We start from the raw sequence: 128897 nt of genomic DNA, 5'->3' as shown, positions 1-128897 counted from the left end.
AATTTATAAGAAGCAAGATTTTATATAAAAATAGAAAAAATATATATTCTATTAGTAAAAAGTAAAGTTTTTTTGGATATATTATATTCAATGAAGGCTTATTGATAGATCCAAAGAAAGTTCAAGTTATAACAAAGTAGATAACTTCAAAGATGATATAAGATGTATAATTTTTTTTTGAATTTGCTAATTTTTATTTGATATTTATTAAGAATTACTCCAAAGTTACTGTTCTTCTTACTTAATTGACATCCAAAGACAAATTAGAATATGAACCTCAAGCACAAAGAACTTTTTAAGATTTGAAGACAAATTTTAATATAGTTCTAATTTTAATACATCCAGATTTCATGAAGATCTTCTATTTGAAAACTAATGCTTTTGACTTTGCATTAAAAATTGTACTATCATAGATGGAAAAGGATGGAAAGCTCTACGCAGTTGCATTCTATTCTAAAATTTTTTTGGCTACAAAGATCAATTATGAGATTTATAATAAAGAGCTTTTTATAATTGTACACTCTTTCTACGAATAGTACCATTTGTTAGAAGGTGCTGTACATCTTGTAACTATATATAAATAAAAAAAAACTGAAAATATTTCATGTCATCTTAAGTATTCAATTGCTGCGAAGCTCATTGAAATATGTTATTTTCTTATTTTCATTTTGTAATTATGTATTGATCTAAGAAGTAGCTAATACTATCAATTATTTTATCAAAGAAATCATATTTTACTCCAAAGATTGAAAAAGTAGTATTTGATCAGTAATATGTAATTCTCTTGAAACTAGAATAATTTTGTCTTTATGATATTTCTATGGTTATACTTGTTAATTCAAGTTTTTTTGAAAAAATTTGTATAGCATCAGCTAAGGATTCACTAGTTTGTAATATCAAACAATATCCTAACAACAACATGTTTAAATTTGTGGAAGATCTTTTATATATTGAAGGTCATTTATATATTTTAGAAAGACCAAAATGTCTTTTTGTTCTTTGATCTTAGCATGATTTCTCAACTACAGGACATTTTTCTAACCAAGGACCTACTTAATGACATCATTTCTAACCAAGGACCTCAATTTATATCAAAATTTTGAAAATATTTTTTTAAAATATTAAAAGTAGATATTAAACTTTTCTCTACTTTCAATCTTTAATTTAATGGTCAAATAGAATAAGCCAATCAAGTTTTAGAGTAGTATTTGTAATGTACCATCAATTATCAATAAAATGATTGGACCTCATGTTTATCTTTAGTAAACTTTTCTTATAATAATATTCATCATACTATGATTCAATAAATATTGTTTTATATCAATTATTATTACTATCCAAAGCTTAATTTTTTAGATATATCAAACGATGAAAATCCCAGAAGCAAAGATCTTGCAAAATAATTGTCACAACTGTAGACAACTTTGAAGCTCTATTTACAAACAACTCAAGATTCCTACAAAATAACTTCACGTGAATTTAGAAAGAAATACCCTCCTTTTTAAGTTGGAGATGAAGTATGGCTTCTTCAACAAAATATTAAGACTAATTAGCCTTGTGATAAATTGGACTATTGAAGAGTAGGACTATTTTGTATTCAAAAGAAAAACAATCTAATGAGTTATTAGGTGAAACTACCTACATCCATGAATGTACATCTAGTCTTTTATGTTTATTTTTTAGAGACTTATAAAAAATCAACTATTCTAAGAAAAATATAACCATCACGGCATTGTATTGTAATAAATAATGATTTGGAATATGAGATAGAAAAAGTCCTTGATTCTTGGCAAAAGAGAAACAAGTAAAAATACTCTATTTATTAGCATGGCTATAATATCAATGAATGTATATAGAAATCAATAAAAAAATCTAATTGATGTAATACAAAAGATATAGGAATTTCATTGATATTATTTTTAGAAAACTTAAATCTATTTTAAGATGAATTTTTTATGAAGTTTTTATTAAAATATTATATCATAAAAAAATGGATATTATTCACAACAACCTTAAAGTTTAGTATATCCATCTTATGGTTCAATATGCCAAATTGGAGAGTCTTTAAAGAGTCTTTAGATGACGATCTTAAGTAGAATAAAAACTTTAATTATTTATTTATTTATCTCAGCTATTAGATCAATCATTTCAACTCTTGCAATTTTTGCAAGATCATCCTTGAAATGAAGTTTGACCTTCTTGAGAGAAGAAATGTTTATGCTATAATCAACTCAAACAAGAAAACTTCTAAAATGATGCTTAAGCTTTGGTCATTTTATTACAAGTTAGTATAGTAGACCCTAATAGAGATGATGTCATATTTTATGGATGTTTTGAAGGCCTTAATGCTAACTAATTAAAAAAAAAAAAAAAAAAAAAAAAAAAAAAACTTTTAAGAGCAAATGAAGGTGGCCATTATTGCTATTTGATTAGACTAATCTATTCTTTGAGTAGAAATCAATGGACAGCATATGTTGCAACTATTATCTAATAAATCTTTGAATTCTTACAAATGTGAAATTAATGTTCTTCATAGAACTTGGAATTAGAAGAAGAGATGATGTTATAGCCTAAAAAGAAGATTTTAAGAATATTCTATTAGATTCAAAATATTTTAGAAGATTCTTAAAATATTTTAATATAGAATTTATAAAATTTATAAAATAATTTAGAAAATTTTAAAAAGTTTTAGGAAGATTAAAGAAGTTTTTTTAAAATGATCTTAGAATTGCTTAGTCTCTAAGCAACATGGAATTTTTTTGAGAAGCTTCCTAATACCTAGTATATATTGGAGTCAAAGCAAAGAAGATCTTTCATCTTGAAAATATATTTCTATAATATAATATGGCTAATAGATAAAAGAGTGAAAAAAATATAATATTTTAGAAGATCCTATTTCAAAATATTGTAGCAAATTATCTTAGAAATATAGGTAATAATCGAAGGATAATAAATTAAAAGTAAAAATACTACTTTTTTACAAAATAGGCTTTTAGTTACTTTGTAGATACATAAATAAGGCAAAACAAGATAGATTAGAAAAATCAAGAATACAAACATATATAGAAGGGAATTAAGAGTTGATTTAAGCAAAATTACTTCAAAAAGATAAAAATTGATATCTGGTGTAGTGATGTAAAATAGTTAATATGTGAAAAGGTGAAGAAAATATCATATTTTTGAAGATCTTATTTCAAATATATTGTAAAAAATTATCTTTAAAAAATAGATAATAGTCAAAGGGTAGAAAAATTAAAGGTGCTAATATTGCTTTTTTACAAAATAGGCTTCTATTTACTTTGTAGGACCACAAATAGAGTAAAATAAGGTAGATTAGAAAAATAAACAATTTAGGCATATTTGGAAAGAAGTTTACAGTAGTTTATAGCAAAAAGTATCTAGAGAAACTACATATTGATACTCGGAGAGAGCTGGTTATGAACCACGGTCAAAATCAGACCCTTAGGAACAAAACCAAGCTTTGACGATGATTTTGGGATTCTTTGGTAGATCAAAGAGTGGGATTAGAAAGTGGACTTGATAAAATATTAATAGACATTGATTTGGGATGATTTAGATTTTTATTGACTTTGTAAGAGCTTCGCAAAGTCAAGGTTTGTTTTGGATGACTCTAGATTTGTGAAATAAAATAGGAGATAATTTTTGAAAAATTCCGTAAGTTTGGCAATAGATCTATAAGTGAAATTTTGAAGATTTGTGGATATATATGTGCTCAACATATGGTGTGAGTTTGAGCTTGATTGAAAGGTTGGATTGAGGATAATTGAGGTTTAAGTGGGTTAGGAACTTGGAAAGTAGAATTTTAGCTTCAATGAGGGCTTCTAGGATTTTTTGCAATTTATTAGTTCAATTGGAGTGAAAGTTGCAAATGTGGGTATTTTACTTATTTTCTTATGTATGTGAGAATTTTGAGATCAATTGAATAGTTCGATAAAGAGATATTGGTATTGGAAATTCAAAATTTAGATTAAAAAAAAGAGACTAGCCAACATCTAAGAAAATTTTAGGATTGATCTTCTTTTTGGTTACTTCGATCTTCTTCAAAAATTTTGAGCTTGTTGTCAACTTAATTTTTAAGAGGTGTACAAAATTGGAGTTGAAATCAATAATTCATTTATTAGTTATTGAGGTTTAAATCTACTATAAGAATTACTTGGGATTATTTAGGATTTGGTTAGGATTTGTTTAGGATTTGATTAGGATTTGATTAAGATTTGGTTAAGATTTGATTAAAATTTAGTTAAGATTTGATTAAGATTTATTAAGATTTGATTAGGATTTGGCTAGGATTTTATTAAGATTTGATCAAGATTTGATTAGGATTTAGTTAGGATTTATTTATGATTTATTTAGGATTTGATTAGGATTTGATCAGGATTTGATCAAGATTTTATTAGGATTTAGTTAGGATTTGTTTAGGATTTGATTAGGATTTATTTAGGATTTAATTAGGATTTATTTAGGATTTGATAAGGATTTGTTTAGAATTTGATTAAGATTTGTATAAGATTTGTTTAGGATTAAGTTAGGATTTGATTAGGATTTATTTAGGATTTGGTTAGGGCTTTTTAAGGCTTTGGTTAGGATTTTATTAGAATTTGGTTAAATTTTTTTTAAAATTAGATTAGGATTTGGTTAAGATTTGATTAAGATTTGACTAGGGTTTATTTAGGATTTGACTAGAATTAGAATCAACGGTTCATTCATTAGTTATTGAGGTTTAAATCTACTGTAAGAATTATTTGAGATTATTTAGGATTTGGTTAGGATTTATTTAGGATTTGATTAGGATTTAATTAGGATTTGGTTAGGATTTGACTAGGATTTGGTTAGGATTTTATTAGGATTTGATAAAGATTTGATTAGAATTTGGTTAGGATTTATTTAAGATTTATTTAGGATTTGATTAGGGTTTGTTTAGGATTTGACTAGGATTTATTTTGGATTTGGTTAGGATTTGTTTAGGATTTTTTTAGGATTTGGTTAAGGTTTGTTTAAGATTTGATTAAGATTTGGTGAAGATTTTTTAAGATTTGACTAGGATTTATTTAGGATTTGATTAGGATTTGATTAAGATTTGACTAGAATTTGATTAGATTTTGAGTAGAATTTAATTAAGATTTCTATTTTAGTATATTTTTGAATTTTTATGTTATTTCTTTATGATTCTTTAAAGGATCTCTAAAAATACTTTATATTTGTTACATAATTCCTTTGAAATTTTGATTGAATTTGATCGATGTTTGATTATATTTGCTAATCTTTAATTGTAATTTTTTTAAAAATCTATTAGAGTTGTTAGGACTTGTTGTTGCAATTTTCCTTTTATCTTCTACAATCAAGAGTCCGGTGCATTCTCAAGGTAAATGCCATGTAATACAACACCAGGGAGGATTGGTTATGAACTTGGATCAAAATTAGACCTCAAAGCACAAAATTATACATTTATGGCAACTCCAGGGTTTTTTTTGTAAATCAAAGAGTAGAATTAGCAAGAAGATTCTATAAGAGTTTTAATAGCATTAGATTTGAGCAATTTGAGTTTGTAAGAGCTTTGTAAAACTAGTGTTGTTTGAGGTGACTCTGGATTTTGTGAAATAAAATAGGATTTATAATTTGGATAATTTTGTGAGTTTTGAAGTAGATTTATAAATAAAATATTTTGGAATTATAAGTATAATGGTACTTAATATATATTATAAATTTGAGCTTAATTAGACAATTGGATTGGAGGTTATTGAAGTTCAAGTAGGTTAGGATCTTGGTAATTAGATTTTTAGGTCTAATAAAGTTATCTAAGATTAGTAAAAATTTACTAATTGAATTGAATTTTTTTTTATTGAAACTAATAGTTGATTTAATTTCCAATACTTATGCAAAATTTGAAAGTAAGTTAATAATTCAATGAGGAATTACTACTACTAGAAGATCAATATTAAATTCAAAGATAGGAGCCAACTAATACTTTAGTGGATTATGACATTTTTCTCTCATTTGGTAAATTTGATTCTCTTCAAATTTGTTATACTTATTGTTAATTAAGAGATTGTGAAGTATATAAATTTTTAAGTAAGATCAATAATTTAATTAATATATATTGAGGTTCTAAATTACCATTGGATTACTTTAAATTGATTAGATTTTAGTTAAGATTTATTTAGGAATTGATTAGGATTTGGTTTAAGATTTAGGAATATTGAAGTTACTACAAATTTGAAGAAAGTATTGGAAGAATAGACTTTAAGTGAAAAGTTTGAATTTATAATTCGTGAAATCCTAAGAATTGCAAAGTATGAATTTCATGAAATTATTATTGATATAATAAAGAAAAAACAATAATCTATAGGAAATACTATGACATCAAATACACAAGGAATAAAAGCAATAGAAAGCAATGAAGATGAAAAAAATGAAATGTAATTTTTTGGAGATGTCTTACGAGTAAGATTTATAAAAAAAAAGAAGATGTGATTAAAGCTATTAGTCATTATTCTCAATTCATTGAGCAAGGGCTATTATGAAAACTTTGATAAAATTGGGAGATTTAAAAAAATCAATTGTAGCATTGATTGATCATGATTTTGAAATTAATTTGATATCAAAAGGATTATATGAAAGAAAAAAATGGTCTATTGATATTAAACATGGGTGGATAATAAGAGTAGCAAATAATTCAAAGGGAGATTTGTATAAAGCTTGTCCAAGTATCAAGGTGACGATATGAGATATTATTTATGAAAAAAAATTCTTTGTACAAGATATGTTTATATATCCTATTATATTCAGACAACCATATATTATTACTATACAAAGAGAAATAAAGGTAATAGATGATGGTTCAGCCTATATAAGGATAAAAAGTTAATATGAAAAGTGAGCAATATAATTTTTAATGGTTTGTAAAAATCATGAAAGAAATTAGAATAATTTGAAGAAACATCATTTTCAAAGGATACAAAAAGAATTTAAAGATCTAGAGGAGTCAAAGGATTTTTATTAAAGGCCATTATAAAACAGGGTTGTAATAATAGAAGAGATGATGGTTTTTCATCTAGTAGAAGAAATAAGGCTATTATAGGATTATAATAGAATGGATATATTTTATTAAAAAATATAGATAATTTTAGGAAGATAAAAAAAAAATCAAAAATATGAAACATGAGTTGAAAAAATGCAAAGTGATTGATGAAAATAAATATATATCAAGGATGTTTGAAGAATCTTATTTTGATGATATTATATATATATATATATATATATATATATATAAATTTTATTAGATTTAGATTTTAAAAGTAATGATAAGATAATAAATGTGCATTCAAAAAAAATTTATAATGAGATTAAAGAATATATAAACAATTATAAAGTGAAGGTGAACACAAAATATAAGACTATTGCAAAGGAGGTTACACCAGTGGCACTGCATCTATCATCAAATTTCAAGGAAAGGATTGAGAAGACTTCTATGTAATCCAATTTAAGAGATCCAAGAAAAATAGATTATGAATTCAAAGATGAATTGATATTTGATGGTTTGAAAGTTGGATGTAATGAATTTTTAATAAAATATAAAGAGAGATGTTTCAAAGAAATGCTTTCACGACATGACAAAGCATTTATATTTGAATCACATGAAATAGGATGCATTGATCTAAGTGTTGTAGTACCTATGGTAATTCTCATATTTTCACATGAACCATGGAATTTGAAGCCAATTCCAATTTGAAAGTTCTATTTGCCAGAGCAAGTTGAATTATTCAATGAACAAATTAGGATAGAAATTTTAGAACCATTTATTGTATTATATTCAAATTGATAGTTTATAATACCTAAGAAAAATAAGACATTGAGGTTTATATAAGATACACAATTGGTAAATAGATTAATTATTAAAAATATGGATTCAAGTCCAATTGTGGATGAATTTAAAGAAGAATTTGTAAAAAAAATAACTTATTCTATGGGAGATTTTTATTCAAGATATGAACAATTTCAATTGACAATGAAAAGTAGAAATTTTAAAATTATGAAGATACCATTAGGATTGATCAAAATATGTATCTTACTACAAAAAGCTACAAATTCTATAGCATATACGATGAATGGAATGCATAAGGTATTAAAAAAATATATTTTGAGTATAATAATTTTTTTTCTTAGATGATGTATCAATTAAAGGATGTGAAAAAAAAATGAAACTTTAGATTCAAAAAGATGTAGGAAGTTTGTGATGGATCATATTAATAATTTTGAGAAGATTTTGATAAGGTTAGAAGAAGTTCATTTAATCTTATCAAAGAGAAAAATCAATATTTGGAATAAAAGAAGTTTTGGTGGTAAGATACATGTGTGGATCATATAGATGTAAAGCTAAGTATAGAAAAGATTGATATTATTAAAAAAATGAAAGAATGTGCAAATATGGAAAAAGTCAAAAGATTTTTAGAAATATGTATTTTCTATCATACATGGATATCTCATTTTGCACATGTATAAAATCTATTGTATGAATTTTTAAGAAATTATTATTATCATTATTTTGGATATATTCAATATATTTTTAGGATTTCTTTAAGATATCTTTTGAATTTTTTAAGAATTTCTTTAGGATTTTTTTGTATCTCTTTTATAATTTATTTTAAAATTTAATTATATTTAATCAATATTTGATAATATTTTTTAAGCTTTAATTAAAATTTATATATGATTTTATTAGGATTATTAGGACTTGTTGTAAATTTCTTTTATCTTCCACAACCAAGTGTTGAATGCATTTTCAAGTAAGACTTCACATACTACAACAATGTATTTTGAAGCTTTAATTTAATTTCTTGGTGTTTATCATATATTTATTTGATTTAATGAAGTTCATGCTAGCTTTTTTATTCAACTTCTTGTTGAATCTTTTGTATAGTATATCTATAAAAAATGGCCTTATTCTTCACTATGTAATAATAGAGAAGATACCAATTTCAATAGGTTGTTGCAATTTTTTGGTCAACACAAGCATATCTAAAAAGCTCATCTACATCAATTCTTTGAAGATCATTTTTTACCACAAACCAAAATTCAACAGGGTTGATTATTCCTATCTACAGATAGACATTTTTAACACAAGATTTCTTTAAAGAGTCACATGATTGTAATACTATTCTAATGTAATCCTATAATAAAATGAATTCTACTGTAAAAATATTTATAATTTTTTTATATATATAAAATAAAACCAATCAATTGAATAGCTTTTTTTTGGAGTAGAAAACAATGTAAGTAGAAGTAATGCCAAATTGGGACAAGCTATCTTATCTATGACATTCACTACCACTTAAGTTTTAGAAAAGTATATTGTTTCAATTGTTTAATTGTTTGTGTCAAAGAAGAGTAGATTAGAAAAGCTGACTAATGAAAATGTAAAATAGTTCCAATCAAACTACTTATGGCAATTTTTGACTGTTCTTTGTATGAGATGCTTCAATTCAAGAAACCTGAGAGTCAATAGAATAGGCATATGAAATGATGTACCATCGGCTATTCTAAAGTGTAGTGACATAATCAATATATTTACACATATCATAGTAGGCTAATCTTTACTATGGCATGTTGTTACTTTGTTGCCAAGCACATTGCCACCAATACAATAAAAATATTGTGGTCAAATGAACCTCGGAAACATGAGCTACCGACAATCAAAAGGGAACTTGAAGGCAACACAATCCCTGTAGATCACCAAGATCTAGACTAAAACAATGTAGCTAGTTTTTCATGCTTTGCTCCATCATCACCACTAATGGAGCAAAAAATAAAAGAAAATTCAATCTAATGCTAGATTTAATCTAAAACTACACTATATCAACTTAGAAAAAATGCCATTGATAAATCTTAAGTATCAAACTGCAACACCTTTGATCAAGAGAATCACAAGGGTGCACTAGAATTTTCTACTGCATAATATTACATCAGTTGCAGTGTTCTTATTGCACTTTGTCAAAACCGCTAACACCAGATCTATCAGATTGATAATACAATGGCCAAAATCTTTGCTAATGTACAAATACTTTTGTAGACTAAATATTGATGGTAAGGTCTCTATTAGGTTGCCAAAACAATAACTTGTTTGATCCATAGCCCTTCTCCTTGCACAAAAGGAAAAAAAGAAAAAAAAGAAAAAATAAAATAACAATTCTTTTTTTCTTTCTTTTTTTTTTCTTTGCCACAATACTGTTGCAATTATACATACTTATAAGAAAAAATATAATGCAAAAAAATCATTCTCCAATTGCCAAAATTGAGATGCTTCTTAAAAAAATCAAAAAATAAATAAAAAATGGAGAGAGCGAATCTAATACAACTTCAATATCAATGAAGAGGTTGCCACCATTCAGAAGTAGCCTCTTGCCTTCTTAATTGCCTTTCTATTTTATTTTAATTTATTTTTTCTCTTTTTTATTTTTATTTTTTTTCTTTCTTCAGTTCTCCCCTATTTTTTTTTTTTTTTTCTTTTCTTCTCTTTTTTCTCCCTACTCTCAATCTTTTTCTCTTCTATTCTATAGTTTCCCTTCTATTTTATTTGTCTAAAGCTACTAAGGTGTTTTTTTTTTTTGAATTTTTTTTTGAATTTTTTTAATCAAAGATCCCATTTAAATTTAAGCCCAATTGAATATTTAATAGATATAAGACTACTATTAAAAAAATATAAATTTCTATTGGCTAATTTGAAGAGAATATATGTAATTTAAAATCCCTTCTCAAGGACAACTGAGTAAGAGATCTATTCTTGCAACTAACATTTTATTTTATTTATTTATTTGGTTTTCTATTTATTTCAAAATTCCTACACTAATTCACTAAACTAGTGACTTTATGCACCATAAGAATATTTTTTTTGATAATAAGTCATATGACAACAATGCAATTTATAATATACTTATGGTACATTGTGCAAAAGTTTGTGGTTCTATTTTATTTATTTTTTTGGTAATAAGTCATTATTTAATTTTTTATTTATTTACACCAATACATTGTAAGTACATATTTTTGATAACAAGACATATTATAATATTTTTTTGATAATAAGTCATATGACATCATTATGGAATGCAGACAAGCGTATCTTCTCAATGAAACCTCCACATGAAACAAAGTAACTGAAAACGATAGATTCTTAAATTTACAACTTAAAAAATTAACTTCTGAATAAAAAGCACCCTGTATTCAAGAATCATAAACCTTGATCAACAGGAATACCTTTCAAAGATACAAGTTGCTGATCTACCTACAATTTCAGCTGGAATTGTACATATACATTGTACAATTTTGAATACAATCCATTCAACGGCATTAAAAAGAGAAAAAATAAATAAAATAGAACCACAAACTTTTGTTCCTCTAAGTTGGGGTAAACCTAAATTGCTTTCATTTGAAATAACTACACTGTAAAACAAGTGAAAAACAGTTTGCGCTCAAAGTGTATATTAGTTGAATATTCTATGTAAGCTTATGGGTTATCATGCAACTGAAATAAGGGTAAAAGTTTTACTCTTATTAGTCAAACGTGTTCATGCCATACATAGCTCAAATATGATACCATTAAATTTTGCAGAGCTTCAAAATGACATCTTATCTTTACACTGAGGCTAATAAAAACAAGAGGTTGCTTGCTAAGTTGGTGAGCAACACGAGGAAAGTAAAAGATGTTCAGTGTGCACTGTATATGAATCAACAAGAGTTTACTTTTTGGTAAAACTAGAACATGGTAAGTTTGTGGGAATTATCACAGCACACCAAGTAGGTGATGAGAATTGTGGTGGTAGGTTACAAAGACGATCTTGAGTCAATTAGGGAGAAGGAATGAAACAAGAATTTAAGAGAAGAAGGGCGGATTCAACATGGAAAAGGGAGTAGAGAATGGTTAGGGTTGATGTCAGTTGATCTAGAGAAGGAGACGAGACGGGATCGAGGAATCGCTTCCATAGAAGGGTGATAAAAAAAAGGACCCCTTTCGGAGGGAGAAAGACTCCTGTGTAGGGGCAGTGCAGTAGCCTCACGAGGCGGTAGACGGACTTGGAGAAGACGGTCATCGATCCCGTTACCTCCTGAATGCGAATCAGGCGCTCCACCATGTGAGCTACTCCCCCTTCCAATTCATCTACAACCTATGGTCATACATTCATATCTATTATAAATTATGTTGGTACTGTCTCGTCTCAGTCCGCTCAGAAAGAGTGGCGCCATGCATTAGTTCTTCGGACGGAAGGGCTCTGGACGTGGTACTCATTCCATCCCTGCTGGTGTTCCCTACTGTTGCCATCTTGCTCCTTTAGAGACCCCCCATCCTTCTCCTGTGTGAAACGGCCAGGTGCAAAGAATGTATGTGTATTTATTCTATGTTTCAATATATTCACCTTTAGTGTTAACCAAAACCAGAGCCGCAACTGTCATGCTTTGGGCATCGAGTGACCTTAGACTATTGTGCTGTTGGTGCATCAATATGTAACATGATTTTTAAATCTAATCACTGTCACTTTGTTCTGCACTAAACTATCTTAGTTAATGTTGAATTTAATTTTAGTCACAAAGATCTGCATTTCTTTGTAGTTGCTGCATGTTTAAAAGAAGGCTTTTGTATTATTTGGTGCCTTTATCTGAACTCCAACCTACATGTGACTTCTAATTGTAAGTTTTTACTAATGTACTTGTGAAAATTGTTATTAGTTATTATGTTCGTGAATCTTCTACCTTGATATTGTTGCCAGGTCTTTAGAAAGTGAACCATTTCAGTATGTGTAATTTTCTCTTGTGACTGGATCATCTGAATTGATGCTTATATAGTTAGTAATTTTTAATGCGTACTAGATTTAAAACTTAATGTTCTTTTGCGTTTTAGTGTTATTTCATGGTTCTATTGTTTTTTTTTGTTTATGTAATATAATATATGGAATTTTTATATTCTAAATGTTTTGTTTATTATATTACAGTATCCTTTTGTTATATATTGTGTCTCTGATGGATTTTATTCTTTCTTGTTAGTTGTAATTCTATATAGTTTGGGAACGGTTTTCATACTACACCGACAGGGAGCTAGATAGCTGAACCTTTTCACTTGAGTTCCCGTTTAGCCCCTATCCTTTTCCTTTGATAGAATTAGTTCATCTAATTTATTGTTCTAAAGTTAAGAATGAATGTTCTCTTGAACTTAGATGAAACCACATGAAATCACATATACTGACTTACAATTTCTGATTTTTGATGTACAATCACCAAAACATTATTCTTGCGTGTAAACATGAATAGATCATGGATGTAAAAGTAGAGGTCTTAATATTCTTTAATTAAAATGAGTGAATGGCAATAAGTTTCTCTTAAACATAGCTCAAGTTTGGATAGTTTATCTATAGGACGAGCAAAAATTGTGCCATGTAATACAAAAACTCCCTTTACTCTTTTGTTTTGAAATTACTCTTCATTGTTTGTCTCATGTGAAATCCTTCCCTAATTGTTATGTGCATTGTGCATTGAATGGAAGCCACATGTAAGCTATTTTAAACATCAGTTGTTTATTGCGTAGTACGAAAATTAAGAAGAATGTAGAACTTGCTTAAAAAATTGAAAGTCCACACCGTTTGGGCGATTGAGCTTTTGTAAATCACTGGGCCTAGGGCACCTATAATTTGTACAACATGATACAGAAGAATGGACCACTGTCGTAGAGTACCCAGCTAGACATGCCTGATTCGAGGAATTGATTTAGGCGTCTTTAAACATCATACCCTTCCTCTGCAATCACAATGGAGGACCACAACTTGCCCACTTCGAGTGGAAAACCAGAGACCGACCTTAGAGGCTCCCTGCTCAACAGCAAAACCCCACAACTGGCTTGGAAGCAAATTCAGCACAGGGCATGCAGCAAGCCTCCATTGCAGAAAGTTTGCAAGATACTCGACAGCAGTGGTAGAATCATTTACTTCTACGTCTTTAATTGACACAACCTGTTGTAACTAGAACTTGACAAAGAACCTCCAAAATTTTGTGTTCAAAACACTAATCAGTCCCATCTCATTCCTGCTTTCTTCCCTCCAGTACAACTTGAAACGTAGCGTCATTCCCAATCGTGCAATAGCCTCGACTACAGTAGACTTGATTTCCCAATCAGAAATAATAGTAGGAAATCAGGGTTGTCATCGCAATAGCTAGAAAAATCAGTCTGTCGAAGTAATCCACCTTTATTAACGTCAATCCTGTTAAAAAGCAAGTGAACCTGTTGCAAAAAAGTACAACTGTCAATTACCGCAAAAGTCCCGAGTATTATGAAAATGTATGTAAAAACTGTAGACACCTTGATTTACTTGCTTATGATTACTTAAGTATGCGCACAATAATACAGCAACAGGGCAAATGAATTTCTGTCTGACCTGTTGCTTTGAAACTGATGGCATGAGTACACGCAAACTCCTATGCAATGCGGTCTCATCTAATAGATTCTCTACACCACCACAAAAGTTATATGCTGACTCCACAACTTCCTTGAATCTTGAATGACCGCTTATAAAAGCAATTCCCGTAGCGTACTGCCCAGCAATACCAGATATGCAAACCACGTCAGTTAATGATTTGTAAATAAGCATCACCGTTATCATTATATTACAATGCAGAGCAAGAAATATTGCTGTTATCATTCCAAGAATCTGTCGGGATTACTGTTTCTAATAGATACATACACCAAGGCGTTGCAAACTAATGACACAAAAGCCTTAGAAAACGTATTTCATCAGTCCTTTAAGATAATACATTCTTGCTCAGTATCCAGAGTGTGCAATAAACTGACACCCAGAGAGTCCAAGTACCTGACGAAAATTGATGTGACCACTATTAGTACGATCGAAGTACCGGAACACCTGCTGTAGAAGGAAACAATCAGGCAGGTCAACTGCTTTGATGTAGTCCTTGTAAGTGACGGCACCCCTGCAACAATTCCAGTAGCGGCCCTGTCAGACATTACAACTCAGGTTGGAAACAATAGACTGTTAGAGCACAAGTTGGCGCGTCATTTGTAGGTCATCAAAACTGCAAGTATGCAATCTAATAAGTGAGGTAGGATCATCAAATAGTTTAACTTACCTATTCGAGCAGTCCAAAGCCAGAAATTTAGATAAGCATCGCTTAGCTTCTTTGACTGTGAATGGAGAGATCTTCTTGAACTCCCCAAATTCAAGAAGCGCAGACGCACTGTCAATCTTCAACCTCACTGCTTCCATGGCCATATAAGCATCCTCATATGTATGCTGTGTCACAGACGTGTTCATTGCTCGAGCCATAGTAAGGCGTACTCGTTCTGCAAACAGATTTGGGTTTTTTGTTTCTTCAAGAGTCGGATGGATAACAGGTAGGTACTCAACCTGTACACAAAACCGATCCACTGTTATCTGATGAAGTGCTAGTATAATCTGAATATAACCAAAAATGCAGAAACTATTTTGTCGAAGGGAGGGCCCCTAGCATGAATGACTCATTACGTTCCTTGAAATAAGACCTCTGAATTGCACCATGATAACTGATCTTATAAGTCTTACGTCACCTTCTTCATTATGGTTTTAAAAACCATAGGCTGCTCAGTCAATGGCAATCTCCAACCCACTAATATAAACAAGTCTCATTACTAAACGTGACGCTGAAACAAGTAGAAGTGTCCTCCATGAAACTTCAAGAGAATGATAATTCTATGCATTCACAATGATTCTAGTCGAGCGAATACCAGATGAACCAATATGAAAGGCTCACTTGTTATTCCTGAAGGCCAAGGCCAGATTAGTTATTTTGGAATATCGGTAAAAGCAAGTTGTGGTCATCTACATAAAGACATCTACATTGAAGGGATCGTCGAGAATGAAAGAGACGGCATAAATAAGTTGGAGAGGACGTACCGACATAAAGTTATGAAACTGGGTCATCAGTCGGAATAGAAGCCAGTAAATAACAGGTCCCTCAGCAACCCAGCATGGGTCCATGTGCACATGAGGATATCGAATAAGAATCGGCTGTACAGGAAAACCGGGCGTAAAAGCCCCCGCTTTGAAAGAAATAAGAAGTTTTCCATTCGTAGTAGTAGCCTCAGGAAATATCATTACATGACTCCAGTCATTGCACATAGCTTTCCGCTTGATTGCATCAGATGCACTTTGACGGGATTCTCTTGAAATCCGGTCGACAGCAATTGCCTGCATCGCCTTAATGATGGCACCAGCTACGGGCAAGTTGAGGTTCTCATAGGCTGTGACTATTACTGGCAGATGCTTGAAGAACAGAAACAACGGATCCACAAAGGTCACATGATTGCTCACAAGAATGGGAGCTTCATGACGTGGGGCAGGACTGCCTTTCAAATGAATCCAATGAAAGCCACAGGCAAATAGGTTCACTCGAGCACACAGACGAACTGGTAGCATCAATGAGCGACGCCACTGAGGAAACGGACTTGTCAATACATTCTTGGCTCTGAGCAGTGCTAATTTGGTGAATAAGTACCCTAAAAGAAGTGAAGTCACAAAAACTACAACTCTTACCACCATTACGGGCAACAAGAGCACAGTTTTAAGTATCTCGTATCCTCCCTCAAATCGGCTATCATTGTGAAATGGATTAAAAGTATCATTCAATTTTATCTCTGGTGGTTGCCCCAGAGCTCCTGCAGCCTGCCTCTCTTTTCTACGTTGCTCAGAGTTCATCTTGCGACGTCGTATATCTCTTGTTAACTGAGGCACATGGATAGAGAACGCCTATCAGTATTTGGCAACAATAACTTATCTCCTTCAATGTCCAATTTTTAGTGATATTTCAGTGATTTGTTGCCGCTGATCCATTACCAAATTCACCTACAATGCCATCATCAATCAAATTGATTAATATTTCAATACCATATTTATTTCTACAGAGAGGATGACACTTGCCCTACTACAGAATAATGAAGCATCTCCCACCACTATGATATCTATAGTGTGAAAGGGGTACAAACCATACATTGACAATATTTAAAATAATCAGGATTTAGGGCTTTAAAGTGATTGGTTTCATGAACCCTCACCAAAACGTTCAATATACTAACTCTTCTGGAGCACCTAATATCAAACCTCTAGAATATTAGCAAACGTACCCAAATTCCAAAACCCAAACTGACTGCATAAACAATCTACAATGTACAAAGGTTGTCCTATGTTGAAGAATTCTGAGCAGTTGCCACTTTGGGAACTTCTCATGTGCTACAACGAAGGAATATGAAATTAATCGCACCTAAAGCCCTGGAATGAACCGAATGAAGGAAGACGCTAGGATTTAGTAAAACTAAAGCACGGATGAAGGCTGTAGCTTCTTGCTACTAGCGACAACATACTGTCTTAAAATGTATCACGCTGATTTTCCATCATCGTTAACACATAGATAACAAGATCTTCGTTGGATTGTTTTTTGTGATATTGAAATTTAGCTTCGTCATGAAAGATGAGACATATTCTTGTTGAAATAATATAACAAAATCAACGGAGGAGTGATTGCAACAAGAACAGCAAGAGAGCGAAATTATAATGTTCATAACATCTTCAATGTTAAATCTTCACAACCTGAAGTATAACGCTCATCTCCGGATTCAAATTATTTGAGGAAATTGCCAATATATTCGAACTTTAACGACAAGTATCTCATAGTCGTAATGGCCAGGAGCAATAAACTTTAAATATTCACAAGTTAATCCTCCACGTTTCCATCTAAAAAGAAACCTCGTTTGATTTCAAGAGAAGCAGGAAAAATGAAAACCAAAAAAGAAACAAAAAATATAAATAATTGAAAGGCCAAAGACACTCATTCTAAACGCAATCGAAGCTCGCGAAGTCCGCAACTAGTCGAAATTGGAACTGTGGATAAATCAGCAAACCAGAAGTGTATCTGCCCGTCCTCAGAGTTTACAACAAAATAAAACAAGAAAGCTTCTGACAATCGGAAGAGCTAACAGAATCTTTTGATCAACAGCCATGCGTTGTCTCAAAGATCCAAATCATAACTGCCTAAGGTGGCGATTCGAACTCCCGAAACGGATATTGTTCAGGGAAAACCACTTGGAACCAGTAAAGAACTCTAACTGAACTTTGTAGCTCATTATCGTGCTTCGCAAACACCCTGCAAATTGATTCTTTGGTAGCCAACTACGACAAATGGAGTGTAATGCGAAGCACCTGGTTGCGACGTAGTAGAGACAGAGAAAGAGTCCTGCTGATCTGCTCAAAGAATTCGATTTCTCGTGCGCACTGAAAGTGACCTCGACAGACCGATACAGAGGAAAAAATCAGCTACATACAGAGAAAATTGGAACAGAGACGATTTAAAATGTCTTCGGAATAAAAGCTCGCGTACAAATTTAATCAGAAGGCAATTCAAATGATCCGACCTGTGTCATTCTACTACACACTACTTCGTCCAGCATCCTGCATAAACAACACACACAACACTCGTGGACAAGCACTAGAGCTGGTACGAACTCCCTCCAAAAAAGCAAAACCATTACCTCACGGCTCAATCCAGCACTCCAGCACACAAGACAGCCAGGTTTCCCTACACTCGCATTACTCTATCACGCCATTCAAGGCCTCACAAATAGATTCTCCACAGCTAGGAAGCTGAGTAGGTAGGCTTTAACACATCGCGATTAAACCAGAGCTACCAGATCCACGAACGATCCTGTGCAATAAAAATACAACGAATTTTAAATAGCCAAAATAAGCAAGGGACAAGTTAAATACACCGAAATAAACCACAACAAAAAAAAAATAACAACAAAATAAACAAAATAAAATAAACTCCCAACGCTCGTAACTAGAAAAAAATATATATTCCTAATAAAACATAACTAAAACCCTAAAAGAAGTGCCAGAAAAATTCAAAATCGACGCTAGAGCACGAACATTCTACCTCCTCGAAAAGCACTCGCCGTGATGCAGCAACTGGCGGCCTTAGCGCACACGAAAAGCGATCGGAATGGGAGGTGTCATGCCGTGAAGAGTCGGGAATTCATGACGACGGAGCTATGGGATCTGGCTATGGCGTGATCAGGGGTCAAGCGCACTGCTCAAGACGACGACACCGCTATAAGAGGATGGATGGATTAATGAATGAATAAATGTATGGATGAACAATTGACGCGAGTTATGGGATGAACGTGACATCGTTTATGGGATGAAATCTCGGTGCTGTACCGACTTGGATGAACAAAGAAGAACTGGACGACATTACGCTGGGTGACGGCGACGGAGATGGACGAGAGTGATGTTTCTCGTTCGTCGACCACTTGGCACTACGTTCCACAATCAAAGACTGTCACTTCACAAAAAATTCAGTGAAGTGATGGGGTCGTATTAACGTTTTTTAATATTGTGTTTTGAATTACTTCATTATGGGTATTATGCGCATTCAATTAGGAGCCTCCCGTTCACATCATTCTGCAACCTGCCTCTTCAATTTTGCTGGAGCCCACAAATGGTATCAGACTTTGATGCTAAAAAAAAAAAAAAAGGGAATTCTGTACACTTTTAAAAATATGAAACATGATGCAAATTTGTATGTTTTGTTTTCATTATATTATCATTTCAGGAACAAAAACTCTATTTTCAGTGGTTTTTTTTTCAAAGGAGTGTAAATGCTAACAACTCCATTAATGAATATAATCACATGCCTCGTGATTGATTTTTCACATATTTATTAAATGTATAATTTCAGGTACATCATTTTTTTTTTCTCTCTCTCTCGCTCTCTCTCTTTCTTTGTATACTCTGTACTAAATCACTTCAAAGTCTAGTCTTTTTCGATTTGAAAATTTTGAAGGTTTTAATCAGTTAAAAGTGCCTCATCCTACAGTTCTGTTCTTACAAAATACACTTCTACACAAACACAGAATAGTACTACCTTAAAAGAGAAAACAAGACATGCATGTATGTATTTTATGTCAAAAAAGCGTTGTGTGCCATGCAAAAATTTAGCATTCAATTCTTAATTATGCTGAAGCAAAAACACCATGATCAAAAACTGTGAGCTTCAAGTTGAAGTATAAAAGAAAATGAAATGATTTATTTACTGTATGATGACTTGCAAATCATCATACAAAAATTTCCATGACCACACGCAAAGCACCAAACCACCACAAAGGAATGATAAGAAAAGAAAAGAAAACCCACACTCCAAAACTTTTATTACATATAGGCGTATACTTCTCACACAACCTCTATAATTGCACATATGAATGATTTCCTCTGCGTGGTTGGATGGATGGATGGATGTATAGATCGTACTGATGGATGAATACATATATCGAGAGTATAGTTCGATGGAAACCGTAGGATACATCTTCGTCCGCAGCGATGGACCGACCGCAAAGTAGGCAAACAATTATCCTGAAGTGCTCGAAACCCACACAGACGCCGGCAAACTAACGATGCATCGATAGGGAGAGGATGCGGTGGGTCTCCACACGATAAACCGATTCCTTCGCCGCGAATCTTTGAATCCCCCCCTGCTAGTTGACTTGTTGCCAGGCCGACCCAGTTGCCGATGATGATGCTGGAGCCCCATCCAACGAACCTCCCTGCGTTGCAAAAATCCTTTAGTAGTAGTAGTAGCGGGTGTAATCGGGTCCAAGCACAAACGTCACTGGGTACATATCTTCGAAACTGGGCGGTGGACGCGGCGGAGGCGGCGCTGGAGCTGGAGCTGGCGGTGGAGGTGGCGGTGGGTCTTTCTTCTCCTCCACTGCCTTGGGTTGTTCCTCAGCTGGCTTGGCTGCCTCTTCTTTCGTTTCGGTGGGTGGTGCCGGTGCCGGTGCTGCTTCTTCTTTCTTCTCATCCGTTTTGGCTTCCTCGGCCTTCTTGTCGTCTCCCTTCTTTTCCTCAGCTGGTGGTGGTGCCGCGGCCTCAGGTTTCTTCTCTTCCTACGTCATCGACACAGGACCCCCACGTGCAAGTCTCTTCAAGCTTCAATCTACAACTATAAATATCTACAAAACGTACAAAGTTTTTTCTTTTTCTTTTTCTTTTTTCTTCTCTTTTTTTACATTTTGGTGTCGACTCTTGAGTTTGATTATTGATTTAATTGTTTCTTGTTTCTTGCCATTCTTTTGATTTGTATTTTTGAGTAGTGGGTCATAACCCGTAACCCGTATTATATCCTAAGCCATTGTCTTACAATTGTGTGAAATCCTTGGTGGACTATCTCAACTCTCACTGTCTTTCTCATGTTGATAACTGCCTTTGATTTTTTTTTAAGAATGATTGAATGCCAAAGATGAATTCTGATGTCAATGGTCACGAGTTTGCAAAAGAAAAGTTTGCCGACTGATTTGGTCGAAGTTGTTCATAAAGCTAGTTGCAAGTATTCCGTTCTCTTCTCCTTGGTGGAATTTTGGAAACTTACCTCTTTCTTGGGCTCCTCTGCTTTGGGTGGATCTTCCTTCTTTTCTTCGGCAGCAGGTGCAGCTGCCTCTTCCTTCTTTGGCTCCTCAGGTTTGGCCTCTTCTACCTTGGGCTCTTCTTTGGGAGGCTCCGGAGGTTTGGCTGGCTCTTCAGGGGGTGGAGGCGGCGGTGGAGGTGGAGGCACCAGCGCCGTGATCTTGCCTGTTCGAGAGACGTGTCGATAAACATCCTCGGGAGTGACTAATCCTGTGACTGTCACCTGCTGACCATGGAAGTCTACACTGTAGGCTGTCACTCCTGTTTCAGTGCCAAGCTTCATAATCAGTGCATTATCCATGACTCAATTTTGAGGGTAGTTGAATAAGTCTAACCATCTTGAGACAAAGCTCAGTTCAAGTGGCTCTAGTTTGGGATTACATTACCCGGGATTCGCTTGACAGCTCGCTTGACAGTCCGAGCACATCCCTCGCAATGAAGAACTACCTTAAGAATCACTGTTTGAATCACCAAAGTCTGTACCTCGGCCATTATCTGCATTCATATCACATAGCAATTAGCTTATCACTTAAGAACAAGAGTCCCTGAGGTTGATTGAATACCAACGACAACAAGCAACTTGATCACCGTCTAGAAGCCACTCTACACATAGATATCTAGGATTCAGTTACTTCGTTTTTTGAATGAAAGGTGACAGTCTCGATATCATGAGTCAGTAGGAACTTCTGTAGTTCAAGTTGGATAATCGATGCGCTTTGATTTTGAGAAGTAAGTTTCTTTTTGTTTGAACGATCTTAAGAGGTGATCACGACTTGACACAAATATCGATGCAAACTGAAGCATATCCAGAAAACTTCCAGCGAAATCTAGCTGCATTCTGAAACCTGCTATCTCTCTTAGTACCACATGATGCTAATCCGCACGCACTCAAGTGTCGGGTGCCTTCCAACCCAATCATCTAACAACAATCTGTTGTCCGCTCCTTTTTTTTGCGCTCAGACAACAGCTTCTTTATTTTCAGGGGTTCAATCCTCACCCTGACGCTTTGCAACGGAGGGTGATTTTTCTGTTCTGTTTCTGAGACGTGACATTGGATCACGACGAACCTTTTTTATAATCAGCATTTTCTGACAAATATGAACAGAAGACATTCACTGGTCAAGTGCTGGACTCTTCGATACAACTGTAAGTGCAATCAAATCAGCGGAAGCAGTACTTGTGTATAAATTCTTCGTATAGGTGGGAAGTAATAGAATACGATTCTGTCCGGGTGATATGCTCCTGCCTCATCCCCTTTCTTTTAAAACTGGGTCGTCTCGGAGTTCAACACTGTCACATACACAAACGTACACATATCAAGAAAATGAATCCATTTCCATCAAGGGAGTCCAATAAGAAGTTGTGTTGCCTGCGCCGCCGAGTCTTTCCATTGAGGGGGAAGAGATAGCTGATTCTAATGTCCTAGTTATGAATCTAGGAAATCGGAAACAATTAGAGAAGGTGAGATCGTGGAATGGTGCAACCATTACCCAAGGGAGTCTGCAAATTTCTAGCTACTTCCCACCTGGGGATTCGTCACAGATTCCTTGTAAACTCTCCAAAGTTATCATGATTCGGGCCCGTAAACAAACCCCGTGACAATTTTCACGAAACCTTCACTCAGAATGATAACATCGACAGTAAAAATCTAACATGCTACATCACTCATGCGAATTGAACTCTGTGTCAACGCAACTAGAACAAGCACACACAGAAACCAGCAAAGAAGAGATAGAGAACAGAAAGACGTGGTGTAGGTCCTAAGACATAGATCTAAACCGTTGCATATTTATGAACAAAAGCCCAGTTGGGAAGAGGCCATTATCTATGTTAACTCCTAGACAGCCGACTTGCGATGGGTTCCTCGACAGCCGAAATCTCTTCTGTAGTTAGACATAGATGTACATACTCAACAGTGTTGTTGGGGAATTTGACACAATCCCCCTGGGTACAGGGAAGAGACAGACTTATCTATAAACAAGCATACCTTCGGCATCATGACTGTGGCTTAAAATGGTTATCCAACGACGCTACTTGTGCTCCTGGACAAAGTCTATCAACGAAGCAACATCAGAAGGTTGGGGATTGAGAGTCTGCGGGTCGTTTTAATCCCAGAACACAGGGCACAAGGAGATTGTGTCTTGAGAATGATGGAAATTTCCCATGGGAATCTGGAGAGCTCTAGCAATCCTGCACCTAGAGTTTCGTCACAACTTTCCTGTGTAGATTTGCAGGAGAAAAAATATAAATAAGAGCTACGTAACGACGAAAGAGTCACAAGCCACGATGCCACTCAATCACTTAAATCGAACTGAAAGAAAAGGCCAACGACGTTGGACTACGGCTGCACTTTTAGAATTAAGAAAACGTAACTCACTTGAATGAAGCAACCCCTCGAACCAAGTTCAAAAGTCAATATCCTCTACGGAGACAACCGAATTCGCGCAATGACTGTAAGAGGCAGTGCTGTATGATTGCCGCGATTGTTTTAAGACAATAAAAATCAATAAAAAGAAGAGAATCAAAACCACGGTTCTTCAAACATCAATTGTCAAGCTATTGTTCATGAATTACAATTCTCAGCAATCTACACCCCCACTTACTTGCGATGGACAAGTATCCACTGCTCTTCAAATTGCGATCATACGATCTTCGTTGTGGATTACTCAAACCCTCAGCAAATTACTTCTGCCACCTTTGGTAGCTTCGACGGAGCAACCATCACTCACCACGATGAGAAGAACAGTAACCAAGAGTTCAGGAATCTGAATTAGAGAAAAAAGAGAGAAAAAACAACGAAAAAAGAGCCTAGTGCAAGCACAAGGCTGATATGGTCCAATTAAGCAGGAAAGGAGGCCCACACCACTCTGCAGATTGCTTGACCAATTCTTGGAACAGTAGTGGTGATGAGATGGAAGAAGAGTCCCGGGGGGGATTTACAGGATAGCTACAACAGTAAGACCGGCGAACAGCTTCAACTGATCCTTCATCACCATCGCCAGATATGACGCTGTACAGGCTGCATCTTTCGCGTGGGGCCCAGAAAGCACAGGAGACTGGGACAGCACTGGGCCGAGACTTGGTCTCACAATTTCATCACCATTAGTACAATTTCAAAAACTTACGCCTTTTCCGAGGTTTGATTCGCACCTCTCCATTTACCGCAGATGGATGTGGAAATCCAGAAACCTTAATGCTGGTTATTACGCCACTGAGCAGTAATGATCACGACGCTCGGTGACAAAGCTGTCGATACAGACACAAATTACAACATGCCACAAGCCGGGTAGACACTCCACCATCCTTTAAGTGGCTTTCGGCCAAATGCCTTTTCAGGAAGGTTGCAGTCCATGGGAAATCCTACAGTGCATTATTATTTTCCCCTCCTCCAGCACATGAGCATACGATCCCTTCTTACAAACCTTCTGGCCAGCAGTTACGTCAAGGCACAGTGACAATCTCATATTGTCGTCTGAGCTCTGCTTTGAACCTGCTGACACTCTCCTCTGGTGGACCCAGTTTCGGCAGCTTTGCCACACCACGGGTGGCGTCAGAATGAAAGAAGCAGATTGAGCAACGGCAGCTCCCTAGCGATGCCGACTCTATCCAAGGAATACGGAAGCTCCATGAGGAAGAATTTTCCAAATTCATCGACAATTTTCAGTTTTTGCTGTTTCCATTTTTATTAAAAAGGAACGTTGAAGATGTACAGAATTGGGTGAATGGTGACCCTCTCTGTACCCATCACCTACCTTGGCTGGTAACCGTTTTTTCTGATTGTACCCGACGGTGAAATCACTAATGGTGGTCCTTATCCACACACGCAAACACAAATACTCACACTGCAAGAATTACAGCTTCCTCTTATTGCAGACAATCCAGAATACTTAGACTTTTGCTGTTTCTGTTTGCCCTTTAGTTCCACTGGCTTCTAACACCGATCTCAAAAGGTCACGGCATGGAAGACTTGGTGATAACTAGCCTTCAAGAGGCTTCACGGAACTAATATACCGACCCACGCTGAGCCTCGAGTAGTGAAACGCTAACAAAGAACCGCATAAGTTTAAGATAAGCGTAAGCACAAGCTTAGTGGAAGCTGTCAGAGAGCCGCTGGACGCTGACTGTGCAATCAGACTGCCACGTCATATTGATGAGCTGGCCAAGGCAAAGCGAGCATTCCGATGTGGCTCCTCGCATCGAGGCGCACAGTCCATTCCCCATTCAGACCCATAGAAGCTCGCCACGTGTCCAAACGACAGAAAGGAGGATTGGTGAACGCCGTCCTCAAGATTGGGTGATTGTGTTCCCATGGAGAACAGATCCCCTGATGGGAACGTCTTGGTTTCAAGACTTTCCGTCCTTTGGATCATAATTGTTCCAGAGAGACAGATACCGTGTACATGGCCACGGTGACGTGGCACCTCGTGGCGTGCCAACTAAGCATTTTGCCCACCTGGGTCACCTGGTGACGTGGATGTGTGCGTTGTAGAATGTGTTGGGCTAATGCTTTAATTTTTGGGAAGTTCATCATGCCATGTCGTGGTGTGTTGCCTCATTTTCTCTCTGATCAATGATTTCTCCCTTTCTGAGCCCCTTTGGTGACCCACAATTCATGGACTCTATTTTAATTTAAATTTTGTTTTTCTTCTTATATGTTTATTCCTCTGGCTCGTTACTGCTTTGATTTCTAGCTTGGAAGTGTGAGGACCAAGACCAATTCTCATTCTGGAAGTATCACCTGATCATAACTGAAAAAAAGAACGAAAAAAAATAAAAATAAAAAAGGTTTTTTTGTTTTAGGACCTACAACCACAGCCTGCTGATGTGGCAAGTAGGAAAACGGCATGTCTAGCTGGCGCACCGACCTTGCCTGCTGTCAGCGTCCACGTTGGACTGATGGATGGAAACTCGAGATGATCATCTGTTTTTATTGTACACGTCAGATGAAAAGCAGGAAGAAGAAAGCTCTTTTTGTGTGCCCAGCAACACTCATGATGTGTGTGTTTTATAACTTCAGACTATTTCTGGAGTATTTGAATCAACTTGGTCGAACACATTTGTAAATAAAAATAAAATAAAATATATTTTTTTATTTATAGTTTTAAAATCTATTTTATGTTCAAAATGTTCATGAATACCGTTACTGTTGCAGAATCTCTACAATTTGAAGCATGTATATGTTGTTTGAAATGATAGTTGATTTTTGTTTTACTAGACTTTGTATAGAATATTTTATAAAAAGATGCAAACATGAACACAACGTACATGATGCATGGCTGTCCAAATTGTTCCTCGTAGATTAAAACGTGAATCACATGGATTGAATTCAGTGGAACTTCTGCAATAGTTGTGCAATGTTGTTGTTGTTGTTGTTGGGATGGTGGTTGTTTTTCATATTTTCTTCAGTGCAAATTTATATTTTTGTATATTTTTTTGCATATGCAAAATCGTTGAGAATGGATCTAATCCACACTTTTTAGATGTTGAACTAGCACTTGTTAACTAACATGTCTTATGCATGTCTTGGTAGAAATGCTCATAAAAACATAGATTAAGATTCTATATTTTACAATAGTGAACTTTGTTTTGTTTTGTCTTCAACAAAACAATAAAATATAAGATTTTAACTATTTTTGCAGATTATGTGTTTTAATAATGAGAAGCTAAGACTGTTGGATTGTTATTATTGTTATTATTATTATTATTTTATTGGATAAAATAGAATACAAACTTAAGGTAATTTGAAGTTGATTATTTTTTCATTATCTTAATTTCAAGTAGTTTCAATTCCAATTTTTTTTAACCAGATACTTGAATTTGAGGAACATTGTTTATTAAAAATGTAGAATGCACATGCATTTGAATATTTAGTTACTCACGTAATAAAGTATTTTGGCAAATATTCCTTTTTATATTAAATAAATGTTTCAGTATTGGTTCTCCGGTGAAATTTGACTTTTTTGATATTTATAAATTTCTTCTGTTGAAAGCGGAACATAAAACTATTCACAAAAATATGGAACAATAATTATCATGAATGAAATTAGAGCAATTTCTATTTGTACAAAAGGCTTTCTAATTACAAAGATAAATATCAAAAGGTATATCAAAATACCTTGAAAATTAATCATAATGAATCATGTGAAAAAATGAAAGGATTAAAAAAATAAAAATAGGAATAATAGTAATAATAATAATAACAACAACAATGATAACAAAAATCATCCCAATTAATAATTTTAAAAATTGAATAATCATCTTATCTTTAATTTAATACACTAGATTCTTATCATTACACCACTTCTTGTACATGAAGTAAACCTTTCGGAGACACAAAATCAGATAAAACAATCAAAAGGATTTAGTTGAGGTACAATCAGTTGATTTTATCATGAGAATACCACACACACACACACACACATATATATATATATATATAACAATAGTTTCATGCACCTTCTCACTGTATCAAAGAGACAGCAGCTCTCTCTCATCAGGCCCACACGTCTTTGTAGTGCAGATCAACAAGAGAAGGATGGAATAGATGTGATAAAATCAATTATATTCAGTTTCTGGTTGTTCTTCCTCATCAAGTTGTTATTCTAAATCTGAAGGTATCAAGAGCAGAATAAAACACACACACATAGGAAGCACCTGTTCTCTGGAATAGAAAAGTATATTCCCTCGATGTCTAGTGGACAATTCAGATTCAACCAAGCAGGCTCACATCCCCCTAACTCTGCAATCCCTCCTTGATTTCATCACCCAAAATTTTATTCCTCTCAATGAACAATAAATGAAGCCTTGCCTTGGCACCAGGAATCCAAAAATACCCCACAAAGGCTAAGTGGGGTGCCACTATCTTCGTGTTGAGATCTGTGAGGTTGAACCTTTGGAAGCTAATGCAACCGATATAGCAGCTCGTAGGAATAAGCAGTATCACTACTATCAATGAGAATTCACTGAGCGTCTTTTCCAAGACGCTAAGTTTCAATGCAAACTACAGCATGTTGGCAATCATATAAAAACAGCTTGTACTCATGCATGGTGAACTCCCTCGCCCTCAGAAAGTTTTAGAAATCACACCAGTTATATCCCTTATGTGAAGTAAAGCCCTAGCTTACCTTGTGTCTGCAGACTTTTCTACATCTGTGCCAACATTCACCCCATGCAGACTGACTTGGATTTTTGAACTGTTATTAAGCCTACGCCGGAGGAATTGCGTGATGCTTTTTCAAACTTCACCGACCTTTTCTTTCTGTCGTCGAATAGGTTGCATTGAGTTCCTATGGTGGTCTTGAGGGAAACATCGAAGTCGGCTTTATTAAGGTGCATGTCCCAGTTTATCTGAAGTGATGCACAGGCTTCATGAAGGTTGCGACTTGGGATCCTTAAAGTGGTGTGATGAGGAATGTGTGCACTGATTTCATGGCAGAAGAAGTCATTCCGTGAAAACAACAATTGCCGAGTGATTAAGTTCTGCAGAATTCATACTCAGCCAGCCCTATCTGCGGAAGCACTTGGATGTACACCATAGTATCAAACATGAATTTGAATCACCCAGTGAAAAAGTATGCGTTCATTGTGAACATTGGAGCACATATATGAAATTTCATCTTACCTTCTAACTTTGAAGAAACAGGGAAATGTTTTGCCAACGTCATGGGGTCAGCGATGCCTTCAGTAATTTACCATGCAGGATACTCGGTATGAGCAGTTCCATTTAATTGGGCGTCTACTGCATTTCATTTTCAAGCTTGCTTGAAACGGGTGTGAGGTGTCATGAATTCACCAAAGTGAAAGTGCTAATAGAGAGAAGGAAACCCAATCTGGGCACCACTCAACACTTCAGGAAGCCCAGCGAACAAGTAAGAACAAACAACTGTAGCTATGCAAATACGCCAAAAATTGCAACAGCAACCAAGCGGATTGGACAAAATGTTGATCATATTAGATTGAGCCCAAAAGCAGGAGTAGTACTATCAGTAGAGCCCTACAACAGTAAAGAACAGCATCTACTTTCACTTATCTTGAAGTTTGTACTTGGTGATGTCAAAATGCCAGAACCACCCATGCCTCACAAAAGCGATCCACCAGAGAAGCCTCATGGCAGCTTTAGTTGGAAACCATGGCCTGAATGCTTGCTAAGCTGGTCGATTATCAACCTTTAAAGGCAGTGGAATCAAATCTAGAATCAGATATATTTAAAAGTAACAATGCAGTGAATGCAGTGTGTACCAAATGGAGTGAAAAACTTGTGAACGCAACAAAGACCCAAGGCATTTCACATCATTCTGATTTGCTTGATGTTTTCACATGCTAATCATCCCTACTATTGTATTGACCCTATTGACGAATTCACCCACGGTAGCCTTAAAGTTGTCTGTATTATTGAAGCATGTTAGAGAGGTCAATAACATATCGGTGGGTGTGAGGATGGTGAGTATTGTGCTTGATTCTTCAGGGCTCTAAGGGATACATCAGAGGCATAACACAGTCGTCCCGCCTGTGTCATTGTTAGGTTGATTATTAGAAAGAGAACTGTGTCCAAAGGTCATGACCGGCAACGAAAAGGTCTGTCATAGCACTCCCCAAATAGACGTTGACAATAGGATAGTGATGCCACGGTGACAGAGATAGAGGGGGCATAACCTAGAGCTACTGATGCCAATGTGATCGCTACAGTTTTCCATACGTTAAAAGCATTAATCTCGCAAAACCTGGACCACACAAACGAGACACAAGGTGGACTTCATAATGCAATTATGTGCATGTTGATACTAAAAGCGTACTCAGAACATGAACTACTTGAAAAACTCACAAGCCTACAAACAGATAATGAGTGGACCTCCATGGGTTTTGGCCAAGATTTGACAAAAGAACCATGTAAGTAACAATCCTACCCCCTTCCGCAAACTCTCGACAACATCGCTGGGAAGGGGGACCTCCGCATTGAGCAACCCAGCAGCTCGCACACAGATCGACATAGTATTGCATCACGCCAGATGGACATGGATATACGACCTTGTTCAAGTTGCTATAAGGCCTTACCGGCTCTACCACTTGAGTTAACCTCTGGCATTGAAGTGAACTGCCTGGAAAGAGGTGAACTGTGGCAACCATTGTCAAGTTTCGACAATTTTGAGCTCCGCGATCCTGCAACCAAGCAAGCTACGGGCTACAAGATATCTGGGTTCTCTGGGTATTGGAAAGTCTTTGTACCGTTGTCGTCGATGATTTGCAATTGCAATTTGAGGATTTGCAATTGCAACTTGAGTGGAACCCAATAATGTTTTGAACTCTTCTGACCAACTAGTGTTTCGATTCTCAAACGCTGAGTTTTGCGATTCACAGCGGTGGCCTTGCTTCCCATTCGCCTCTCCGACACCTCCCGCACACACGCTGGAGGGCCATTGGATGAATGTGGCTTTGGATGAACAATTTATGGGTGTGTATGTGCGAGGATGAAAGCTTTGCGGATGAATGCGGCCAACAGACATGCTTGTATTTCAGAGCTCTATATATATATATATATATATATATACACACATTAGTAGACATTTGTGTTGTTGAGTGCTAAGATAGCTCTTGTAAGCTTCACTTAATTATTTATTTATTTATTTCTAGAGAAAATTCATGTAAGTTCTAAAATATATATATATATATATATATATATGCTTTCTTTTTCAAAAAGAATCTCATACTCTGGTACAGACTTAAATAATATTAATATTTTTATGATTCATTGTGATGAGATTCTACAAATCTTTTGGTTTCTGTTTACTGAAATAATTTTTTAGTTATGGAATACACACAAGAAGAAAAGTGGTAGATGGATGGGTCCAAAATTTTAATACACTTCATATTATATAAATATATATATATATATATGCACATATACACACACACATATGTACACATATAAAATTGAAAGAAAATATTTCACACTAAGATGACTGTGATGGAGATTCAATGGTGGTTGTTAAAGGTACATTTGGAGTAAAAACTTCATGAGGGAAATAAGCAATTATTATGGAATTCTAAATTCCAGAATGAAATAGGATTCATAGATATGTATGTACATGTCAAATCCACTTATCATGATCAATTAAAAAGACTTAATTATCTTCACCATATTTATCTGATATCATAAAACATGTATATTCTTACACTCTTATGGATTATGTAAAAAATTAATAATGGTTTAAAATATGAATATTTCTTGTGCAAAAATCTTAATAAAATAGTTATTGAAATCTCAATTCATTATCATCGATTTGGGGATGTTTTGATGAGCTCAGTAGAGCCAAAAGTCCTATCAAAATAGATCTTCAAAGACCTCAGGATCTGATCCAACTTACTGAGATAACCAAATTAAAATTCACATTTTGAATAAATCATAGGCATTTGGAACATTCAATGCATAAATGTGACAAAACTATTTCAACATCTCTTCTACCATATCTTCTATGAATTCTTTGAGAACTTTGTTATCTAATATTTAAATAATAGTTTGGTTAACTTAAAGAATTAAGATAAGTATATGATCAATGTACGTGTATCTGCGTTTTTATTTTATTTTATTTTCGTTCAATAAATGACAAGATATTAAATTGTATGTGAAAACAAAAAATAGAGAAATGTATGTGTTTTAGCAATCATTTGCAATGTAATTACATGTAATGTTACCTTTATGAGGATTTATTGATAGATCCAAGAAAAAGTCCAAGTTCTTATGAAGCATTCAACTTCTAAAATGTTACACCATATATATAATGAACCGTTAAATTATACATTTTCTTATTGATTTGAAAATAGTTGTTCTTTTAGACATCTAGCATATATAAATGAACTTGAGTCAGAACATGAGACACAAACTCACACAAAGGAAAACATACTAAAAATGTGCAATATATTTTTTGCCCAGCTCCTATCTTAATCCATTCCAGTTTCAGTATGCCATTTTGTTTAACCCTAAAAAGACTTCAGTTGCAAATTCAAATACATACACATGTACACACATGTACACACACTGAACCCACGAAAGCTTACTCCCACAAACTCCAACATTCTAGAAGAAAAACACGGAAACACTTGGCCACAAACAGCAGATGTGTGGCTTGCACCATGTTGAAGACAAGTTGGAGCCTCTTTGAATATCAAGAGGACTCAACAGCCGCCGAAGAAGACGCAGAAGACGTGCAGTGTTGGTGTGAAGATTGATGACATGCTGAGTGTATTGAGGGTGATCAAATGCAGAGCCGAGAAAGTGGGTTCGTAATTGCTGTTACTGTGCACAGATCCAGCTAGCCCTTCTCATCGGAGTTTCCAAAGCCTGGCATTTTTGGTGGTTGTCGAATGACCTCTTGCCACAATTGGAGTTTTCTGAGGTCCCCATGTTGCGGTTTCTCGCACTCTCGACCTCACATGTGGTGGTTGCAGGGCTGATCTTTCGGATAGGCTCTACGTGTCGCTTGCAGATTGGCATGAGAGAGCTATGTTTTAGATTTAGTGATACAGGTGTGTTGATGTGCATGAGCTGGTTGGTGACAGTTAGTGTTATTGCTCTACTATTTGTGTTCTAAGAATGCCTAGTACCATCCGCCCTAGAACTTGCCAGTTGCAAGATTTACTCAACTTTCACTCCACAAAAATGCCGCTGTAATTGCTATTAGTAGTATGCATGTATATGTATATATATTTGTGGCTCATCCTCTTCTGCTGTGACACGACAAAGGTAGCAGACGACACTAGAGGATTAAGCTTAAAAGAAATAGGAGAACATGATCAGGAAAGTTAACTCATCACATTTTCCTATACATTGAATCTTGGAGCTTCGGACAAGTGAAATGCACTATTTAATTATACAAGACCATTTCATGCGTAGACTACATTTGCAAAGGTTTTGACTGATCCAAGGACGCAAAGACAATCTACTGAAGTCGAGGGGCTTTCATCTCTGGTAAGCCCACAAATAATTAGTGTAGAAATGGAAGAGGACTATTCAAGAAAGGATCTATAAGAATACTACGCTTCCTACTGACTTGAGCCTGTTGGGCTGAAGATCCTTTTGTAAGGACAACAACCAATAGCTTTGAAGACTTGCGAGCGGCAACAAACTAAACCTTGCCAATACGAAATCAGAAAAAGTCTACATGTTTAGACTCCAAATAAGGGAATTCCCACCTTGACAAAGGAATGCACAAGTGCTCCTGTGAATACGTAACTGTCGACTCGGTCCAATATGCCCCCTGCCATAATACCATCTATTGTTATCTGAAAAGTAGCTAAGATTACATCTATAGACTAGCCATCAGATCTCGCCCACAACAGCTATAGATAGAGTAAAAGAAACCTGTAGCTGAATATAAAATTGACAAGGTCACGTTCTAGTACCTAAACAATACAGGATGCAGATGGGGAAAGGAATAAATTTAACGGGACATACCGTGACCAGGGATGAGTTTCCCCGAGTCCTTAACACCAGCATCTCGCTTTATCATGGACTCCGTCAAGTCACCGAACAGGGACCCCAGAAAAACAAGTACCGCCATCACCGCCGCGCTGCGTGCATCCCAGCCGACAATATTATTAATAATAATACTGATAAAAATAAAATAAATCCAATAAATAAATATATACATAAAATAAAATAAGAACATTGATCGATTGTATTTGTCGTCAAAGGATTGTCAGCGCGTGGATCCGTCAAGTGTTCTAAATTTGCAGCATACACAAATACTTAAAGCATAGCAAGACCTCTAGCCAAACCATCTGCCGTAACCCAAGTTACGATGACGTTTAGTCAATGCGACATGGCATCTACTCTTTGAAACTATACCAAGATTTTGACTAAGCTATATCCACGAGAATGTACGGTTTCCAGACTTTTCCAATCCTTGAAAACCACTTGCAAAATATTTTTACCTGGGAATAGACATGGGCCATTGAAAAACGCGAGCAAGCACCACGGATACAGCAATTGATGAACTTAGGCCACAAGCTGCACCCTCTAAAGTTTTCTTCGGACTAACTTCAGAGAGTGGCGTTCTACCCATTGCCTGATACAGAAGCACGGGCAATAAGCACAGTGTGGACGGCAGAATGTATATCACACAAATCAAGGAATACAGCTTTGTAGTTCTTCTGAACACGGTTGTTGTACTCTAAATACAACCAAACAACCAAACTAGCCGACGACACAGAAGGTGCATAAGATGATATCCTGCAGCTTAGCGGCTCTAAACACATTCATTGAGCATGAAGTTCCACAAATTTTGACGAACGAAACCTGCCGGGCAACGTCGAAACTTTTCAATACAACTTTCTGCAATATACATAAAAAAAAAAAGCAGTAGAAGAGAATCAGTTGGAACCTTACCTTTCCCCCCAAAAAAGCGCCTGTATCTGCAGCTATTATGGTGCTAATGGCCATGATGGTAGCTATCAGGCCCACTGTCCAGTGAGCCTGTCCTCCGAGCAGCGCAGGCCACGCTGAGGCGAATTCTATTCATATCATTCCAACGGCACCGTTTCGTTCGTAGATTCAAAGGAGAGGTTCCACAGAGGAGATACTCTTAGAAACAATGAAAGAGAAAGAAATTTGAGGACTTGCAGAAATTTAAAACACAACGTAAACCAGCAAATGCGCAAAGGAAAAGTCTGGAAATGTTCAATGGACTTGAAAGGAAACAAATCACCAATTGCATCAATATAGCAAAGCTAAAAAGATACACTTACTGGTATTGATAGCAGGAATGGCAAGGCCACAACGCAACTTTATCCAGAAGCAAGGAAGGTAACCACAATAAAATAAACCGAATATAGCACTTGACAGCTGCGAAAAACGAGGGCCGCGCTGAAGCAGAAGCACTGTAGCCAACAAAAATGACGCTGTTGTTACTGCCATTCCAACACGTCCACCAAAGTACCTGCAGTCACTCTAGGTTGAGCTATTTTGTTGTGGACGTCAAACTGTTGCAAATACGAAATCAAAAGCAACTTCCGAGCATCTGACGTAAAACCTTTGAGAGGAATAAATGGTGAGTAATATCGGGACTTACATGGTCATTAAAGGCATGGCTGCACAGATAGCTGAACAGATTCTGGTCGCGATAAGTGGTGGTGCTTCCATACCACGAGTCATGGCTTTGCTTTGCACGAGATCAAAGTATTCGCCCGTGGCCACCCAAATTGTAGCAGCAAGAGCTGTTGTGAAAACCCAACCACCAGCCAAAACTACACCTAGAACACCGAAGCCTATGATGAACCCAAAAACTACCCTGTTCTTAAGCTGTCCCTTTTTATCTTGTGGTGTTGAGGATGTTGGGATTTTCTCCAACGATGGAGTGATTGGATCATCTTCAGCCAGTTCTGCTTGCGGCTGCACAACATAAAAATATGGCATAAACATCAAAGAGAACAAACCAATAACTATTATTAGAATATTCAGTTTCACAATCAATAAAACATAAATAGAACCAAAAAATAAAAAAACTACCAAACGATGTGTCATGAAAACTGTATGCCGCAATTAACTACATGATGAAGACAAATGCTGAGCTTGCCGTTAAGTTAAAGAAGAAGGAGAAGAAGAAGAAGAAGAGCTTTGAACACGAAGCTGTACCTTAACTTGAGTTTCTTCTCCATCCACGGGAGCAGCATCAGCAGCTATTGCCCTCCGTGTCACTTCTAGTCGATGTTCATTTGTCTCATCGCTGGTTACCTCTGTTAAGGAAGATTCTTGTATTGATCTTAGCTTCCGATTTAAGGATCTCCATCTCAAAGGAGCAGGCAATAACGAAGGAAGAGATGAATGTTTTCTTATGCTAGAGCAACCCAGAACGCTTGACTGGGTGCCATGTACAAACTCATTCATTGATCTGGACCATCGAAACGATGTAGAAGCCCGCCCAGGTTTCTGCTGAGATCTGATTTCACAGTTATCGGTGTATCCTGAGGAAGTAGAATAACAAGTATCAGCTTCGGATAAGGCTCTCAAAAGGAGAGATGATCGAGACTTGGAAGGATTTGAAAGTGACGATGCCGATGGAAGGGCTGCTGTTTGGAGCCCAGCGGCGGGACCTGTGTGACAGGCAGCACCCAGGGCTCCATACATGGCAGCGATACAGTTATTGCCTCGCCTGTGGACGTGGGAAACCTCTTACACGTTCAACTGAAATGCTCCTGGAGTCACTCTACCCCTGCATTCTCTCAACCCTAAATCATCATTTCTCATCACTGCCCCTGAGACTGCTGCTAGTGCCTTCGAATTTTTCTGTTTTAATTAATACTTCCAGCTAGGGCGTTGGGAATATCGAACAATATTTACGCCTTTAACGGCTGCTTAGCATCGCAATTCAGCTGCTGCAAGTGAAACAAAAAAGCGTCAGACACGTACATGAGGCTACTGAATTTAGAAATAAGTCACCGTTGGGACTTTAAGATTAGGGGTTGCAAGTATCCTGGCGCCTGAGGCAAGAGAGTGGAAAGAGAAAAGCCAGGGATACTTCCAAATTGTCGCAAATGACGTATGAACAGCACAATCCGAAAAGAATAAATCCAATATCAGCACATCACAAAATATGAAACATCAAAGGCAGCAAGTCTTTTAGCTTGATAATCTTTCTCTACGGTAACTCAATCAAAACCTAAAATAGCAGGTTGATCACAAGGGCTATTCAAATGAACAATAAAGTATCCAGAATGCAAGCAACCAATTATTAGAGTGAACTGGTAAGCGTGGCAAAGCATTTCAAAATCCACAAAATCATCGCACAAAGCCGAGTGATTGAGCAGACATAGACAGAGATTGCTCCAAATTCCTAATTGTACTGTAAGCACAAAGATTTGAATCGCCTGATGGAGCTTGGTTTAAGATCCTTGCACCCGACTTAACAATCTAACAAATTACTTGACTACAGCTAGGTTAGGTAGAGAATAGCCACATTGTACTCTTGAGGCTGAAGATGAATTGAGGCCAAACTCATCACCAAGGAGCGAAGGAACACACAACAAGTCCAGGTAATTACATCTCAACGACCAAAGCAAAGCCAACTTCCAGCACAATACTCTACACAAGGCCACTGACATCGAACACAAGTCTCTGACATCCTTCACAAGGTAAAAGCACTTCGACCTCCCAAACAAAAACCCACTTCAAGCTCATGCTCACACACCTTCCCCACGACGGCCGTGCAAATGTAACCAGAATCAATAAAAGGAAACACACAAAAATCACTCAAATTGTGGTGCGAAACAACAAACCCAGCTTGTCAACCTCACACACGTCCAACCCACGAGGAGAAAGAAGAAGATGTAATAGAAAAAGGAAAGAAAGATCCCTGATGCCCCCCCCCCTGCACGACGCGTCTTCAGGTCAGGCACACCTTACCTTGAACGGGAGCACGAGGAGCTAGGTGTGAAGGTGAAGGTGAAGGGGAGAGAGAGCCTGTGACGGACAGACAGGCGAGCCAGAGATTCCAGAGCGAGAAATTGAATCTCCCTTCATATGGGTCGGCTTATCCACTTTCCCATCGCCATCTCAACGACCCCCGTTCTCCCTCCTCTCGCTAACTCTCACTCCCTCTCGCCCTCTTTCTCACCCCTCCTCCCCACTTCACGCCAGAACCACTTTTATCGCGCACCTCCCCCACTTTTCCTCTCTCTCATATCCACCTGTGTGTGTGCAGCACCCCTCTCTCCGCTTTTCTCATCTTCTGCTCTTTGCATCTCCCCAGGTGTGAATGGACCCACTTTCCTTGTCCATCAGCCCCGGCGTCACGTTGCAGCTGCTGCTTGGGTGAGGAGACGACGCTGCTGCTCCTCCTGCTGGGCTTCGCAATGCGCGGCGCTCCGCGTGCTGGATCGTTCGTTCCGTGGATTCCATCATCACTCAAATTTGGAGCTGTTTGTTTGTTTGTGTGGGTGTGTGTGTGTTATTGAACAGAAAAGGGGGGGGGGGGTTAGCTTACTGTTGATGTTGAGAAAGGAATTACAAATCCGTGTGGGAGGAGATTGTGAGCCTTGGAGTTAATGTCCATGTGTGCATGGGGAGCGCAGAGCTAATAAGTTTTTCTTTGATTGATCGAGTGTTACGGAATTCGAAAAAGATAGCTATTTGTGAGAATTTAATAGTAGTGTTTTATTTTTTTATTTTTTTTATTTTTATAATGTTGTTGAGTAACATGTTTTACAATGTTTAATGCAAAGAGACAACATTTACAAAAGTGTAAACTTTACTCTGATAACTTGTATTGTTTTTTTTTTTGTTTTTGCAACAATAACACTCAAAAATGGGATTCAATAATAATAGATTACAATCTATTGTATATTGGAAGAGGATCATGGAAAAATATTGTACGCTAGAAATTGATACAAACCAAAATTCATTTAGCAAAGGATTTAAGTTGAGATAATTCAAAAAAGTTGTGTATAACAAGATTGGATTTGTTGAGTGAAAAAAAAAATAGTCATAATTTATGAAGAATAATTTCTTTTGATTTGGATAAGCATGCAAAGAAAATATTATTTAAATGTGAAGGGGTTTTTTTCTTTTTTCTTTTTTATGCATTGATTATAATGTTGTTATGTCATAGGAGCCAAATCAATATTAAGTCAAATCAAATTATTAATAGATTTAGACTTATCTCAAATATTTAAAAATTAAAGATTGTAAGAAGATATTTATATTTAAGGTGTTGCTAATGCCATTGTAGTTTTTGATAACTACCACCACAACTTGCTATCCACCACATGCCATCATAATTTTTGCTAATGTCACCACAAGCTCCTTTGAACTTGCATTGCACAAACACAATGAATTTAAAAAAATATTAATAATAAATTATAATAAATATCCATAAAGAATGTGTGATGGCAATACCAAACACATTCCCACAACACCACAATATCCATAAAGAATGTCCTAAATTTAGGAAAATTTGTGATGGCAATACCAAACACTATGGTAACATTAGCAACACCCTAGATTTATGTATGTTTCAATGTAATTTAAAAAAATTAGTCATGTATATAGTTAAATATAATCTAATTTTTCAAAAGATTTATATATATATATATATATATATATGATTATGATTAATATGAAATTTGAATAGATTTCTAAAATAATTAGTACATATATATTTTTGAGGCATTTAAGGTGCTTTCTGAAAAGTTGAAGCATTATTGGATGTAACTAGTAAAACTTGGTGTGTAAAAATCTTTTAATAATTCTTAATTAAAAATTTGTATATAATTCCTTCATTTGGTTATTGAATATTTTCTTTTTCTTTTTCTTTATAATTTATAATTTAGCTCATTTTATTTGAAGGAATGTAAATTGGTTAGTTTTTTTTTTTTTTTTCAATAGATAGAAAAGCATTAAACATAGTATTTTATGAGAATTAGAAATAGTAAAAAAGAAGATTAAAAAGGGTGCATGGAATTAACATTAGTTGATGTAGATTAGAAAATTACAATGATAATGTCAAATACAATCTTCTGATTTAAAAATTAATGTTGTAGATTTGAACTCTAAATTAAAAATACTAAAATCAACTAAACAATAAAGACATAAGCATCTACTAAGAAATAAGATTCATATCTAAATTTTTTGAATAGTGAAGAATAAAAAATAAAAAATAAAAATAATATATATATATATATATATATATATATATATATGTGTGTGTGTGTGTGTGTGTGTATATATGTAATCTTTTTTTTAAAAAAATTGACATTCTTAACTTTTCTTTTCATGACATGTCAAATCAAAGACAACCTCAATCTAAACCTAACCATAATATGAATTTTCTTTTGTAAATTTGATCAACCCCTCATTCATTTCCAGTTGTTCTATACCTTATTTAACAAATAACAAACCCTCTAAATATTAGCAAAGCACACACATATATGCCAGCACTCATAATGTGTGCGTTACCCCTGCTTGAGAGACAAAACAAAAAGAGGCTAAACTGCAATTTCAACCCTTAAGTAGGATCTAACACAGAATGCTTTAGCCACAAACTTGACTTAATCAGCACAACCTGCACACATCGCCTGGCAATGAAATGCAGGGAAGGCCTGACAGCTCTTCAACATCTGCCTGGAAATTGGCGATCTACAATTTCAACCGCTCAACAAGCAAACTCTAGCAGGAAACACCCGATCTCTAAAGAGCATTGATGCCGTGTTTTACAGTGCCTGTGAATAGCCAGCACGCAATGCAAGTGACACAATAGTCCACCACCATAACCAGGGATGAGTTCTGGTTTAAGTAGAACTTTAAGTAGAACCTTGAAAAAGTCCTCCGATGCACTGCATCATTCAATGCCCATGTGGTGTCAATGAAAACCTGAAGAAGCTTCAGTGGGCACGACAACAGTGGTAACCAAGTTGCTCTGGTTTTGCTCTCATGACAAATCTGGGAGCGAAATAAGATCCCCCAAAATGCAAAAAGAAGTGCCGTGCGTTGACCTCTACAGGTCTTTTAACCTTCTTTAAAATTTGCAGTAGCGTAGTGGTTTTTTCGGTATGAGAACTGGTCAGTGCCCTGGCATCAGATAGAGTGGAGACAGGAGCTAGCCTTTCGATGTTATCCTCTGTCCCACAGCCTTGTTTTCACTGAACACAGTTGGAATGTAAGAAATGTTGCTGAGACTACAGTACAGTGATTCTAGCTGTGGTTTGCAGCAGCAGCAGCATCCAGGCTCTTCCACGTTTCTTCCCGTTTCGCGGCTAGTATTCTAGCTTTCGCCAAGTCATTCTGGTATTTGCGGTTACATTCGTGGAAAAGCACGTTGTCCATTTCCAACAACAGTTTTCGAACGTTCTAAGAGAGATCATGCACAGCGTGGTTCCAGTGACTAGTTGCATTCCTCACAATAGCAGGATAAATCAAGGGAAGAACCACATGGCGGTGCTGAGTAACCAAGCTTACGATGTGATCGTTGTTCCAAAAGAAGAGCGCATGCTCCGCCACCTGTTGTGTGCCGCATCAACACTAGTTTTGTACTAATTGAATTTCATTGCAATGATGCGTTGAGTCGCTTAGGCAAGCATGCCTCAAGAGGAGCATATGTCTGTAATTATGTAAGCATTGAATAGTTGTGCTGGAAAGATATGAGATGATTCAGTAGTTTTTATTAAACGAATCGGACCTGCAGATTAGACGAAGAAACAAGCGTGGTATTCACCTGGAAATGGGGGCTGTTGAGACAACGATTAAGTTGCCTGAAGAGGGGCTCCATGCAGCACTGGAACTCTAGAACTTCTTCCAACTCTCCCAGATATAGTGCCTCCTTCCCACTGTTCTTCACGGGCCAACACTAAAGCAGACCCCTGATTACAATATCTGCCAGCTTGAAATCCTTCTCTACAGATCCGATTATACAATAGGAGAGCTGCTGGTGATAGACAGAAACGCCGTTGGGTTCGTGAAGAGGTAGTAGGGCACGCACAAGGAAAACCTTGTGCTCCTCCTTGAAAGGCAGGGCAAACCATCGCGTCCATCGGTCTAGAAATCTTATTACAAAGGAACGATCAAAATATCTCTTGGCAACCATCGCGTCCGTATCAGGAGAAACCACATACCACAACAGAAACTCAAATTCAATTTGCAAATGCGGCCAGGTGGGGTCCATGGCAGACTCTTCATCCTCGCCTTCATGGGCCTCGAAGGTCGTAATTCCGTGATGACCAGGCGGAAGAGTGAAACAAGTTGATGACCTACATACGAGACTCTGTAAACTTCCCTGGCCCGTAAGCCACATATTCAACCAACTTCAGCAATGTTTGTCTCTTAATCTCTTTCTCCTTCACATCCTTCGTGGGATCTGTGAAGTCGAACATATAACACCACAGATTGAGTTTCCTTGAGAACTGAGATTGCCTCTCAGAACAGGCACGTCCCTGATGAATTGTAGTGGCTCAGAAGTTCCATTCGGCAACTTACTCCCAATCGGTTTCGGTGAGCTCTGCGAAAGCACTGAAGACGAAAGTGTCTCTCCAGGTTGCCATGCCATTGACGTTAACGATTTGCTTGTCCCAAGCCGATTCACTTCGAGTTTCGAGATCCCATGGCCGGAGTGGATGGACTCGGCGCTGACAACGCTGTCGCTGCAGCGTCCTAGGCACCAACCCTATCATTGACTTCCACAGTTTTTGATGGATCCTTCTGTCGTGTGATCCCAAACCTCAATTTAAATGCCATAACTGATCAACCTCACTTAGAGTCTAACGTGAAGAAGTCATGACCGACCGTTAAATTGTTTGCAAAAGATATAGCTGACTAATAACGATTCAAGATCCAAGAACGGAAAAAACACAAGTATTACAACTTAGCGTCTGATTGCTCAATACAATGCACCATGGATTCCAGATACATGCGTTACCAAATGCAGACGCCGTCGGCCAAAACTAAGACCAACAGCCAAAGTTCTCGAAAACACGATTTCAAATAATGCACTCCCAGAAAGACCATGCAATGAGATCGTCTCAAATCCACTTTCAACGGATCCTACCACTTCTGGAATACATATACAACCATCCACTGCGTTCACTCAAAACCTGACTCCGAAGTTCAGTTATTTAGTCGCATCATCGACCCTTCTATCGTTCTTCCAAAGTCGATACTTCGTACTCGAATCATGCATAACATTCAATTTAAATTTCAGACCTTCTATAATAACAGAATAACAGAACAACCATACATCTCAAAGGTTTTCGAAGCCATGAACTGCTTGACACCCATCAACCCTCAAATTCATACTCCCTACAGATTCTTTTCACCTCCACCAACTCTACCAAACGCAGCTCCGTCAACAACCAGAGAATTGAAAATTGATGAGCCCAAATCTTCCATTGTCCATCAAGTCGATTGTGGGTGCTCAGGTTTGTGAGCTTACAAGTTCTCTACAGTGAACTAATCCACATCAAACCTCGCAAAACACTTGAAAGAGATGAACTGAGCACCGTACACTCCGTTTCCGCTTTTCCGGCTGTCTTTTCGCAACAGAATCTTCTGTGTTCCAATACGTCTGCTCCTAAAGGACGCCGCCACATCTGAATATGTCAGGGATCTGTCTGCTCCTGCCAAAGAATAAAAGTTGTCTACGGTCTTATCGCACACTTATTATTATCCAGAAGCTGTGACATTAACGCTATCCTTATTTTTAGGACTTGGGGACATAAACACACTTGATCCTAGAGTGAATTCAGACTAAATCCTCTCGTCGCTTGTGCGTGAACAACCAAATCAGATTCACCATTTGCAAAGCTATTCCCAGACTTGATTCCTTTTCTTGACATAAAACCGGGTACATCCGATGCTTGAATGAATTGAAGAAAATAAGTTACAAGCATATCAGGACCTAACACCCGGAGAGATCAATGCGAAGCTAATAGCATAAGGAATAGTGATAATGACAAAATCGTGAACTATTCTTCCAGTAATTTCCGCCATTGATTTACCGGAAACATGGAGGTTCAGACAAAGGAGGTGAGGCTGTGATTTTTCCTATATTTTGAAGATTGACTTAGAAATCTGAAATTGGTTTTTCTTTTAAGATTGTATTTTTCTGTGCACATACATGCAACCAGGCTTAAACATTTGAGAGAATCATATAGATAACATCTGCCATGCTGTGGTGCAAAGCTGGCCAATATTACTCATATCGGCTACCAGTCGAGCATCTTGATGAATTTGTAGATGAACCCTACTGCCTTAATATCTAGCTGATAAGACAAAGCACAAACTGACCTCTAGATCTGTCACCGTTGTGATCCCCAGCATGTCTGAGTAAAAAAGTATGAACACATCAAGTGGGTATGATTGTATATCATCATGCAAATGTGGCAGAGTTGAGTTAAATGCAGTCATGTTGCGCTTACAAAAACCGAGCACTATTTGCGGGTACAATAAGTATTAATTTCAAAACTGGCAACAGGAGTGAGTAATAAAGAAAAAGAGCATGAAAATGCTCACAAATGCAAGTAAACTTGAAAATGGAGCTTTCGAGATTCTTAAGTGCAGAAGCAACTTTCAAAACTAGTACTCGTATGACTATCCAATATTTACACGTCAACGTCTACATAGCCTGTGATCCGTCCTACTCAAATGGCTTTCACAGAGTAATAAGCTATTAGTAAAATCAATCAGAATTACTTCACACACTATACAGTTTTCAAGTCACCGCAAACCAGCAAGTGCACCCTACTAAGCCGAGAGCCTCCAGGTGAGATCCACGAATCTTCAAACCAGTTTTCCATGCGGTATGGTTTTGGATGGTTTCAGTGCGGATAGCAGATGGTGCTCCACATTATCAAGTCCACATAAGCTCTTCACTTTGTCTGCCGTTGCAGGTGGGCTGAACTCGAAGGCATCACTGTCTGCGTTACTGCCGAGATGGTCTTTCCTCGCAGCTCTGATGGCATTGCGAATCGCAGAGTACACAGAGCCTACTAACACTAGAGGAGGCTCACCAACCGCTGTTACACGTGTTACACATCAAGTTAGAGTGTCACTTGCTTCACAATTCTTTAGTGAAGAAGACATCCAGAAATTGTAAAACAATAAAACAGTAATTCTAATAATATGTATATGTTTACTCGATTGATATTAATTAGATGTGAACCAGTTGAAATGTACGACGATAGACTCTGGTCAGGCCATGGATTTGCACAAACTAGATTGCTGATTTTTGGAAAGGAGGTGGCAAGTCTGGGAGCTGAACCTTTTGAAGATAAGATACGGTCTTTGTGCTCGGGGCTGTTGTAGAGCTCCACATTGAACTTCTGTGGAATTGTGTCCATAGTAGGTGGCTTGTATGTCCATGTACCATCAGACAAGAGCTTTCCCTTAGCGTCTCTTTCAACATCCTCTGTCAAAACAAATCCAATACCAAACACGAAGCCACCCTCTACCTGCATAAAAACAATTGCCCTTTTCATGAGAGGTCCTATACGAATTTGAAATCATCTTCAAAGACATCATGTTAGGAATGGCGAGGATTCGTTCACCTGTCCGATATCAACAGCTACGTTTATACTTTTTCCAGAGTCGTAGATAAGATCCACAGCCAAGATTCTTGTTTCCCCTGTTAACAGGTTAACCTCGACCTGCAAATGTGCAAGCGAGTCACTCAGTATTCGACAAGACTTGGCTTTTGCGATGCATGCGATCTCGATCACATAACACTAACATCCTACTTTCCATTAAGTTGGTAGTTAAGTTGGTCGTCAATTAACAATCTCTTCTTATGTTGGTGGTTATGATTGTCATGAAATTATTAAAATGTGGTCCAAAACCTCCTCTTGACTTTTGTAGTGAGCTCGTACTTTAGAGGTTTAAGTCAGAAAGGTCAGCAATCACACCTCACTTGCTCCGGCTCCAAATAAAACGTACGGTTTCATGGGAGAAACCCAACGCTCATGAGACTGCAAATCAATTTGCATCAATTTGGCCTGCACATACAATGCAAGAATAGTGAAACAATTTGCGAAAACTTTGGTACTGTTACTATTGACATTCATGAATTGTTGTCAATGTTCGCATGCTAGATACTTCACGTGCATTTGGGTCACAAAGGCATGGGACCTCAACTGACAAATTTCTGAAATCAAACAGAAAAATGTGGTGTTGGTAGTTTTTTAATACATACCATCGTACAAAGGTACTCCCACGAAACTTCCCCATCAGTTTTATCCTTGGCGAGTTGCTCTACCACAGGCTGCAAGCGTTGAACTAAAACCTCACACGCTTGCTGGGCAGCTGCACATGACCCCTCAGACGTTGTACTCCCACCATCACAAAATGAGTTCGGTAAACTGAGAGAATCTGATTGGAGAACCCGGATATTTGGGATCATGTCGACGTCCTTATTCTGCAATCACCACGAGAGAGGGGACAAATTAGCCCGCTCACGAGTGACATCGGTGTTGTTAATTTCAGTTGCTGAAAAAATGCTCACGTGCATAAGCGAATGTCAAATTTTACCGTCATGTTAACACCCACCTTCTTCCATAGGGGACTAAGACAGTACGCCACGGTTTGCCTCACTTTAGTATACAAACCCTGTCCCATTTCCACACCACCAACTTCTACAGCAATAGAACCATCACCGAAGATGCTCACAGTGGCAGTGTTTCCAAATGTAAATGCACCGTAAGTGCACGATGCCATCGCTAAGCCTCGCTTCACCCATTTGCTCTGCGCATTAAACTCCATAATCTCCTTCTCTCGCTCATCTATACGTGCACGAGACTTGAGCCGCTCCCACATTGCAGGCAATGTGAAACCATCCGCACCACCCACAGCATCCGCACCGTGAAAGAGGGCAATGCTCTCTGAGGTGTGGAGATTTACATCCCGAACTTGGTTGCCACTAATGCCCAAACAGGACGCTACGTGATCCACAATAGCGTCTGCGATGATGGAGCCTTCAGCATCCCCAGGTGCCCGCACGGCAGTCTTGGGCACATTGTTGGTTCTGCAGAGTATGGTAGTCAAGTCGAATGTTCCGTAATTGTACTTCTTCATACCGCTGGTTATAAGCATAGGATTGAAATCGTTATTATCTACAAACCAACCAGATTCCACCAACGTCTTGGCTTTCAAGGCAGTAATTTTTCCCGTCTTCGTGAACCCCACGGTAAAATTTGTCTTGGTTGGGGCTCGACCCCCCACCATCTGCATATCTGTGTTGCGATCAAGAGAGACGCGGACCGGTCTTCGGAGCTTGAAGGCAGCCACAGCAACCGCTGCAGCTATCTGCAAATAACATTGTAGCATGAACGAGCATTCGCAACACGTGACAGTACTAAGGCCTGGTGATAACCAGCTTCAATTTTAGTAGATTCCTGCCTCGAGCTCAAACAAGCTTGGGTCGGAAAAGTCCACTTTCTACCATTAGATTGAGCGCTCATATGAGGGGTAAGAGCGTGCTCATACCTGCATATTACGAAATGCTTTACCGCCAAAAGCGCCTCCAAGTCGCCGGGTGATGACACGAACATTGTGCGAGGGAATTGAGAGGCAACCGGCTATGACTTGTTGGAGACAATCTAAAGCCTGGCTTGCAGTGTAGACAGTGATGCAGTCATCCTCATCAGGAATAGCCAATGCGGTTTGTGTTTCCATGTAAAAATGATACTGCGATTTTGTCGTCACCTTCAGCCACACGAGAGGATCGAAATTGTTTACTAAACAGTGCGCTACAATAGAAAGGAACACAAATCAGGAAATGTTGCTTGTTAAATAGTTTCTGAATAATCAATGTCGCGGTCAACTTACTATGCCCTCAGACTTGAAGTCCGCCTCTTTAAGGCTCTCCTCAGCATCCCCGACCGGATTATGCGGTGGCGCAAACGCAGGATTCATCGGATGAAAAGAATCCTTGGCAACAGCCTCGTCGCAATTCATTATGGGAGCTCCAAAGCTGTGAGTATCATAGTCTACATTCACTTTCCCGGCGGCTAATTGTGCGTGCTCGTATGTGTCTGCAACCTATTCACATACCAAGACAGTAGAATGATTAGATAGCAGTGGTAGTGGCGGTGGTCGTTCTAGAATAGGAGCAGATTTCAGGTAAGAGAGAAAGCTTCAGATAAGGCGAATAAAGCACTATTCATGTGAAAGATGAGTTCGGGTAAGTACTTACCATTACTCCTAAGGGTTGACCAACATAGAACACAATTCCACCCGCAAATAAAATTTCTTTGGCCCCGTTGTAAGGGTTGATTATTCCGATATTTTCTCCGGGGATGTCGTCTACTGAGATGAACGTGACTACTCCCGTTGAATCTCGTGCGGCCGCGGTGTCAACATCAAAGGCTGCATAAGGCTCCGAGCTCAACACAAACGCAGCGTGTAGGCAGTGAGGAGGTGAAGGGATGTCGTCCACATACACTGCGTCTCCTGCACAACCATCTCACACTTTGGTCAGTGTTCCTTGAGCTGTAAGATCCAAACGCTTACTGGTAGTCATTATCCCGGAGAAGTGTTATAAACCATTAGCATCGGTTCACAACCGTACCCAATTACAACAAATGTGAGCAACTGCGTTGTCCATTTACCAGATGCTTGATTCTGAGACAGGAATTTCGCTATAGGTTGTGAAAGAGGGAATCGGTCATCGGTGAGAGTGAAGTTTTGCTTTCCGACGTGAGGGAACTGCACAAAAATATTCGATAGGTTGATTAATCGATCTACACAATTAGAAAAAATGTATGTGTATGTCTTCAGAAATGGAGCAACGCAAGAGTTTAGGGAATTTAACGAGGGCTTACGAGATGAGTGGAAGTCACGGTTGGCTCTCCGGAAAGGAGGGAATTAAGGAAGTCGAAGAGAAATCCAACATTCAGGCTTGTGCGGTACTCTTTCATGCTCGTCCCTTCAAGCGGAACCACTTCCTTCTTCAAAGCCTCCACAGCTTCTTTCACCAAGGATAAGCTCAAAGTTTTGCTCTTTAAAAGCTCCTCTACTTTCAAAGCCCGGATCGCATGCTTCGTTCCAAATGCACCAAAAGCTAGGCGAGCTGTTTCAATCACAACTTCCTCCCTCTCTCTTGAAATATGGACCAAGAAAGCGGCGTTGGAAAATGAGACCGCGTTACCATAAGGCCTCGGAGCTGCTCTGAAAGTTTTGAACACAACCTCCCTGGAATATGCCACAAGAGGGATGTGAACCGATTGCAGAATACTGTTATTTCCAAGTGCTCCCTTCGCTAAGAAATCATCCAAGGGAAGCTCTGCCACACTCGGATGAGCACCTCCCAAGTCCACAACCCTGGCTGAGGCCCCTGCACCAAGGAGAATGGTGGCGAGGTCCGAAGCAAACGCAAATTTTTGTGCCATAACCAGATTACCTCCCACACTACCCCAATTGCGGACATGGCCTCCTGCAAGCTTCTTCAAATGCTCTGCTAAGCCTTCAGCCACGGGCGATTTCCCAGCTCCAAAACTTTCCAAGCAGTCGATAAGCTCGGCAATGCGAGTGGCGGCACCAACTTCGAGACCGTGATCGTCTCGCCGAAGTGTCAGGAGCTCGGGTATCTGGCTAATATCCAAGAAAACATCTGGTCTGAGGTCTTTGTAGATACCAGCGCTCGTATTACCAACCACCAGCTTCAACTGCTGGTTGGTTTGATTTAGTACGTGCAACCTCTCACGCAATTCATTCAAGGTGCTCGCAGTTACCCACAAACGCTCTCTTTTCCCCTCATTGCTGCTTTCAACGTGCCTGAACCTCTCGCCAACGCTCTGCAAAGTCTCCGTTTGAGTAGGCTCTGAAGGCACCTTTCGAGCTTCTAATTCATCGACTAGGAACTTAGGGAACTGGGGATCGGCATTCGGTTCATAGGGTGGCAAATTTTCCTCCTTCGCTCCAGATTTGTCGGCCCAGCAGGTGTTGAGGCCCAAATCTTCAAGGTCTACATCCCATGCGAAAGATTTGCACACATCGAGAAGAGGTCTGTATCCCGTGCACCTGCATATATTTCCTTGAAGAGCTCTCTCAAGCTTCTCGCAGCTTGGTTTGGAGTGAGTTCTGTCGCCAACGGGTGTTAATGAGCGTTGCTGCTGCTGATCGTGCTTGAGGCACCCGTAGATGGCCATTGTCATGCCGGGGGTGCAGAAGCCGCACTGTGAACCGTGAAACGCTGAGATGCGCTTCTGGATAGCATGGAGGTTGTTTCCGCCGCCGCGCAAGCCTTCTGTCGTGGTGATGGCGCAGCCGTCGATGGAGCAGAGTAACACCAAGCACGAATTAACGGAACTTTCCTTGACTTCTTTGGTGACAGGGTTGTACCTCGCCAACATTACCACACATGCTCCACAGCCACCTGAACACAAAAACCATAACAAATTCCTCATCAAAACAAATAAACAAACACACCCTTATCCCTTGCGTGGTCTCATCGAAGCAGTAGACCCACAAAGCAGGAATTGTGTCAAGGATTTCTTTACCTTCGCCACACCCTCGCTTGGTGCCTTTGAAAGGTGTCTCACTGCGAATGTACGAGAGGAGAGTGGTGGCTGGATCCACCGAAGACAGCTCCACGCGCTGTCCATTCAGCGCAAACACCAGCGGCCTGTGCTCAGATTCCACAAACGACGGAATCCCCATCTTCACTCTCTACCACCTCACCTTTCCTATCAAGCTCCGCTGCTGTCCAAACAACAACAACGCGCAACCCAACTCCTCAAAAAACTGCACTCCAGTCCAGACGGTGCCTTCAAAGGCACATATCGACCAGTGATACTGATCCCGAACTTAAGTACCCATCAAGCCCGGTTAGACACACAGCTTCAGCTGCTTTCTTACGTCAAGTAGCATCATCTAATCCCCCCACATCCTGGATCGTGCTTGCCACAGGCCACCACAGACATGGATTCCACCTAGTTTGTCCGATTCCTATGACGACTGAGCACTGGGATTAGTGACGATCAGCTTGCAAGTAGGATCATCCCATTAGGCAAAAGCACCTGACATGCACCGAATACAAGGGGTAATACGAATGCAATCGATAGTCATAACAGACAAAAATACAAGTCGCCGATGCCACGGACTGCATTACATCATACGGTAGACGAGGCCAATGGCGTTTCATCTCGTCATGGGCCCCCATCGTGCCGAGCTTTCGTACGTAATGGGACAATACCGACGACAGTTTTTAGGATTTCGACTAAGATCCTCCGACCAATGGGATTCTGGCTCCTTCATTGACATTTTCGAAGCAACTCTTGCCACTTGGCACTTATGCAATATTATCCGGCCCTTAGTGTCACAGTCAGGGATTTGATAAAAAAAACAACAAAACAAAAGCAACAGTGTTATGCAGTGTTATTCCACACACTATATCTCAGCAATAAGTGCCCCCTATTGCTCCAGCTAATAGGATATTTTGATGCTACATACACAAGTAGATGCTCGATTTTTTTTATCTAAGTAGAGACATACAAATATATATATATATATATATATTCATTGGCAAGTAAATACATCATTTTAAAATAGTACTTATTTTACGAAAAGCGAAAAGGGGAACATGGAGTGATGAATGAAGTTTATGATGATTAGATGGAATATAAATACAAATGAACAAAGTTTGTGGCAATTTTAGCACAGTATGTCAAATTACACCTTATGTTTTTGATGTAGGTGTAAAATTACAAATAATCAAAGGTAATGGTAATTTCACATAATAAGATAGTATTTTTTTTTGGAAGTTATATATTTTTAAATTACATAATTTTGAAAATATATTTAAGTTTCTCGAATTAATAATCTATCAATAACTCCTAAAATATAATAATTATAATAAATGTTTATGTGTTTTCTACATTCATGAGTTATTTTTACATTCATAAGAGATAGATTTCTACATTTATAAGTTATTTTTTTAAGACTTGAAAGATCGTTTTCATATATATACAGCAATAGAAAGACAAGAAAAATCTATACAATAACGATAGAGGATTCTTCAAAGAATAAAATAAATCAATTTAAGTTAATGTAGTATCTTAAAATGAATAAATATTTAAGGATATAAAATTCACTACTATAAAAATATGTATTTTATTTATATTCATAATCCTTTAAATCACATAATATGGTAAATAATAAAAATATTACCATAAATAGTTTCTATAGATTTATAAGTTGGTGGAATAGCCATGCTTATGTCCAAATGCTTAATTTTATGGTCTAATTAATAATTAATGATGTTAGCAAACAAATGTTTCTATTTTGTTACTAAAATATCATTATTAACCTTAAAATCATCACATAAAGGTACAAGATCATTGGAGATAATTAATTGTAAAATAAAAAACTATTAAGTAAATAAATAGTATTCAAATATTATATAATTTTTATAATTTGGATATATATGAAATTAAATAAATATAATTTTAATTTTAATTATATATGTATGTACATGTTAGTATTTGTAAATCATGTAGAAGTTGATGGTACATAAAAATTTGTACAACTACATATTGAAAAATAAGTATAAATTATCTTAGGAATTATTTTTAAAAAAATTATTTATTTTTTATCCATATATGAAAATAGAATCTTTCTAATACCACCAATTTTTTTTTGATATGACCACCATATGTCACTATATTTTTTGCAATTGCCATCACAACTTATTCTTATTAACTTTGATTAAAAATAAATTTATTTTCTATAAATTTTGAAATATATATATATATATATATATATATATATATATATTAGAAATATTATTAATTTTTTTGATTGGTATTAAAAAATAAAAAATAACAAATGTAGAATAGATGACATGATGTGGTGATAGTAGCAAAAATTGTGATAACATGTGGTAGATGGCACATTGTGGTGGTATTAGCAATGTCCTATTTTTATAAATCTATTCTTTAGATTTAAATTTTAAATTTTTTTCAATGCTATTTTATATGTTTTTAAAATTAAATATTTTTAAGCTCATAAAATTTAACTTTAAGCACCACAATATATCTTATTTGATTTTAATTCTCATTATTTAATTCAACATCAATGCATTTTTAAAACGTTAATTGTATAAAAATAATTAAATTAATGAGATATGAAATCTAACAACTTTTAATGGTTAGGAATTAAAATTTCTTATTTTATCTTTTTCTATATTTTTTTACTTAAAATTCAACAAGTAATTCTCAATTCTTATTTTTCTTCATAATTATTGTTATGTTGGACTTAATAATTATAAAGGTTAATTGATTGTTCTAAGTATATGGATAAATCAGACTTGGGGTTTGTGAATTGAAAGATTTAGCTATTCTTTTGATTTTATCCTTTTTCAAATGAAATATGAATCACCACTATTCATATACATATATATACTTATTTATTGTCATAATTTTTTGATATTATACATATAAATATATATACATATGCACTACAAGCCCTTGCTTTGGTTCAAGATATTGATGTATAATATTATATAATAAAACATCATATATCAATGTGTAGTAAATACAACTAAGGATTAAATACATAAAGATAGAGAATATTTATAATTTCACCACAATTTTTGCTATTGTTACTACAAATTGCCATTCACCACATGCCATCATAGTTTTTGCTACTACCACCACCATCTAACACCTACTCAATATATTATTGAGTTTTTTTTATTCTAATCAAAAGTTTATATACATATATATATATATATATATATATATATTATACATAAAAAAAATTGAATTTTAATAAAAAAAATAATAAATTCAATAAGAATAACTTGTGGTGGCAATAGAAAATAAATGAGATAGAATTAGAAATAAATAAATAAATAAATAATATTTATAAGTATACATTTTAGAAATATATGAATTATTTAAAATGTTAAATATATGTATATAGTAATTAATAAAACATATTTATAATATAATTTAAATATTAAATATATATATTTATATATATATATGAAAAAATAAAATTACTGAAAATATCTAGTAAAATTAAAATAGAATTAAAATATGGTTGGATTTAAAATTTGTTAAATTACAATAATTAAAATTAAAATTTGTAATTTTATTTTCCCACAATACCAAAATTACAATAATTAAAATTAAAATAGAATAGGAATGGAGTGTGAATTAGAAGTACAATAGGTTTAGAGTTTCAGTTTGTAGTATTTTTAAAAAAATCATATATAATATAGGATTTCATATATATATATATATATATATATATATACATATACATGCATGTATTTAGTCTTATATGCATAAAATCCGTGCTCATTTATTTATAAATAATATATGTATTACTTAATGATTTTTGCCTAGTCAATTTACTTAGATTAAAGATTAAATAGATTTAGAAAGAGTTTTCTGTTGGCAACATTACACTTAAAAAAATAGCATTGTTTTTTAGGAAGTTTTGTTAACAAGTTTTAAAACTTGTCAACTAGAATCTGTTAAGATGGATCCAACTTTTTCGAGGGAAAAAAAAAAAAAAAACAATGTAATAAAATAAACTTCCATTCATATATATACACAGATTTACTTATTATTCGTTTTTAAATTATTGAAAAATTCAAAGTTATATTGGATTGATATAATTGTAAACCATACATTTTTATGTAGTTTAAATTATGCATGGTTGTAGTATTTAAACTGCAATTCAAACATGATAACAAAAAACAACAATTATTGTAATTTTGGTATTGTGGGACATTATTTAATTTACAAAGACATGTATCAAATCTCGAATCTAGGTTCTGGGAAAATCACTAAAGTTTTTTGATACAAAAACAAATATACACAGTTTGATCAAATTATAATGGTGGTTATAGTAATCTAAGGATCAAATGAATCTTTTTTGCAAAACTGATGAGTGTTGAGATTGTGTAGAAATTGTTTGTTCGTTTCATTTCTTTTCTTCTTCTTGATAAGTCTGAAGGAGATTTCCTACACTAAGAAATTTTGTATCACGGTAAAGACAAATACTGATTCTGTAAATTTGGAACCTATAGGACTGTTTCTGTAAAGAACAAATTTGACAAAAATATGATTTTATTAGTCTTTGAACAAAACCCATTTCCTGCTGCATGGCTTAGGTTGCCATATCAATTCTGTTTTAATTTATCCCAAAATTGCTCTTCGTATATAGTTTAATTAATTTATTTGCACATCTATATCTATATATATATATATATATATATATTTATAATGTGGCGACAGTTGTTATAATAGTTTTCATGTCACTTATCTGTGACTTTTCAGCTGTCATAATAAGCTGTAGAATTCAAAGCTCATCGTTACACCATTTACATTATTAAAATTTTGTCTCTTGTGCTTCCGGCAGTAAGTCAGTGTGCATTCATGAGACAAGTTACAAAGGTTTGGAGATTGCAAAACTCTTTTTACTTGCAAGGAACAAGACAAACTTGTCATAAGAGAATAAATAAATAAAATTAGGAATTAAAACTTACTGCAGTCTTTGAAAATGAAAAAGAGTATATATACATATATATCTATATATATACATATAAATATATCGTTTGTCCTTTTAAATTGCTAAATCAACAAACTACGTTAACAATTGATTGAAAGCAATTGTCTAGACATAATTGGCTCTATTCTCCACTTATGTTTATCATTCACCTGTTAAAACCACAAACACTTGTTCAAAATTGGAATCTACTTGGTCCCATGAATTGTATATCCTATGGGCTTAATTAGCACAAGAATCAGATTCTTCTACAATACCACACTTGCAACAAAGCACCTTAAATCAAAATTATGAACAATATTCTAATACAAAGAGCATTGTATAATATTCTTTCATGCCAAGAAATTTAATGAAATCAATTATTTATAAAATTTACACAATGGGGTGCTAAAGAAACAATGTTACAATTGCACTTTTGTTCCATTATTCAAAGAGTTCAATCTCAAAAAAATCAATGTAGAAGTTGGATCCCATCTAAGTTATTAGTGGGTTCTAAATGCCACTTTTTTTTAATGTAATTAAAAAATAATTAAAAAATATAAACTTAGATTTAAAAATAAATTTATTAAGAATAGAAATTTGTATAACATGATGAGTTTGTATGTGATGATGAGTTCAAATGATCCAGCAAAAAAATGATGTAAGATAAGAAAGTTTATAAAGAAATTGAGTTCTAAGAAGAAGACAATAATAAATACTAAAAACAAACTTTAAAGAAGTCCACAAGATTAAAAAGAAAATTAAAAACTATCCTAGAAGATTAAAAAATTTACAGTTTTTTCATCTCTTGGGAAATCATAGACCCTAAACCCTTTTCTAAAGTTCATTTACAATTTAGAAACATTTCTAAAAAAAAGTCCTCATAAAATAGGATTTAAAATATAGTAAAAAAGAATTGATGCTACAAATCTTCATATTTGTAACTGGTTGAAATTGAAAAGCCTACTTTAATTTTTTAATACTTAAAAGAATTATTCAAGAGGACATTAGAAGAAAAGATGAGGTAGAATACATTTTTTAGAAATATATATGGCAAGAATAGTGTTGTTTCTCATAACTTGTGTTAGTCCCATCCTCAAGAGATGGATTTTATAAAAAAAAGGATGAAAAATTGTGTTAGGATTTGCTAATATGACTCATTCAAAAACATTAAAAATCCATCTTTTTATGTTTGTTGTGAATGCCATTCTTGAGATTTGTGTTGCAATGTTTAAAATCACAATTAATAAAAATGATTTAGCACATGTGATGGCTTCTTCTTACTTTACACAATTTCCAAAGATGAATGCTTCCAACAGACAGCTTTTTTTGTACAATATGGGGGGACCAGCACAAGACTTTTAAACTAAAATATTTCAAAGTGGACTTGGTCCAAAGTCTCCCTAAGTGGAATTTATCTAAGATGCTAAAGACAATTTTTTTTCAAAACAATTATTGATCTCCCTGTAAGTTCTATTCCATGAAAAATCAATCCTTCTTTTACAAAACATTCCAAGTTATGGCAAACAAATTGCACAAGGAACCAAACAGATTCATTGCTGTTATCCAGCACCTGGTAATTATCTTGTGATTTATCCAAAGGGCACATCCACCCCCAACCTTGAAAAAAAAATAAAATTGGTTTCGTATTGAGTCACTCTACATCTTCTTCTAAGCACTGCAGCCTAATTTCCCATTGTTGTAAAATACTTCAGAAAATCTTCAAGCTTTGAATGGCAAAAAAACAAACATGAACTTGATGGCTGATCAAATGGGCTTGGTTCCTCTTCACCACCTTGGTGTGTTGGCAACAGTAGCCTTTCATTCCATGGCTGCAAGCTCACCTGTAAAAGCCTCAAAAGATGCTCCAGAGCCTGCCATGAGGGCTATCTACTTCAATCATACAACCCACAATACAAAGTACCCATTATACCAATTCTGCAAAATCCTGCATTAATGATCTCTGCAACCAAATACCATTTCCATGTGAACCATAAGCGAAATTCTCAGGCCATAATTTCCTACTCTACACCATCACTCTAGATGTGTTCAAATAATAATATGTGTACAGGGATATTATTATGTAGGGAAGGATGTTTCATGATTTAGAAGACATAATCAATCTAATCAATCCAATGTATACAGATGTCATTGGATGTGTTCCAAAATAGAATCAAATGAAAAATCTTAAAAAATAAATCTAAGGTCAATTATATATATATATATATATATTTATTTATTTGATTTGCACATAATAAAATTAAATGATAAATAGATCATCCATGTAAAATATCAGAGATTCAAAAGAATATTTCAATCATAATAGATATTTATATTTAAAGTTGATTTTATTATTTTATTTTATTGTAAGTTCTGGATACATTTGTAGTATCAAATTTATGAACTTTGCTATAGTTTATATTATTAAAATTTATTTTTTATATATTTATTTCTGTAAATTTATTCCAAAAGATTAAGCACAATTAAATATACTTTAATTACAATTTCATTTTTTTAGCAAAAAAACACTTGGGATATAACAAAATTTTGTAGTTTGTTTCAAGAGATATATGGTGGCTTTAAATGTGGAAAGCTATCAAATCATTTGTTCAATTTTATAACACTTGTTTAAAAGCAAGGACTTCTTATTATGGATCTTACTGACTTCTTTAACCTCTACCCATTTGAAAGTAGCCTTGGTCATTTATTTCAATAAACTTTATAAAGATCTTCCACTATCAAATTCTTAAAATTTTATTCTTGTAATGGTAGATTGCCTACCTAAAATGGCATTGTGTAGACTATGTACAAAAGCTATTACAAGTGAAGAAACATCTAATCTTTTTATTGATATTATTTTTTAATACCATAGAATCTTGAGTGAAATTATATTTAATTTTGAGCTCTAATATATATATATATATATTATTAAATATAATTAAATGTAATTTCACTCATAATTAAATATAATTAAATATATCAAAGTTTTGGAAAATATTATTTAATATATTAAATATTGATATAAAATTTCTTTCAATTTTCTAATGTCAAACTAATATATAAATAAAATATATAAATAATATACTGATTTAGTATTTGAGATGTACTATTAATTATAAAAAATGCCTAAATAAATTTTAATATTTGATATTACTCTAATTAGATAGCAAATCATTTAATATGACAATATAAGTTAATACTATATGTCACTAATAAAGAGAATAAAAGTTATTGTTCAATAGATTTGAAGTCTAAATTTGTATTCTTTAGACATGAGCAAGTCCAAATTTTGATAATTAAAAGTCTCTCTTTAGACTAAGTTTTAGTTTAAAAAAATCTTGTTGGTTACCTTAAATAACTTAAATTCTAATGTTAAGAAGAACTTTATATCAATTACTAGTTTGGATTAAATTGCATACAACTCCATTTTAATATACTATGCAAAGATTAAATATAGATAAAAAATAATATAAAAATTATAAAATAATAAAAAATCATTCAAAATGTATTGCTTAAAAATAATTGTAAATACTTTAACAATGATTAAATAACTAAATGGTCTTATTATTTTGATATGAAAAATTATTCATACTTAAAATGACATAGAACCACCTTTATATAGAATATAAATTAGAATCTGTTACTTCTAAATTAATATTATTTATAGAATTTTTATCATTCTTTATCCTTTTTTTATTACTTGTCATAAGTGAAATTAGACATGTTCTTTTTTCATTGTATTATTATAGTAGAGCTTGTTAAAATGAAGGATGTAATAGTCCAAATGTAAAAAATAATGAGAAAATTAATGCTTATAATGCATTAACTCAATTCACCACCTTAAGGAGTAATAAAATTAGAAAGAAGTAAAGATGTAGAGATAATTGAAGCTACTTCAACATCTATAATAAATCATATTATTTTTTTTTATATTAGAACATTGTTTAAGCACCATCACAAGAATTAAAAAACCAAAAGTTGACTTACTTGAGAAGTTTGATAGTGCAAGATTAAAGTTTTGATAATTTATTAATTAACTACAATTGGTGGTACTGATTCTTACAAATGGATCTTAATTGAAAAAATTGTTATGAATATAATTTTAAGTTATTTAAATACAAAATATTAAGATTAAATATTATTTAAATTATTAAATTATTTTTTATGAATAAAAATATTTATAAGTTATAAGAATCTTATTAAAAAATAAATTATAAAAATAAATTCTTAATAAGCTTCAGAGACAATTATCTTAATTGATTTAATAGTTTTGCTTATTATTTAATATCAATGTGTAGTTATTAAGACCAATTTATAAATTGACCATCTATCTATATGTATTATTATTAAAAACCAATAAATATTAGCTAGTAGTTAAAAAAAGCATAATAAAAAATCTTATATCTTTATAGTTATTATCACCAATAAACATATGTATTCTAGTGAATACCTATATGATTAAATAAAAGTAATTAAAAATAAATAAAAGTAGGTTAATTTCATAATACCTTCTAAAGAAGCTTCCTAAAAACTTTATAGATGTTGTTTTGACTTTATATATATCTCTAATTAATTGGTAGGTTAGAAACTTGGTCAACAAATTAACCATGTATTGGTAGCTTGTAAAATAAACTAATTTTGTGGCACACATATAAAAAAACTTGCTTTACAAGTTAAAATATGTATCTTGTAACGTCAACATGTTTTAGAGGTCTTATAGGACATCGCCACATAGCTTCTAGTTAAGAATATATATAGAGGTAAGAGTGACGCCTTCTTCACTCTTGTCAATGCCTTTCTAATCCTCAGTCTTGTTTCTATACTTTCTAGTCTTCTTGTTTTTGGCAATAGCCATTCTAGTTCAATAATATATCATCTTTGAGTGACTTTTTAATTATTTTTAGTCTCACAAGAGTGTATTAAAGATTTATTTTTTCAAGATTTATATCCTTAACAGTTTAACATGAATACCAATTTATTATTTTTATCTTATTTTAGAAGTGAGTTGATTACTCCACTTTTATTATTGTATTTTGAAGGTTGCACATTATCAACCTTTAAACAAACACTCTTATTTTTTAACACTAATCTTTTCTTTAAAGAGAGTGGATTACCTTTCTTTTTAGAAATTTTCATTTGATATTAGAAGTTACAGATTATCCTCCTCTAATTTAACTTTTTGAACTTGTTTGAATTATTTATAAAAGAAAAGATTATAGATGATATTTTCAGTAGAAATAAAAATAGATTTGTAACTATTACAGATCTTTATAAACTTATCAATACTTTAAGAATAAAAATATCACATATTTCTAATGAGAATCATGAAAATACTATTTTTATATTTATAAAAGAACTTCAAAGTCTACAATAAGAAATTGTGCAATTGAAGGAAGCAAGTAAATCAACTTCATAACCAAATCCAAGGAGTTTTGCTTCTACAAGTATGACAGAGACAATGATTAATATGCTTGAGAAGTTTGAAGGAATAAGATCAAAAATTTGAGGATTTTTGCAATAAATCAAGTTTTATCCAAGGTTGCATCTTTTTCAGTATCTTGATGGATTTACTCAAGTTGGATTCATAAGCATACTCTTTCTTGGTTTACACCTTTAATGGAAAAAGATTTGCAACTTCTTTATGATTTGAATTCATTTCTAGAAGACTTTATGTCAACTTTTGGAAAAATGATTGAAAAAGAGTAGCAGTGACAAAACTCTTATCTTTACAGCAAGGATCATAATCAATCACTATACATGCTACTAAATTCCAAAATCTATCTTACAACATAAATTAATATGACAAAGCCTTTATCAATCAATTTTGATATAGATTGAAAGATAATGTTAAAGATTTATTATTGACAATATTAAAGACAAAATCTTTAAAAAAATTTGTAATTCAAGCCATTACATGTAATAATAAATTATCCAAAAGATGTCAAGAACAAAGACTTGGCTGGAGAGGAACAAATCAAATAATGACCAAAGTTCCTAAGTTTTCAAAAACACATTTGGTAAGGCCAAAACCAATACAAATTAATACGATACATTTTAAATCTCTCACAAAGTAGAAAAAGACTTGACAACGTCAAGTGGACTTATGCTTATATTATAGAGAAGCCAAACACATTGCTCAAAATTGTCCAAAGAAAAAACACTACGATAAAATGAGAAGTATGGTTGTCAAAGAAGACAATGTGTCAAAAAATAATTTTTTTTAGCTATAATAGGAATCATGTAGTATCATGATATAATACATCTAATAGGTGAAAGGGATGAAGAATCTATAATATTGTAGAAGATCTTACTTCAAATATTGTACCAAATTATCTTAGTAAACAGTAATCTAAAAAAAAATAGAATTAAAGGTTTAAATGCTATCTTTTTACAAAGTAGGCTTCTATTTATTTTGTAAGGTCTCAAATAAGGCAAAACAAGGTAGATTAAAAAAATAAAGAATATAAACATATGTAGGAAGAAGTTAGAAGTTGATTGGAACAAAAACTAATTAAAAGACAAAATTTGATATTCAAAGATGACCAGTTATCAACTTAGGTCAAAATCATGCCCTGAGGCATAAAACCGAGCACCTATGGCAATTTGGAAGTTCTTTGGTAGATTTTTAGAACGAAGTTTGAGAAAAGACTTGATAGGATTTTTTAAAACATTGATTTTGAGGAAATTGAGTATATAAAGACTTTGTAAGAGCTTTGTAAAGTTATAGTTGTTTTGGGTGATTTTGGAATTTTTGAAATAAAAAAAGTATTACGTTTTGGAAAATTTTGTGAATTTGGTAGTAGATCTATGGTTAAAAATTTGATGTTTTATGAAAATAATTGTCTAAAGTATGTGTTGTAAGTTTGAGCTTGATTAAACAATTAAATTGAAGGCTATTGAATTTTAGGTAGGTTGAGGTCTCAAAAATTAGACTTTAAAAGGTAGTTAGGATTTCTAAGATCTTTAATAATCTATTAATTAGATTCAAATAAAATTTATGTTTGATAGTAGTAGAGTTGATTTTTTATATACATGTGAGATTTGAAAAAAATTGAATGGTTTGATAAGGAAATATTATCGCTAGAAGTTCAATATTTCGATTAGAATAGGAGGCAGGTTAACATCCAAGCAAAATTTAGGATTTTTCTTCCATTTGATAAGTGCGATTATCTTCAAATTTTGTGTGCTTATTTCCAACTCAGTTATTAAAAGGTGTATAAATATTTAAGCAAGATCAATGGTTCAATTGATAGATATTGAGATTCTAAAGTATATTAGGATTAGATTGAATAGGATTAGGGTTTGATTTAGGATTTAAGGTATATCTAGGGTTTGATTAGGATTTGGTTCAGGATTTAGGATTTGTTGTAGGATTTAGGATTTGTCTAGGATTTGATTTAGAATTTGGTTTAAGGTCTAGGATTTGAACTAAGGTTTGATTTAGGATTTAAGGTTTGTTTAGAATTTGATTTAAGTTTTGATTTAAGATTTAGGGTTTATATAAGATTTGATTTAGGATTTGGTTTAGGATCTAAGATTTGATCTAAAGTTTGGTTTAGGATTTAGGATTTATTTAGGATTTATTTAGGATTTGTTTGAAGTCTATTAAGATTTCAATTAGGATTAAATTAGAATTTTGTTGATATTTATTTAAGATATATTTGTGATTATTTTAATATTTTTAAGGATTCTTAAGGAGTCTTTTAAGGTTTATTGTTGATTTTCTTTTAACTCTTTTAAGATTTTTTATTATTTCTTTTGTAATTTCTTTAAAGTTTTTTTTTTTTTTTTTTTTTTTTTTTTTTTTCAATTTGATTAAAGCTTATTTAGTATTGCTAAGGTTTAATTAGAGTTTATTTAGTATTCAAATAAAAATAGAAATTTTTTTATTGTAATTTCCATTCTACCTTCCATAACTTGGTATCAAATGTACTCTCAAGCAATACTTCACATAATACAACAGTGACTGGAATCTTGTATAATTCCTAGTAAAGGTCATATTCTCTTTTTAGATCCCTTATTTTGTTTTACAATGGAAGTTTATTTAGGACTAGAAAATCATAAAGTCTTAGCTTTGTTAGATTCAAGAACCTAAGCCTATTTTATAAATGAAGATTTTATCAAAAAATAAGAGATATTTTAATTTAAAAAACTAAACCTATACATGTACAAGTCATAGATGGTTGTTTGCTATCTTTTGGAGATATTATGCATGAGACTATTTCTTTAGATATAAAAATTAAAGATTGTAATAGTATAATAATATTTAATATAATAAGATCTTCCTGCAATCTGGTTATTTAAATAAAATCTTGGTTAGAAAAGTATAAACTTTAAATAGATTGGATTTATTGTAATTTTAATTTTTTTGATAGTTTAATCCAAAATTCCATTAATAAAGTATAAATATATAAGTTTAATACATCAAAAATTTTACTAGTAGGTATAAGAGCTTTTATGTATGATGCAAAAGAAAGGTTGTATTTTATTTTATATTCCATACTTATTTTTGATAGTGAAAAGATGTCAAATAATATTCCTAACTAGTATCAAGATTTCAAGAACGTTTTTGAAAAGAAAAATGCAAATATTCTTCCAAAGCATTGTCCTTATTATTTTTCTATTGATCTTCACAAAAAAGCTCAACTACCATTTGGATCAATCTATAGCCTATCACAAAACAAATTGGCTGCATTCAAGGAATATATTGATGAAAAGTTGGTTAAAAATTCCATATGTCATTCTAAATTTCCAACCGAAGCTCTTATCTTATTTGAGAAGAATAAAGATGGATCATTGTGGACGTGTGTGGACTATTGAGGATTCAACAAGATCACTAATAAGAATAAGTATTCTTTGTCTTTAATTTCAAAACTTCTTGATCAATTGAATCAAATAAAGATCTATGCAAAAATAGATCTACAAGAAATATATAATCTGATATGCATTAAAGAAAGAGATGAATAGAAAACTACATTTTGAACCAGGTATGGGCATTTTGAATATAATGTCATGCCTTTTGGAGTCATAAATCTATTAGTTGCTTTTCAATATCTAATAAATATTATCTTTCATAAATTTCTTGATGATTTTATCATTTGTTATTTGGATGACATCTTAATCTATTCTAAGAACATAGAAGAACATAAAGTTCATGTTCGTTGTGTACTACAAAAACTTAGAGATACAAGATTATATAAAAAGTTTAAAAAATGTATATTCAACACTAATCAAGTTGACTTCCTATGATACATTATTTCCAACAAAGGACTACTGATGGATCTAAAGAAGGTCCAAACTATCATAAACTGAAAGATTTCAAGAATAATAAGAAATGTGCAATACTTTTGAGCTTTGGCAATTACTATCAAAATTTTATCAAGAATATTTTTTAAGTTGCAGCTCAACTTATGTGTTTAACTTGTAAAAATAACCTTGAGTAGAATAAGAAGTCAAAGCATCTTTAATACTTTAGAAAAAGAATAAAATCCTTTTTTGGCAATACTAAGACCTTCTTTCAAAGTAAATTAAATCTTAACATCAAAAATTCTTTCTTTTAAAATACCTTTCATGTCAATTGAAAATTCAATATCAAATTGAAGTTTATAAGTTGATATATTATCCTTTTCTTTGGTATTCACCTTTTTTTTCATTGTCTTTGCTATTGTCAAGGACATACATATTTATCCTAATAATTATCTAGATAATAAGAATAGGTAGAAGTTAGTCAAAGTAGATAAATATGATAATATCTTATAGAAAGCTTCATAGACGTTGTTTTGCCTTTATACATGTCTATAGGTAATTGATAGGTTGAAAACTTGGCCAACAAGAAGGCCACATGTCAACATGTTGACCACTTGTAGTATAAGTTGGACATATGGTGCACACCTAAGAAACTTGCCTTACAAATTAGACATGTGTCTTGCAAATTAGATGCATATTAGAGGTCTTATAGCATGTCGCCATATAGTTCTTAATTAAGTAGTATATATAGAGGCAAGAATGAGGCCTCCTCACTCTTATCAATTCTTTTCTTGCTTTTAGTCTAATTTCAAGAGTCTTATATTTTCTAGTATTTGATGATAGCTATTCCAGTTCTTCTTTGAACATATATACTTTCTTCTATTTTGTCACTTTTTTCTTTGACACATATTCCACAAGTTTATGTATCTTCTTCTAGTTTGTGTCCTTGACAAATTGACAAGAATACACATACAATATCAAAGCCTTGACCTTTCTTGATTAAGAGTGGATTACCCTTTTTCTTGATAAGACATAAGTATATTAGAAGTTGAAGATTACCCTCTTTTGAATTGATATTGTTTATAGATTTTTTTTCCTTAATTCTTGAGTATCATATTTTATGAGAATAGTTTTATTATTATTATTATTATTATTATTATTATTATTATTGTCCTAATATGGCAGAGCTTGTTGAAATGAAGTGTACAATGGCTCAAATGCAAGAACAAATGAGAGAGTTAATGCTTGCAATGCATCAATTCAATTTACCACCACAAGGAGGAACAAGATCATCAGGCAATGAAGATATAGAGATGATTGAAGTTGCTTCAACATCTATATCAAGCCATATTACTGCTCCTACAATGAAACATCGTTCAAGTTTCAAGAAACCAAAAATTGGATTGCCTAAAAAGTTTAATGGTAAAAGATCAAAGTTTTGAAGATTCATCAATCAAGTATAACTGGTGATTAAACTACAACTTCAAAGTTATCCAATTCAAGGATCTTAAGTCAAGTTTATTAGAATACTACTTTTAGATTCTACTTTATCATGGTTTTTATCATTTCTTAAATAATGTGATTCAATATTGGATAATTTAGAAGTATTTTTAGCAAAGTTTTGATCTATATATAGAAAATATGATGCAATCTATGTTGCAACCAATAAGATTTGTATCTTGCAACAAGACAATCGATTAGTGACATTATACGCTTCACAATTTTGATAATTAGTGATAGATATCAATTGGAATGATGCAACACTTATTAGCCAATTTCTCTATGAATTACAATATGAAGTAAAGAAATTGATCCTCAATTTACTTGATCCTCAAACATTGAGTCAAGCAATTAACTTTACTGTGAAATGTAATAATTGAATTTTTGAGTTTTGATCTAAGAATTGCACAAGAAAACTCCAACGTTATTAGAATTCAATGATGACACCAACAACTTCTCAATCTAAATATTTGGAAGTAGAAGTCATACAAATTGATGTAGTATGTTTTAAACTTCTTACTAAACAAGAAAAGATTCATTATTATGAAGAAGATTATGTTTATATTGTGGAGAAGCTAAGCATACTACTTAGTATTGTCCAAAGAAATGATGCAACTATAAAATGAGGAGTACTATTATCAAAGATGAAAATATGTCAAAAAATAAATTTATCCAGCTACAATAAGGATTGTACAGTTGAAATCTTCTACAATTCCTAATGAAGGTCCTATTCTCTCTTCAAAACCCTCTCTTTGTTTTACAATAGATGTACGTTTGAGATCTAATAATCACAAAGTCTCTGCCTTAATAGATTTAGGAGCCTCAACTTAATTTTTAGATGAAGAATTTGTTAAAAGTCATAATATACAATTAGAAATACCGTCAAGAGTGGTTCTTACCTCTAAAAGTGTCACTAAATACACGGAATCATTTTTGAAGTCATGGTATTAAATGTGTTATATCTTTCCATCTATTCAAGGAAAAACATGGTATTTTTGAGTATCTTCATCTCGATTTTGTCATCTCAAAGGTTGTGATAGTTGCAATGGTTGCTCAACAAATGGTAGCTCAACAAATGATAGGTCTTAAATTGAATCTGTTGGTTGTTGCTTTTCTATGACCTAAGCACTAAAAAATCTAAAAAAATAATGATACAAGATAGAATGAAATCTCCGTTGGGCTTGCTTTACTTTATAGCAAAGAATTTTTTGACTCTTCATCTTGATTTTGTTAGATGTTGTGGATGAAAAGATTTTACTTTGATTGATGCATTTGCTAGATTCTTGGATGGCTGCCATATACATTCATTAATGTTATATCCATGACAATATACTAGATATTCTTACCTATTTTGGGGCCACCTTAAATCTAAGACTTCTTCCACCTCAAATTCTTCATTATTATCTACTTCTACAAGAGGTGGTGGCATTTGTCTCCTTCTTTGTATATCCATTGTCTTGTTTGGCTCAAGTAAAGACACATGGAATATAAGATGGATTTTCATAGATTTTAATAGGTGTAATCAATAAGAAATTGGATTGATCTATTCACAAATTGGAAATAATGTAAGCTTAAAATAATCTAGCTTGTCACAAGGACAAATAGTTTTAATATTACAACAAAGTAATCATACCTTATTTCATATATGGAATTGAAGTTGTTCCTTGCAATACACATTTGCATTGGCTTTTTGTCAATCTTGAGCTTCTTTTAATTGTGCCTTGATTGTTATATATAGCTTTGACAATTAATTTGCCACATCTTCTTCTATAAGATTATCAACTTTTGAAAAGTCAAAAGTATTAAATAGTGGATAATAACCATAATTGATAAAGAAAAGTGTTTGTTGAATAAAAGAATATATCAAATTATTGTAAGCAAACTCTACCAATGGCAAAGGATTTATCCAATCATCTTAATGATACTTGATGATACACCTCAAATACTACTCTAAAACTTAATTTATTCGTTCTATTTGTCCATTAATTTGAAGGTGGAACATTGAAGATAGTTTTATATCCACCTTCAATTCTTTGAAAAGAGTTCTCCAAAATCTCAATAAAAACTCTATTCTTCTCTTTGATATAATATCCTTTGGTAGTCCATGAAAGCAACAGATATTATTAAGGTAGAGTTTAGCTATTCCTTTACCTAAGATAGATTTTGTATATGGTACAAAATGTAGCATTTTGGTGAAATGATCTACAATCACAAATATGGAATCATATGAACTTGAAATTACAAGATCCATGATAAAATCCATAGAGACAAAAGACTATGGTTGTTTTGATATAAATAATGGTTGGAAGAGTCTATAAGATCAATGACGAGGAGTTTTTGATCTTGAACAAATATCACATGTCACAAAAATTCTTTAATAGCCTTCCACATTTTAGGCCACTAAAAATCTCTAGATATAAGCTCCAAAATCTTATTATATCCAAAATGTCATGTTATTGAAAAATTGTGACAAGCTTCAAGAGTACGTAATTTTGCTTCTTCTTTTGGAATATATAAGTATCTTTTAAAATAGAGTAGGTTCTCCTTAAACTCAAACTTAAAAGTATCTTGAGACTTAGAAGAATTATTTTTAATATCATGAATAAGAAGGTCTGAGGACATACTTGTTTGGATCTGCTTGAAAAAAGTCAAATCAATAGTCAATATTGATTTCATTGCTTGAAAATGAAATTATTTTGGTTTTAATAAAATTATTTTTTATTAGTCAAACTCTGCTTCTTTTTCTTTTGGTATAAGATAAGAACGTCTAAAAAGGGCATCAGTCAAACATTATTATTTTCTTAGCTGATAAGTGATATTAAACTCAAATCTTTACAAAGACATGTTCTAATGAGCTTGGCAATGATTCAAACCATGTGCTAATATGAAATACTTTAGGTTCTTGTGATTTATATATATGATGATTTGACTTGAAGCACCTTCTAAATAATGATGCTATCCTTGAAAAGAATCCACTATTGCAAGAAGTTCTTTGTCATGGATTTCATAATTAATCTCAATTATTAAAAATTTTCTTAAGTAAAAAGCTATTAGATGAAATTTGCTATCTACTCCTATTTGTGAAAAGATTACATCAAAGGCAAAGTCAGATGCATCTGTTTCCATAAAAAATACTTTGAAGAAGTTGACACAATGCATGATTGGTGCAGAAGTAAAAGCTTTCTTCAAAGCTTCAAATAATATTTCTACTTCTTTACTCCACTCAAGCTTGTCTTTACAAGTTAAGCGTGTTAGTGGCATTGCAACTTGAAAAAAGTTCTTGATGAAGATTCAATAATAATTAAAAAAATTTAAAATGCATTATACATCTCTCACTACTTTTTGAATCTTCTAGTCTATAATTGTGTGAATTCTTTTAGGATCCATCATTATACAATTGTTTGAAATAATGTATCCTAAGAAGTCAACTTGAATAGTGTGCAATACACACTTTTTTAACTTAGCCTACAATCTTGTATCTCTAAGTTTTTGTAACATATGACGAACATGAACTTTATGTTCTTTTGTATTCTTAGAGTAGATTAAAATATCATCTAAGTAATAGACAATAAAATCATATAGAAACTCACAAAAAATATCATTCATAAGATGTTGAAAAGTAGCTGGTGCATTTGTGAATCTAAAAGGCATGACATTATATTCAAAGTGTCTTTATCTTGTTTGAAATATAATCTTCTATTTACCTCCTTCTTTAATGCGGATCAGATTGTATGCTCCTCGTAGATCTATTTTTATATAGATCTTACCTTGATTTAATTAATCAAGAAGTCTAGATATCAAAGGCAAAGGATATCTATTCTTAATAGTAATCTTGTTGAATCCTTGATAATCCACACACATTCACAATGATCCATCTTTTTTCTTCAAAAATAAGATAGGAACTCTTGTAGAAGATTTTGAATAGCATATGAAATTTTTGGCCAAATTCTCATCAATGTACTTATTGAGCTTAGCCAATTCATTTTGTAACAAACTACAGATTGTACCAAATGGCGATTTAGTTTCTTCTTTAAGATTGATTGACCATTCATATGGATGATGTTCCAAGAAAATATTTGCATTTTTTTTCTCAAAAATATCTTTAAAATCTTGATATTGGCCTGGAATTTTGCTTGAAATCTTTCCATCATTTAAAATAGGTGTGGTGTAAATAAAAAAATACGATCTTTCTTTTGTAGTATGCAAAATTACCTTTGCACCTATAAGTACAGGTTTGGCTATACTACACTCATGGCTTTCTATTGGATTAAGAAAACTCTTGGAGATGTTTGAAGAAAAGTCAAGTTTATGAAAAATCTAATCTATCATAAAATTATATATTATTAGCCACAATAAACCTAAAATCACTAGATTAGAAATAAATCTAATTATATTAAAAATTATGTAATTATTATGACCATTTATTACTACATCTATAAGAAGTGTTTCATGAATGATATTTCCAAAAGATAACAAACGACCATTTATGACTTCTACGTTGTCGTGATGTAATACGATAATATAGTGAAATTATAATCAAAGTTAAATTTCTAATTAATATCTAATTATCTTAATTTAATTATAATTTGAGGTACCTAAACATAGCTTTTATAAAAGCCTCTTAGATTATTTCTTTATCTTAATAGTTAGTAGGTTGAAGGTTAGTTAATAATTTTACCTTCTAGGTTGTAGAGACTCTTCTACTACTTTAGAAAGACCATAAATTAATAAAATCAGATTAGAAAAGAAAAATAATTAGTATAGTTGGTACTAAGGTTAAGTTGAGAGTAGGTTTGGGCTAAAAACACCTTAGGATAGGTTAGATTGATATTCGGGGGTTGACCATTTGTGAGACATGGTCGAAAACAAACCTCTGGCCACTAAAATGACGGCCTAGGGCAAAATAGGAAATCATTTGAAGATTGGAGGTTAGGATTTGAGAGCTAGCTTAAATTTCTTTCCAGAGACATAAGAATAGATTTGAGAGAATTTTGGAGGAATTAGAAACTATTGTTCAAAGTTAAGGTCTGTATCAGTGATTTGGATTTTATATAATATAATTAGGGCTAGTAATATTGACTAGTTCATGCAATTGGTGTGACATCTATGATTGAAAATTTGAAACTATTTGGATTATTAGATGTATTAAGTGTATACAAAATTTTGTGGTCATCTAATAATATGGTTTAGAGATATCTAGTATTTTAGCATAAGAGGGTTTCAGAAGGTGGCAGTTTGAGGTTGGGTAGGATTTCTATGATATCTGAAGATCTATCAGTTGGATTAAGGTGAAAATTGGCATGGTATTGAAGGACTTGAAGATCAAGCTACACACCAATTTTGAGACAAAGTTAATGGTCGTAAAGGGAGAAATCATTGTTGGGATTTTTACTTCACTTTTCAAGTTGGCGGCCGAGTGACATTAGTACAATTTTTGGAGGTTTTTTCATAATCTTTAAGTTGGATTGGGCTAAAAACTCTTGAGCATATAAAAGACTTATATTGAAAATTGCATGCAAAATTCCACATCAAGTGGATGGTCGGATTGGATATTGTAGTTTATTAAAGCTCAATGATTAAGATTGGACTTACAAGAAAAATCTAAATTGCTTAAATATGAAAGTAATAAGGTAATTGGGATTTATATATAGTTAAGACTACTAAGAAGAGTTTTTTAAGCACTTTTGAATTGAAATTCAGATTATATTCTTCTCGTATGGGCAAAATTAATTAGGATTTCTTACCTACTTGTGAAACACAATCTTACCTTCTACAGCTAGCTGCTCGGTGCATTCCTAAGCAAACAACACGTAATACGACAACATATATGAATTTAGTTCTTAATACTAACTGTATATTATGACTTTTAACAAATTCTTCATCTAAAAATTAAGTTGAGGCTCCTAAATCTATTAAGGCAGAGACTTTGTGATTATTAGATCTCAAACGTACATCTATTGTAAAACAAAGAGAGGGTTTTGAAGAGAGAATAGGACCTTCATTAGGAATTGTAGAAGATTTCAACTGTACAATCCTTATTGTAGCTGGATAAATTTATTTTTTGACATATTTTCATCTTTGATAATAGTACTCCTCATTTTATAGTTGCATCATTTCTTTGGACAATACTAAGTAGTATGCTTAGCTTCTCCACAATATAAACATAATCTTCTTCATAATAATGAATCTTTTCTTGTTTAGTAAGAAGTTTAAAACATACTACATCAATTTGTATGACTTCTACTTCCAAATATTTAGATTGAGAAGTTGTTGGTGTCATCATTGAATTCTAATAACGTTGGAGTTTTCTTGTGCAATTCTTAGATCAAAACTCAAAAATTCAATTATTACATTTCACAGTAAAGTTAATTGCTTGACTCAATGTTTGAGGATCAAGTAAATTGAGGATCAATTTCTTTACTTCATATTGTAATTCATAGAGAAATTGGCTAATAAGTGTTGCATCATTCCAATTGATATCTATCACTAATTATCAAAATTGTGAAGCGTATAATGTCACTAATCGATTGTCTTGTTGCAAGATACAAATCTTATTGGTTGCAACATAGATTGCATCATATTTTCTATATATAGATCAAAACTTTGCTAAAAATACTTCTAAATTATCCAATATTGAATCACATTATTTAAGAAATGATAAAAACCATGATAAAGTAGAATCTAAAAGTAGTATTCTAATAAACTTGACTTAAGATCCTTGAATTGGATAACTTTGAAGTTGTAGTTTAATTACCAGTTATACTTGATTGATGAATCTTCAAAACTTTGATCTTTTACCATTAAACTTTTTAGGCAATCCAATTTTTGGTTTCTTGAAACTTGAACGATGTTTCATTGTAGGAGCAGTAATATGGCTTGATATAGATGTTGAAGCAACTTCAATCATCTCTATATCTTCATTGCCTGATGATCTTGTTCCTCCTTGTGGTGGTAAATTGAATTGATGCATTGCAAGCATTAACTCTCTCATTTGTTCTTGCATTTGAGCCATTGTACACTTCATTTCAACAAGCTCTGCCATATTAGGATAATAATAATAATAATAATAATAATAATAATAATAATAATAAAACTATTCTCATAAAATATGATACTCAAGAATTAAGGAAAAAAAATCTATAAACAATATCAATTCAAAAGAGGGTAATCTTCAACTTCTAATATACTTATGTCTTATCAAGAAAAAGGGTAATCCACTCTTAATCAAGAAAGGTCAAGGCTTTGATATTGTATGTGTATTCTTGTCAATTTGTCAAGGACACAAACTAGAAGAAGATACATAAACTTGTGGAATATGTGTCAAAGAAAAAAGTGACAAAATAGAAGAAAGTATATATGTTCAAAGAAGAACTGGAATAGCTATCATCAAATACTAGAAAATATAAGACTCTTGAAATTAGACTAAAAGCAAGAAAAGAATTGATAAGAGTGAGGAGGCCTCATTCTTGCCTCTATATATACTACTTAATTAAGAACTATATGGCGACATGCTATAAGACCTCTAATATGCATCTAATTTGCAAGACACATGTCTAATTTGTAAGGCAAGTTTCTTAGGTGTGCACCATATGTCCAACTTATACTACAAGTGGTCAACATGTTGACATGTGGCCTTCTTGTTGGCCAAGTTTTCAACCTATCAATTACCTATAGACATGTATAAAGGCAAAACAACGTCTATGAAGCTTTCTATAAGATATTATCATATTTATCTACTTTGACTAACTTCTACCTATTCTTATTATCTAGATAATTATTAGGATAAATATGTATGTCCATGACACATATGTAGAGGTTTTCACCTTGATGTTTATACTCTCAATATTATAAGATTATTCTTTTCTATCACATGAAGAGTTACTCTTCTCCTATTTAACTTCCATCAATTTTTTCATGTCTCTTTTTTCAAAGTTAGTCAAATCATCTTATCTTTTGGAACTTGATAATTTTCCTTTTTCAAAGTTAGTCAAATCATCTTATCTTTAGGTGCCATTAATTGTTTAAACAAGTTGCAAGTTTATAAAATATAAATATTATTTATAACTTGTCTTTAAGAATACAATTATATCAAGTACAAAAGTCTAAGATAGTGAAGAGTATCCAAGATATGACTAAAATATTATAAAATTACTTCTACTTCTATGAAAATCCTTTCCATATATATATATATATATATATATATATATATATATATATATATATATATATATATATACTTAATAACCTCTATTCTAATTATTTAATTGGATTTAAATTTTTTTCATAAATTAACTTATATCTTTAGTTACCTCTATACAAAAAATCAACCATAAATTCATCACAAGTCTTTGGATATTGTTTATTTGCTAGCAAATATTAAATATGTCAATTTTTAGACACCTACACACTAATTCTATCATATTTCAAAAATCTAATAACCAAATACCATAATTTTTTTTATTTATAACTTCTTTATATAATTATCTATAATTATAGAAATTTTGAGACAAAAATTCATCAAAAAATTTAAGATATGGTTCAAATCAAAACCTCTATTAAAAACAACTTACTTACAAACTTTAGTTTTAAACACTAACTTTTAACAACTTTTTTTCTTTTATTCTAGATTAATTTTTTTTTTTTTTTTTTTTTTTATATAAAATATAACTCTTCAATTTTAGTTTTTAACCTCACGTTTTGATTTTTAAATGCTTTCTACAATTCTTTATATGCTTAAAAGAGTAATAATAGGTACCAAATTTATATCTTAACTTCAAAACGCATATCTCCCTGATTATAACTTCAAATCATATTTTTTTTTTTTTTCATCCAAATTCTAATCCAAAATACAAGCTTTTCAAATCCAATCTCCAAACTTTAAATGGATTGCTTTACCTTGAATGGTTTGTCTTGTCTCAAATGGATTGCCTTAAAGTTGTCTCAAACTCTACTAAAGATTTAGACAACATCTTGGAGTCTATTAGGCTTGACTCTCAACCAATGGAAATGAAATCGTCTATAACTCATCTTATCCTTCTACATAGAATAGCCTAAAAATCAAAATATTATACTTTTAATACCAAAGCACATCTAAATTCTTTACTAATAAATTTTATAATTTCTATTTTAAATTATTAAATTTATATTATAAAATTAAATAAATTACAAAAGTATTTTATTTTATTATTTTATTATTATTTTTAATTAAAATTAATTTTTTATACTATTTTATATTATTTTTATATATTATATTACTTTCTAGTACAACATGTTTAATAGGACAACCTTAGAAGAAACTTCTAATCTTTGATGATTTTATTAATGGTAGGAATGAGTCTTGATGGTATTATAAATATTTTGTTAGAAAGAACTTACAAAGGCCTCAATAGTGATTAATCAAAAGGATGGTCTTTCTCCTCTAAAATAATATATTATCAATGGCTAAAAGGCCATCCTAACTACCTTCAAAAGGAACAAAGATCAGAATGTGTGGCAAATATGATTTGTCACATCTTAGACTTTATTTACATATAATCACTATTCTTTATGGAACTTATCTTTAAAAAGGGAGATAATGACATATATATATATATATATATATATATATATATATTGTAATAATTATTTAAATAATATAACTAATTATAAATATATAAAAATAGATTAATTTGATAATATATTATAGAATAGCTTCTTAGATGCTTTATAGACATGGCTTTGATTTTATACATATTGGTAATTGATTGATAGATTAGAAACTTGGCCAACAAGTTAGCTATGTATGTACATATGTTGGTAGCTTGTGGTACAAGCTAATTATGTGACATATACATAAAAAACTTATCTTGTAAGTTAAAACATCTATTTTGTAAGTTGGACACATGTTGGAGGTCCTATAGAACATTGTCATGTAGATTCTAATTAGATAGTATGTATAGAGGCAAAAATAAAGCCTTCTTCACTCTTATTAATGCATTTTTAATCTTCAGTTTTATTTTAAGATTTTTTGTTTTCTTATTTTTTGATAATAGCCATTCTAGTTTCAATACTATATTATTTTTAATTAAATATCTATTCTTTATGAGTGACACAAGAGGTTATTAAGTTTTTTTTCTTTGAGATTCATATCTTTAATAATATGATGCATCTAAAAGTACTAAAAAGTCTATTCTATATTTAGAAATATTTTTAATTTATTGTTAAAATAATAATATTTATATGACATATTTTTATTTATTTTTACTTACTATTATTTGTTTAAATAATTTAATTATTTATAACATCTATTTTATATTAATAAATTATAAAAATTTATACTTTTAAAAAAAATTAATTTAATATAAATATTTTTGTTATATTATGATTAAATTAATATCTTTTTAATTTATTTATATTTATTTATATATTTTTTTTAAATTTAAAATTCTTACAAAAGATTAATTAATATAAATAATTTTAGAATAATATAATTTTAAAAAAGTATTATAAATGAGTAATAATATTATAGTTCTTAGTATTTATAATATAGATAAAATATGTATTCTAAAACTTCTCCTAACTTAATTAGTAGACTTCAATCAATATATTAAAAAAGCCACATAATCTAAATTTGATATTATTAGTATATATTTCAATCTATTTAGATTTGTTAATATAGATTTCTTAATTTATTAATATAAATTAACATTAAGAAATATTATACTAATAATATCAAATTTAATTTAGATTTGTTATTAAAAATCTATATTATCAAATATGAATGTTTAAGGAATTTTTTTTCTTAATTCTTAATTTTATTTTTTATTTATTTTATTTTATTTATTTATTATTTATTATTTAATTTTAAATTAATATTCATCCATCAATAAAAATTTATCCTTGAATGACTAATCATCCAAATATAGTAATTCATCTAAGTATAAAAATTCATATACATAATTTTCATCTAATTTAAAATTTTCATTCAACTTCAATTATTCATCCAATTTAACACTAAATCTAATTCATCCAATCCAAAACTAACTTTTGTCAAACCTAATCCAAATCTAACTTCCTTCATCTAATGTAAAAATTAAAAATTGTCCAACTTTATCCACCTTGGAGTGCGCCACTCGACAAAGAAGAGGTTTGCTGTAGCTCAATTCTTCTTGCGCATTCTATGAAAGTAGGAATCTCTCCAATGTGCTATGGTCAAGGCAAAAATTCTTCACCATGAAGATGGAAGAAGGTGAAGATCTCATGGCTCATGTGAATAAGGTAAAAGCACTTGCAAACTAACTTGATGTTGTTGACAAGCCTTCACATGAAGAAGATGTTGTGATGACATTGCTCTCAAGCCTTCCGGACTCCTATTCCTCCCTCATTGTGGCATTGGAGTCCATTTCAACGAAAGACCTCACTTTGGACTATGTCATGGTAAGACTAGTCCATGAAGTGACCAAAAGAAAGCAAAAGGAGTCTATTGGGGAGCAATCAACACTATTTACAAGACCAAGTAAGGCAAGTGCCCCTTTTCAATGTTATCCTCCTAAAACTTATTACATTTGTAGAAAACCAGGCCATTTTGCTAGAAATTATTTCAAGGCAAAGAGAGGAGAAAGAGAGAATGCCAACAATGCTTTTCATGACCATGGAGGTGAAGACTTTGCATTCATGGCAAAACAAACTCCTTCCATGCTTGATATGAGCAAATGGATTGTGGATTCCGGATGTACCAAACACATAACTCCATACAAGTGTTCATTTAACACTTATCAACCAATTCCAGCAACCAAGGTTTGTTTAGGTGATAATGGTATGGTACAAGCCATTGGAATGGGCACCATTGTAGTGGAGGTGGTGGTGAAGGGCATAAGCAAGAGAATCACTCTCAAGGATGTGTTGCATGTGCCAAAGATGAAGAAGAATCTCCTTTCGGTGAGTAAACTTGTAATTCATGGGTACAAAGTGCAATTTAACATGAATGGATGTTTTGTGAGAATCATGGAAGGCAAAGAAGTAGCAAAAGGGACTAGGGATGGCAATCTCTATATTATCAATTGCAAGAGGATCAATGGAGTGGAGGTTGCTGCCTTTGCTGAATTTCCATCAAATGAAGTCAAGGTGGGTATTTGGCATCAAAGACTTGGGCATTTGAATGCCAAAAGTATGAAGGAGCTTCAATCCATAGTAAGTGGCTTAGACCTTGGCCATTCTACCATGAATCTTACTTGTGAGGGATGCATTCAAGGCAAACAACATATGACACCATTTCCTAGTGGAGTTGCAATAAGAACAAACCAATTGCTGGAGCTTGTGCATTCAGATGTTTGTGGACCCATGAGGACACCATCTATGAGTGGAGCAAGGTACTTTGTCACATTTATTGATGACTTCTCAAGGAAGGTATGGATTTACATCATCAAGGCCAAGAGTGAGTGTTTTGCCAAGTTTAAGGAGTGGAAAGCACTTGTGGAGAAGCAATGTGAGCACAAGATTAAGGTGCTACGATCGGACAATAGAAGTGAGTATTTGTCCAAACTCTTTGATGAGTTTTTGAAGCATGAAGGCATTGCAAGACAAACCTCTACTCCCTACACTCCACAACAAAATGAAGTTGCTGAAAGAACAAATCGCACCATTATGGAGATGGCAAGGAGTATGATTCATGCTCAAAAACTTGGGTATGAGTACTGGGCGGAAGCTGTGGTTAATGCCATGTATACAAGAAATAGGTGTCCCACAAGTGCACTTGAAGGAATGACTCTCCAAGAAGCTTGGACTGGTAACAAACCTTGCATATCTCACATGAGGATTTTTGGGTGCATTACATATGTCAAGGTTCTAGATAGTATGAGAGGCAAACTTGATGCAAAGGGAACAAGATGTATATTCCTTGATTATTGTAAAGGCACTAAGGCATATAGGCTCATGTATTTAGATACCAAAAAGATCATCAAAAATCGTGATGTAGAATTCTTGGAGCATAAGAGTGGTAGTGAAAAGTGGGAGATGTGTCCAAGTGGGAGTAGTGGTGTGTTTGTGGACACATCTTCAATTCCAGCAAACAAACAAGAAGATGAAGAAGAGCATTCTCAAAGTAAAGAAGGAGAGGAAGATGCCATGATAGAAGAGCCCAATACTATGAAGACTTCAATTCCAGCAAGATACAACAAGGACAATGAAGAGAATGAATGATGAAGAATACCAATCAATGAATAAAACAAAGAACTCTATGAGCCATACAAGGCAGCAAGAGGTGCATGAAGGCTCATCCTTCTTGCATGAAAGAAGATATCCAACACGTGAGAGAAGACCACAAGGTGAATGGTGGAAGAACCACATCTTTCCACAAGTAAGTGAAGACCATGCCAATGTTGCTCTTCTCGATGATCCATTGACTTTGTCTGATGCAATGAGGTGTGGTGATGCAATGAAGTGGGAGATTGCCATGCAAGAAGAATACAAATCTCTTATGGACAATGAGACATGGGAGTTGACTCCACTTCCACCAAATCGATCAGCAATTGGATGTAAGTGGGTGTTTAGAACCAAGAGAGATGCTATGGACAATGTTGTAAGGTACAAGGCAGGATTGGTTGCCAAAGGCTACTCACAAGTTGCTGGAGTGGACTTTAATGAGACATTTGCACCCGTGGCCAAGTTCACCACCATTAGAACCATAGTAGCAATTGGAGCATCAATGGACCTTGAGATGCATCAAATGGACGTCAAGACAACATTCTTGAATGTAGAATTGGAAGAAGACATCTACATGGAGCAACCTCAAGGATTTATTGAACAAGAAAAACACCACCTTGTTTGCAAGTTGAAGAAGTCATTGTATGGACTTAAGCAATCACCAAGAGCATGGTACCAACGTATTGATTCATTCTTTGTGAACGAAGGTTTTGTTAGGAGTGAAGCTGACCATTCTTTGTATGTATTGCAAGCCAAGGACTTTTTGCTGGTTGTGATCCTCTATGTAGATGATTTAATCATCTTAAGCAACACCATGGTAAGATTGGATTGGTTGAAGAAGAAATTGGAGAGAGAGTTTGAGATGAGTGATTTGGGAGAGCTCCATTATTATTTGGGTGTGGAATTCACAAGAAGTAGAGAATCAAAGACCATCACATTGAGCCAAAGCAAGTACATTGAAGAAGTGTTGAAACGATTCAACATGGGAGATTGCAAGCCCATTGGAACTCCTTTGGAGGCCAACTTGAAGTTGATGAAGCTCACGGATGAGGAGTATGCTGAAGTTGAGCATCAAATGCAAGGCATACCATACAAGGCAGCAGTAGACTCACTCATGTATGCAATGGTAGGCATAAGGATGGATCTTGCATTTGTAGTAAGTGTTGTAAGTCAACACATAGGAAAACCAGGTCCTATGCATTGGGCAACCATTAAGAGAATCATGAGGTACTTGAAAGGCTCTTTGAACCTCAAACTATGTCTTGGAGGAGATAATATTGTATTACATGGATATTGTGATGCGGATTGGACTGGAGATTCAAACGATAGAAGGTCAACAACGGGCTATGTATTCTTTGTTAGAGTGGGAGCCATATCTTGGAATTGCAAGAGACAACCAACCATTGCAAGGTCCACAATGGAGGCGGAGTATATGGCAGCAAGTCATGGAGTAATGGAGGCAATTTGGTTGAGGTTGTTATTGGAAGATATTGGACTTGTGCAATTGGAGGCCACTCCATTGAGGTGTGACAATCAAGGATGTCTTACTTTTGCAAAGAATCCAAAGCATCATGCAAGAACTAAGCACATTGATATTCAGCATCATTTCATAAGAGAGAAGATAGAAATGGAGGTTATTGATATGATGTATTGTGAAACCAAAGACATGTTGGCTGATTTATTGACAAAAGCTTTAGTTAGAGAAAGACACAACAAGTTGAGTAAGGCATTAGGATTGATAGCTAATTGACCAATAGCAAAGTGGGAGTGTTGAAGGAAAGAACTCTTTAAGTAGTTGCTAATGGTCAATAGAGTACAAGTGTTGTTAGGGATATCCCATAAGGTTAGGTGCTGGTCTATAGTGCATAAGAGTACAAGGGGAGGGCTGGTCCTAGGAGATATCCCATATGGATTGTAGCACTTGGTACCTTGGTACTAGTATATAAGGAAAGGGTTGGCATGGGAAGAATTATCTCATACCACATTCTATTTGTTAAAGTAGAAAGAATTATCTCATACCACATTCTATTTGTTAAATCCTTCTTGCGCTCCACTTCTACTCTTACAGTACTCCTCACTATTGGTCAGTTGTTACAAATCTCTTAGCTATGAAGATTGAGTGGTGATAGAACTGTAAATTGGCCTTATATACTAGTAATTACTCAATGGTGCTATAGAAATAAGTTTTTTTTGACTATTTTCAAATTGATAATCATGACATGGGAGTTAAATTTTCAGCTCAATGCCCTAATTCAGAGCATGCATCGTCCTCCACACTCACATTATTGTCACAGCAAAATAATATTAATTTGGGATAATCTTCTTTTCAACGAATACTCTCTGGCTCCCAGAGAACTGTCGAATTGTGTTCTTCTATAGACTTGCCTTCATACACAAAATTAAGTAGGCTCTTGACCAATGCATTCAAATAAACGTTACTCAAACTCAAGCTTAAAAGAAAATCAACTTTCTGCATCAAGTTCCTCATGATATATTGTTTATGATCGTCTACTATCGGAGAATTGCTTTCCACCGATTACTTTTCAAACCTCTGGATCTTTGGGAAATAAAAAGAAACAACAACAAAACAACCAATACATGTATTCTTTCCGCTTAGATACACACAACATTGCTGAGAAAATGCCGCCTATAACTCTGCTTACATTGGAGTGCTCCAACAGGCGGAAGGAAAAATAATTAACATAAGGGAGTACTTGACCGTTGCAGCATCACTTTGTTGATGCCAAATCTACAATCTTTTGCTTGTTCTCATGCCGTTCTAATCGAAGACAAAGAGCAACATGGCTGAATGCGGTATCAATCCAAACTGTCGCACATACAATTCATGCTAAGAAAACAAATACCCGCCAGTGCAGAGCTTTTCCAGATGCACACTACATTGTCAACGACAAAAGCTACGAGTTGCCGAATTCCAGCCGCTACAATTGAGTCTCCACTGTGCGTCAATGCATAGCAGCCCACTGCAATAAATCGCTCCAAAATTGTTCCAATTCCATAGTCACAATATCAAGGGGCAAAGCTACACTGCAGCACCTCAACGAAAAAAAATCATGCTGCGACAGGATTTCCAGAGCGATTAGAGCTTTCGACATCCACAAAAAGAAGAAGGAAAAATAAAAAATAAAAATAAAAAACTAGCGTGAAGTCTTTTGTAGCCACTCCAAGCCACAGAACTCATAGGAGCAATGCCGCCTACAGCACTTCCATAGCACAATTTAAGGAAATCAGCGCCTCCACCAAATTTGAAGCTCCACCAATTACCAAATAAATAAATAAATAAATTTGAGAGAGTTCTGAAGCCGCTGGGGTTTGGAAGCAGCCTCTCATCCTTCAGTCATCCTCTCTTCACATCTTCTTTGTCCTTTTTCTTTTTTGGTTCCTCTCCTTTTCTTTTGCTTTTCTTTTCTTTCCCTTTCTTCTTCTCTTATCTTCTTTCCTGCTTTTTTTAATTTTTTAATTTTTTTTATAATTCTATTATTCCTTTCCATTCCTTTTCTCCTCTTTTATTCTTGATCTGACCTTTGGAGTTCAATGGTAATTATGTTGTCATTGATCTCATCTTCTTTGCCACAATCTTATACTTAATATTCACCATCTCCTCAATCTCTAAGCCATAACTCCCAACCAATTTTACATTAATAGCTATCTTCAATATCTCTTCATACAAGCTTCTTAAATGAATCTCCACCATTATATTAATAGATACAATGTCTTTCTTTTCCAAAGTCTCCATAACTTGTAAAACATCATTTGAAAATCCTTCTTCTTCAATAACTTCAGAAATAAACTCAATACTCAAAATCATACCAACTCTTTTTATTTATTTTATAATATTCTTAATTGATCCTCTATATATAAAATCAAAATCTTTAATCCTTTGAAAACTTACAAATCTATCCTTTGTCAAATTCCAAATCTTACAACCAAGAGGGAGGTGTTGACGTTCAAAATTCTCAGTTGTATGATTAGAGCTAGAATAGCAGGACAGGGGTAAGACACTCCTTAGTTTTGAAAGGTCAACAATCGGATGGTTAACAAGAAAAGAAACATTACATTGAGAACACTTTGTTGGATTGGTGATTTATGCGAGAAGGCTTGCTGCTGCTTATGATTATGTGAAGCTGAGAGGTGGAAACAACAGCATGAATGTGTAGGTTATGAGTAAGTTTTTGCTCAATATTTGATTCTTTTGTCAGATTTCCTCGACGTTACTCAGGGCCAACGAGGTTGGAGGGTGGAAACTTACTTTGGGGGACAACTTCTGAAATTGCTGCTACTCCTGGCCATCTTAGAGATCTCATCAGAGTTACTACTTGATCGGGTTGGGCAGGGCAGGATTTCTGAGAATGGATGAGGAAAGATCCAGTATAACCCGAGTCTCGGTGTTGTTTCTCCCCAGCCCTCAGAGCAAAAGAAGTTCAAACTGTCCCGTCAGAACGGAGATGAGTTTGCCTGACTCGGCAATTGCCAAAACCACTCATCGCAAATGACACTCTTGCATGGAAAGTGTTATGCAAATTGATGAACACAGAGAACACGTTGTCTTTCAAGATCGAGACCCGTGAAGACAAGGCTTTATCAGTTCCTGGTTTGCTCTTCTGTTGGCCAAAGAAAATACTTTGATATTTACGCGACTGCACATGTGCTGGTGAAAGAGATTCAGCTCACAGTTGCAGCAGGGAGGATTTAATTCTGCTCAGTTTAAAAGCACAAGGGAGAAGGATACCACCAGGCAGTGAAACAAACGCCGAGAGAGAGAGAGCTACTTGCTTGATTTGGATTCGTTCCTAACACTACACAAATTGTGGATACACATGCTCCGCTCTTTTGTCACTGACAAAGCTTTGCCGAAGCAACAACTTGAGTGAAAAATGCCAACCATCGCTCTTGTGCAACAAACCCTACTTAGTGGCTGAATCTCATAACGGCATGTTGTAGAAGGATATGAAACCATAGAAATAGAAATGTGAATCTATAATATCAACGAGATTCAACTGATTTTCTTGTTACAGGTATTCAATTTAGTATCCAATTATGGAAGATAATTAAGAGTTTTGTGAAATAATTAAATACTTGTATAGATGTTAAACATATCATTTTTTTTTTAATATTGCAGTAAACTATGTTACAATAATTAGTGTTCTTCTTGATAGATATTATATGCCTTATAATAGAACTATCCAATGAAGAGTGCAATTTTATTTTTTTTGTTGATTGAAATATACATTATTTTATTAATAGAACTATTGAATGAAGAGTGAAAAATAATTTTTGGTTGATTGAAATGTAAATTACTTTATTAGCTTGGTGATGTTTCTTTCAAAAATGACACATTACTACTTTTTTCTTGATTGATAATAAAAAACAAACAAATATGTTTGGATATTTGACAAGATAATGTTCTACATGAGTTGATTCTATCATAGAATAAAAAATTGTGATATTATATCATTTTTATAAAAAGATACATAAACAAATTTTAATTTTAATTTTTTCTTTACAAATACATATATAAAGACAATATATTCACTAAAAAAGAAAGAAAAAAAAAGGATAAAAAGGTAGTTAGAAGATAAAAAAGAACTAAAATAATTATTGCTAAATATAAAAAGACTTGAGAGTCATAAACAAAGATAAGAATATATAATCAAGATTGAAGATGGCATTAGTATTATCTCTACAAATACTAATTATAAAGAAGGTCTTGTAGAAGCTTCCTACATATTACAAAGCTTGTAGCTCAAGTATCAAGCTGTAGATAATCTCTAAAAAAAACATTTAGCAAAAATTTCAACACCCATATGATAGATCTATAAAAGTCTAAATATATAATTTACATCTAAGATATATTTTTAAAGCTTTTCAAGAAAGATATTATCTTTCCAACTTGTTTATATCTACTTCTATTCATTTTTAATTTCTTAATATGGATATCCATTACGCCTTGTAGCATAAAAAAATAAGATACTTTAATTAAATACATGGTTTTATTTGTAGAATTATTTATAACAAAAACTTTAACAACATTAAAAATAAAAAATAAAAAAATAAAAATCAATAGTTTAAAAAAATATTAAAAAATATTAAAAAAAGATAAAAAAGATAAAAAAGATTAAAAAAGATAAAATTATATATATATATTAATTAATAAGAATCATAAGATAGTAAAGAATCTTTTTTAAAAATACATAGAATATTTGAATAGCTTAGGATAATATTTCAATATATACAAATAAGTTATATAGTTTATATACAATCGAATATTTTGAATCATTTGTTTTGAATATGCAAATATATATATGGAGGTCATAAAGAAGAGAGTATATTATACAAGAAGGCATTTGTAAACTTAATTTGTACATTGCATGGTAATAAAAAAAATTAACTTATTGCATCTAAAGATATCTTATAGAAGAGATTAAAATAAGATCATTGATAGCTAATAATTTAAAAAAAGACCAAATCATATAAAAATTTTAAATAAGATTATATTTTTAAATAATTATTGGTAGTAAAATTAAATAAATGTAACAAAAAAAATACTAAAATATCATTTAAACTTTTGGCAATTACTACTTATTTTTAATCTATGTATTCATATTTTTATAAAGCATTTAACAAAGCTTATTTATAATTTATACTTAAACTCATTATAATATGATCTTATTAATGTAATCAATATAAAAATCTATTATATTATATTATGAAACTAATTATTTTTAATATGATATGTATAATTTATTTATTTCTTAGAAAATTAATACTTAATAAATGCAATTGACTGATTTAAAAAAAAAGAAAGAAAATAATAAATAAGATTATTTTTTATAATAAAATATTTATCATAAACTTATATGTAATATTAAGATCACTAAATTTAAAATTCAAATATTTATAAAACTATATATGTCTAGTTATTGAAGTTTTAATTTTTACACATTAATAAAGAAAATTAAATAAATTTAGTTATTTAATTCTTTACTTTTATTTTTAAATATTTTTATATAAATTTTATAGTTTAAATTTTATGTTAAGTTTTGGAATTATATTAATTATTCAATAAAAATAATTAAATATTTGTGAAGTTATTATCTATAATTATTTTTTTCTTCTAAACTTCTTACCAGAGCATACAAATATTTTTGATTAATTAAAATTGTGTCTTAACAAACATAGTATAAAATAAGTTATCTTTATTTTTAATTTATTTTTAATTCTTATTATAAAATTAAAAAATATTATGATATAAAAAAGAAAAAAATATTAATATTTTTTTATAGTCAATTTAAAAAACATATGTATTTAGATTATAACAAGAATAAAAACAATCAACATAAATTTATATGTATTCTTAAAATTATTAACTCAAAAAACTAATCTTATTTCAAAATACCATAATCCTCAAAAATTAATAATATTACATAGATTTAAAATAAAATTATTCATTGGCATCAATATTGGTTAAAACATTTAAATGTATGAAATGTAATCAGCATATATTATTTTTCATTAAATTTTAAAATATTTTAGTATAAAAAATTTATGTTGTTTTATATTTATTTTTTTATATTCCACTTTTTTAATAAATATTTATTCTAATTTAAAACACAATTAGTTTATATATAATCCTAATAAAAGTAACTTATAATACAAATTCAAGATAATAACATATTTAAATAATGATACCAATAAAGTTTTTGATGTGGCACCTCACACCTTCTATTTAGTTAAATATATGTATCATCAAAACTACAATAACTTGAAAACTATATGCACAAAAATCCTTTTAAAGTGATTTTCAATTATGATGGTGTTTTTTTATTCATAAATTAATTTATTGCATGTTTTCTATTCATAAATTAATTTAACGCAATTGCTTATGTGTTTTGTGACAGTATTACATTTTATTCTGCTACATTACTTTCTATATTTCGGATATACATTGCATGACATTCATGATACCTCCACTCATGACACTCGTCGAAAGCCAATGTAGGTCTTCAATGCGTTGGGACAATAATGTGGACTTGTCCAGCCAAGTTTACAGACTCAGTCAATATGCTTCACAGAAAGCAGGTTGCCCGAGGTTTCTCAGCTCGCAAGTCCACTTCGAGGGCCCATTTGCTTTCGAAACACTACAGATGCGGTGTAAAGAGTGGTACATTTTGTACGCCCACAATCTACTTTGCATGTGCTGGAAGCAATTTCAAGTGCCACAGATCCCCGCTGGAAACAGCGTCCCTTAGTCGTTTTCAGAGAATCTTCGTTTTGCTAGCAACAAACGTGAGGGCCAAACCATGACTTAAACTGTTCACGCGTGAAAGGTTGAGAGAGGTGATGAAGCAAGCCCAAGCACAACAAGATAACCACTTCAAATACATCTAGAACTTTGAATGCCGGCCCTTACTTTTACTTGAATGGTATATCATGGCGTGTATTTCAATGGACCCAGACAAAAGTTTTCGAACATTGTGTGGCTCCCTACTTCATTCCATAAAAACAGAGTTCAGACTCCTATCTAGCTTGGTAGATTGCTAGGGTGAATTTTTTACACTTCAACAAGACACACGAACGTGGGCGTTGCAAAGAATATTCACATCTCTGGGCAAATTGGATTACAGCTACCCTCTTCGAGCTTCCGAGAAGTTGAAGGGACCTCCGTGTTGAAATTCCCTGCAGAGGAAGTGCCAATAAAGGAGTTCTACACTGATAATTGACAAAGCGCCTATACAAGAGCTATCCGCTGATAGGATCTGCTGTGTTCCGGCCACATGTTCACACAAGGGCTCACTTGCACCACCTCCACACATACTTCTGCAGTTTGCTGCTATTCAGCTGATTTGTCGGATTCCAACCCCCGAAGCTCCATCTCCGAGTTCTTCTGGACAGGAAATTTTCCTTCCGAGCACCACAAATTCTCCACAACTTGGTCAGCTCTTCGTAATCAACGTGGCTCTTGTCACCTGAGCTGTACCAAAAATTGTCCAACCGACCTCGGAAGATTGTTGTCTTGGGAACTAGACTAGATGGTTTCAAGGCATCCAGCTCTCAGGAAGATTTTGCACTTCAAGAGCTGTGACTGTCCACAGATCGCCTAACCAGCGGTTGATATGCGGACGGTTCCATGAAAAGAAAGTTGGAAGAACACCCCTACGTTTATAATCCAGTTCTCATCTCTGGGAACCATCGAATGTAACTGTATTTACACAGCTCTTTCTGCTGTTCTCACATCGGCAATCTAAGTCTATTGGCTAGGTTCTTGTTCCTCTCTTATGTATCGAATATTGTGTGTACGTGTCTGTGTTCACAAAGAGACCTCCAAGTTACGATCGTTACACACAGCTACTGAGATCAGGTGAGTTGCAGAACTTGTCGGTGTGTTTATAGCCGCGGAACGTTCAATAGTTATGAGGTCTTCCCTGTCTTCTGATGTCAAAGTTCAATGAATCTTACAGCGGCGCACACATGTTGAGGAACATCGACGTCCTATTCACAAATTTCAGGTCAGTGCAGTGTCATACTTCACTTCATTTTTGATCTGTAGAAGTTGAGAGTTGTTCCATCGGCGCTCGAATTCTATGATTGAGGCACTTTGGAGTGTGACCCTGTTAGTTTCTTGAATGAATGAAGACACCGTGACGACCATGTAGTCCCTAGCTCAAGAGACAACTGGTGTCTGGTGCTGAGGTGAAGACAAGAGCCTTCAGAGGGTTCAGCCCAATGGAATATCTGATTCTTTTTGCCGATTCAACCTACAAGTTCTGGCTGTCTAGGAGTACGATACACTACTTGGTTGGGACCCTCAAGAGTAATACCACCGAAACAGGATTCCAGTTTGCTGAACTTTATCTGTGCAGGGTTGAATCGATCGCGCTTGAAAACATGAAGGCAATCGTACTTGTTGTGACCATCTGCCTCTCTCTCGTGGTGCTTGCCTCGATTCACGTCGTAGCTGGGCAAGAGACGTGGTACGGCATTGATGGGAATAACGACGCAGCCAACTCTGTGGATAGGGCAGGTGAAGCCAAAGTGAGTGTTAGAAACCCTAACTGTAGCATAATGTCCACTCTGCTGCTGTAGCAAAACACCAGTGTAATAACTTGCCTACATATTGGTTGACGGATTTGTTGATTCCATCTACCCGAAACAGGTGATGCGCTGGGATGACGAGGTCAGGGCACGCACGGGACGAAGGCTACTGCAAGTGAGCGATCAGGGCGACCAAACGGCGCTGCTGCAGTTCAAGCAGGGAGTTCAAGACCCTGCTGGTATCCTCCATAGCTGGAACCTGACCTTGAATCCAGATGTGTGCGACTGGGGCGGCGTCACATGCACCAATGGTACCAATCCTCGAGTAGTGCACTTGTACCTAACAGGTATGTGTGCCGATGGTATCGATTGGTCCCATGTTTGGAGCTGGAGTTCGGAAATCAAACTAGAATCTGAAGAGTGGAGTATGTGTTGGTTATGCCGCTGCAGGCAGATTCAACGCAAGTTTGAGGGGCGGAATCTCGCCGAACATCTCGGGGCTCACCGTGCTGCGAAACCTGACGCTGTCGAATCACTTTTTACGCGGAAGCATTCCCGAAGAGCTGGGGACCCTCTCCATGTTGGTTGGTCTCAATCTGTCAGGGAATAATCTTACTGGTAGTATCCCTGCAGAACTTGCAAAGCTCACCGAGTTGAGGAGCCTCGATCTGTCCGGGAATAACCTAACGGGTGATATTCCATCAGAATTGAGCAACCTCTCCTCATTAGTCAGCCTCGACCTTGGTATGAACAACCTGACAGGCGGAATTCCTGGAGGACTGGTGAAGCTGTCTTTGCTGGTTAGCTTGGATCTGTCAGAGAATAATCTGGTGGGCGATATTCCTATGGGAATCGGAAACCTCTCTGCCTTAGAGAACCTGCAGCTTAAGGCAAACGGGTTAAGTGGAGCAATTCCTGCAGAGTTGGGGAATCTGAAGCAACTGAAGAATTTAAGATTGCACGACAATTACCTGACGGGCTTTATCCCGACGCAACTTGCATCCTGTAAATCGCTGGAGAGGCTGGATGTCGGTGCCAACAATCTCACAGGTAAATTGTGGCCTCAGTTGGCGCAATGCAGGAATTTGGTGGACCTTGATGTGTCTTCAAATGGGTTGGAAGGTGGAATTGAGCCAGAGTTTGGAACCTTGGGTAATCTGCAGAATTTTCTGGGCATGCATAACAACTTTAATGGCACCATACCTGACACCTTTGGCTCAAACTGCTCCAACCTTCGAAGCTTTTCTGTAAATAACAACAAGCTAACAGGGCCGATCCCGACTGGGTTTGCCAACTGTCCCCAGTTGCAGGGGTTTCTGGTCGGGTTCAACAAGATAAACGGAACAATTCCAATGGGGTTTGGGAATTTGCAGAAGCTGTCTGTTCTTTACTTCCAAAATAACGACATTGAAGGGCAGATTGATTTTCTAGAGAACTGCTCGGCTATGGGGCTGATTCACGGAGAGAACAATCATCTCACCGGCCCACTTCCAAGGTACTTTTGGCCAAACTGTTCGCACTTGACGCACCTATTTGTATCGGGGAACAATTTCACGGGTGAAATTCCGGCATCTCTTGCAAATTGCCCGCTTCTGCAGAACGTCGGCGTTAGCTGGAATAAGTTGACGGGCGTCATCCCTGAGGCTTTCAGCAAGAGCCCGAAATTGATGAATTTACAGGTTGACCACAACAAGCTTACTGGTAGTATACCTGCAAGCTTTTGTTCAAATTGGTCTGACATGGAAATTCTCTACTTTCAAAACAACAACCTAACGGGGACGATCCCTGTGATGCTTGGGAACTGTCCAAATTTGCAGCAACTGCATGTGCAAGAAAATCCACATTTGACTGGAATAATACCGGAGGAGTTGGGACGGCTGCAGAAACTGGAAAATTTGGTAGCTTATGACACACGAATTTCCGGCGAGATTCCAGCATCACTTGGAAACTGCACGCGGTTGCAAAACCTTGTACTATTTAACAATACACACAACGGAACCATACCAGCCTCTCTTGGAAATTGCTCTGGACTAAAAATACTAATGTTGTCCAATAACAATCTAGCGGATGTGATCCCTGACAGTCTCGGCAATTGCAGCGTCCTTCGATTGCTTGATCTCTCTAAAAATCAACTAACCGGGGCCATACCATCTTCCTTTCGAAATTTAGTCTCTGCGGAAACAATATTCCTTGCAAGCAACAACCTTTCTGGAGACTTTGTTCTTGATATGAGCAAGTTGACCAACTTGGAATCGGTGTCGCTTAGCAACAATCTCATGGCTGGGGATGTGTTCGCATCCCTCGCAACCCTCAACGCAACCAACAACTTCACGGCGGTGGATTTCACCTCGAACGAGCTGACTGGCACACTTCCTGCAACTTTTGACGTAAAAAGGTTGACGTCTCTAAAAGTTATGCTGTTTGGGAGCAACAATCTCCATGGCTCAATCCCATCGTGGGTTTGGACCCTTCCGAAACTACAGTTGCTGGACCTGAAGAACAACAGCTTCTCCGGACAGTTGTCTGCCTACTTCGACAACCTTCGGGGGTTCATCGACGAATCTTCCAACAACCTTAATATCAGCTCGGACGGATCCTCATCAAGTTACATTCCGAGTGTGACCATCGAGGTTGCAGGCGCCCATGTAACGTACTCCACCACCCTTGACTGGGTTATCTCCATGCAGTTGTCGCGCAACAACCTCTCGGGCGTAATCCCGACCGATATCACCAAACTTGTGAAGATGAAGTCTCTGGATCTGTCAAGGAACCAGTTTGAAGGTGAAATACCAACGAATATGGGTGCCCTTACTCAACTCCAATTCCTGGATCTTTCCAACAATCGACTTAACGGCAGCATTCCGCAGTCCTTCATAAAGATCTCCAATTTGGCAACGCTTTTTCTTGCAAACAACTCACTATCTGGTGCGATACCCTCTGGAGGAACTTTGCAGTCATTTTCTAATTCAAGCTGGTTACCTGGGAACAAAGGGCTGTGCGGCCCGCCACTAGATCCGATTCAATACGCTTGTTACGCAGCACAGTCGGATTCTGGAGACTTGTCCTTCACTGATCTATTTGCTGTTCCTGGTTTGGTGGTGGGATTCGTAGTGGGTTTTGCATCGATTGCGTTTTTGTGTGTTGCGTGGAAACCAGCGAGGAACTTCGTCCATCCCAATGTGAAGAAACCCCAAAGTATGTGGACGCCGAAGAGTCACTAACCTGAGTCGGTAAAGAGAGATTCCAGTCGACTATTCTTCTCTGGTTTGACAATGGGTGTGGAGAAGCTGTCCAGCATGTGTATCGGCGTCTGCACACAACGAGTTTCTATGAAGGACCAGATGGTTTGGTTGTCTGTCAGAAGTACAATTCTCCAACTATGCCGATGAGCGCTTAGACCGCTGCTGAGATGTTCCGAATTTCTGGACTTCGTCAATCACAGCGAAGTCTGATCTTATAGTGGCATGAAGACGTCTTGAAACACAACGGAACTTGAAGTTTTGCAGGTTGTGATAGGATTTTTTCAGCACAATGACCATGAGATTGTTCATATGAGCAGGTATTCGTACATGTGCAAATTGGTGTAACCACAAGGTACTGTTATTGTCAAAGTAGGCAGCGTGTTGCACTCGTGGTTTCCAATCCATGATTGATGTACGAACTCTTTTGAACTTGAACTCGGCTGTTGTTTTTGATGTGGTAGTTCAGTTCTTAGTCACAATGGCTTTGCCTGAGTATATTATTTACACGGCAAGTATGGTTTATATTAAAATTGGCTTTTGCCCAACTGTTACATGGAATGTTTGAATATAGGGTATCTTTGTCAAAGTGGTGTCTTTGTTTGAAACATGGAATTGAATTCTAGAATACTGGAAACTCGGGTTATTGAATGAAGAATTTTTTCATGTTCTTCTACTTCTGGCTACCAGAAACTTTAATTGAATGAAGTAGCTTAATTAACTGAAGACCCTGCCCTTGGTTCTATTTTTTTTTTTAGCTTTTACCTAATACAGTATAAACTATTAATATACTCATAGGATGAGGTTTGCATAGAAGTCCTTATTTGTGTCGTTTCTTTTGCTTGATTCACATATTATAACTTGTTGAATTATTTTAATATAGATGGTGGTTTGTATTTTATTTGATTTTATGAATATTAAAAATAAAATCTTAAAAATTATTCATAATAAATATAATAAATTATAATAAAAAATTATGATTACAATAATATATGAATTTGTTTTTGGAAGTGGATAAAGATTTTGAGTCAAATTTTGACATTGTATTGAAAAAATCTCTATTTTTTTTTCAAGAAAAAGTACAAAGATTAAGTTAATATGTAATTCAAAAGATCAATGGCAATAAGGATTTTTGAATATTTGAAAAAAAAACCATATGATTTCTTTTACACCATATTAAGATGTAGAATTGAGAATTCTTTTTGGTGGATTTACTAATTATATGTCCCCACAACTTCTTCTACAATGGCAACATAGTTCATTGCACTCTCTTTCTTCTTTGGAGTTGTGGGTGATTGATTGGCTCCCTTAGTGGGACACCATGATGTTGGATGGCCTTCCTTTTGACAATTCAAGCATAACATCTTGTATTCTTTTTTGCCTTATTTCTATGACTGATGATATTTTTATGCAAAGTGCTTTAATTTTTTGCAATTCTAGCATACATTGATTATTGTAGGAATTTATTATCTTCAAGCTACTTAATTGTAAGGATATTGTTAATAAGAAGATTTTAGAACATAGTTGTTGTAACTTACGCTACTTTGGTATGAAATAAATGGTTGTCTTTCTCTTCTTGTCATAGACCTTTGTTATAATGTGTAGGAACCTAGATTTGCTGGACTTGCTTGGTATACATGCACTTTTGGCTATTTTTTGAATACTATACTCAATAGATCTTCATTCACAAATTGCATTAGAAGATCCTCTACTTCGACCTTATGTACTTCTATTAATCTCTTAAAATTAAGACGCTCTCTTGTTGTGTATTCAATTTTGACATTTTGTACTCTAAAGATAAGTCCTTTTTATAGTTACTTTCTTGTATTTGCACTTCAAATTTATAAGATGTACAATAAGAACCTTTATTTGGACCTTAAGCTCTTATAATTGGTTGGTTTGTAGATCCAACTTATTTTTAATTGGTAGAAAAATCAATGCCCTTTTTTGGATTTGTCTCTTTATTTGTCATGCTATCAAATTTATCTATTTTTAAATTTCTTGTACTAGCCTAAATGTTGCTACAACTCCTATCCAAGCTTTTAGAGTCATTTTTTTCTTTAAAATTAGTTTCATCAAAAGAACTATATAAATCATTTTTTTTTTTTTTTTTTTTTTCTTCTCTCTATTTTTTCTTTTTTGCCTCCATATTTTAAGTATGTACTTATACAAAAGCTTTAAAGGACACTATGGCTTGATCTGTTGTAGTAGAATTATTCTATGCTACATAAAATTACATCTTACTAGAAAGTGCAGCCATAAACTATGTGGTATTATAAAGCATATGGTGATTTGACCAATTTTACAATTTTAAAATCAATTTTTGGAATCTTTGTAAAAATTATCAAAGAATTTATTTTTTCTTTATGCTTATTTTTCCTAATTTTACTAATAAGACACATTCAATATCAACATCCTTACATTTTTTTTTTTTTCTAAAATACTCAAATAAAGTAATCTCAATCTTATTTTATATTAGCATGCAATCCAACATACTATAGAATAGCCTTTCTATGTAAGAGACTTGATAAGATAGACAACTTAAGTACCTCCACTACCATATTATATGAATTCTTGCTTGAGAATGCAAAGGGCACCTGGTTGTAAAAGATAAAGTTATATTTTACAAATATCCAAGAAGCCAAATAGATTTCAACCATCTAAATATAAAGTAATTCAAATTTTAATTTAAAATTACTTAAAGCCAATACAAAGTACTCAAATATACTATTTTTAGTAAATTTAACTATAATTAAATTTCAATTGCCTTATTACTTTCATAAGTAGGTAATTTTGATTTCTCCTTGTAAGCCTTAATTCTAGTCAATGAATTTCAATAAGCTACAACTCCTAACCTAACTATCCATTTAGTAAATTTTTTTGTACACAAATGCTACTATAAGTCTTTAATATGATTTCAAACATTCAGCCCAATCTAACTTACAAATTGTGAAAAAAAGTCCAAAAACTGAACTTATGTTACTTGGTTGCCAACTTAAAAGTTGATGTAAATGTTTTAGTAGTGATTTTTCTTTTTCCAACTATTAACTTCAACTCAAAATTAGTATGTAGTCTAATCTTAAAGTTCTCTATGACTATGCCAAATTTCACCTTGATTCCACAAATAGATCTTTAGATATCATAGAAACCCTATTCAACCTCAAACTACAAACTTTTAATACCATCTTATACCAAAACCCAGATATCTCTCAACTGCACCATTAAATTAATACAAAATTTTATATACATTTAGCACATCCAATGAACGAAGTACTTTCAAATTTTGAACTATGGATGTGATACCAATTGTACAAACTAGTTGAGAGTACTAGCCCTAATTATATTGTATAAATTCCAAATCACCAATACAAACCTTGACTTTGAACAACACTTGCAAAGTCATTCCAAACCCTCTGTAAATAAGCCTTATATCTCTGAAATTAGCATGATACTAGCTCACTAATTCTAATTACCAATCTTTGAATGCCATCTTTTTTTTTTCCTTAGATAGTTGTTTTAGTGGCTCAAGGTCTAATTTTGATCCTATCCTATATATGATTAAATATTAAAAATTTATTTTTGATTATATTTTTTTCATATAGTTGTGTTATAATATGACACCACTCTATTGGTTTTACTAATTTTCCTAAATTTTACCAACTATTAATTTGAGTTATCATTGCATTTAAAAAAAAAAAAAAAATCATAATAGATTTGTATATGCTAAAAAGCCATTACGGATTCTTCTATTATTATGGAAGTTTTGCTTGCTTCAAAATTATTGAATAATGTGGATGTTCTGCTTCTCAAATTAAGCATAAACTTGTCACAAGGATTGGTGCAGATGTTGCTCTCATCAAGATTTACCACCACAAATTCTTTGTTGGATTTTAGTTCATCCTAACTAACATTTATCAATAGTATTTCATATTTGGGCCAAGCTTGTCTTGCTACACTTTTCATTTGAGGTATCACCCATGTCTAAATATTTAAATTACTATGGCCAATTCATAATAATTTTACAAAAATTTGGTTGACTTTTTTTGCATTACAAGTACTAAGCAATATAACTCATTTGCATCTCACCTTATAGATATCAAAGATGTGGGTCCTTGATAATATCACCAAAAAAAACAATATAACTTTATCATTTACTTATCCATTAGTTTGGAATCTATATAAACTTATTTTTTTCATTAATAGATACCAAATCAATAAAATTATCAATCAAAAATACAATACAAGCCTTACTAGCACTTGTTGTCATAGACATATATATTTATCTAGATAAGAAGTATAAAATAAAAAGTAAATGTAAATAGATTTGATATTATCTTAAAACAAAGCTTTTTAGAAGTTGCATAGATATGTATTTGATTTTATATGTATTTATAGGTGATTAATAGATTAGAAACTTAACGAATAAGTTAACCATATATCAAACATGTAACTAACTTGTGATACAAGCTAATAATGTGGTGTGCATATAAAAAACTTACGTTACAAGTTAAGACACATGTCTTGCAAATTAGATACATTGAAGGTCCTATAAAATATTGCTACATAGCTTCTAATTAGATAGTATATATGGAGGCAAAAGTAAAGTATTTTCCATTCTTATCAATGCCTTTCTAGTCCTTAGACTTATTTCAAGACTTTTTAGTCTTCTTGTCTTTGGTAATAGTGTTTTTAGTTTCAATACTATATTAATTTTTGGTGAATATTTATTCTTTTTGAATGACATAAGAATATATTGAGTTTTTGATTCTTCAAGATTCATGTCCTTGATAATTTGAAAAGAATCCTAACTTATTTTTGTTGTTTTATGTTAGAGGTGAGTGAACTATCCCACTTCTATTGTTGTGTTTTAAAGATTGTGGACTACCGACCTTTAGACTCACTTTTGATTTTTCTAATATCGATTGTTTTTTTTAAAAAAAGTGGACTATCTTACTTTGTAGAAATTTTTATTTGATATTAGAGGTTGTGGATTATTCTCTTTTAATTTGACTTATAGATTTGTTTGAATTTTCTATGGAAAGAAAAGTTATAGATGCTATTCTTGAAAAAAAAAAAAAAAAAATTGCCACTATTACAAATCTTCATAAGCTTGTCAATACTTTTAGAATAGAAATTTCATATATTTCTAATGTCAACTTTGGAGGTATTATTTTGATACCTATAGAAGAAGTCAACAATAATATTTAAAGTCTATACTAAGAAGTTGTGCAACTAAGAAAAATAAGTGGATCAAGTTTATAATTAAATCTAAAAAATCTTGCTATTACAATTATAAAAGAGGCAAGAATCAATATGGTAAAGAAGTTTGATGGAAAAAGATTAAAATTTTGAGGATTTCTATAATAAGTAAAATTCTATCTAAAGTTGCATTCTTCTCAATATCCTAATAGATTTGTTCAAGTTGGATTTATAGGTGAATTTCTTTCTAAGAGTACTCTCTCTTGGTCTAGATCTTTGATAAAAAAAGATTCATATCTTTTCATTGACTTGAATTTTTTTAGAAGTCTTTATAGCCATTTTTAGAAAAAATAATTAAAAAAATATAGCAGAGACCAAATTAATATCTTTACATTAAAAATCATGTTTAATCTCTATATATGCTCTTAGAAATTCCAAAACCTTGCTTGTAATGTGAATTGGAATGATAAAATCTTTATTAATCAATTTTAATATGGATTAAAAGATAATTTCAAAGATGTATTTTTAAAAATACCAAAAAAAGATTCAATGGAGTAATTTATGGCTCAAGCCATTACATATAACAATTGATTCTTTGAAAGATACTAAAAAGAAAGATTTTATAAAGAAGTACAAATCAAGTTATAGCAACAACCTTTAAGTTTACAAAATCTTATTCATCAAGATTGAAATCTATCCAAATTTATATGATACATTTCAAGCTTTTTATTAAACAAAAAAAGATTCAATGTCATTAAGAAGATTTTACTTATATTGTGAAGAATCTAAATATACTACTTAATATTATTTAAAGAAAAAATGCAACAATAAAATTAAAAGCATGATTATTAAAGAGGATAATATCTCGAAAAACAAGTTTTTTTAGCTAAAATCAAAACTATGCAACTAAAAACTTATGCATCACCTAGTAAAGGTCTTATTCTCTTCTTAGATCCTTCATGTTACTTTATAATAGAAGTTTTTTTAAAACCAAAAAAACATAGTTTTTATTAGATTCAAGAACCTTATTTTATTTTATAGATGAAGACTTTGTCAAAAAATAAAAAATATCATTAGTCAAAAAAATCAAATCCATATATGTAAAAGTATTAAATGGTCATTTGTTTTCTTCTAGAGATGTTATCCATAAAATTATTCATTTTGATATAATAATTGATGGTTATAATAGCTTAATAATATTTAATATGATTAGATTTTTTTAGAATTATATTAATCCAATTAATTCAATTATTTTAGAATTATTGTAGTTAGAAATCTCAAATAGTTTAGATTTTTTATAACCTTGATTTTTTTTGTAGATTAATCTATTTTTTTATAAAGTAAAAAATTCATATAATCAAACTTTTATTAATAGATTTAAAAACTTTGATGCATGCTGCAAAAAAAAGAACAATTTTTGTTACATATGCCATATCTATTTTTGATGGTAGAAAGACTATAGTTGATATTCTAAATCAATATCAAGATTATCAAGATGTTTTTGAGAAAAAAAATGTAGGTATTTTTCTAAAACATTGTTTGCATGAATGTTCAATTGATCTTCAAGAACAAACTCAACTACCATTTGGACCAATCTTTAGCTTATTTCAAAATAATTTGGTTGCATTCAATGAGTATATTAGGAAAAACATGGCTAAGAATTTTATATGCCATTTTAAATCTCCAATAGGTGCTCCTATCTTATTTATGAAGAAGAAAGACATACTATTATAGATAAGTGTGGACTTTTGGAGGCTCAATAAGATCACCATCAAGAATAAATATTCTTTATCTTTGATTTCAAGTCTGCTTGATTAAGTTAATTAAGCAAAGATCTATATAAAAATAGATTTATAAAGAATATACAATCTAGTATGCATGAAAAGAGGAGATGAATAGAAGACTATTTTTTGAATCAAGTATGGATGTTTCAAATATAATATCATACTTTTTAGACTCATGAATGCACCAATTACATTTTACCATATAATAATTACATTTTACCATATAATAATTACATTTTACCATATTTGAAAATTTCTTAACAAGTTTATTATGTATTACTTAAATAATGTTCTAATCTTTTTTAAGAATATAAAAGAATAGGAATTTGATGCTTATTGTATATTATAAAAACTCAAAGATATAAGATTGTATGCTAAGATGAAAAAAGTGTATATTTCATACAACTTAAATTGACTTCTAAAGATACATCATTTTAAATAATGGTCTTATAATAAATATTAAGAAGGTCCAAACTATCTTAGATTTGAAAGTCTCAAAAATAATAAGAGATATCTAATATTTTTTTAGATTTTCTAATTATTATTGAAGCTTCATTCAGAACTTTTTTTAAGTTGTGGCTTTTTTTACATGTCTTATATATAAAGTTAAACTTGAATAGAATAAAAAAATAGAAATACCTTTTAAAGCTTTGAATTTTTTTTTTAAATTTTTGCACCAATCTTATATTATGTCAATTTTTTCAAGGCACTCTTCATGGAAACAAATGCATCAAAATTTGCTTAAGGAGTAGTATTATCACAAATAGAAACAAATAACAAATTCCATTTAATAGCTTTTTATTCCAATTTTTTTCAACAATCAAGATCAATTATGAGATCTATGAAAAAGAACTTCTTGCAATCATGGATTCATTTCAAGAATAGCATCATTATCTAATAGATTCTTTTAATTCAATCATTATATATATGAATTATAAGAATCTTAAGTATTTTATGATAACATATGTTTTGAATTATTACCAAGCTTATTAGAACATGTCTTTATTAAGATTTGATTTCAAAATCACTAATTGATTTAAAAAATAAGAAGGTTTATTAGATATTTTTTTTTAGACATTCTTATCTTATACCAAAAGAAAGAAATCTAGCTTTTGATCAACAAAGATTGATTCTCTTTAAGCTAAAGTATTTTTATCTTTGAATAATGAAATCAATATTAACTATTGATTCAACTTTTTTCGAGAAAATTCAATTGAATATGTCTTTTGATCCTCTTGTTTATGATATTAAGAATATTTTTTAAATTTTTTATTATACTATTAAATTTAAAATAAAAAATAATCTATTCTATTTCAAAGAATAATTATATAATCCAAAAGACAAAGCACAATTATATATTTTTTAAACTTATCACAACTTTCTAGGAATTAGACATTTTAGATACAATAAAACTTTAGAGCTAATATCTAGAGAGTTTTAGTGGCTTCTATTATAGAAAGCAACTATAGGCTTTGTACAATCATGTAATATTTTTTCAAGATTAAAAATTCATTATCATCAATCCTATGGACTTTTTCAACCATTATCTATTTTTAAACAATTACAATATTTTATTTCTATAGATTTTATTATGAATCTTTTATTTTTAAATTTTTAAGATTCTATATTTGTGATGGTAGATAATTTTATCAAAATGGCACAATTTATATTATATACAAAATCTATTACAAGTAAAGAAATAATTAATTTTTATATTGATAATATCTATTGCTATCATAGATAGTCAAAGGATATTGTATTGGATATGAAATTCAATTTATATCATGACTTTAGAAAATTCTTTTTAAGATTGTAAAGGTGGATATAAAGTTATTTTTGGCTCTTTATTTTCAAATCAATGGACAAATAGAATGTATAAAATAAGTTTTGAAGTAGTATTTGGGATGTACCATCAATATCAACAAGTTAATTGAAAATTTTTATTATCATTGGTAAAGTTTGCTCATAATAATATAATATATTTATTTATATAATAAATATTTTTTTTTATTAATTATAATTATCATCTATAATTTGATGCTTATGACTTCTCAAAAGTTGATAATTTTGTGATGAGAGATTTGACAAATTATTTATTTGAGCTACATATAATAATGAAGACTTAATTAAAAGAAGCTCAAGAATGACAAAAGACCAAAATTATTGCTTATCATAAGAAGCAATCTCAATGCCATGTTGATAACAAAATATGATTATTTTGTCACAATATCAAGACTAGCTGCCTTTGTTATAAGTTGGATAACCATAGATTTGGACTATTTCCTACATGTGAACAAATAAATCATATTTCTTATGAATTATATCTACCAAAGTCTACATAGATCAATCCCATATTCTACGTATTTCTTCTTAAATCATATAAGATAATGAATATATTGAAAAGAAGATAAATACAAATTCCTTTTATAGAAGTAGATAATATTCAAGAATATCAAATCAAAAACATTTTAGATTCAAGGTGGTTTTAAAATAGATTAGAATATCTTATTTATTGGCATGGACATGATATTAATGAATGCACATAGAAGCCAACCAAGAATCTTAAAAATATAGCAAAGAAAGTTGATATTTTTCATAAATAACATCCATCAAAACTAAGTTGAATAATAATAAATATTTTCTATAAAAGAAATAAGATCCAATAAAGATTGCACTCTACTTTTTATCTTTATTTGTAATTTTTATATATTTTTAGCATTAAAAAAATCAATAATCAATAGCCATAAATTCAACTTAAGAGCTGTCATTTGTTGACTTATTAAACAAGATATTGTGATTGCCACAGCCTTCAAGATGATGTTTTCATATTATGTATCATCTTATTTGGAAATGCAAAAGGTATTTGGCTATGGAAGATGAGGTTGTATTTTATAAGTATCTAAAAATTGTAATATGTTTCACTATTATAAGAAGAATATAATTTGAATTTTAATTCAAAAGTTCTTAAATCCAATACAAAGTGCTCAAAAATACTCTTTTTAATAATCTCAACTATATATAAACTCTAATTATCTTTTTACTTTTATAATTAGGTAATTTTGATTTTTTCTTTACAAGCTCTAATTCTAATCAATAAACTTAATCAATTTTTAGCTCCTAATCTAACTAACCACTTAGAGTAAAATTTTACATACAAATTCTACTATAAGTCTTTTATGTGCTAAAAAAGAATTCACTCCAATCCAATATTTAAAAATTGTGAGAAAATGCCCAAAAACCACATTGATGTTACTTGGCTATGAACTTGAAAGTTGATGCAAATGTTCCAATAGTGATTTTTCCTTCTTCAATTCTTAATTTCAATTCAAAATTGATGTATGTGATTGTTGTTTTACTTATTCTACAATTCTTTTCAGAATAAAATTATATAGGGGGATTCAAATACAGAAAAAGACTAAGTGCATGAGTTTTACTTATTAGGGTCACACAATTAACTGTATTTCAAACGACTAAAACACCAAGAAATACTACAATGCTTTCTTCTAGTAACAATATTCCTTCATCAACTATTAAAAATAGTGTGCAACCATGCACTCTCAAAAGACTGCTCAAAATATAATAATTTCATGTAACACCAAAAATAATAGACTTCACTCCAACCAATTTGAATTCACATAATTTTTGTAATCACAGACTTCCTCTGTCGAAACACACACAACTCTCAATAAACAACAATCATAATATTCTAATAATTCTTTATATAATTCAATCACTCAGTGCTCCAATTATATAATTAATAACTCATAAATCAATCTCTGACTTACATCACAGACTCACTTCTCAATATTCAGAAACTATACATTATTTTTCAACAACAAAGAAACAAAGAAACAAAGAGGAAAGACCAAGCTTATCTTGGTTCATGACTATCACAATCTGGTACTCAGACTAACTTCTACAACTCCTATATACTTAGTCTTTATTCCCAGATTCTAATTATAATCCTATAATTAATAACTTTTAATAACTAAGTTAACCATCCGTCCTCTTCAATTGACTATTCTATGGACTATTTGTCTATTTTACCAATATCTTACAGAAACAAACTAATATCTATTCTACAATGTGTAGCTTGATCTTTAAGTCTTCTAACACTATGCCAAATGTCACTTTGATCCAACTTCTAGATCTTTTGATATCATAGAAATCCTATCCAACCTCAAATTGCCAACTTTTGATACCTTCTTATACTAAAATCAAGATATCTTTCAATTTTACTATTAGATTAATCCAAAATTTTACATACACTTATGACATCCAATTATCCAAGTATTATCAAATTTTTTATTTTAGACGTGATACCAATTTCACAAGCTATCTGAAAGTGGTAGCCCTGATTGTATTACATAAATCCGAAGTTGCTAATACAAACCTTGACTTTGAACAATAATGGCAAAGCCAAATAAAATCCTACAAAAATAAGCCTTACGTCTCTAGAAGAAGCTCTAAGCTAGCTCTCCAATTCTAATCAATAATCTTTGAATGATCTTCTATTTTGTCCTAGGTTATTATTTTAGTGGCTAGAAATCTGATTTAGACTATGTTTCACAAAGTATTTTATTAATTTATGGTCTATCTAAGGCAATAAAAGAGTTTCTAAAGCCTAGAAGGTAAAATTACCAACCAATCTTTAATCTACTAACTATTAAGATTACAAAATAAATTAAGAAGATTTTATAAAAGCCATGTTTAAATATCTTGAATTTTTATTAAACTAAAATAATTAGATATTAATTAAAATTTTATTTTTGATTATATTTTTAATATATGGTTATATTATAACACGACATCTACTTCTTTTAAAGTTACACATCCTCATATATATGCTAATTAAATCATATGTCATAATTGCTATCACACCATCTCTTTATTTTTTTGCATCAAATCCTTCATCACTATTTTCACCATCCACTTTAAAACAATTATTTTCTTCAAAAATATTGATATCTTGAGCATGATCTTTTACATTGATTTTTCTATCTTGCCTTTTGAAAATCTTGACTCACTTCCCAGTAACAGGTATCTTCAATCTCGTACCATTCAATTCTTTTAATGAATATGTTGCATTATTATGAACCATTACTACTATATATGATTCAAACCAACATTTTGAAAACTTTTGCAAAGGACTATGTTGATTATCAAGACTGCTATCATAAATAAGTATCTAATCACCTTCTTCAATTTCTCTAGGCGTCAATTGATATTACTTATCAAATTGAGTCTTATTCCCTAACTTCAACTTTTATAACCTTTCTAATGTTAGTTCCACATCTTCCGATCTTTGTTCAAGTTGCCAAATTCTAATAGCCAAGAATTCCTCCCTTGTAAACCTATCTTTTCATGGTAGCATACTCTAAGTTGGCACATGTTCTTCAATTGACATAATTGATTTTTGACCTATCATAAGTTCTATTGGTATATATTCTGTTACTAAACTATGTATTGTTTGTTCAATCGATGATGTATAAAGCAAAATTCGAGGCCATTCTCTTACTCTTCTATTGCAAGCTTTAATCAAGGCTTTTATAATGGATAGATGTCCATGTTCACTTTTTGCATTTCATTTTGGATTATAAGCTATAGTTAGTAAAAATTTGATTTTACATCTCTTAATGAATTCATGAGCTTCATATGCATTCAATTCTCTATGATATGCAATGATCTTTTCCACACATCTATAGTAACAAATAACATCCTAAAGTAAAAACCTACAAATTTTCTTTGTAGACTTTGTTCTTAATGTCTTGTCTTTTACTTGGTTTGATAAATCTTCACAAGCCAAAACTAAATATTTCATTTGTCATAGTTCCATTGGCATAATAATCAAATCTACAACCCATTTAAAATAAATAGCTAAAGAATATGTCAAATATAAACCATCTTAATATCATATATTTGAATATGTCTGACAAATTACATAAGATTCTATAAATAAAGCTACATCTTGATACATATTCTTCTATCAATATTGTTCCTTCAATTTAGCAAAAGTAGTCCAAATTTCTCTATGTCTTACCTATAGACTATCATAAAACTCCTTGAGTAGTCTTTATTAATCTTCTTTGATATCTACTACTTGTTGTGGCATCCCAATATTTGATTTTGGCCTCTTCTATAGAAATCCTCTTTGTAATATGAACCTATATATTTATTCTTGATTTATTTAATTTTTTTAATTGATCAATTAGCATGCTTGGTTAATGTGCTTAAATAATGTCTAATATCCAATAACTCTTCTTCATAATTTTTTTCATGAAATGACTTATCTTTCTCCTTTAATTATGCAACTGAATAAAATTTTGTATCCACATCATCAATATCCTCAATCATCTTATCTTCTCTATCATGCATTGCTTAAGATAATATATCTATTATAAGATTATCTTTTCTCTTAATATTCCTAAATTTTGGATTTAATGACTTGATATAAGTAATCCATCTCAACATCAAAATATTTGGTATTGTACAATTAGTAATCATTCCAAGTAAAGGCAAATAATCTATTTTAATTACATTCATTTTTCCAATCAAATAATCTTTTTCAACTTTTATAGCTGAAACAACTCCTTATAGTTCTCTTTTTATCTATGAATACGTATGTTGGCAAGTACTTAAAATCTTAGCTCCAAATCACACTGCAAATTTGTGTCCATTTAAATTATCTTGACCTACAGCCTATCTAATGGCAATCGAACTAGTACCCATTATAAGAATTATTGGTCTATTGCACTTATAATCAATTTTTCTCAATATTGGAGGTTATATTAATAATTTCTTTAATCTTTACACTACTATAATATACTTTTCTTTTTGTTTAAATCAATAGCCTTTCCATAAAATTTTGTATAATAGATTTGCTATGTGAGCATAGTGAAGAATCTAAATATGATAAAATATACATGCACCTAAAAACCTACAAATATTTATTAAAGAACTGCAATCGTCTTTCATTCTCTGAATTGCATCAACCTTGGTTGGATCTGATTTTTTTTTACATAAAATCTACATAAATATCCAATATTTACCACCTCTTCTACTTCAATTGTAGATTTTGCATTGGATAATGTAAGATGAACTTCTTCAAGTCAAGTCAATATTGTTTTACAATCTTGTATATGATCAACAACATACTTGCGACATCCCGTCTTATATAAAGTTTCATCCTTATCTTCTTTTTTGCACCTCTTAATAAGAACATCATCTAGAAAAGACATAGTCTTCTCAAGAATAAAATCCGTCAATACCTTATTCATCTTATTCATCATATGTGCAATTGAATTACTTGTGCTTTGAAAAAGAATATACATTCTAATTAGTCCAAGTAGTGTTCTCATCGTTGTCATATTTCTACTTCCTTCTAAAAGTTGAAATTGGTCATAGCTTGAATACAAATCACCTATTGAATAGATTATCTTTCTTGCAAATGCTTCAGCAAATTCATCCATTATTGGTCCAATTCTTGCATTTTTGATAATTACTACATTCATTGACTCTATATCTTGAATAAATTATAATGATCCATTTTTCTTAGGCACTATAAACCATCAATTAGAATATGGTACAAAAGAAGGCTCCAACATCTTCATCTTTATCTTTTCTTTTAATAATTCTACCAAGCTTGGTAAATGTGCCTTTGATATTGAAATTGGTCTTAAATTCTAAGGTACATGTGGTATAGTAAAAATAACCATAGGTATTATAATATTTGGATCCATACATCCAATTTTGTAAGATTCAAAGGCAAATTTTCTACCTTGTTTTGCCAACATCTCTTTGAAGTAAAAAATTTCTTCTAGTAACAAAAAACCATCAAAACCAATCTTCAATTCTTCAAACGTCTCTTTAGTAAACTTATGCCCAATATTCTTTAGATCCCTTAAGCTCTTTTTTCTTGATGCTTCTTCTATTTATTCTTCAAAATCTTCTTGCAAAGGTCTAGCAATAGATTTCACCTTCTTATCTATTGTCTTATAATTTGTTTCAACCATAACCTCTAGTACTTGAAAAGATTCAATCATATTATAAACTTCTCTTAAATGAATTTGTATAATTTTATCATCATTATCTAATCCAATAGATGCAATCAATTCCAAAGGATCTTCCAATCTATTTTTTTTATAAATATCAATGATCTTTTTATTATCTTTTAATATTCATAATCTATAAAATTCTATTTCAATAGTACACAATTCTTTTCTTTCTTTTCTTTTTGAGTCTTTAATCCTCTTATACATAATACTTCTATTTTCAAAAATGCCAATAAATCTTGTAAAAGTACTTCTCCTTTTGTACTTCTATAATCTTATTTTACAAGTAATATTATCAAAAAAAATCCTTGAATTCTTCAACAATCCTTGGCAATGGATTTTCTCTCAATTTATCTTCATTTTATTCATGATTTGGAAGCACAGTCAAAAATTGTACTGCCCTCCTCTCATCCTTATTACAAATTTATGCATAAGTTAAACCATTATCAAGTACCTTTGTTTCTATCCGAGTTGTAATAATATATGGTTGCTCCAAAATAAGAAGATAAGATATTGCATCTTAAATAAAGAAATTTTGTTCTATTGTAACATCACTAATTCAAATTTTTACATCTTAGCAAGCACCATATAATGCATCTTGTATATTATTAGCTATCCATATTTTCTATCCATGCTCCATTTTAATTGGCAATCTTTGTTTCATATAAAGATCCTTAGACATAAGATTTATCTCAAAACCATAGTCAATCAAAACAACAACTCGCTCATCCATATCTTCAACCTTTAATAATCCATCTATAGTTGATCTAGCCCAATGCTTTCAAGTATTATGACTTGAAAATTCTTTATCCTTATTATTTTGATCATCAAAATGTACTCTTTGATTATGACTCCCATCTTCACTTACTGATTGTTTGCAAAAATTATCAATTTCATCTTTTTCATCTTCATATATGCATGCATCAATAGCATGACTCAATCCAACTTCTCCCATTAATTTTCTCTTTTATTTAATATTATAAATAAAGACATCATGGAATTTTTTTTTAGTAATTTTTAAAATCTCTTTCAATGTAAACTCAACTTTAGTATTAAGCACACATTCCTCAAGTACTCTCTTTAAATCTATTGCAACTTTAATATCTGAGAGTAATTTGTAAGTTATTAATTTACTTATATCTTTTGTTTCTTTTACTTTTTCTTCTAATATTATTGAAGTATCCTTCATGAATAATTCTTGCAAAGCTGCTTCATGGATCTTATCTCTTTAAGTTTGCTTCTTGGAAGAATTTCCTTCTCTTGTATCATCAAAAAAAATTCTTCTCTTTTCTTCTATTAAAGCTTCATGTTGGCTTTTAGCAATATATGCATATACTAACAAAGCTTCTACAAGATCCTTCCAACTTCTGGTACCAAAAATCATTGCAGTAGTTTTGAATAAAGCTTTTCATAGCATCTTCTTTTTTTGTATTGTAGAAATGGTAGAAGACCAAAGTCTATTTGGTTGAATATTTCTAATAATTTTTTTTTCCATTATTATCTATCCTAGTTCCATAACTCATAGCTTCTATTGCTGCAACTCTATGAGTTGCCAAATAATCCTTAATCAATGCTTTTATACTTTCCTTACTAAAGTTGGTTTGGAGAAGATCACCAATATCTTTCAATACAACTTTTCTATCTTTTCAATAAACAATGTCTTCTTTCACCATCACATTGGATTCACTACAATCTTTTCAAAAATAAGAATCATTATCACACCAAATACATCTTTGCACATACCCTTGTTTAAAAGTAGCCTTTGAACTTGTTGTAGAAGTCTTCTCTCAAAGCCTTACAAGTTTGATTTGAAGATCTCGCATCCCACATATAATCTCCTTGAATCCCATATCTTCTTCTTTGATACAGCTAGTAGAGGTTGGACAATAGGTACAGTCATTTGTGTAGTAGGCATTGAAGTCTTTGGTACTTGTATCACTCTTCAAGTACCAACCTTATCCTTTCTCCTTTTTTCTTTTAGCAAGCAATTCAATAGCATGTTCAATAGCCCTTTACTTTTTTGTCAATCCTTCATCTTCTTCTTTGTCTTCAAGAAGAACCTCTAACTTCTCTTGTAATTTTCTATGAGGAGCTTGAAGAAACAATTCAACTTTGTTTAGTCTCAATGTTAACTTTTTCAATTTTGATAATTGAAACAATTGCCTTTCAAATTTTCTTAATAATTTTGTAGCTTGTAAATTTTTGTAAGGTCGTTCAATCCATTCCAAGAATGATTTCTTTGTAATTCAATCTATATCCTCTAAAAAATATTCATCCTTCAATGCATGTGAAAATACCTTCCATGAACTTCCAAATTGTTCCATGATAGATTTTATATGCTCTCTTATCTTTGATATCATAGCAAGCTCAAATAATTGAATCATCTCCTTCTTAGAAATATGATTCAAATCTGTTTTTTGTACATAACAACTTATATATTTAAAAATATTTCTTCCATCAAATTAATCAATCTTGTTAACCACTCCTTACAATACTTTGATTGCCAAAGCTTCTTTGCGATTATTGCCCTATTATTGTTGTATAAATAACGGAAATACTTAAAATATTCTTGCAATATTTAGATAAAAGTACATACCTTATTCACAAATAGAAAACCAACTTGAAGCTCTACTTGAAAATCCACTTGAAGCTCCACCTAAAGCTCTATCAAAAACTCCAAATTCAACCTTCTTAGCTTCTAGTGCCATCAATACCGAATAACCAAAAATACAATCAAATACATTCTACTCTAAAATTTCATATTGGATTCACCACTTATATCATATTATGTATCAACTTATTTAAAAATGCACAAGGCATTTGGCTATGGAAGATGAGGTTGTATTTTATAAGTATCTAAGAATCTTAATATGTTTCAACTTTATAAGAAATATAAATCCAACACTATATATAAATTCCAATTATCTTTTTACTTGTATAATTAGGTAATTTTGATTTTTCCTTTACAAGCTCTAATTCTAATCAATAAACTTTAGCAAGTTGTAGCTCTTAATCTAATTAACCAATTGGAGCAAAATTTTGCATAAAAATTCAACTATAGGTCTTTTATGTGCTAAAAAAGAATTCACTCCAATCTAATATTTGAAAATTGTAAGAAAACACCCAAAAACCACATTGATGTTACTCAGCTATGAACTTGAAAGTTGATACAAATGTTCTAGTAGTGATTTCTCCTTCTTCAATTATTAACTTCAATTCAAAATTGGTATATAGCTTGATCTTTAAGTCTTCTAATACTATGCCAAATTTCACTTTGATCCAACTTCTAGATCTTTTGATATCATAGAAATCCTATCCAACCTCAAATTGCCAACTTTTGATACCTTTTTATACTAAAATCAAGATATCTTTTAATTTTACTATTAGATTAATACAAAATTTTACATACAATTATCACATCCAATTATCCAAGTATTATCAAATTTTTTTATTTTAGACGTGATACTAATTTCACAAGCTAGCTGAGAGTACTAGCCCTGATTGTATTGCATAAATCCCAAGTTGCTAATACAAACCTTGACTTTGAATAATAATAGCAAAGCCAAATAAAATCCTACAAAAATAAGCCTTACGTCTCTAGAAGAAGCTCTAAGCTAGCTCTCCAATTCTAATCAATAATCTTTGAATGTTCCTCTATTTTGTCCTAGGTTATTGTTTTAGTGGCTAGAAATCTGATTTAGACTATGTCTTACAAATGGTTGATTCTCAGATATCAATCTAACCTATCTTAAGGATTTTTTAGTCCAATCCTACCTCAACTTAATCTTAGTATCAACCATACTAATTATTTATCTCTTCTTATTTGATTTTATCAATTTATGGTCTATCTAAGGCAATAAAAGAGTCTCTAAAGCCTAGAAGGTAAAATTACCAACCAATCTTTAATCTACTAACTATTAAGATTAGAAAATAAATTAAAAAGATTTTATAAAAGCCATATTTAAATATCTTGAATTTTTATTAAACTAAAATAATTAAATATTAATTAAAATTTTATTTTTGATTATATTTTCACCATGTGGTTGTGTTACAATATGATATTATTATGGAAATGAGAATCGTCAAGAACAACATATTCTTCTTTATATAGATGGTAAGATATAATGTTATTGTAATACATTTAATTTAAGTGCATTAAAGATATTTAAAGATTAATTAACTTTTCTTGTAAGAAAAAAATAATATAATGCTAATATATTTATAAATTTGAATGGAATTTAGAATAGGAGATTTTTGGCTTGAATAGATTATTTAAGCTTTGATGATATTATCTTTTAAGATAGATATTTAACTCTATAGTGGTTGAAAGCAAGTATTGAGAAAAGATTAAAATAAGAATTTTAGCATGAAGTAGGATTTATTTTTTTTTCTTTTTGCTTGGATAGAAGTGTGTGAAAGGAAGGTCATTGGAATTTAAAGGCAACAAGTTGCAAGATTGATTTAGGATTTTGAATGTCATTTATTGAATTTTTATTTTTTTATATTATTTTTTTTAAAAAAATTAAATCTTATTATTAGTTTTTCAACAAGTTTTAGCATGTAAGAAGAAAAGTTGTAACAAGGGAGATCCATGTAAATTTGTGGAAGAAGAGTCACTAGAGCTTTTGAAACAATGTGATTTAAGATTAATTTGAAGTTTTTTATATCATTTCTTGAATTTTTTTTTTTTTTTTTGATTTGATATTTTAAAGAAAATTAAATATTATTATTAGCTTTTTGATAAGTCTTAGGATGCAAAAAAAAAGTTGTGATGAGGGAAGTCCATACAAATTTGTGAGAAGGGAGTTGTTAGAATTTTTAAGGTAGTATAATTCAAGATTGATTCAGGGTTTTTTGTGCCATTTTTACATTTTTTTCTTTTTGATCGAAGATTTTAAAAAAACTTAGATTTAATTTGTTAGCTTCCTAATAAGCCTTAATATACAAGAAGAAAGGTTGTAATGAGGAAGATGCAAGTTAATTTATAAAAAAAAGATTTTGAAGACAATGAGTGGTCAATTTGTTTTTCCTTGATTTGACTCTCTTTTTTTCAAAATTTTATTTATTAACTTTGATAATTTTAATTTTATAATTTGAATTAAGCTCAATGAACTAAAATTTTCTTGTATTATATTAATAATAAGTAAATTATAGATATTTTAGTAAGAAGAATTTTGAATTAAAGTTTATAATTAGAAGTTGGATGTATCTTGGCACAAGGAAGAAATTAATCTAAATTTTGTAGTCAGTCTTTGGATTATCTTTTCTATATTTGAATTTACTTAGGTAATATTGTGCTTCTTACAACCCACTTAGAATCAAAGACCCCATGTTCTCTTAAAGATGCTTATCTTCTTGAGATAAATTTGGTACTTCTATTGAGAGCATTTCCAAGGCAATCAAGAGTACAAGTGAAGTATAATGGAATTATAGAGCTAAGATATAAGTTTAGAGCATGAACAAAGGTTTAATAATTAAAAAGTAGAAGTGAGAGATTTTTGACATTTGAAGATGATCGGTGATTTTAGAAAGGCTAGTGCAAGTGGTACTGGAAGAGCAAGTTCCAATGATTTATTCTTAGCTTTGAATATGTTCATAGATAGACAACAATAGCTACAAATAAGTGAGAAGGAGGTGACCAAGGTATTGTAAGATGTAGTCAATAACTATAGGAGGTTTGATGGAAGAAACATCATCAAGTTTTTTTGAGCATATATTAAAAAAAATGGAAGTATATCAAGTTTCCAAGTCTTGCTATATTCCTAATTTTAAGTTGACATATATTCCTAAAATTAAAAAAAAGATGAAGAATATATATAGAAATGATTTAAAGGCTTGAAGTGACTTTGAAGAGAAGTTGAGAGATAAATTCTATGATGAAGGTTTTGATAGAATCACTAAATTGACTCACTTAGATATTTAATATAAAAAATTTACTTATTGTGTTTAAAATTATAAATTTTGTGAATTAATAGTAAAATTTTTAGGAAAAAAAAGAAATAGATTGCTAAATAGTGAACATTCAACCTAAGATAGAATTTGTTATCAATTATTATATATAAAAAATATAGGTTATATAAAAAATATAAAATAAAAATAAAATGATTAAAAGAAGTAAAAAAAACAAATAGAAAAGAAAAGAAAAGAAAGAAGAAAAAGAAAGAAGTAAAAAAATAAAAAAGAAAGAAATCAAGATAAAAGAAGAAAAGAAGGACAGAAGGAAACAAAAAAATAAAGATAAATAAAAAATAAAAAATAAAAATAAAATAAAAATAAAAGATGATGAAGAAGGCAAGAGGCTGACCCTAAAAGGTGGCAGCTGCCTTGTCAATAGGGGTCCGGGCCGCCTCGGATCTCGCTCTCTCTTTTTATTTTTCATTTTTTGGTTGTTGGAGATCTAAGCTCCAATCGCTGTGAATCTCTTTCCCGAGCATGATCTCTTCCGATGTGCACTATATGTGTGTCAGTGCTGCAATTTTTTTCTACTTTTCATTTTTCTTCTTTTGTCATCATCGACATTGCAGGTGGCTGGAAGGTGAAGTCAAGTTGGCGTTATTAAGTACTGTTTTTATTGGCAATTGTGCGTGCGATCGATCTTTAAGGTGACAATGTCACCCGGAACTGGTGGCTTGAGCTGTGAAACACATAGCTGGTGGTGGTAGAATCAACATCAATAACATGTTCATGTTTATTTTCTTTTATTTTATGTTACTAGCTACGGCTAAAGCAGACGGAAGGTAGTGCACTTCAAGACTCGCGTGCGTAGACAAAGTCACTTCATTCGAGGCTCGAGATTGGGTGAGTAGTGTGGTGAGCAGCAAGCTTACTTCCATAGGAATGCTGTGGAAGTGTAGACCATCGATGGCGTTGTATGGAATCTTCATTTAGTACTGGTTATACTTGTACGGTAAGTGGTCGTCACCGGTTTCATACTACACATGGTCGCCTATGGCTAAAAAATTGGAGTGAGATTCCCATACTGAAGATCCTTTGGTCTTAATTAAGCGCTATAATATAAAGTTGCTAGTCGATGGTTAAAAAATAAATAAATAAATAAATAAAGAAGTAAATGTTGCTTTGTTGTGAGGGATTGTGATTGACAAAACTTCTAGGACAGGGGCAGCAATTTCGTACTGCCTAGACATTGTTAAATTCATTAGCAAAAAATTACTAGTCATAGTTGTGACATCCAAAACTGTGCAACCCTTGTATCTCATGTGGGAGTAGGAATACTATGGAAAGCGATGTACTAGAACCTCCCAAATTAATATTATCTGCGCTACCAATGCTTATGCAAGACTCTCATGCATCTGTAAATCAAGGACCCAGGCTGGATCAAGTCAAATGTGAGGCATTGCTGTTTGTTACTTTTTATTAAAACCTTTCCTTACTGAGCCTATGTTTTATTTTTGAAAACTTTGAGCTTGTTAAAAATTAAGTGGAGCAATTTTTTGGAATTAATTAATCGTTCTAACTTCTAAAATTCATAAAGATAATTTACTTGTTATAAACTAGAATAAAATTTCAATCAGCAAAATTTTATTTTAGCTCACATTTTGGTACATTTGTTGGGAAGGTTTACCTTATAAGTCTTAGGCGTCCTTGAAAGACAATTATCTTATTATTATTTTTTTTGAATTATTTTATCTTATGCAAGTATAATCTTTTGGTATTGTGGATTATTATTTTGTAGAAACTCAAATTGAAGAGTGAGCTTGAAGAACTTTAGAAAGAAAAAAAAATAAAAGAAGCTTTGTTAAGAATTTAGAACTATTTTAAGAACTAGAATTAACAAGGATTAGAATTAAATATGGATTAGAATTCTAAATTCTTAACAATGATTAAAATTAACAAGGATTAGAATTAAACAAGGATTAGAATTAGACAAGGATCTTTATCAAAGGTAGAACTCTTCTTCAAGATTAGTCATTACTTTTCTTCCTTATCAATTCTTTATTGAAGGTCTATTTCTAGTGGTTGAAGGGATTTAATCATTGTCTCTATTACTTATATCCTCATTTTCATTTAATTATAAATTCTTTGTTGGTGGCAATTCTTTAGTAGTAGATGTAAAAAAATAAAGAAGAAGTATATTACTAAAATAGAAGTTTTATGAAGAAAATACAAAAGAGTTCTCTACCTTACTATCAAAGATTCAAGAGAACTAACACTTAAAAGGAACATCTACTTCTACTCCTTATATAACACAAGTCCATAATCTAATCACATGGACTTACTAGTGTGAACACACAAACAATTAGCCTTGTCAAAAATGTCTAATTAATATATGGACACTTATTTTATTAGATCATATGATGGCTTGGTAGGCTATAATTGCTAAATGATATTACCACCAATAAATGGCAGCTACAACTTGTCAATTGGTAAAGCGGGGTTAATTGCCTATTTTACTTTATGTCTAATATATACTAAACGACCTTGTGTATGGATGATCCTAAACAAAATTCAATGCAAAGGCATTTTGTTGCTAGTAGAGAGTCCAAGCTCTCTTTTTTTTGTTATCTTTTACACCAATGTAGTTAAGAAATTATCTAGTATTTAATTAAGGATAAAAAATACTAGATAAAAGAATTCTTTGCATGTATTAATCCAACTTGAAGAAAAAATCATCTAGTTGCATGACTAGTGACCTTGTTACTTGTTAATAAATTATCAAAAAAAAAAAATTAAGTGATATTTTTGATTCATCACAAACTAAATTTAAAAGATAGGATCACAAGTGAAGGTCCTATTTTAATCCACTACATCCAAATTTTAAAAGAAGAAGATCTTTTACTTCTTCTTTTTAGGCTCTACCTTCCAATTTCTTGCTCTTTGTTCTACATGTATGTGCTAAAATTTTAAATAATTCAAATAATTCAAAAACTAAAGAACTTACTTGATTTTATGCTCTCTAAGTACCAGTTATCTTCTTGTAGCTCCTTCCTTTTCAACCCACAATTTGTATTAATCTAATAAAAATTTAAAAATTCTATTGATTGTCCCAAAAGAACTTATCTTAGAATGTAGCCTTTGAACTTGAATTATTTTTCTTCTTCTTTGTTTTTTACTTTATGTCTAAAAAGTTCAAGAGATAGAATGGAGAATTCTCAATTGTACAATTGCTAAATTAATTTAATTATATGTGTTCGTAATTCAATTTAACTTGTTGCCTTCCAAGAAATGGTTATCAATGTTAATTAATATTTTATTTTTATTTATTTTACTATTATTTTTTTTAAAATTAAATTATATTTATTTATTAATTTTAATATATATAGATATAAATTAGGATAATAATAATTTATTGATTTATTTTAGTACAAAAAATTTATTATATATAGAAGATAAAAAATAAAAGTAAAAGTAGAAGTAGAAGCAAAATAAAAGTAAAATAGAAATAGAAGTAAAAAAGAAGTAAAAAAAATAAAAATAAAGAAAAAATTAAAAATAAGAAAAAATTAAAATAAATCAAAAGTTGAAAGTTAAAAATTGAATTAAGGATAAATCAAAAGTCGGAAGGTGAAGAGTAAAAAGAAAAAAAACAATATAAAGATAGAAAGAACTAACTTCAACTGTGCTCCACTTGAGGGCAGCAAGACCTCCTTCTATTCCAAAATTATCCGAAAATTTTCCAAAAATTTGGAACAGCTTCAAATCTAATGATTTTTATTTGGTTGAAAATTTAACTTAAAAATGATTTTTCTCCAAAAATCTTTGTAGTACTCCAATACTTTAGCCACAACAAATGCCCCTTCACATTTGAGTAATTGGAATTGTTGTGGCAGCCTAGCCTCTTCACTTGGAAATTCACCAAAAATTCAAACTGACTTCAATTTCTATGAAATTGATGCCCTTGGAAGTTCAGCTTATAAACCTTTTTTTTTTTTAAATTTCAGAATAATTCAATAATAAGACACTAAGGATTGCCTTTTCAAAATTGAGTAATCCAAACTACTAAGGCAACCAACCCTTTCATATTCAACAATTCACCAAAAATTTGTTCTAACTTCAAATCAAGCAAGTCTTAGCTCATTGGAAAGCTAAAAAAAAGAGGTATGTACTTAATAATATCACTTTCAAAATCATAAGAATCATAGACTAATTGCAGAAAATCCAAAGTCCTTCAAACTCCTTCACTATTGAAGTATTTGGAAACTACTAATTCCAATGGAATGCCTTTTAAACCACAACAAGCACCATCTGTATGCAAAATCAATGCCTCCACACATTTTCAAGATGCACAATGAGTTCTAGAATTCAAATGAGATTAGAGTTAGGATTTGAGGCTGAAATTTGGCATGGCTTTGTCCTTCACCAAAAAAAAGAGGGAGAAAGCTTGGACAACCAAACTATCTTATTCAAGTGAGCGGTGTCATACTGTAATTACTTACAGTATGTAAAAATTAGTGAAAACATGTAATATATTTATAAGTCTTAATGTGAGTTAGAATAGTTAGTATGTTAATTTAAAATGAATTGAAATAAGAAAAATTATTTGGAAGTTAATCTAGTTTGATTATAGAGTTTATATTATATAGGATTTAGATAGTTAGTATAAAGATTAAGGGAAGGGAGGAGTTAAAAGATGAAAATATAACTAGAAGGAGGCTTATTGGGAAGGATGAAAGTAAGGCATGGTTAGATGAAGGCAAGGGATGAAGAACTTCATCCCTATTGGTCGAATACCATGCCCAATGGGCTTTGAGGAGGCTGCCTGAGGCCATATTAGGGATTAGGGTTCCTCTTTCGAGCCATTCGAGCTTTTGAGGCTAGGATCAGAAGGTTTAAGGTTTTGGGTATAATTTGGGTGAAGATTTTGTGTGATTTCGAGTTTTTATGGAAAAGATATGAATGTTCAAAGATAAGGTGTCAATTTCGTACCTACTGTCACTTCTTTTGGGCATCGCATACGAATACGGAGAGCAAGGGAAGATCGGCGACTGGATTTGGAGGGAGAATTTTCTTGGCTACATATTCTACTTACTGTATAGTGAATTCTAAGATTGAGTGAAGGAGTTATGAGGCGTTGAAGACAGCACTTGTAATTTGAAGGCAGTAAGTATATTGTTTTGTTGCTAGTTATGGGTGAAGCCATATCTTGAGTTTCTGGATGAATTTTTGGCTCAAAATTTCCACAAGTGTGTGTAATTGGGTTAAAAAGCTTTAGATCAAAGTTTCATAGTATTTGAATAATTACTTTGTGAGATATGAAGGAAGTTGTACACGGGTGTAAAAAAGCTAGGGTTTGAAGCTACAGTTAGGATTTTCAAGATATTACAAGATCCAAGACGAATTTACGGTTGAATTTTGGTGTGGTAGTTGCTAAAGATATATCAGTACTCCATGTAAAATTTGGAGTTGTTTAGACGGTTAGATCGTAAGTTATGAGCTGTTGAACTTCGGGAAAAATTCCTCATAAGGATATATAAGTTTTTTATAAAACCTTATCAAGTATTTTGGTATTCTTTGGATTTTAAGGCTTGTATATTGATGTAATTGCTCCAAAGGAGAGGAGTTTATATATATAAAATTGTTACCCTTATATTTCAAACTTGATTGAGTATTTAGTGACAGCCAGAAGCCCAGCGCTTTCTTGAGGCAAACTCTCTCTACCCCGACAGCGGAGACTCATGGTAGATGGCCACATTTCTACTCTTGATCTTCAAGATTCTTAATCTAGATCTATAACCTTCATTCATCCAAGAACTAATTTTGTTATCAAGGCTGATGGCTATTGTAAGTGGTCAAAAATATACTTTTTGGTAAATCTAACTTTACTATTATATTCAAACATCTTTTTATGTTAAGATCGAATATTCACATATTCTTATCTATGCAATTTTTATAAAGATATTTACTTCCAAAGATTTTAGCAATTATTAAAATCTCCTTCAAAAATGACATCTTCATGGCTTTATTTGTATTTTAGTAGAGAGGGTGCTAATCTTATTTTCTTCACTCTATAGAATGAATTCAATGTTTCCATTGAATTTAAAAGACTTTTATTAATTAGAACAAGCCCTTTGCTGCTTAGATTTATTGAATATTGAGAAAAACTTCAAAACTACCATTGCTAACCTTCACTAAAATCTATTAGAAAATTATAATTCTAATTCACTTTAAATCATATGAGATGATTTTAGGTGAATTCATAGGATGTCAATTAACTCTTATAGCAATGATTAAAAATCTCTAAATTTTTAAAATTAACTAAATTACTATTTTAATTTTTTAAATCTTATCACTTTTATCATAATTAATCCAATTCAAGGAATTAGGCTAGAATTTGTACCATCAAAGGTTAAAACCCTCAAAAATCTATAAAAATAGATTTTGATTATATAAATCATAATTTAATTTATTTAATTATAATAAAATAAGAAAAAAATAAAAATTTAAATTTTAGAGCATAATTAAGAACTTATAATTTTCAACCATATTAAAAGAAGGAGAATATAAGTGATATAACAACCACTCTTCTAATACCTTCTCAAGTTGGAATATGATCCAATATATCTTTCTAGAATATTTTTAACTTGAAGTAGGACAAAGCACAATCTTAACTGCTTTATCTTCTCTTAGACAAGAGAAAGATAAAAACATAATATTATATATCTAATATTTTGAATTAGTAGTTATAAGGTTTTTTAGAATCTTATTCACCAATGACACTTTGAAGTATTTTTTTATTTAAAGATTTTTTAAAGAAGAGAAAATTAAAAAAATCCTTCTTGGATATCCTAATGATTTTTTAATAGCCAAACATGTGATAAAGAAAACATAACAAATAAACAAAAAATATGCAAGGCTATGGCATAAAGAAGACCATAATATCTCTAGCTTCATATCTATATATGCTTGAATTACTTATACATTAAGCTCTTAGATGCAAAAACAATCATTACTAATTCCTAAAAACTAGAAGCCTATCTTTTACCTTTAAATAATAGGCATCTGCCTCTTTTATTAGATTTGATTTATTCTACAGAAGATAATAGATGGAAGAAAGATATAAAAAAAAAATGAAGGCATTTCAATTAAAATTTCAAATCCAAATATCTCATCAAATGAAGTTGATGATGGAAAAATTAGCTAGATTAGCTAAATATTCCTACTTCAACCTTCTTCCACATTCCATTGAATCAAGAAAATATACAATAGAATTATAGTATACTCAATATAGATAATCAAGACATTTGGTACAATTTTGTAATTCCATTCCTCTATAAAATCATTACTTCGAATCATATATTTCTCGACACAAGAATCACTTATTTCAAAGGCATAATTTGGAGCAATAAGGATTTAATACTAGAAATTAAGGTCTTATAAATTAAGTAAGATAATAAGTAGAATTTTATGTATTTTACAAGCAAAGACATCTACTTGGTCAATGCAAGATTGAAAACCAAGTAAAATGATGAAATTGTGGTGGTAACTATTTTACAAAATTTTACAAAAAACTAAAAAGAGTGGTTTCTTTACAACCTCTATTTGGTAATTATCCTCAATAATCATTTGGCAATTATGGGAGATCAAAACAACCTCCAACAAATAATAACTTAAAGCCCTTAAACTTCCATTATGACTATAAAAAGAATAAATAGAATTAAAATATACCTGATAGGCTTCAAATCAGTTCTTGATATATTCTACTAAATATATAGTCACCTTCAAGGTCAAAGTCACCTTCAACATCAAAATCCTTCTAACCAACCAAGACATGGCCAAAAATCTTAAGATATGAGATTTTTATCTTAGTCCGTAGGAAAATGGAAACTTATTCAAAATTCTATCTAACCTAATATCAAACAAGTATTTTCATAAAAATTATATTTAATAAATTTTTTAAAAAATCAATCAATATAAAAACCTACATATGGTACCAGTTTTAGTAATAATGACTAGATTTAAGGCCAAATCTTTATTTCTCTATCAAGAAAAAGAGAATAGTACCTTAGAGAGTCGTCTTTATTTTTTAAATTTGGAACAAGTCATAAGGAAAAATTAAAGAAACTAAAATTAATATGATTAAATTTGTGAGATTTGATTTCTCAGTAAAAGAATTATCCTTTCAAAATTTCGAGGTTAAATATGAGCCAAGTATTAATTTGAATAATTATAGTTGAAAGAGTCTGAAAATCTCTACTCTTGAAATCCCTCAATAATATAAGGATGGAGAATAATTTACTATAAAACTTATAAATTATAGAATGATCTTAGTAAGTTAAAGGAAATCTATAATTTTTCAATAATTAGGAGGGCATTAAAAAATTATATTCCTATGAAAAATCAAAGAAGGCCTAAGATTAAGATAGTAGCAAAAATAGATGCCTATATAAAATAAAGTGATGTAAAAGTAATTAAAATTGAGGTCTCTATTATAGATAAAATAATACCTTATACCATTATAGATGGTAGAAGTAGTTTGAATATTATGTCCTTCCAAACCATGTAAAAACTAAAATTGAATATTACTAATCCATTTCTTTTTATTATCAAGATGGCAAATCAAAGCCCATCTATTTTTATAGGCCAAATAAAAAATTTTAAGATATGGATTGAGGTAAAAAAATAATTTTTGACATATCATGTCATGATAAAGAAGAATAGACTCTAAAGAGGTTGTCTACGACCATAATAAGGATTTTGGCAATTTTAAAAAGAGCATTTGAGAATTAAAAGTAAAGATTATAAAGTTTAGAGTTTAGACTATAATTTACATAAAAAATTTAGACGATTTAGATTCAAGATGAAAAAGTTTTAGCCGTTTGAAGTTAAAGTTTCTTTTGATATTTACTATTATTTTTTTGAAGATACAAGAAGTTATATAGTAGCTTTTGGAGATTAAAAGATGCAGCTATAAGAATGAATTCAAGACCTACATCTTTTATAAAAGAATTGATATATTTAAAGTTTTTATGAAGGAATTATAAAATTTTGAAGATAATATATGTAATTCAAAGATAGTAAGTGAGTTTTTTTTGTTGATATTAATAGTTATAGCTATATCTTGAATTTTTGGACAAATTTTTAGCTTAATATTTTTAAAGATATAAATTATTAGATTAAAAAGATATATTTTAAAATTTTATGGTATTTAAGGACTTAGTTTGTGAGATATGAAGAAAATTACACACAAGTATATGTAAGCAAGGATTTGAAGTTATTATTAGGGTTTTGATGATATCTCAAGATTCCTAACAAATTTGTAGTTGAAATTTGTTTTGATAATTGTTTAAAGTATATTAGTACCTCATGTAATATTTTACTTTGTTTGGATAGTCCAATTATAAAATATGATCTATTAAAATTTGAAATAATTTCACCTTAAGGATATATAAGGATTTAAAATATATTTTATCATATTTTGAATATTCTTTGATACTTAAGACTTATGTATTGATGCAATTGCTCCTATAGAGATAATTTTATATATAAACTTGGTACTTTTTTATCTTAAGACTTAATTGAGTAATTAGTGACAATCAAAAGTCCAATGCTTTCTTATGACAAATTTTCTCTATCTCGATATCATATATGGGAGATACTTCTCAGATAGATAAATGGCTCAAAAAACAATAAGAATAGGTTATTATTGACCTATTATATTTTAGAATACATATAATTATACTAAACTATGTGACGCTTGCCAATATTATGCAAAAAATGGTTTATATATGGCACTTCTTCTTCACATGTAATAGGGTATAAATAAGATATTGATATTATTGATACATAGAAATAGATAGTTAGAACCATGGAAGTTTTTAGAATTGAGATTAGATTAGTGGACTAGATAGCATCCCTTGTAGAACATTCTAAAAAAAATTTAAGGTGGTTATTTAGGTAGGATCTACCATAGAATCTTCTAAAAAAAACTTAGAGCAATTATTTAAGTAGGATCCATCATAGAATCTTCTAGAAGGAATTTAAGGTAGTTATTTAAGTAGGATCCACTATGTAAAAATATTCTAAAAAGTCTAGGGTGGTAGAATAAAGTATGAATAAGACTGAACAAGGTCTTTTGGAACATCTGATCTAGTATGGCTTTGGGCCCTTTTTTTTAATACAATTGGATTTTTTTTATCTTCTTATTTTTTTTTTGTTATGTCTTAATTTTGATTGCTCAATCTTGTCTTCTATATCTATTTCTATTTAGTACTATTCAATTTTATTCTAGTCTAGTTTATTCTATCTTATAATGAGGTTTTATGTTGTAATGGATTAGAAGGATCTTGAATATTTGAGATAGACCAATCTTGTTTCATTGGTATCAGAGCAAGTCTAAGAATATTTTTCTTTAGTAGTGTATCAATAGTCATGATTTAATCTAAGGTCAATTGTTATGGTTACACTGGATATTATGTTGAAGCTACTATGAGCTACTCTTAAAAACTCTCAATTGAGAGATAAAGAGGTATTATAATAATAGAGACTAGTAGAGAAATTACAACATAGGAGATATGATAGAGAAATCCTAGATAGAGGCTCAAATATAACACTTCTTAGGCCAAATAGCTACTTTGCAAAGACAAATAGAAGCCTTGAAGACAAGGGAGTAGACATCTACTAGATTGAAATTGAATAAGCATAGTACATACTGTGGAACTTCAAAACAAGAAGATATATGTCAATGGCTCTTCAACATGCAACAATATCTTTAACTATCTAAGATAAATACCACTGAAGGAATTATATATGCAGTCAATTATTCAAGTCTCTATGTCTCCAAATTAACAATGTTTCAGAGGTGGAGATGATGGATCAATTCTTACAAGGTTTAAAACTTGGAGTTTAGCAAGAGGTGGAGTTAAGGGATCAACAAATATTCAAAGAGACAATTTAGATTGCAAAGAAGGTCGATGTTGTAGATTTCAAAAATCATAGAGCATAATCTGTTGCATGAAGTCCTATGCCCTTATCTAATATAATGGCATAACAACCAATGCCAATAGAGATTGATGCTCTACAAAGACCATTGACACCACAAAGACGACAAATATTGGTGCAAAAGGAATTGTGTTTCTATTGTTAAGAGTCAAGCCATCATATCAAAGGTTGTCCAAAATATCAAAATTCAAGTATGAGCTAAAATAAACCTCTATTAATTAGAAATTTATTCTAATTCACAATAAATAAATTAACTATGTAAATTTAAAAATAAAGCTATTATTTAAATTTTAATCCACTTATTACTTGTTCTTCTTAAAATACCAAGTTATTAATCAAATTCTTTAACATTACTCACATTCACAATGATAATTCACTTGTTAACTTCATGCAAAATAATTATTTTTTCTACTTTTAATTAGATAATTTGATTTGATTTTTTATTTTATTTAATTTTATTTTTTTTATTATTATTATTAATTTTATTAGGTTATTTTTATTACTTTTTATTATTTTATCATTTTTTAAAATATATAAATTTTTACTTCTTAAATAATTGATAGTAAAAGTAATTAATTAAGTTATTATCCTTAATCCATAGTAACTATAAATTTTTTAAATATTGGATTAAAAATTAAAAATTAACATTAAAGTTTAAAAAATAAAAATAAACTAAAAAATAAAAAGAAAGTAAAGATTAAAAAATAAAATAAAAGAGAGAGATTAAAAATTAAAAAATTAAAGCTAAAAGTAAAATATAGAAGTTACAAGTTACTTTAAAAAAAATAAAAAAACTAAAAGAAAAAATAAAATAAAGAGAAGTATAAGTAGAAATACCTTAACAACGCCAAAGGATTGAGAAAAGCATCCTCTTTTTACTCCAAAATTTGCCAAAAATCTAAATTAACTTAAAATCATTATTAACATGTTGGAAATTTAACTTCAAGGTAATTTTGCTCCAAATGCTTTGTAGAAATCTAGTTCTTGAGCTACGAGCAATACTTCTTTAAAGTTGAATCATGAGGCCTGCCACTGCAACCAATCCCCTTCACTCAAAAATTCTTTAAAAATTAAAAATTGCTTCAATTTTAATGCAATGTACTCTAGTGGAAGCTCAGCTTGAAGTTGCTTGTACTTCCAAAATTTCAAAATGATCCCATTGAGTGGCATTGAGAAATGCCTTTTCAAGTTGGATTATTGAAATTGCCAAGGTAGTTGCCTTTTGTATTCAAAAATTTATCAAAAGTTCAATTCCAAATTTAGCAAGCCTTAGCTCGTTGGAAACCTAATAACAAGGGCTATGTGATGAAAAATCTTTACTTACAAATAATAAAAAACCACATACTGATTGAGGAAAATCTAAGGCCCTTCAAACCCTTTTGACTATGGAAATGGTTGGTGACCACTAATTATAAAGGGGCGCCTTTGAAATGACAACAAGTACCACCTATGATACAAAAATAATGCTCATATGTTCTTAAAGTTCATAATGAGATCTAAGATCAAGAAAGAAGCAAAAAAATAAGATTATAGTTAGGATTAAGACCACACTTTGGCATGGCTTCGCCTTCATCAAAAGAAAGAAAGAAAGAGGCTTGGAAAACCAAACTATTTTTTTCAATTGAATGGTGGCTTGTAGAAGGGCGGCCACATCTCCATCCTTGATTTCTAAGATCTCTAATGTAGATCTACGGCCTTCCTTCATCCAAGAGCTAATTTCGTGACCAAGATTCATGGTTCTTGTAAGTGGAAAAAAAAATTTTTTTTTTGATAAATCTAACTTAACCATTGTGTTTAAACACCTTTTATGTTAAGATTGACTACTCACATGTATTAATCTATGATCTTCTGTAACTTTTATGAAGATTTTTTACTTACAAGGATTTAGGTAATATTTGTAAAATTCTTTAAAAAATGAGAATTTCATTTGTTTACTTATACTTTGAAGGAAAGGGTGCTAATCTTATTTTTTTCACTCCACGTGGTGCATTTGATGCCTCTATTGCATTTGAAAGGATTCTATAAATTAGAAGAATCACTTTGCTACTTAGATTTATTGAATTTTGAAAAAATCTTCAAATCTATCATAATTAAACCTCACTAGATTTTTTTTTTTTTTTTTTTTTTTGACATCATGACTACTTCCTTTGTAATTCTTCTACTAATAGCTAACTAAAAAAATATAGTCTTTATATTTTTTTTTCTTACTAAACTCTATCCTAAATTACATGTCTACTATTAGTAATCTATTTTCTATTTTTTCCTAAAATTCTAATATTAACTCATAAAATTTATATTTTAAGTATAATAAGTATATTTTTTGTACTAAATATCAAATTAAGTCAATTCAATGGCTCATATCAAGAACTAGCAAAATAAAGTAGGTTCACACTCTTAAAACTCATCAAGTTGATAATAAAATAGAACAAAAAAACGAGGCTCTCTAGCAAAGGTGCCAAAGGTCAATATTAGAAATAACTACTATCTCTCAAAGATAAATGGCATGGCCTCAAAAAACTATAAAAAGAGTCGACTGATGCATCCAATAAGACTATTTAGAAGACAATTATGTTGAGTGCTAATAGATTGTAGCTCTACAAAAAATTACATCTCAATTGAAATTATTGACCAGCTTGAAATTAAAACTAAGGCAATCAACGGAAGAAGTATATACCATGTAGATGACCAAGAGAATTTATTGAATGAGACATGTGAAGAAGAAACTTTAAGGTTGACTAATACTTATGTCTTAAGAGAGAGGTTTAAGGTGACAAAACTAAGATATGATGTTATCCTTGGTATACCATGGCTAGAGATGGAAAATAAAAAAATTGTTTGAGTAGCAAGGACAAAATCTTTTAAGGATGGATACAAGGTGACTCTTTGCACTTCTATATTAAGTGAAGAAGAAAGACAATCTCCAACAAAAGATTTACTTGTAGAGACAACCTTTATAAAGAAGCAATTACAATATGAGCAACGTATATATATGGTGGTTTCAAATCTTGCGTTAGTAGTGGAAAAGACAATCAAAGGGATAGAATGGGCAGAACAACTCATACAAGAATATCAAGATGTCTTTTCAACCAACCTACATAGTGGCATACTTCTTAATTGACGTGCCCCCTTTCAAATAGGACTATTGCTTTGAATCAAATCAATAAGTCAATTAATTTATTGCCTAGCACCAAAAGAACTTGAAGAGCTATGGAAGGCATTGGATGAACTCTTAGAGAAGGCTTCATTTAAGAAAGCACATCACCATACGAAGCACATGTACTCTTTGCACTTAAGAAAGATAGTGGACTTTGCCTTTGCATCGACTATCATGGCTTCAATAAGCAGACTATTAAGAATGTATATCTACTTCCATGTGTAGATGATCTTTTTATCAATTTTGAAGTATGACCATCTTTAGTAAATTAAATCTTTAGAGCGGCTATTAACAAATATATATTGTAAGAGAGGATATAGAAAAGGTGGTATTTTTTACGTACTATGGACATTTTAAATGGATGGTTTTAACTTTTGGCCTCAATAATGCTCCAACATATTTCATAGGTCACATGAACAGATTATTTTGGGACCTTTTGAATAAGTATGTAGTTGTCTTTATTGATGATATCTTTATATATAATAAAATTCATTAAGAGCATGAGCAACACCTATGAGAAGTACTGAGCCAAGTACAATATAGTTGCTTCTATTATAAGAAATCAAAATATGATCTTTGAAAGTCGAAAGTCATTTTTTTGGAGCATGTAGTTTCTTCTAAAGACACATATATAGAACAAGATAAGGTGAAAGTAATGGAATATTTACTAACTTCCAAGAATACTTTTGAAGTCTGCTTATTTTTATGACTTACTGAATAATATCACCATTTTATTTGGTAATTTGAACATATTTTTGCTTCATTGACAAATCTATTAAAGAAAGGTGCCTCATTTGAATAGAAACTATAGTAGCAAAGCACCTTTAATAGATTGAAGGAAGTACTCATTACTACTCCAATATTGCAACTGTATGATCGTAATCTTCTTTGTATATTTGACATTGATGCTTCCAATTTTACTATTGGAATGGTCCTTCAATAAGTCTTTGGTAGGGGCCTTCAATTTATGGTGTATGAATCATGTAAGCATAGAAGGATAAAGCACAATTTCTCTATACATAATCAAGAACAATTAGCAATTGTATATGCCACAAAGGTGTAGTAACACTATCTATTGAAAAAACTAGTGGTTGTTTGGACTAACCATCAATCCTTGCTATATGCTTTGCATTTGGAA

General features: G+C 32.3%; 5 protein-coding genes and 1 pseudogene across 25 annotated transcripts; 1 reads left to right on the top strand and 5 right to left on the bottom strand.

Moving 5' to 3' along the window:
* Nucleotides 1-13596: 13596 nt before the first annotated feature.
* Nucleotides 13597-19114, bottom strand: LOC112282728 (lysophospholipid acyltransferase LPEAT2). Of its 11 annotated transcripts, XM_090250589.1 has the most exons (8): nt 18973-19114; nt 18569-18741; nt 18240-18311; nt 15942-16889; nt 15139-15416; nt 14865-14982; nt 14433-14588; nt 13597-14278 (listed from the first exon to the last, which is right to left on the bottom strand). In XM_090250589.1, the coding sequence occupies exons 4-8, from the start codon at nt 16740-16742 to the stop codon at nt 14147-14149; spliced, it is 1485 nt and encodes a 494-aa protein (XP_090106715.1). In that variant the 5' UTR covers nt 16743-16889; nt 18240-18311; nt 18569-18741; nt 18973-19114; the 3' UTR covers nt 13597-14146. The 11 variants fall into 11 exon arrangements, 10 of the variants coding, with proteins under 10 accessions (XP_090106715.1, XP_024376502.1, XP_090106719.1 ...); XR_002969956.3 differs by lacking the exon at nt 18973-19114 and having other exon boundaries at nt 14865-15005; nt 15942-16769; nt 18452-18698; XM_024520734.2 differs by lacking the exon at nt 18240-18311.
* Nucleotides 19115-20205: 1091 nt separating this feature from the next.
* LOC112282741 (uncharacterized) lies at nt 20206-24461 on the bottom strand. 5 transcript variants are annotated; one of them, XM_024520771.3, is made up of 6 exons: nt 24101-24242; nt 23875-23948; nt 22675-22787; nt 21884-21992; nt 21463-21758; nt 20206-20980 (listed from the first exon to the last, which is right to left on the bottom strand). In XM_024520771.3, exons 4-6 carry the CDS (start codon nt 21987-21989, stop codon nt 20657-20659), a joined length of 726 nt encoding a protein of 241 aa, XP_024376539.1. In that variant the 5' UTR covers nt 21990-21992; nt 22675-22787; nt 23875-23948; nt 24101-24242; the 3' UTR covers nt 20206-20656. The 5 variants fall into 5 exon arrangements, with proteins under 5 accessions (XP_024376539.1, XP_024376538.1, XP_024376540.1 ...); XM_024520770.3 differs by lacking the exon at nt 23875-23948 and having other exon boundaries at nt 24101-24461; XM_024520772.3 differs by lacking the exons at nt 23875-23948; nt 24101-24242 and adding an exon at nt 22988-23564.
* Nucleotides 24462-33332: 8871 nt separating this feature from the next.
* Nucleotides 33333-38177, bottom strand: LOC112282624 (phosphatidate cytidylyltransferase 4, chloroplastic). 4 transcript variants are annotated; one of them, XM_024520488.3, is made up of 8 exons: nt 37891-38177; nt 36124-36863; nt 35561-35880; nt 35238-35428; nt 34879-35003; nt 34425-34558; nt 33946-34061; nt 33333-33748 (listed from the first exon to the last, which is right to left on the bottom strand). In XM_024520488.3, the coding sequence occupies exons 2-8, from the start codon at nt 36613-36615 to the stop codon at nt 33657-33659; spliced, it is 1470 nt and encodes a 489-aa protein (XP_024376256.1). In that variant the 5' UTR covers nt 36616-36863; nt 37891-38177; the 3' UTR covers nt 33333-33656. The 4 variants fall into 4 exon arrangements, with proteins under 4 accessions (XP_024376256.1, XP_024376259.1, XP_024376257.1 ...); XM_024520491.3 differs by having other exon boundaries at nt 36124-36860; nt 37891-38031; XM_024520489.2 differs by lacking the exon at nt 37891-38177 and adding an exon at nt 37676-37845.
* A 2293-nt stretch (nt 38178-40470) lies between these two features.
* LOC112282930 (serine/threonine protein phosphatase 2A 57 kDa regulatory subunit B' beta isoform pseudogene) lies at nt 40471-43697 on the bottom strand (annotated as a pseudogene). The gene has a single exon (XR_016503022.1). The product of XR_016503022.1 is annotated as a serine/threonine protein phosphatase 2A 57 kDa regulatory subunit B' beta isoform pseudogene (transcript).
* Nucleotides 43698-44386: 689 nt separating this feature from the next.
* On the bottom strand, nt 44387-50731 carry LOC112282929 (putative aldehyde oxidase 3). Its single transcript, XM_024521127.3, has 12 exons — nt 50463-50731; nt 48786-50338; nt 48573-48669; nt 48158-48414; nt 47791-48003; nt 47449-47667; nt 46513-47268; nt 46160-46381; nt 45873-45962; nt 45519-45617; nt 45233-45422; nt 44387-44987 (listed from the first exon to the last, which is right to left on the bottom strand). Exons 1-12 carry the CDS (start codon nt 50620-50622, stop codon nt 44752-44754), a joined length of 4092 nt encoding a protein of 1363 aa, XP_024376895.1. The 5' UTR covers nt 50623-50731; the 3' UTR covers nt 44387-44751.
* Nucleotides 50732-88123: 37392 nt separating this feature from the next.
* LOC112282579 (uncharacterized) lies at nt 88124-93138 on the top strand. Of its 3 annotated transcripts, none has more exons than XM_024520337.3 (5): nt 88124-88762; nt 88846-88910; nt 89265-89436; nt 89558-89783; nt 89887-93138. In XM_024520337.3, the coding sequence occupies exons 2-5, from the start codon at nt 88873-88875 to the stop codon at nt 92655-92657; spliced, it is 3207 nt and encodes a 1068-aa protein (XP_024376105.1). In that variant the 5' UTR covers nt 88124-88762; nt 88846-88872; the 3' UTR covers nt 92658-93138. The 3 variants fall into 3 exon arrangements, with proteins under 3 accessions (XP_024376105.1, XP_024376104.1, XP_090106713.1); XM_024520336.3 differs by having other exon boundaries at nt 88330-88762; nt 88863-88910; XM_090250587.1 differs by having other exon boundaries at nt 88708-88762; nt 89101-89436.
* Nucleotides 93139-128897: the final 35759 nt, after the last annotated feature.

Source organism: Physcomitrium patens, chromosome 5 (genome assembly GCF_059467195.1).
Source record: "Physcomitrium patens ecotype Gransden chromosome 5, ASM5946719v1, whole genome shotgun sequence".
In the NCBI taxonomy this organism is placed as follows: Eukaryota; Viridiplantae; Streptophyta; class Bryopsida; order Funariales; family Funariaceae; genus Physcomitrium; species Physcomitrium patens.
Note: the sequence above shows the minus strand (reverse complement) of the source record. Positions and strands in the feature narration are given on the sequence as shown.

Coding starts and splice junctions, on each gene's coding strand:
- LOC112282728 (XM_024520731.3), bottom strand. CDS start 18,565: ATGGTTTTGCTTTTTTGGAGGGAGTTCGTACCAGCTCTAGTGCTTGTC. Junction 16,770..18,239: donor CTCTACTACGTCGCAACCAG/GTGCTTCGCATT, acceptor CATGTGCCTCAG/TTAACAAGAGATATACGACG. Junction 14,279..14,432: donor CATCAGTTTCAAAGCAACAG/GTCAGACAGAAA, acceptor TTTTTGCAACAG/GTTCACTTGCTTTTTAACAG.
- LOC112282741 (XM_024520770.3), bottom strand. CDS start 21,989: ATGGCCGAGGTACAGACTTTGGTGATTCAAACAGTGATTCTTAAGGTA. Junction 21,759..21,883: donor AGCTGTCAAGCGAATCCCGG/GTAATGTAATCC, acceptor GCACTGAAACAG/GAGTGACAGCCTACAGTGTA. Junction 20,981..21,462: donor CAGAGGAGCCCAAGAAAGAG/GTAAGTTTCCAA, acceptor TCGATGACGTAG/GAAGAGAAGAAACCTGAGGC.
- LOC112282624 (XM_024520488.3), bottom strand. CDS start 36,615: ATGTATGGAGCCCTGGGTGCTGCCTGTCACACAGGTCCCGCCGCTGGG. Junction 35,881..36,123: donor GAGAAGAAACTCAAGTTAAG/GTACAGCTTCGT, acceptor TATGTTGTGCAG/CCGCAAGCAGAACTGGCTGA. Junction 33,749..33,945: donor GAAACTCATCCCTGGTCACG/GTATGTCCCGTT, acceptor GTATTATGGCAG/GGGGCATATTGGACCGAGTC.
- LOC112282929 (XM_024521127.3), bottom strand. CDS start 50,622: ATGGGGATTCCGTCGTTTGTGGAATCTGAGCACAGGCCGCTGGTGTTT. Junction 46,382..46,512: donor TTAGTCCCCTATGGAAGAAG/GTGGGTGTTAAC, acceptor TGGTGATTGCAG/AATAAGGACGTCGACATGAT. Junction 45,618..45,872: donor TTGGAGCCGGAGCAAGTGAG/GTGTGATTGCTG, acceptor GCACATTTGCAG/GTCGAGGTTAACCTGTTAAC.
- LOC112282579 (XM_090250587.1), top strand. CDS start 89,128: ATGGAATATCTGATTCTTTTTGCCGATTCAACCTACAAGTTCTGGCTG. Junction 89,437..89,557: donor ATAGGGCAGGTGAAGCCAAA/GTGAGTGTTAGA, acceptor TACCCGAAACAG/GTGATGCGCTGGGATGACGA. Junction 89,784..89,886: donor AGTGCACTTGTACCTAACAG/GTATGTGTGCCG, acceptor ATGCCGCTGCAG/GCAGATTCAACGCAAGTTTG.